The sequence below is a fragment of the Lacerta agilis genome, chromosome 6 (genome assembly GCF_009819535.1).
Source record: "Lacerta agilis isolate rLacAgi1 chromosome 6, rLacAgi1.pri, whole genome shotgun sequence".
Lineage (NCBI taxonomy): Eukaryota > Metazoa > Chordata > Lepidosauria > Squamata > Lacertidae > Lacerta > Lacerta agilis.
This window is the reverse complement of record NC_046317.1, coordinates 81191144-81334860: the sequence shown is the minus strand read 5'-3', so window position 1 is coordinate 81334860 and position 143717 is coordinate 81191144. Positions and strand designations below refer to the sequence as shown.

The window sequence follows — 143717 nt, the reverse complement described above, 5'->3', positions numbered from 1 at the left end:
GCCCATACCGAGAGCTGGGTTTGCCGCAGGCATTTCAAGACCTGAAGCAAACAATGATGCTCCCCGGTTCTTGGCAGTAGCTCATGTTTTTTTAAATGACACGACTTAGTGTACCTAAACAAAGGACTTGGCCCTGCTTTTCCTCCTGCAGGGAAAGCCTGCCTTCCCCAGCCCGCTGCATTTGTGTTGCAGCTGAGAGATGTATTTGCCATTTAGACCTTCCTGTTTGGTCCCCATGCTCCAGGAGCGTTGCCTTTTGGCATTGTTAGAAAGCACTGCTTGCATAATTGTGCATTTTGAATGGTGTCTTTTCCCCCTTTCTTTTATTTTTTAAAATGCAATCACTTTTTTTAAAGGGAAGAAGAAGAACCAAGGTGGATTGATGATGTCACAAGTGCCAGCCAATCAGCAATGTACAGGCGTCAGTGCTCGCTTTGCTCCCTACCAACTCAATTCGCTCATAGTCTTCCAACTCACCCTTGCCTGTCCACTGTACTTCTGCTAATACAGGAGTGCACAATGAAGCCCTGTTTTCTCATTTGCTCCAACTCTACCCCAACCTCACTTTCCTTGGGTCCTGTCTAATTTGTCCCACTTATTTTGGCCAAACTGGGCTCTGTTGGCCAGATCCTCTAAATTCCTGCATCCATCTGTCTTCAGAGACAACGGAGTATGCCTCCAGAGGGGTGAAATCAAAGTGCTCTGTTAGCAGCGCTGAAGAGACCTCCTCAGGGTGCAAGCCTGAGATGAAGAGTTTGGGTTTGATATCCCGCTTTATCACTACCCGAAGGAGTCTCAAAGCGGCTAACATTCTCCTTTCCCTTCCCCCCCACAACAAACACTCTGTGAGGTGAGTGGGGCTGAGAGACTTCAGAGAAGTGTGACTAGCCCAAGGTCACCCAGCAGCTGCATGTGGAGGAGTGGAGACACGAACCCGGTTCCCCAGATTACGAGTCTACTGCTCTTAACCACTACACCACACTGGCTCTCAGGACAGAGCAGTTTGTATGGAGGTCCTGGGCTGCCCAGGCAACACAACTCCTCTCTTGGCCTCACTGATGTGGTCCAAAGGAAAGCAGAGCAATACGTTTGGCACCAGCTTGGCTGCCGGAGCTGCTGGAAGGAGGTGTACAAGGAACCATCCAACCTTCTAAGGGACTCCACTCCAGATTTCTGTAGGGTTTACTCCTTAGCCTTTTCTTCTCCCAAAATATCCAGTAAGGTAGCTGAAGTTTAGGATCAGGTTGATGTGCCCCATCTGCCCCTCACTTCCCCCTACAGTACACACAGAAACCACTTCTTGACTGTTGGACCCACTCAATCCAGCAAAGCCTGTCTTTACATTACATGCAGAGGAAGTCCCTGGCCTAACTCACTGAGGGTTTGAGACCCACCGGCTACTTGCCACAAGTGCAAGATAATTATTGATAAAGAGGTTGCACATAAGATAATAACCCACTCTTTGCTATCGGTTGCCTGAAGCATTATACTCAAGTTCCTTGCTAGCCCCATCAAGATCCACAAGATGTTTGAAATGTCTCAGTGCATGGCACCAAAACGTTACGTCCTCGGGACTTTTCTGGCCTTCTGTATAATAATAAATAGCCTTCAGCATTTCTCTGGTAGTAATTAGCAAATCAAAGTTCTATTCTCAGGGAGAACATATTCCTGGCACCAATGCTGGCTTATGATTAATATGTGCAATATAGCCTGACGTTAGTTTGTGGAACTGAGCTCTGGGTTAAAAATAGGGATGGGTGAACATACCCCATCAGTTATCATGAATAGCTTGCCAAGTTAGGAATCCAATGTTTGCAGCTCAGGTGAAAGTTCTTCATTGTTTCAAGATTTTGAAGTACCTGTACATTTTTCTCCATGCACATCAGCAAGGGTGAATTCACACCTGGGGATTATTGCGTTACCTGGCCTGGTTGTTTGTCTGTTTCTTTGTTTTGTCCTGATTTCTAATATTCCTTTAACACTGAATTATTATCTATCTAATTAGATAGATAGGTAGATAGATAGACAGATGATAGATAGATAATGCAGTGTTAAAGTAATATTAGAAATCAGGACAGGAGCGACCGCGTTATAACCAGGCTAGGTAATGCAATTAACTAATTAATGTACATTAATTGATTGATTGATTGATTGATTGATTGATTGATTTACTGCCCTTCATCCGAAGATCACACACAGGTTAACATTATAAAAACACAAAATACATAACATAACAGCAGCAGCAGCAACAGCAGCAGCAGCAACAACAACAACAACACACCCAGACACATTTAAAAGGCCATTGATTGATTATATCCTTTATGGAAAGTTTCATACAGACAGTAAGCTAATCAATAAAAGTGTATCAAAAGACAGACAAATCAGAAGAGCAATTCAATCTGCCACATATGATAATGAACCTTTGCTTTTAAACTGTAGTAACGGTCATCTAAGAGTTTTGTGGGTGTTTTACTGTTACATTATGGAATTGTGGGTTTTTGACCGCTATAGCATGTCATGCTAAATTTCACTGGACGTGCCACCACTCCTTATGCAAGTTCTGGCTTCTGTTCTCCCAATATTCACCCATAAAAATGTTGGGGAATAATTGTGTGCCAGAACGCTGCCCAACTGGCGACCTTCTGGATTAATGCGGTTGCAAACAGATACGCCCCCCCCCCGCCCCCGGAAACAATTAACAAGGAAGGACCACTAAACTTCCACTAGACTCTGTTAAACTCTCCAGAAGTGGCTTCTGCATTTGTGTGAAAGATCATATAAAATGCAAAAACATCACGAAAACAGAATTGAGTCCTGTCTGAACAAAGTTACCTTGATAAAAAAGAAACCATTTTAAACTAAATAAATAAATAAATAAAATAAATGAAACATTTGGATGCTTAGATATGAAGCATGCAATTTACTTATATATACTGCGCGTCAATCAAATAACAATAAAAAATACAATGTGACTTTTACTCCTAATATCTATTTTGTTTATGGGCTTCATACATTTTAACTTTATAGAGGTCACTTGTCCCTGGTGTTCAGAGGGCTGTAGAAAAGATTCTTTCCTAGAGACTGATCTTCTTTTATGGGGTGAAAAATCCCTTCTGTTTCCAAAACTCAAGTCACCCATATCTCTTTGCCAGTTCTGCGCACTGAACCCCCTCGGAGGTCATCTCCGAGAGTAATGCCAATCGCCCTATGTAGGAGGAAAGAAAGGCTGGATCCAAGCCAATTCTCCCCCCCACCCAGCTGGTGATGGCACCTATTGGGGGAGATGCATGCAACCCCCTGACGAGCCTCTGTTTGGCGACCACATCCACAGAGATTCTGATGCAGACAGAAACAGCTCACAGCTGCCTGCAAGGATCTATGGACCAGAATGGCCGTGCATTGTCTTTCCAAGGGACTTTTGCCAATGGAAAAGACTGAAATGGGTTCTTAAGAAACAAGCAACAGACTGCTGTTGGTTAATCAGCTTATGCCACTTCAGAGGCAATAAATACAGTTTACTTAGGTCCGCCCCACCCCCCTTTTAATCATCAGCAGGCACATAACGGCTGGCTAATGAAGTTTAGGCCATACCATATGCAGAGTGAGTGACAGATTGATCTAGGTTCGCTCAACACCAGTGGAGCAGCAGGAGTTATGCTCCACCTTATCGATTGATTAAATTGTTTTGGCTGCAACGTGAGAAATCTGTAGCATGAAATGAATTCCCACCCAAAAACTGTATTTTTCCATGTATAAGATGATATTTCCCCCAAATTTTTAAAGTTTGAAATTGGGGGTCGTCTTATACACGGAATGTTGCAGTTAAATATACAGTGGTACCTCTGGTTGTGAACGGGATCCGTTACGGAGGTCCGGCCAGATCCTGAGGTTTTTGCAACCCGAGGATCACTGTTATACGCATGTGTGCAGTGGTAGACTGCTTCTGTGCATGCGCACACAGCAAAACACTTCCAGCTTTGCCGTTTTTGAAACCTGAAGTTTACATTACCCAAGGGTAACATAGCCCAAGGTGCTACTGTATAAATAAATTTATCTTGCCATCCATGTTCTTTCCTCCCAGCCTCCCCTCACTATTGGCCTCACGACAAGCTCTGGTCTGGTACTCCCCCTCCCCAGCAGCCCCCACTCAGGACATTGTCTCTTCCACCTGGAATCTCTCCCTTCTGTTGGCATATCTCTTCTCTCATGCTTTATCAGCCAGTGTGCTCCATCTCCTGTTTAAAATAAGTTTGAGAGGGCGAGAGATGGAGGGAGGGGGCCCACAGACAGGCTGCTCCAGAGAGAAGACAGTCATAAGCTTTTAAAAATAGAATTTTCAGGGGGCCTGGAGGTGCAGAGTGAATGGGGAATTGGTGCCACAAGCACAGTAGCTCTAAAAACACTTTCACACCACCTGCTTTTTCCTTTCTCTTTGCTACGACAGTCAAACATGGGTACCCCCGTTTGTATGGGTGCCGAGGGACAGCTATGGTTCTCTTTTTGTGAAATTTGTAAATAATAATAATAATATATTAAGCCACATAAACAAAAGTGAAGCTGCATCTTTTTATTTGATCGGTATGTTATTTACAGCAGTACATATGCTGGCCCTCTGTCACGGATGCTGCAGTTGAGATTCCTGCATTGCAGAGGGTTGGACTAGATGACCCTGGGGGATCCCTACATGATTCCAACTCTACTCTATGATTCTATGTCAGGTTCCGCTCCAGAGAGTGGGGAAATAACTGAAGACATTTTTGTTCTGACTTGCTTTCTAATTTACCATTAGCGTCCAATTGTTGGAGTTTTACTCCTGTTCTAAATGCATCTGTTGTCTTTGTGTTTTTAACTGTTTTCAACTGTCTTATGTGCAAATTGCCTGGTTAATGGATCAACGGGAAGAAGAGGGAAAACAAGAAATTCATTCGCTGTGATTCCTGCATTGCAGGAACTCTACAATTTTATGGTTCTATGACCTGGCCTGATTTTTTTCTTCCTCTTCATCCACCAGCTGTTGGAGACTGTCGGTGCTCCCATGAGCTCTGACGCTGATCTGCACCACCAGATCTGAAATTTTGGTTGGTATCCTAGGAATAAACGGCTCACGTGCATGGCGCAATAGAGAGCTTCTGTGTACACACGAAAGGCAAATCCTGGAAGAATACACTTCCAGGTTTGCTGCTTTCGCAACCCGAAGATCACCGTATTTTTCGCTCCATAGGGCGCACCTCATTTTTAAAGGAGGAAACAAGAAAAAAAAAAATTCTGGTTTTCCTCCTCTAAAAGCCCTGTTCCGTTGAGGATCAGCTAAAAGTTTTGCAGCTTTTTTGCAAAGGGAAAAGCCCTGGTTTTTTGAGGCTTAGCTAAAAGTTTTACAGCTTTTTTGCAAAGGGAAAAGCCCTGTTTTTTGTTTTTGAGGATCAGCTAAAAGTTTTGCAGCTTTTTTGCAAAGGGAGAAAAGCAAAGCTCCTTTTGCAAAGGGGAACAAGCAAAGAGGAAAAGCCCCATTTTTATGGGGTTTAACTCACATTTCTGCAGCTTCTGAAGGAAAGGGAGCCATTTCTACAGTTTCCAGACAGATAATCTAATCAGCCAGTCACATGTTGCTGGGGAAACAAACAACCTCCCTCTGCAGCACATTCAACAATGGAGGGTGGGGCTGAAAGGGAGCCGGGACTCTTATCTCTTGCTGATCAGCTGCTGAGCGGGGTCCTTTCAACACCCCTTTTTCTCTTTGTAAAATAAAAAGCACTATCTGCTTTTGGTCCCTGGGCAATTCGGCTCCAGGGACCACCATTTGCTCCATAAGACGCACAGATATTTCCCCTTAATTTTTAGGAGGAAAAAAGTGCGTCTTATGGAGCGAAAAATATGGTATGTATCCAGAGCGGTTCATAACCCAAGAGTCCCCTGTAATAATAATAATAATAATAATAATAATAATAATAATACCCAGGGGGCAGGCCTAGGGCCCTGACCAGTCCCAGCCCTCCAGCATCCTGGTCCCTCCTAGATGTGACCTACCAGTCAACCTCCCTGCAGGCTGCCACTCTTGTGCGAGCAAAGCGGAGTCATAGAGGAAATTGCATGTCACAGGGAGGCGCCGAGACTTTCACAAACACCCGTAAATGCAGCCCTCAGCACTTGTGCTTTTATGAAGAGGATGCCCTTTCGCAGGGAGGGATTTATGCTGCCTTATTATCCTGAGCTGCCTGACGGAGGAGAAACAGCCTATAAATCTGCGGTCCCTGGCGGACGCTCTCCTGACTGGTCTGTTCTCGCTGCCGAGCCACGAGGCGAGTGCCCTTTCCAGAGTTGGCTGCCGGAGCTAACTGGCAATTTAGATTTCGGAGCGGGCAGAGCAGCAGCATGTATTCCCCCCCCCCCCGAATCGGGATTTACGAGCGGCGACACCAGCACGATGCAAAAGAAATCAATTACCCTAAAAGTTTGCTTGGGGCGGGAGGGGGGAGGTTCTCCTTCCTGTTCCCTATTAACTTAATGAAGCTCTGTGTACCTGAGGGCCTAGATGGAGCGTGGGGTGCAGGAGGGTCAGGAATTGGATGGTGATTTATTATGCTGCAACGAAATGTTGCAGCATGGTGTGCTCCTCTTCAAGATGCCAGCCAACCACATTCCCCCTCCCTTGGTTTTACAACCCACCCCTGCCAGATACCCCATTTCTCCATCATAGTCACTGTTGTTTGGGTTTCCCCCTCTTAGCAATTTTTTTTTAATCCCTGAAGTTTTTTATTTACCATATTTACTCAAATGTAATGCACACCTCTTTTGCCAGATCACATCATGGAAATCAGGGTGTGCATTAGATTCAATGGCGCGTTACATTTGAGTAAATACGATACCCCTCTCTTGGGTTCCCTGACAGCTTCTTCTGGTGCCTGGATGGTGCTACTTTGGCTATAGCAGATGACCGGACCAGACAGTGAGATCACAGGCTTACTGTGTGCACTGCAAACTAGCACAACGAATGCCTCTTTGGATAGAAGTTGTTGTGTGCAGGAAAACAACTCTGGAGTTGGGGCAACTGGTGAAAATGTTTTACAACGTTTTAAACAGTTCTAATTTTGGTTCCTCTGTTTCGTTTTTGCCGGGTTGGGGTTGGTTAAATGTTTAGTAGGGGTTGGTGGTTATTTTAAGTTGGGTATAACTGCAAACTGTTTATTATTTTTGTGGTTGTTGTTAATATTGGTTTCTATTGATTTATTGCTGTGTTTGCTGCCTGTATAGGATATTCTGGTTTTTTTAATGTTTGAGGTTTTGTTGTATTTTTATATATGCTGTAAGCTGCCCAGAGTGGCTGGGGAAACCCAGCCAGATGGGCAGGATATTAATTTAAAAATTATTATTATTATTATTATTATTATCATCATCATCATCATCATCATCATTATCATTATCATTATCATCATCATTATTAACACAGGAATCAGACCACTGCTCCATTTAGGTAGTATTGTCTACACTGACTGGCAGCAGCTCTCTAGGTATTCAGGCAGGAGCATCTCTCAGCCCAACCCAGAGAGGCCAGTGATTGGACCTGGGACCTTCTGAGCTACAGCCCTTTGCCCAATAGATATGCTATCCTGCCTTTTCTGAAAACCCCTGAAGGCACTTTACTAGAAATGGTGCCGGCTACCTGGCAGCATTCCAGCCTCACTGATTCAGTTTCAGCAGTTCAGATGTGAGGACTTGGGTTCGAATCATGACCCTGCAACAATGCTCACAGGTGACTCTCAAAACATTTAAAACTTGGCTCATACTGCCTCATGGGCAACTTGCAACCATGCCTCAAACTTTCCACATGTGCTGCATCAGTAAGATTTGGCGGGGGGGGGGATCTCCCATGGCAGGGAAGAATTTGAAACAAAGATGTGCTCCCGCAAGCCCACATTCCCAGCATGTTTACGCTCCTGTCTCAGCAACATCCATGCTGACTTGGTCATGTCCGCAGAATGGAAGATCGTCAAGCCGTGTGTTCAAAACAGATGTCTAAGCACAGTAAGATTCATGCTAAGGATTAGTGCTCACTAGATAGTGTAGCATGAATCTTACTTACCTATTCTGCTGAAAAATACCGGCTGATGAAGACTATTACAAAACAGTAGCAACATTCCAGAGACACTCCTGTATCTACAGTCACAGTGGGTGCTGCAATAAGGCGGTTCATAAGAAACTTTTTTTTTTGAAAATGCATGCTCCAAAGGTCTTATCTTACTACACTAGGGATTATATAGTTATATCTGAAATTTCATGCATATCGGTTAATATCTTGACCCTCCTCCACGAAAATAGCTGTTTACTTGGCCATTTTCCTATGTCGTGAAGGCTGAAATTTCAATTCAGTGGAGCAGGGTTGTTTTTTTTATGAACCGCCCTAGCACTGCAACCTTCCAACAGCTTGACCTCACCCCCAAAGATTCCCTCCTCCATTGTCTCTCCAGACAAACGGATGCCAGCAACTGCTTCATACTGAACTAAAAGGACAAGGGGGGGGGCGCAAAGTGGGTGCAGGGCTTGTTTGAGTGATCCTTGCAAGGCCTATATTAACTTGCCACGCTGTGCAAGCCAGGCCATTGCCAACTGCAACACTTGAGGGACATCCTGATAACATCTAGTGGTATCAAAAGCAAGCATTGGTCGAGAAATCCTCACTCGTGGTTTCAGCCGGCCTGCGTTCTTTTCTCAAGGGCAGAAACGTGTCTCCATCTCTCTGCCTGGCCTCGGGGATGTGGGGATGTAGCCGGCCTCGGTCTTGCTAACACAATGTTCCAATGTGAAGAAGATACAAGATTTGTTGCTCCATGCAGCTAGTGGCAGCAGGCAACCTCCAGGAGTCTCCCTGCACCCCAATAAGTATCAAACACATTAATCCCTTAACGCAACGGGAAACCGTTTCCGCAGGCAACCTGCCCCCTGATCTGCCAGGACTGAATTTTAGTGAGGGGGGAAGTGGGGTTGAGTGAATGAATCAGGAGACAGAAATTTTCAATGCCAATGTGGAATAAAATTAAGAGAGAGATTGCATCTCTGGGCTGGAGCTCATTTCTTCAGCAATTGGCTTAATTTTAGTTTATTGCTTAGCTCCAGTTTTTTGCTAGCAGGTTTTTAAAAAATTGTTCTGGATATTTTTTCTGAGCAAGCTCAGTAAAACCAGATTTAAAAAACCGTTTCTCCTCAGCTAAGCAGAAATTACTGTTTTCCTCCAAGTATAGTCTTGGTAGCCTGTAAATTATTTGTCACTTTTACGCAGGGTACTTGGTCAAATGTCATGTTATGTCTCCGTTGATGTGCCTGAAATCATGTTTACTTGAACAAATCTTCTTTATCTCTACCTTGGGTTGTTCTATGTATAAACTTGCTCAGACATCGTCATGCCACAAAAGGCTTCCTCAACCTCGGCCCTCCAGATGTTTTGAGACTACAATTCCCATCATCCCTGACCACTGGTTCTGCTAGCTAGGGATCATGGGAGTTGTAGGCCAAAAACATCTGGAGGGCCAAGGTTGAGGAAGCCTGTGCTAGAAAGACCTCCTCTCTGCATTCCTTGCAGTTGCTGCATAGCAGATAACCCCCAAGATTGTTCACCCAATTTTTCAATTGACTTGCCTAAGATCCAGGACAAAGCTTCACCTTTTGGAAATGCCCCCCCCCCCGAATGTCAATTCCACCTTTGAAATCCCTCTAATGTCCTGGAAAATCCAGGCGTATTGCAGCCCTAGCATAGTGTGATGTAGGTTTGTTCTGCCAAATGCAGCTAAGGATACCAGGACAAAAGAAACGAGGAGGTGGAAGGGGAAAAAAAACAGCTTTATTAAATAAATACCAAACAAAACATACATACTCCCAATGCCCTCAGTTCGCTTCCAGGAGCCCCTCAAGTGGTCAGCCAAGACACAGCACTCTAGTCTTGGGTCTGTGGTGAGGCTCCCTCCCCCGTCCCAAAAGCCTGCCTTTTATCGAGAACTTGATTTTAATGAGCAAAAGCTGTGGTCAGACAGCCCAGCTCTCTTTCCTTAAGGAGACACCCACGCAAAGGCTGAGTTTGGGGCGCGGCTCGGACATGGGGATAACTCAAATACATGCCACTATCTCCTCGTCACAATGTCTTCCGGGTTGTTCCCATACACGGTTATTATCACATGGGGAGAACTTGCTAACAATGGGCAATTCCAGGCTGCCGCTATTTGCGGGATGGAGGGTCCAACCACATCCTGGCAAATTCAGATTGTGCAATTAAACTTGATTTGAAGGTCATGAGCAACAAACCCACTTCCTCAAATGACAGGTCTTTTGCTGTAAGGAAAGTGACGGGGAAATGCCCTGGGGTGACACTTGCATCCTCCCTGCAAAAAGATCAGGATAAATGCTTAATAATACAGGTGGAGGAGAAATCTGATTCAGTTCAGATCCTACAGTAAACGAGCCTATGCTGCCCTTTCCAAAAACAGGATGAAAACTGAAACACAGCCATCCTTTGAAATTCGAACTTTTCTGAATTTTGCCATGTGTACAAGTATCGTGTACAAAAATGCACATCCTAGGGCAAAGAGTGCATATAAATGCATATAAATAGCATACAAAAATGCATTCTATTGGGTGGAGTTGCTTGCAAACATGGGTAGTCAAAACTGCTTACGAAAAGGTGTTTATTGGCAGAAATTCACACTGAAATGCTGGTGAATTTTCATGAGGATTATTTTCATCAAAATTCACAAATTGCTTCAGAAATGTGGTGCACTGAATTTAAGACTGAAAGATGAGGAACTGAGAGAACCACCGCTGACAGATTCATCCATCTCTACCCAATAAACAGGGCACCTGGAAGCATCTGGTATTGCAAGACTGCAGATCCCTAGGTAATCAGGAGACCACTTTGCTCTTATTGTATATTTATGTAAGAGTTACAGGTGGGTAGCCGTGTTGGTCTGCCATAGTCAAAACAAAATCGAAAATTCTTTCTAGTAGCACCTTAGAGACCAACTGAGTTTGTTCCTGGTATGAGCTTTCGTGTGCATGCACACTTCTTCAGATACACTGAAACAGAAGTCACCAGATCCTTAAATATAGTGGGGGAGTGGGGAGGGGTATTACTCAGAAGGGTGGTGGGAATGGGTGATAGGCTGATAAGTGTGGAAAACCTGTTGACGACTCTAAACGGCTGCAATTAGTCTTGCAGGGAAGGGGTGAGATGGCTAAAGATGGCTTTGTTATGTATAATGAGATAAGAATCCAATGTCTTTGTTCAAACCAGGTTTCTCCATGGTTTTAAGTTTGGTGATTAGTTGCAATTCAGCCACTTCTCTTTCCAGTCTATTTCTGAAATTTCTTTGTGTTAAGACAGCTACTTTGAGATCTTTTATAGAATGTCCTGGGAGATTGAAGTGTTCTCCTACTGGTTTCTCTGTCTTGTGATTCCTGATATCAGATTTATGCCCATTTATCCTTTGGCGTAGGGTTTGGCCTGTTTGTCCAATATAGAGAGCTGAAGGGCACTGTTGGCATTTGATTGCATACACAATGTTGGAAGATGAGCAATTAAATAGTCCTGAGATGGTGTGTTTGATGTTGTTGGGACCAGTAATGGTGTTATCCGGGTTTATGTGGCAGCAAAGTTGGCATCTGGGTTTATTGCAGGCTCTGGTACCAGTGTCCATGTTGAGTCCTGTTTTTGTATTATTGTGGGTGAGGAGCTGTTTGAGATTGGGTGGCTGTTTGTATGCGATGAAGGGTCTTCCTCCCAGAGCTTGAGAAAGAGAACTGTCATTGTCTAGGAGAGGTTGTAGATCTCTGATGATGCGTTGTACTGTTTTAACTTGGGAGCTGTATGTGATGACTAGTGGTGTTCTGTTATTTTCTTTTTTGGGTCTGTCTTGCAGCAAGTTCTCTCTGGGTATCAGTCTGGCTCTGTCGATCTGTTGTTTAACTTCATCAGGTGGATATTTTAGTTCTAAAAAGGTTTGCTGTAGATCTCTTAGGTGAGAGTCTCTGTCTGTAGAGTTGGAACAGATGCGGCTGTAACGTAGGGCCTGGCTATATACAATGGATTGTTTGGTATGTTTGGGATGGTAGCTAGAAGCATGTAGATATGTTTGTCGGTCAGTTGGTTTGCGGTATAAGGTGGTGTCTATGTGTCCATCCTGTATTTTTATAGTAGTGTCCAAAAAGTGTATTTCTTGCATAGATTGGTTCATAGTTAGGTTGATGGTGGGGTGAAAGTCATTGAATGTCTTGTGGAAGGTGTCCAGGGTCTGTTGACCATGTGTCCAGATAATAAAAATATCATCAATGTAACGCAGGTACAAGAGAGGTTTGAGTGGGTAGGAGTTTAGGAAACGTTGTTCTAAATCTGCCATGAAGATGTTGGCATACTGTGGGGCCATGCGGGTGCCCATTGCTGTGCCGTTGATCTGAAGGAACAGGTCCTCACCAAATTTGAAGTTGTTGTGGGTAAGGACAAAATGACAGAGTTTCGTAGCAAAGTCTGCTGTGGTTTTATCTGAAATGGTGTTCCTTATAGCTTGTAAACCATCGTTGTGTGGGATGTTGGTATACAGAGATTCCACATCCATTGTGACTAGAATAGTATTGTTAGGAAGGTTATTCAAAGATTGTATTTTTCTCAGAAAATCTGTGGTGTCACGTACGTAGCTGGGAGCACTGATGGCATATGGTTTCAGAACAGAGTCCATATAACCGGAAACCCCCACTGTAATGGTGCCAATACCTGAGATGATGGGGCGTCCTGGATTTCCTGGTTTGTGTATTTTGGGTAGAAGATAGAAAGTTCCTGGTCGAGGTTCTGCTGGTGTGTTCATGAGGATCTGTTCTTGGATGTGTGGGGGTAGCTCCTTAACAATCTTGTTCAGTTCTTTTTTGTATTCTTCCGTGGGGTCTGAGTCCAATTTTATGTAAAAGGTGGTATTGGAAAGTTGTCTGTGAGCCTCCTGGATGTAATCAGTTTTGTTCATGATGACAACAGCTCCACCCTTGTCCGCCTCTTTAATTATAATGTCTGGGTTGTTCCTGAGATTATCTATGGCTCTCCTTTCAGCATGGTTTAGATTTTGTTGTAAGCGATGGTGTTTTCTGGTCACATCTGTTTGGATTCTGCGGCGGAAGCAATCGATGTACAGATCTAGTGTGGTATTGCGTCCATCAGGAGGGGTCCATGCGGAGTCCCTTTTAGTGTAACATTTTTTCGGTGGTGGTTGGTGGTCAATGTTCTGTTCATTAATGTGTTTGGAGGGTGGTGGATGTTCCCCAGTAGGTTGAGAGATGTTGTGTTGTGAAGATGTTGTTTGTTCTTTGTCTTGTTCTTGTGTGTGTTGGAAGTACTCCTTCAGGCGTAAACGGCGGAAAAATGCTTCCAAGTCCCCATAGAACTGAATCATCTGTGGGGATTTGGCAGGGCAGAATGATAGTCCACGTGAAAGGATAGATTCCTCAGCTGGGCTGAGAGTTTGCTGTGAGAGATTGACGATATTGTTGATCTTCTTGTTTTGATTGGTGGCCTGTAGGTTGGAAAGGTTAGAAAGTTTTTTGTTTTTCTGTTTTTTCAGTAACTCCAGTTGAGAGTGATAAATGGTTTGCTTTTCCTTGTGGAACTCCTGCCAAGCTGGGTGGATCCTAATAGAGTTGTCCAGTACAGAGAGTTCCTCCTTTATTTTCTTCTGTTTGGAGTACAGAACGCTGATCAGATGTTTGAGCAGCTTCTTGGAGAGAGTGTGGCACAGTTTCTTGGAATGTTCAGTGGGATAAGTTGATTGCAGGGGGTTCTTAATTCTAAGACCCTTGGGTAGGATGTCCAGGTTTTTGCATTTGGTTAGAAAGGAGATGTCTGTCTGTATCTGTGCCAGTTTCTTTGTGAGATTTATGGACTTCCATTTCATGCGGCTCAATGTGGTGCCTTCCATAGTTCCAGTTACAGGTGGGTAGCCGTGTTGGTCTGCCATAGTCAAAACAAAATCGAAAATTCTTTCTAGTAGCACCTTAGAGACCAACTGAGTTTGTTCCTGGTATGAGCTTTCGTGTGCATGCACACTTCTTCAGATACACTGAAACAGAAGTCACCAGATCCTTAAATATAGTGGGGGAGTGGGGAGGGGTATTACTCAGAAGGGTGGTGGGAATGGGTGATAGGCTGATAAGTGTGGAAAACCTGTTGACGACTCTAAACGGCTGCAATTAGTCTTGCAGGGAAGGGGTGAGATGGCTAAAGATGGCTTTGTTATGTATAATGAGATAAGAATCCAATGTCTTTGTTCAAACCAGGTTTCTCCATGGTTTTAAGTTTGGTGATTAGTTGCAATTCAGCCACTTCTCTTTCCAGTCTATTTCTGAAATTTCTTTGTGTTAAGACAGCTACTTTGAGATCTTTTATAGAATGTCCTGGGAGATTGAAGTGTTCTCCTACTGGTTTCTCTGTCTTGTGATTCCTGATATCAGATTTATGCCCATTTATCCTTTGGCGTAGGGTTTGGCCTGTTTGTCCAATATAGAGAGCTGAAGGGCACTGTTGGCATTTGATTGCATACACAATGTTGGAAGATGAGCAATTAAATAGTCCTGAGATGGTGTGTTTGATGTTGTTGGGACCAGTAATGGTGTTATCCGGGTTTATGTGGCAGCAAAGTTGGCATCTGGGTTTATTGCAGGCTCTGGTACCAGTGTCCATGTTGAGTCCTGTTTTTGTATTATTGTGGGTGAGGAGCTGTTTGAGATTGGGTGGCTGTTTGTATGCGATGAAGGGTCTTCCTCCCAGAGCTTGAGAAGGAGAGGTAAGAGGTTTTCCACAGAAATCTCTCTTTGCCTTCCAGTTCCAACTATTACAGCTTCACCAGATTATTCCTGACTGCATCAGTTTTGTACAACTGGAGAGCCTGTAACTAAGTGGTAAAGTAGGTTTTACATGTCAAGGCTCCCAAATTCAACTCCTGGCATCTCCAGGTGAATGTTTCTCTCACCTGCAGGCTCTCTTCTCCCTGGCTGTGGCTCACCCAGAGACAGCAGCTGGGTCTAGGAAGCCACCTGCCATGATAAATTTCCCAGAGTGCTCCTGGGGGACACTGCATTGAATGCTCTGGGGCACTGTGGGACATCTAAGTGGCAGGCAGCTTCCCAGAGCCAGCCGCTGCTTCCAAGTAAGCCCACAGTTGGAGGAATGGGCAGGTGGGAGGGCAAAATGGGGCATCAGCACAAGGGTGCCTTTGCATCTGCCTAAGGAGGCCCTGCGCAGGACTCGGAAGGGCTTAGACCGAGTATTGTTACTGCCACTGAGAGTAAACAATACTAGTCCGGGTGAATATCTAGACAGCTTCGATAGTTCAGTTGGTAGAGCATGAGACTCTTAATGTCAGGGTTGTGAGTTTGAGCCCTATGTTGGACAAAAGTGTTTTTTTTCCTGTGGGGATGCAGGGGTACACGTTCCCTTAAAAAAATTGTGAATCTAACGGGAGAAGAAACTAATTATTTATTTTATTGATTTATTTATTAAATACTTTCTTCTCTATCATGCTGAATCGGCAGTTTTGTTGCTACCCCCATTGGTGGCCTCATTTTGTGTCACGGTGTTTCCTGAGTCTCAGACAGAAGCAAGCGTTTAATTTGTGAAGTAGGAGCTGGAATCTAGCAGTTGGTCAGTTTCGTTGCTTCCACCTATGATGGAGGCTTCATTTCCTTTCCCAGTGTAATGCATGTTCTTTGTACTTTTGTCCATTTATTGTATTTATTTTTCCTGATTTAAACTATAAAATTGTGAATTTCCTGAGTTGAATTGAGAGTACCCCTAAACATATTTTTTTAAGGAAAAAAAACACTGGGCAAAATATTCCTGTTTTGCAGGGGGGCTGGACTAGATAACACTTGTGGTCCCTTCCAACTCTATGATTCCATGATTCTATGTTTGTGTGGGACCAGTGATTGCAGTGGTGAATTTTGAAGTGCAGGGGTTCACCCTGACAGCTTCCAAGGACAGTTTAAAAAGGAAGGCAGCTCTGTTGATCCAGTACATGCACACAATGTCCACAATAACTTGCTTGTCAGTGTTGTGCAATGGGGTGTCTCTCCCCCAACCCTGTCCGGAAAAACACCAGGGATCAAAACTTTGCAACTTCTATATGCAAAATTGATCCTCTATCACTGAGCTACCGCCCTTCCCCATAACATCCACATTGCATAAAGCTGTCCAAACTTATTCTGCCCAAACCTAACAGGAAAGTGAACATTTGGTGTTAAAAACACAAAACACACAAGCACGCTGCCCCCTTTCTCTTCGCCATCCCACCCGCATGCTCCTCGTAAAGACTTTGGAATGCCGAAATCTGTCAAACAATGCTTGGTGCCAGGTTTTTTAACAAGACACTCTCTCGATGCCCGGTGCCAAACACCCTCTTTAAACAATGCTGAATGAAGGATAGCAACTTCTCCTGTTGTGGTCGCACTGTTGTTCGCAGGCCATATATAGGCAAAAGGTAGGGAATCCCCTCGGCTGGGAGGAGAGAGCTTGCAGGAGGGCAAGCGTGGCAGGCTCCCCACAGAGCATGCATGGATATGTGAGCACGTCATGCGGTTGCCTCCTAATTGCTTCCATCCCCTCCTGTATGCACACACACACACACACACACACACACACGAAATGGCAAAGGGACTTGTGAGAAGCTGACCCTAGCTGATCCTCTGCTGAGAGAGACCAGGGGGCCTGGGCCAAAGGAACTCAACCCCTTTGGTAGCAGGAGCTGCAAACACACCAACATCCTCTTTTTCCAGGGACGGGACATCCAACTGCACAAGCTAACAATAGTCCCGGGAACAACCAAATAAGGGCCTTTAATGCCTTGGCTTAACGTCAGGAGAAAAAGAAAGCATCATCACAGAGGCTAAAGCCTGAATTGTGCAAAGCTTTCATAGAGCAGTTGCTGTTTGTCAAGAGGCACACAGAGAGAGAGAATCCAATTGTGAGCCAGACACACAGTTCCAGCGCAGAACTTTCAAGGAGTGGCAAAAAAGGCTCCTTCTATTTCAGTGGCCCCTTGTGCCTGGACTTCCCCAGTTCTTCTGTGGCATCTCCTTCCTTTTAGAGATCCCTGAAAAGCTCATTTCTTCCAAAGTCTGCTGCCTCTTCAGTTGCCTTATGCCTGGACTTCAGTTGCCTTATGCCAGTTAATATATATATATATATCTCCTGTGGTTTCTCCTTCCCCTTAAAGACCCCTGCAAACCTTGCTTTTTCCAGAGTCCCTTTCTTTAACCCTTTGCTTTCCTGACCACACAGTTACCCTGCCCCTGATGTTTTGGTGGCAAGGCTGGCATAGGTAATCATTTGCACCCGAGATTTGTAATAGGAGCATAGAACACAACAGAATCAGCTTCTCTCTGTCTGTCCTACAAGGAAATGTATGCAGTGCTATTTTTCTAGAAAAAGAGGTGCCAGAACTTACCATTTACACCACCCTTGTTCTCTTATAATGGCAATGGAGCCTCCTGAGAGGTGCTGGAATTGAGTTCCAGTGAATTGTGGCTGAAAAAAAGTCCTGACTATATGGATGCTTCACTCCCCCTCCCTTTTGGGGGTTACATACACATCATTTGGGTGCTGGGTTCCCCTACTTACTCCAGGGGTGGTGAACCTCTGACCCTCCAGATGTTGCTGAACTACAATTCCTATACTCTTTGGCCATTGGCCATGCTGGTTGGGGTGGATGGGAGTTGTAGTTCCCCACCGCTGTATTAAAACCAGTCTATGGGTAGTAATCAAGTAAGTTTTACTCAGAGTAGGCCTATTGACATTAATGGACCTAGCATAGTCAATGTTCATTCATTCCAGTAGGTTTTCTGTTAATACCACCCTAAGTCCATAGTGCAAGTACACCCCCCCCTCCCAAAAAAACCCACCATTATCTGATAATGGACCACCATGAACTCTGTAGCTGTGCCTTTAATAGCAGTTTGATGTGTTGACATTTATCTCCAGCCTGTAAATTGTTCCGCCATTTCTATAAATCATTCTGCTCTTAAAGACACAAGACCAGACCAGTCTGGTTATTGTCTGGTCAGCTGGAAACTTTGTTTCATGGAGGAGATGACCACAGTCCTGGCAGAGTCAGTGAAGAAAAGGTACTATGAACTGGTGCTGGTTGAATCATAGAAGTGTAGAGTTGGAAGGGACCCTGGGGGTCATCTAGCCCAACCCCCTGCAATGCACGTGGGGCTCAACTCAATGACTCTGAGATTACAAGTCTCATCTTCCTCCAACTGAACACATTTCTTGTAAGCAGGAGCTGCAATGACTTAGTCACAGGGCAGGTCACCAGGAGGTCAGTTCCAAGTTTGATCCCATCTCTTGCTCACCGAAAACCAGAACAAATTGGTACATTTGCTAAGGCCATGCTTCAGCTGATTCCTTTTATTTCCTTTTAGTCTTGGGAAGAGGCCTCTTCTTTTCAAAAAGCGCTGCAGTGACCTTATTAAAAACTAATACCTTAAATACCTAAAATAGGTTTTTAGCCTAATATTTGTTAGCAGAGATGTTTGGGCTTTGCTCTGTAACTTGGGCGGGGATGTAATAGTTTGTGACACTGGATTAGTTACGATGTGGGGAAGGAGCCACCAGCCAAGATTCTGGGCGGTGAAGTTGGGGTGCGGGTGCGGATCCAGTAAAAGTCCAGGCAATTCTTTTACTGCCGTTTCAATTGGTTCATTGGGAGCTAGATGTTGAAGGCATGATCCTGCACCATTTCCACAATGCTGCAATAGTCCCGCTGCGCATATTCAAGGGCATGGGCCAGTTGTGAGGAACCTTTGGCCCTCCAGGTGTAGGGGAATCTGGTGCGCAAATGATGTGCATGTAGGGCCCATAAAGTGGGGAGGAGGCAGTGAAGCGTCCATAATTTGGTATCTCTATATAAGTAGACAGAGATAAGCTGGTTCTCACGTGTTTTCTGCTTTGAGTACGATCTGGTTGAGAAATGTTGGGTGCTGATTACCTAAATCAGCCGTCGGGCCCCTTCAAATATCCTTTTCATTATGCACTGGTGAAGAGTTCCGTTCCTGGTCAGGGCCGGCCCACTCATGAGGCAAGGTGGGCGACTGCCTCAGGTGGCAAAATCCACAGGGGCAGAAGATCCAACATCCAAGGAATACATCGCCCATGGCTGCTTCTGGAGAGGTGGCAACAGAACACTCATTAGAGGCTGGATCTGCCACCTCTGTATAAATAGGAGGTGCTGCTGGCCTCCTCCCACCCTTGTTCCCAATATAGATCTTTGCTCACCCTTTCTTCCCTGGCAAGGGCAGAGGCACTATTTTGTGGTTCACCTCAGGTGCCAAAATGTCTTGGGCTGGCCATTTCCATGATTATATCAGGCCAGTTCTATATATTTAATAATAATAATAATAATAATAATAATAATAATAATAATAATAATAATAATAATAATAATTTATTTATTTATACCCCACCCATCTGGCTGGGTTTCCCCAGCCGCTCTGGGCAGCTTCCAGCAAAATATTAAAAAATACAATAAAGCATCAAACATTAAAAACTTCCCTATACAGGGCTGAAATCCTGATTTCAATACCGTTTGTGCTTGCAAAAGTTTCATGGGAGATACGCTGTTTCGTTGCCTATCAGTCCATGCCCTCTACCGGTATCCTGTAACCTGCTCTATCACAAAAGCTCTGTTTATTTTGTTGTCTCATTTTGGTTGCCCCTCCAGAGAGCAATAATGCAATTACATTGAGGAATTAACATAGAATCACTAAGAAAGTGAATGCAGTGTGGACAGTCCAGTATAAACCCACCACTAACACACTATTGATCCAGATTCAGGTAGGTAGCCGTGTTGGTCTGACACAGTGTAAATAAATAAATAAAATTGTCCAGTAGCACATTGGAGACCAACTAAGTATGTTCTGGGTATGAGCTTTTTGTGTGCATGCACTTCTTCAGATACACTGAAACAGAAGTCATCAGACCCATATATATTGTGAGAGGGTGGGGTGGGTCTTTTCTCAGTAGGGTAGTAGGAGATGGGTGATTGATTTACCATACCCATTGAGTCAATCACTCATATCCTACCCTGTTTCTCCTAAAATAAGACATAGCCATAAAATAAGCCATAGCAGGATTTCTATGCATTTGCGAAATATAAGCCGTTCCCCAAAAATAAGCCATACCCTGAAAATAAGCCATAGTGACGTGGTACCTCCCATTAAAACAGCCTGGGGAGGCGTGGCTATGCAGCGTACCGATGCGACACGGTTAAAATAAGGCATCCCCTGAAAATAAGCCATACTGTGTTTTTTTGAGCAAAAAAAAATATAAGACGGTGTCTTATTTTAGGAGAAACACGGTACTAGCCCTACTGAGATAAAAACCCACCCCACCCTCCCATAATATATAAGGGTCTGGTGACTTCTGTTTCAGTGTATCTGAAGAAGTGTGCATGCACACGAAAGCTTATACCCAGAACATACTTAGCTGGTCTCTAAGGTGCTACTGGACAATTTTTTATTTATTTACACTATTGTTCCATCAGTGACATATTGCAGTATACAACTGCATCTCCCCAATAATAAAAACCCCCCACCCTTCTCCCCAACCCAGCTCTGATGATTAGGGTTCATGGGCATTAGAGCCCCAAAACATCTGGAAGGCACCAAATTGAGGAAAGCCAACCCAGGGCCTTAGAAATCCTTGGCTTGCATTTTCCTCAACAGCTCTGTTTCGCTTGTGATTGTGCAACAACAGCCTCCCGAAACCTAGTATGCAAATAGCTCTCTTAACGTCCCCTCTGGCGCTGTTAACAAATGGCCGGGAGAAGCAAGCAACCGCCTGCCCACCTGGTCACAGGGAACAAAGCGGGCAGGAGCAGGAAAGCAAATAGCAACCAACCCTGTAGGCTTTGTGGTGGATTTGCCAAGGGACAAGCCGGCTGGGGAAGACAATGCAAATAGCACCTTCCGTGAACGCTGGGTGAACAAAGACAGCCAGGGATTGTTTGCACAGCTACCAACATCCAGGCAGGGCGGCCAGAAAAGGCGGGATGGCTGCAGACAGAGAGCGCCAGGCCCTGCAGCTCTGCTGTCTGGTGTTATTTATGAAACAAGGTCAGGATTGGGGTCTAGGGGCACATTCATGCTCACATCTGGCCTCCCCCACCGCCCTCCGTCTACCATAGTAACATCAGCTGCAGCTCCCACATTAAAATGTGTGCCACATCCCGTATCTCCTCCTGTTTTCCTTTCTGCTGTCTTTATTCTGAGGAGGAAATGCATGATTATGCCTTGCTTAAGCAATGGGGAACCTCAGGCTCTAGGGCAAAAAGCAGCCTTCCTAGCTAGTGATTTTCACCAGGCCACACACATTCTTGAACCACAACTCTCACCAACCCTGATTTGCAGCCCCTGTGAAGTTCCGCTAGGGAAACTCCTCGGGTAGAGCAGGTTTTGCTGCAACATTCCCTTTCAGGTGGCCCCAATCCACCTCTCCAGGATCTATTACCAAGAGGTCCGGAAGGTGGCAACATGAGAACGGGCCTTTTCTACAGTGGCTCCCCTGTTTGTGCAATGCTCTCCCCAGGGAAGAAGAAGAAGAAGAAGAAGAAGAAGAAGAAGAAGAAGAAGAAGAAGAAGAAGAAGAAGAAGAAGAAGAAGAAGAAGAAGAAGAGGAGGAGGAGGAGGAGTAGTAGTAGTTTGGATTTGATATCCCGCTTTTCACTACCCTAAGGAGTCTCAAAGCGGCTAACATTCTCCTTTCCCTTCCTCCCCCACAGCAAACACTCTGTGAGGTGGGTGGGGCTGAGAGACTTCAGAGAAGTGTGACTAGCCCAAGGTCACCCAGCAGCTGCATGTGGAGGAGTGGAGACACGAACCCAGTTCCCCAGATTACGAGTCTACCGCTCTTAACCACTACACCACACTGGCTCTCTTTTTGTGTGTGTGTGTGTGTGTGTGTGTGTGTGTCAAAATTGTGTTTTATTTAAAATTATACCAACAAGAATCCAACCCTTTACCGTCTGAGTTGACAGAGCATCTTAAATAAAAAAGTGCATAGAAAATAAACAGGTTTAGAAATTTGTACAAATATTTACATCCTCCTGGGTTTGATATTTTTTTGTTTTGTTTTTAACTTTAAAACAGAAAGCCTTAGTGGGAAAGGAAAGAGAATCACAAAAGTTAGAAGTACAAAATTAAAGAAAAAGTTGTTCTCACCCCACAAGGGAGAGGGAAAGAAAATTAGGTCTATGAAGCAGACGGGCACAGATAAGGGACCAGGGGGGACTACCCTTCCCAGTCTTGCCCCATATCTCTGCTTGCCATAATTTCAAGCCACAGACAGGTCCACTGCCAAGAGCATCCCCTCTTCCCAGACAAAACGGGCATCACTGATGCTCCTGGGAGATGAGCCATCTCCACGCCTCAGGGAACTAAGGGGATGAGTCAGTCCTGCAGCAACCCACTTGGAAAGCTACAGTGAGGTGGTTAAGCTCCCAGCATGCCTCTTGGTGTCCCCCCTTACTGACATCAGGCTGGGAGAAAGGTACAGAGAGAGCTGAGGTTTGCCTGGTTCTTTCATTATACACCTATAGGCACCAGGCAAAAACCTTCTTCTTTAACCAGGCCTCTGGCTAATTGACATCCAGTGACCTTTTAAAATGTGTTTGTGGGGATTATTGGACTGCTCTTGTTTTTTTTATTATGTATGTTGTGTTTTTATATTGTGATTTTATGTTGTTTTATGTGCTTAATACAGGATTAGAACTCAAGCACACTTCTTCCTAATAAGCAAGACTGGAAACAAAATGGAGCACTCATGAGTTTGCATTGTAACATTTTTTTTTCTACAACAAGATTATACAATACAGTACATATTTTTGTGCTGTTCTGCTGTTACGTTGTGGAAAAATTAATATGTTAAAAGGTGTGAAAGTCTGAGCACACACCATACTTTTAAAGCACATGAAAAGAATCCTGAAAATTGCAGTTTGTTAAGGGTGCTGGGAATTGTAGTTCTGTTGGGCGGGGTGTTAAACTACAGTTCCCAAGAGTCTTTACACTGAATGAATGTGCCTTAAATGCACGCTGCGTATTCAGGCTGCGTTAGTGCCAGGCGCACCCCCCCCCCCCCCGCACTCCCAGCAGCCTCTATGTGGTGGTGACAACCAAAATCTTTGAACTGGACTTAAAACTGGGCATTTGGAAATATGCAACACTTTGCAAGAGCTGGCCCAATCCAAGTGCAGTTAAAACTGCTTCAGCTACTCGCCCTACAATGGAGGCAACCGTTTCCAGCTGGCCGCTGATAAATTGCTCAATTCCCATTAAAGAAATGTTGACTCTGCTTCTGGGTAAATATGCTGATTGTTTCTTGACTATAAATGTCAAACGAATAGCAAACATGAAAGGGGAGGAGGGGGGAAACCACTCGACTGAGGCGGGTTATTGTAGGGGAGGCAAGCTGAGGCATGCCCACAATAGAGAGGGCTGGTGCCCCATTTGTCTCCACAAACAGTGGAGAAATAAACGGGCCAGTTTCGTTGGGAAATGAACCAGTGGCATAGATAACAAACACTTAAAAGGCCCCCCAAACCCATGGTGACACTAAGGGTGATGGATGTCTGGCATGAGATCGGGAAACTGCTGGCTGATTTAACATTGGTCAGAATCAGTTATTGTACAGAAGGAGTTGCTTGTTGTGCATTCCAACATCTGGAAATGCAGAAGGCGTAAGATTACCATTGTAGGACAGGGATGAGAAGAACCTGTGGCCCTCCAGATGTTGCTGGCCAAAGGTCAGGGCAAACGGGAGTTGGAGAGCTTCAAGATGTCCATTTCCTGCTGCTGGCCCTGGTTGTGGTCCAAAACATCTGGAAAGCGGCCTTAGAAAGTACAGCCTAATCTGTCTTGGGGCAGAGGCAACATTAAAACCATAACTAAATCATTAACAAAATTGGTATGTCTATAGATAAATGGTATTCCCACGCCCCCATTTCTACTCCATTTCCCTCTGCCTTTTCTCTTTCTGTTTTGCTGCTTCCCTCCACCTCTTGATCGGTTGATTTTAGAAAACAGCCAGGGTGGGGTGGGGTGGGTGTCCTTCACCAAAGACATCCATCCAGCTGTTTGGCTCTGCATGCAAAACAGGGAGCTGCTGCTGCTGCTAAACAAGCTGACAATAGTGCAGAAACTCACAAGGCACTGGCCATTATGGCTACACAAACTCCCTAGGGCCAGGCCGTCAAAGCAAGGATCTAAATATAGAGAGGGAAATATTTATTTCTTCCGTCAGTTGAAAAGAAGCGGTGCCTGTTATGAAAAGAGGCTGGATCTTCCTCTCTGTTCGGTGGGGCAGCGTCGTAAAATTATTGTCAGGAGACTTTGGATTCCTTTGAGAGTCGTCTCGGCCTCTGCTTGAGCTGCGGACTGTTACGTGAGGCTGGTTTCTCTTCAGGGCTGCCTCCAAGTTTTCTGGGTCCCAGGAAGGCTTTTGGTCGTCTTCCTGCCATTGTAGGAGCCTGTACTTTTTTAAAATTTTCAAAACAAGGTTCTTCGTACAATATTAGAAACGCCCTGGACTCCAACGGGCAGTTTTTGAGGCTGGCATAAAATTAAAACCATAAAAGCCAAGTTATTGGAGCGAACAGATGTTCACTGAAATCTTTCAGTTTCTGGATTAAGCTCTTGCTGATGCTGGAAGAGAAGACACCCATCTTGCCTGAAGGAGCAAGCGTGTCTTTTCCCCCCATCTTTTGGTATCAGAAAACCTGCTGGCTGCTGTCCAAAACCTTTCATCTCCCCTCCCCACACTCCCACAAGCAGCATTTAATAGCTGAATGCACTCTGCTGTGTTAGGCTGTGTTTACAAACCACAAAAGTGTCATGCAATCCCAGGAGCCTTTGCACCAACTTTTGAGGCCTGCGGAGAGCGGGAATTTGAGCAAGGAGTTTTCTGAGGGAACGATTGTAGTGGAGTTTGGTGGGTTTTTGGTTTTTGAAATGGTTTTCCGAGGGTTTTTAGGAGCATCAAGAAGGCTGATCGCCGAAGAATTGATGCTTTTGAATTATGGTGCTGGAGGAGACTCTTGAGAGTCCCATGGACTGCAAGAAGATCAAACCTATCCATTCTCAAGGAAATCGGCCCTGAGTGCTCACTAGAAGGACAGATCCTGAAGTTGAGGCTCCAGTACTTTGGCCACCTCATGAGAAGAGAAGACTCCCTGGAAAAGACCCTGATGTTGGGAAAGATGGAGGGCACAAGGAGAAGGGGACGACAGAGGATGAGATGGTTGGATAGTGTTCTCGAAGCTATTAACATGAGTTTGGCCAAACTGCGAGAGGTAGTGAAGGATAGGCGTGCCTGGCATGCTCTGGTCCATGGGGTCACGAAAAGTCGGACACGACTGAATGACTGAACAACAACAACAAGAGGGTGTTTGCAGGCTTTTCCAATGGTGTTCCCAATATACTCAGTTTCACTTAAATGTGCAGTGCCTTGGAACATAACCCTCACGTAAACGGGGAGTTGCCTGTATTTGAAAGCAAAAATACTCTTCCTACAAGCTTGGCCCGATCCTTGAGGCTGCTGCTGGTGGCAAGTAACATGCAGTTTCAAAACTTCCTCTTCCCCTTTATGCAGCGTCAGAATCTTTACCAAAAATATATATTTAATCTGTACCAAAAATATATATTTAAAAAGAGCAGGGCTGGGAGGAAGGGAGAGACCCCCCCAATATAAATTGTTTAAACTTTCTGAAAATGATCGTCTTTCTCCCTCTCTGGCAGGCATCCACGTAACTAGGGACAGGCGGCGGTTCAAAATAGAACAATTAAACCAAGAATGCTTTGGAGGCTGAAGCGCTCTATCATTTTCCACAGCAAGAGCACCAGAAAATGACCCCGGGGCTGTGACTGCACCACCCGTCCTGTAGGAGAATGTACAGTACTGAGTATTTTTCACAAGCCAGTCTGGCACATAGGCCATGTAAGTGATGTGCTCACAAGCGCCTCCTCCTTTCTCATGGGCAGTGAGAGCCGTGAGGCGCCGGGACCGGTGGGCCAGTGTGACTGTCGATGCTACTTCGATGGCCTTGAAGTCGCCGTTGCTTTGCTAAAGCTCAGAGGCTTATTGGAAGGACGAATCTGAAGCCGCGCAAAGCCATTTGCAAATACTACAGAAATGGCAAGGAGAAGATGCTCCTCGGATGTCAGGGACTGGCTGGATGCTGAGGAGCGCTGGCTGGAGACTGATGAGAGGGCACTAGGAGAAGGGTGGTTGGGGGACTGGCTTGGAAGAAGGGATCAGGTATCTGAGGGAGCCTGTAACAGTCAGCCAGGAGACGAGAAGAAGAAGAAGAAGAAGAAGAAGAAGAAGAAGAAGAAGAAGAAGAAGAAGAAGAAGAAGAAGAAGAAGAAGAAGAAGAAGAAGAAGAAGAAGAAGAGTTTGGATTTGATATCCTGCTTTATCACTACCCGAAGGAGTCTCAAAGCGGCTAACATTCTCCTTTCCCTTCCTCCCCCACAACAAACACTCTGTGAGGTGAGTGGGGCTGAGAGACTTCAAACAAGTGTGACTAGCCCAAGGTCACCCAGCAGCTGCATGTGGAGGAGCGGAGATGCGAACCCGGTTCCCCAGATTACGAGTCTACCACTCTTAACCACTACACCACACAAGGATCAGAGGCAGGAGAAGCTGCAAGATTAGAGAGTCAAGAACAGGCACAGGGAAGAGAAAGAGATAGCTTAGGTTGGTGTAGAGTCAAGGACTTCCACATATCCCCCTCCTGCCCCGCTGTCTCCCTGGATGAGAAAAGGATTGAAGGAGGAGGAGCAGAAACAGTTTACATGCAGGTGGAGTCTCCATCTGCTTATGTGTAGCTCAGATAGGCAGTGGCGTAGCAAGAAGGTCAGGTGGAACCTGGTGCAGAAAATTTCTTGTCACCTCTCCCCCCTCACACATTGAAATCTAAACAAAATAATAATAAAAATCCCTTCCAGTAGCACCTTAGAGACCAACTAAGTTTGTTCTTCGTATGAGCTTTCAGAAGTGTGCATGCACATGAAAGCTCTTACCAAGAACAAACTTAGTTGGTCTCTAAGGTGCTACTGGAAGGGATTTTTTTAATTTTTTATTTTGTTTTGACTATGGCAGACCAACACAGCTACCTACCTGTCATTGAAATCTAGTTGGACTCCCAAGAGACTCACAGTATAAAAAAGACTGCCTGTGATCTACCCATTAGGGGAGGGTTGGCCAAAGTTGTTGAGCTTTTTGGGTTTGGGTCCAGAGTTCCCTTCCACCCTCCGCTTGTTTTCTCGCCTGCCTCCTTCACGTCCTCTCCCTGCATGCCTGCACACCTCCTCCAGCAACCCAGGCGTGCGGGATGTCAAAACAAAGGGGGAAGGATGGGGGGATCCGTACCCCAGACGAATCACGGTAGGTGGGAGTGGCGGGCGGCGAGCCAAATGTCACCCCCCTTGGAGATGACACCCGGGGCGAACCGCCCCCACTGCCCCCACCTTGCTCTGCCCCTGTGGATAGGGGAGCTACATAAGCCGGGGGGGGCGGGGAGTGGGGCTTCTCTGTTGCAGCAACTGCCTCATTGGCTGCACACCTAGGAGCAGCTGAGAGACATGGGACTGATGAACATGCCTTTTCCCAACTTGCAATTGCACAATAAAGAGTTTATTCCTCACTCTGGGCATTCCTTGCCCGACAGCGCTGTGACACCACATTCCACATAGACCTGGGCAGTATCTCAGGGGTACAGTGCCTGCTTTGCATGCAAAAAGGTCCCAAGGTTCAATCGCCGACATCTCCAGGAATATTCCCTCCCTGAAAACTCTGTAGAGCTGCTGTCAGCCAGTGTACTGAGCCAGATGGATCAAGGGCCTGACTCTGTATAAGCGTCCTATGTTCCTAAACTAACCTGGTCAGCAAGTGGAATCTCACTTCGACATTGACAGTGGGCCCAGACCCTCCACTTTGGTGGAGGACTGCAAGCAGACTACTTTAGAGGTCTCAGGGGAAATGGGAGCTTCCCAGCCCCTCAGTTCTGAGCCACCTGTGGCAGCTACTTCACTCTGCCCTACAGGAGGGCCAGCCCTGCAGTTCAGCATCAGGTGTGATGCTGAATTGCATCACAGAAGCAGAAACAGCTGCCACATGGAGTGGCTTGAAGTGCTCCCCAATCCACTTACGAGTTTATCTATGCAGTGCATATGCATATTGGCAATCTCCCAATTCTCTGAAGGCCAGAAGTTCTGTCTGGTGAGACATGGCTCAAGGTCACAGCACTCGGGAGCATTGAAAACATAGTTGCTCATCTGCGGCGCTTACTGGGGACAAGTCCTCTTGTAACAATTACAAAAAGAGACAGCCATGAATATGCATAAGCAGATAATGAAAACGGGGAGACATAAGACAGAGCTGGGCTAGAACAGCAGAGCTCTTCACAATGCAAAAGTTGCCATCTATGCAGAATGATGGAGGAGTATACAAGAAATTGCACATGGTTTGCAGAAATGTATATTCAGCTAACAGAGAAGCGTTGGTGGTTTTTGCCCCCTTGTTTTGGGGTGCTTTGGATGCCCCCAAACACCTATGAAATCCTTCCCCACCCAATTTAACCAAAAGTTATCTTTGGGGAAATTTGGACCAGCGCTAAATTTGTGCACACCAACTGCTGTAAAGGGAAGGAACTAAAAACATGTCAGATATTAAAAAGGAAACTGATCACAGACCATTCTTGGAGGAGGATAAAAATAAATGTATTCTTGGGTTCTTCAGTGGCCCCTCCCTGGCTGGCTGATCCCTGTGGCTGTGTTGTGAACTGGTTGGCCACTGTCAGAACAGGATGATGGGCTAGATGGGCTGCTGGCCTGATCCTGCATGGTTCTTCTTACGATCTTTCATTGTGAGACAACTAAGCAGCCTTGGCGATTTTTGAAAGAGGTTCGTCCATGTGCAGAGCGCATGCCAAGATGGAAAATGTAAAGCTTCGCCCTTTGCCTCGCTGTGTGGTAGGAAGCACTTTCAGAGAAAAGGAGAGCAAGAGGAGAAAGAGGAAGAGATTCCCAATGGCATAAATCTAAACTCGGAAGCAAAGCCAAAGGAATGAATAAAAGCTGTTCTCCTCCCTTTATCCACATTTGGCCATTTGACTCTAAAACAAGATGCTTATCTGTCAAAGGGAAGTAGAGGTTAGTGCATTAAAAATAGGCTTAAATGGGAAGAAGCAAACCCTTGTGCGTCACGAGTTTTTCTGTAACCTGAAAATAACGACAGGTTTGTTATCCTCCCGTATTCATACAGGCAAACTTCAGCTTCCAAACCAGTTTCAGGTATGAGTGACTCCATGCTAAATCAACCATAGAATCATAGAATCGCAGGAGTTGGGAGAGACCTGAGGCTCATCTAGCCCAACCCCTGCAATGCAGGAATCTCAACACATGGTCCTCCATCCGATTTGAAACCATACTGGACCCTGTTTAGCTTTGCAAACGCACCTAGCAGTTTTATTGCTGAACCACTAAGAATTGCAGCGACCAGAGGAGGAATGACTTCTGGGAGGAGTGCAGAGAGAAAGAATGCCATGGTACAACTGGACAGCTTCATCTGCTGCACATGCCATAAAACATCTCTCTCTCTCTCTCTTTCATGTATCAGACTCTACAGCTACTTCAAGTGCTGCAACCTTCCAACAGTTTCACTTCACTCTAAAGGCGCACTGCTTCCGAGACAGACAAATGCCAGCCCAACTAAGAATGGCACTCAGAAAGTTTGCCTAGAAATATTTTAACATAAAGAAACAAGCATGGCTACCAAGGCACCAATGATGGTAGTGAAATCCGAGGAAAGTGCATGGCTGGCATACTAATATAATTGTTCCGACTGCATTGGGTTGATCTAGATGACCCATTGGTTCCCTTCAAACTCCACAAGCCTGTGATTCTGTGGTGCAATTCCAGGTGCCAACCAAAGCATTGAGATGTCCAACACAATCAAGTTCACCCTCCTCCTCTTCTCTGCCTTTAGTGAAAGATAGTATGCTAGGGCACCTTAGGTTGGCTGCTGCTGAGGCCCAGAGCTGAGGCCCAGCTGAAATGGTTCCAGAAAAACACATCAGCCTCCAGAAATAGCAGGGCTTGCTCAAGCACCTCATGCTCCATCAATTTTGCTCAGAGATGAAGAACCTGGTACGCTCATCTGCCATCGGATCAAAGCTAACAGCTCCATGCTGAGGAAAACCCTGCCCACATACAGCAGGTGCAGGACAATGGAGAGGCGCCATTCGCCAGGACTTTGACTTCCCCAGCACCATTTCCAGACTGCCTTTCAGCTTCTCATTCCCCTTGAAGATAACACATTTGTAACCTTGCCCAAATCCATCTTTATCCTTTCCCCCCAGGCTCCTGCAACCCAGTCCCGGCTTACTACAGTATCAGCACAGGAAAGAGAAAACCAGGAGTTTGTTGCTGTTTCTTTTAATTTCTCGTTTTAGCTCCCCTCACAAGTATGCACAATGACAGAAAGCATAAAAGTTAGACTGACTTTTCTCTCCTTTTTTTTAATATCAAAAAGAGAAGAAAAAGAAAAGAAAAAGAAAGATGTATTTTCTGAACAACTGGCTGCAGTGAGTTTGCAATGGGTGACAGAAACAGAAAGCTTTTCAGCAATGTCACCAGCCTCCCAGTACCGATACTGATTGATGCCCACTCCAACCCGGAGCCATCCCTGGTCTGGACAAAACAGGATAAGTGGTGTGGTTTTGCTTCTCTCTGGTTTTTCACGTGAGTCTCTCCTCCTTTACCACAACTGTAATCACAGGACAAAACTTGCCGTTAGGACAAAACTTTTGTTGTTACGCTGACCGAAGAACCCAGTGCCCATGATCTCCTCCTTGGGAGCCAGCATATCCATTTGGTTTAGTGCATCATTCTGTTCCGGCCAGGGATTTGCAAAAGACGTCAGAAAAAAAGTGGCTGTGCTTGGTAAATGGGAACTGTTAGAGAATATTGGCGTTTTATTGCATTGCTATAAAATAGTGCTTCCTTCTTCAGTGTCTTTTTTTTTTATAAAGCAGCAGTTTGCTAGTATGTGAAGTTGCTTAATCTCGGCTGCAGTCCACATATCTGTGTACCTAGGAATAAAGCCCATTGATTACAACTGATTTAAAAAAAGGAGTCAGGCTTCTGAGTAAGCATGCAGAAACTTGCACTGTTTATTTCAGCTGATTATTCAGCTCAAAATTATTTAATAGGTGGGCAGGCCTGGAAACAAAGACCTTTAAAAAAGAAAGTTGCCGGACTGCTCTTGAGGCAGAACAGTGTATATGGGCATTAACTTGAGTTATATAAAAATGTGTACACATCTAGTGCTGGGTTTTTTTTATCTGCTTCCCCAAAATGCAGCCTCAAAGCACCATGCATACCTGCAGAACAGGTTAGACCATTAATAATGGGTTGACACGCCACCATAAGGTATGTACAGCCAACATGGAGAGCTTCTCTGCGGACAACATCAGCTCATCACAGAGTCAAGCCATTCTGCAGTTTTAGAATGCAGGTGGGGCATTGCACGGGCGATGGCTCCCATCAGAAACTGAGTATGACAGGCAAGGACTGGGCTGTAACTGTTTATTTATGCTCCCCTGGGAAGGTCTCCTAGCCCCGTCACCTTTTTTTTTTTTTTAGAAATGGGCACTTTGTAAGAAGAACTTCATGGCTTTGATCTCTGCCGTTGGATTATATTGGGGGTTCTTGCCTTTCTACTGATTGCTTCTATATTTTTTGCTGCTGCTTTTTTAAAATAAATAAAAAATCTTTGTTTATTTGTTTACAGTGATGTTCTGACAGTTGCAATTTTGTTGTTTTGATTATTATGGACTGGATGCAGAGGACGTTAGTTAATTCCAGCGGGACTAAATAGCACAAGTAAATTCCTCTGCATCCACCCACCACCCTCTGCAAATTATTATTCTAGTCACTGTGGTTCCCTTTGAACAAAAGAACGTCAAAATAAATAAATAAAACAAATGTGCAGAATTGAATTGACTAGAAATGTAGGTCATCTAGTCCAACCCCTTGCAATGCAGGACTCTTTTGTCCAACGTGGGGCTTGAACCCAAGACCCTGGGATTAGGAGCCTCATGCTTTACTGGACTGCCTAGCAGGAAGAGAGTCATGTGACTATCTGTACTCCAGTCTGAAGTGGTACAGTCCAGTGGTACAGTGGTACAATGTTGATGGGCACTTTGTCCCTAGAGCCTCACCAGCAATTTTGCAATCCATTATTTATAAAAGCATTTATGTACCAAATCAGAGTGGCGTACAGCAACTTAAAAGACATTTAAGAGGAATACAGAGCAATCATGCAAATGACTGGCTGCTCAAGGGCCGTTTTAGACAACTGCAGAGGTGTCTCGGGAATAAAAGAGTCTTCAAGAACAGATTGAAATTCAGAAGCATGCATGCCTGCTGAATCTCAGCTGGAAGAGTGCTCCACAGAACAGGACTGGAAACAGTAAATGCCCTGACTCCCAGTGGAGGCAGATTGTGCTTCTGTAACATGGGGAATGCCATTTCCTAGGTCACTTCTGGACAATCTGTTTATTAAGCATTCATTCTATTGCTGGGGGTCTGGACAATGTGGCTTCAAGCAAATGCATTTCTCATTCGCTTTCCTTATCACAAAGTGTCCTATCTTTTTATGGAAGCTTTAACTGTGGAACCTGAATCCACAGGTATATGACTGAACCCCACCCCAAAGCAGTAACAGTCTGGAAGCACCCCTAGCCTCTAAAAGCGGCTGTGCACAGCTTAAGGAAAACTTAACAGGACAGCCTTAAGCACGTCTACACAAAAGTAAATCTATTTGTGCTCAATGAGACTTAATTCTAGGGAAGTATTCTTATAGGTTTGGGGGCCTGGGGCCAATTCCAAACCTGTGATCCTATACCTGTGAGGTTAGACTCTATAAAGGAAAAACCTGCTGAACCAGCCAAGCCAGTTCTTTTGTTAAGGTCATGGCCTTAGCTGGTCAGTAAAGTACCATCGCTTACATGTCCAAAGAGGTTTGCTCTGTTGCCATAGAGACGAATGGGCGGGCCTTCTCCAACATCATCTGGCTGGATGCCACTGTCATCCTAGGGTGGCCATTGAAGGCTGCATGTGAGAGAGGCAGCGGGGGGGGGGAGAGTGGGGGAAAGTGTTTGTTTTGGCGGAAGCTGGAGACACAGAGGCTTTCCTTGCTCTGAGCTGGACCTCAAACTGTGGCTTTGGTGTTTACATGGAATCCCAATAGAGAGGCAAGATCTACTGTAGCGGTTGATGCTCTGAGTCCCTCCATCCTCTGCTCAGATTGTAATAACCCACATATCCTAAATACACCACAGTCTCTCTCCGTTGACCTTCATTCCAAGGAAACAAACCCTGGGTAAGCACTGGAACCCCTGTAGTCTCTCACTGCCTCAGGGATAGGGTGCCCACAACAGGCAGTGTCCTGCAAAGACTATGCCATAGAATGAAAGAACATTACCCCCTCACCCCCCTCCCTCTCTTTCCCCCCAACTGCATGATGTCTATGACATAGTGTCTCCTACCGGAGGTAAATGAACTGTGAAAATAAATAATAATAATAATAATAATAATAATTTATTTGTACCCCCGCCCATCTGGCTGAGCTTCCCAGCCACTCTGGGCAGCTCCCAAACGATATTAAAACAATACAGTGTTAGGGCTGCCTTCAGATGTCTCTTAAAAATAGGATAGCTGCTTATTTCTTTGACATCTGATGGAAGGCCTCTATGGATCGAAAATGGAGATGCTTTCCTTGTTATTTGCTTTGTAACACAAGGATTTAAAAAAAAATAAAACTAATTTTAAAAAACCACAGTAAGTGTATTGTACATAATTGCAGCCTGCATAGCTTCGGGGTTGTGATCTTTGTGCTATTTACAGCTGAGTGCGAATGGAAACGTTCAGTGCAGCTTTCATAACAGAAAGATAGGGGCTTTGGAAAATTCCATATCCCCTTGCACTGAATATTCTTTTTACAACACCCTCCCCCCCGCCCCACTTTGCTTGGAGTCATGCCACACTGGGCCACCATTGTCTATCATGGATGTCAAGTGATCAATACTTCCAAGGCTGATGTACAGTTATTGCAGTGGTGCATGGTGCCCTTTTTTATTACATTGGCCTTGCAGCTTAGTCACCTGAGGACAAGGAAACACTGTTAGACGTGAAGGAATAAAAATAGCAGGGCTCGGGAAAGGGCTGCCTGTGATAAACGCTATCTCCAAATGAGGGGGAGAGGGGGGACATTGTAGGAAGTGACAGGACTTAAAGTTGCTACTCTTCACCCCGGGACCATTCTAAAAAAACATGTGTCTTAACAACTTTTCTTCTTGGTTGTCCTCTGCAACCACAACAACTGGAGACGTTAAGCGATTGACTGCAAGAGCTCGGGGCAAATGAAACCAACTCACAGGAAAGCAAAGACTACACTAAACCCTCTTTGAGCAGAATGAATGGCTCCCATCTCCCAAGCTGCCAGTGGCAATTGGTTATGATGTTCCTGTGAGTTGGGATACCGTTCCATGTTTTACAGAATGGGTTGTGAAGACTCGGAGAGACAGGCAGAACTTGGAGGGGTGGGTGGCTCTTTTCCCAAAAAGGAACGAGAGATTTGGCCAATTTTCTGCGACTTAGGTCAAACGACCCCAATATTGTGGAGGAGGACATCTAGAATCCCAGGCAAAGCTTCCCTGGTTAATATTCATCTCAGATAATCAGCATTTGGCGTTGGCACAGCTCAACAAAATCCATCCCAGGTCTTTTGAGGATGTGGGAAGATAGGGCCCTTTCATACATTGTGTGGGAGTGAAGAACATTTGGCCCTTGATCACTGTGCGGAGAACCTGTGACCTTCCAGATGTTGTTGGACTACAACTCCCATCATCCCTCACTGTTGGCCATGCTACCTGGGGCTGATGCAAGCTGGAGTCCAGCAATCTATGGCATGCCACAGGCTCCCTACTCCTGAATAGAGGAGAATCTGGTTTGCTACTTAAGTGCGCCCTCAACAAAGAGCTAAAGGCACTCCTGGGAGGTTCATGTATGTCTGCAGATACACTGGTCACATTAATAATAGTAATAATAATGATGATGTTTTTATTTATACCACACCCATCTGTCTGGGATTCCAGCACATATAAAAGCATAACAAGACGTGAAACGTTAAAAACTTCCCAATACAGGGCTGCCTTCAGATGTTTTCTAAAAGCTGTGTAGTTCTTTATCCTCCTTGACATCTGACGGGTGGGTGTTCCACAGGGAGGGCGCCACTGCTGAGAATTCCCTCTGCTGGTTCCCCGTAACTTCACTTCTTGCAGTTAGGGAACCATCAGAAGACCCTCGGAGCTGACCTCAAGGTCCAGGGCTGAACATTCGGAGAGTTGGTGCAGTATGGCATCTAGGAGACTGAACTGCAAATCAGAAAGTCCCCAGTTCATCTCTCTCTCTTTGCCATGAATGCACTAGGACAGGCATCCCCAAACTCGGCCCTCCAGCTGTTTGGGGACTACAACTCCCATCATCCCTAGCCAACAGGACCAGTGGTCAGGGAGATGGGAATTGTAGTTCCAAAACAGCTGGAGGGTCAGTTTGGGGATGCCTGCACTAGGAGGAGTCCTAAGCAAGGCACTGTCACTAAGTTCCATCTTCAGGATAGCAGGTAAGTATACGGACTTACCTCCAGATGTTGTTGGACTCCATCAGATCCAGGTGGCCTGGCCAATGATCAGTGATTCCTCCCCACACCTGCCTTATGGGATTACAACTAGATAATATGTGTGAAGCACTTTGAACATTTGAAAGTGCTACACATTTATAATTATTATCCATTATTATTATTATTCATGCTTTACATTTTTAGTGCACACCTAAAGCATCGCAAGTGTACCCCACAGTTAGTGGGCACAGAAAAAACAAGGCCCTAGTTATTAACTACAGCTGTCGGAAAGCAAAATTGACTGTGAGACAAATTGACTGCTTCAACTTCACTGGCAACAGAAAGGTTAAAAATTGTGTTGCCTGCCTACAAGCAAGCTGGCTGTGGCCTTTCAGAGAAGAGAGGCTGGATTCTTTCCTTCTGCATTCTTCTCAGTTGGCATCCAGCATCTGCTGCTTAACTGATGTGACTGTACAAATCTTGCACAATTCACCCTAGCAAACAGAAAACACGGTTGCTAAGAGAGTGTCAATATGGGCATACATAAAACAGAGGAAAGCAGGAGCGGTTTTTGCCTTTTGTAAAACACTTTTTTTCTTTTTATTTTCTTCGAACGCCGCTTCTTTCAGTCTTTGTTTTCGCGTCCCTCGCTGCACCCTCTGGGACCAGCTTGCTCTCTTTTCCAAATGCTTTTGTTCTGCTCCTGTGAAAGTAGCCAAATGGCATAGGCAGTAGCCCAGAGTCCTAGTTTCCTTTTTGCAGGTGCCAGTTCGGTAGACCTTGGACTGCTGGGACCAAAACATTCCTCTGCAGACATCAATCAGTCTGGCGGCCTGGCGAGTTCAGGATGCAAAATCCTAAGCACACTTCCTTGGGGGCAAGTCCACCAGGAGCTGTAGCTCAGGAGTAGAGCATCGGCTTTGCATGCAGAAGCTCCCGGGTTCAATCCCCATCATCCGCAGGTATGGCTGGGAATGTCCTTTACCTGAAACCTTGGAAAGCCACAGCTAGTTAGTGTAGACCAGCAGATCCCAAACTTTTTGAGTTGCGGAGCATTTTTTCAGCAGAGAAATTGGTCATGAAGCACCAAAGGCATGTATTCATTTATTTTTCTTTCCGATCTCTTCGCAAAGCAGTTTGGGAACCACTGGTATAGACAGTGCTATGCTAGATGGACCAATGATCTCACTGGATATTGAGAAGCTTGCTACGGTGCATAAAACTTCCATATGTTGGGAGAATAAAAGAGATATAAAGATAGTTGCCGCCAGAGTGGGAGACCAAATGGCATTCTCCCCACTGCTGCAGCCTTACCAGGTCCCCTCCAATTTGAGGGGTGCCTTTGCGAGCCCCTTCCTCTATCAGGGGCTCGTGGGTGGGCTTACCTGGAGACAATGGTAGTGGCAATGGGCAGAAGCAACAGTGCTCCAAGAAGCACTGGGTGGCTGATGTACCTGCCATTTTTATTTCCCACACTGCCCTAGAATCATGCTACCTCTCAGCAAAAATTAAATGGCAGTTAGCGGCAGCCTGGTGAAAAGATGGTGTGAGCTAGGAAGGTGTTAAGCTGTACGCCCTCGGGTACTTTCCCTCAAAGGGTCGTTGCTCTCCACTTTAAAAGTTTCCCCATTGGACATAGCCGGTATTCAGCCCTTGTAAACAGCGTCCGGGTGAAAATCACTGAAATGTCCTTACCAACACAATAGGTACTGCATGCAACTGAGAATGTGTCTGCTCAGAAGCAAGGCCCACAGAGTTGACTTAATCTTACTCCCAGGTAGTGTTGTCAGCCACTTAACACAGAGAAGAGTTTCTGAGGTGCTGCACAAATTTGTACACTGGAATTTTCCTAGAATAGGTCCCAGAACTGGAAGGAGTTTCAAACCAGTATTGCTTTGAGCACTTAAAGGAAGAAGGAAGATTCCGCAAGCACCATGATGGCCTACATTTGTTGCCCTATTTGTTTCAACAGTGGCTGGAGATGGACTGAAATGTGTCCCATTAAAACGTGCCAAACTTTTATCCATCAGTAGTTTGAGCTGCCAGAAAGGCCAGCGGTAAACGAAGGCAACATTCTTCTCAGAGTCAAGACACTCTCGCTTGACAGCTAAGGTCTGCTCCGTAGTCTGTGCCTTGCCAGGGAATTGTTGCCACCTTGAGTATCCTGGAAAAATTTTAAGGACCAAGATGCTATTCTTAGACTTATCTCACTAGGGTTGCAAACAAGCCCTGCTGCACATCCATTTTATCAACCCACCCTTGAGGAAGTAATGGGGGAAAGTGCTATTAAGATTGCACCATGGCTATTGCCTTTTTTATCTCTGACAGATAGCAAGCTGCTATTCACAAATGCAAAACCACTAGAAGCCGCCAGCCTTTTTGGAAGCGAACACGCCAAGCTGTCATACTAAGTTGGTCCATGGGTGCACCTAGCTCAGGGTTGTCTACGCTGACAGAAGCTCTCCAGGGGTTTAGAAATTAGTGCAGACTCGTGTCCTAATTTGGAGAGGACACTCCTCTATTTGAAGGGCTTTCAGAGAGTGGCCTTTTCTTTGAAGGAAATTCCTTGATGTGAATTTCAGTCCAAGTCCAGTGCAAAAACCCCAAGAGAAAAAAAGGTGCTTTAAATGTGCACAGTGGTTAGCACCTGCACACAGGGTGCCGATTTGAATAAAATATGGGGGGAATTCAGGTAAGCCCCACCCTGCAAAATTGATTGCAAGACGCACACAAGACGTGGGCAGCCACGTTCAACCAGTGGGCAGGGAGAGAGCCAAAGGCTCTTGCAGGGTTTATTTTCTGAGCCAAGGACTTGGTGGTGAGGTAGCCAGGGAATCTTAAACCAGAGAGCTTTTGAAAAACCCAAAAGCTTCACATTAGGAAACAAGGCAAAATATTTATTATTTATTTTCCACCTTCCACAAACATGCTTCAAGGTGTTGTGCAAAATAAAATAAACAAGATGAATTTTAACAGGGAGAAATGTAAAGTACTACACTTGGGCAAAAAAAATGAAAGACACAAATACAGGATGGGTGACACCTGGCTTGAGAGCAGTACATGTGAAAAGGATCTAGGAGTCTTGGTAGACCATAAACTTGACATGAGTCAACAGTGTGATGCAGCAGCTAAAAAGCCAATGCAATTCTGGGCTGCATCAATAGGAGTATAGCATCTAGATCAGGAAGTAATAGTACCACTGTCAGACCTCACCTGGAATACTGTGTCCAGTTCTGGGCACCACAGTTCAAGGAAGGATACTGACAAGCTGGAACGTGTCCAGAGACGGCAACCAAAAATGGTCAAAGGCCTGGAAATGATGCCTTATTAGGGAACGGCTTAGGGAGCTGGGCTATGTTTAGCCTGGAGAAGAGAAGGTAAGGGGTGACATGAAGCCATATAAAAGGATGTCATATAGAGGAGGGAGAAAGGTTGTTTTCTGCTGCTCCAGAGAAGCGGACACGGAACAATGGATTCAAACGACAAGAAAGAAGATTCCACCTAAACATTAGGAAGAACTTCCTGCCGTAAGAGCTGTCCGACAGTGGAATTTGCTGCCAAGGAGTGTGGTGGAGTCTCCTTCTTTGGAGGTCTTTAGCGGAGCTTGACAGCCATCTGTCAGGAATGCTTGATGGTGTTTCCTGCTTGGCAGGGGGGTTGGACTGGATGGCCCTTGTGGTCTCTTCCAAATCTATGATTCTATGAAAAACAGCTAATAAACAGTTAAAAGCAGCTCAGAAAACAGCAGTGGATAAATTTAAAGACAATACCAAGCAGGCTTCCATGTCAGAGACCTATTTATCCACCTGGAAAAGGTTTTTGGAACAAACATGTCTTCAAAGGGCAGATAATCGTCACATGTTGTATCTCAATGGGCATCGTGTTCCACAGAACAGCAGCAGAGACCCTCCAAGTGCTCTATTTTCCGGGGACATCCCTGATTTAGAGAAGCCATCCCAGTTTCTAATTTGATCCCAGGGTTTTCTTTTGGGGGGGGGGGGCAGAGGGGTTATTGGGTTGTTGTTGTTTTTATTTTGATTCTGTATTTTGGCATTTTATATTTTGATTTTATTCTGTGAATTGGCCCTGAGACCTCTGGGTATAGGGTGGTATATAAATTCTAATAATATAATATAATAATAATATAATAATAGATTCAAATGCACCCCTAAAATCTTTCATTGGTGGCGGACAAAGGGACATTGGCCCCCTAGGAGTTGGTTCCTATGTCTGGACTGAGCAAGCACACAAACTCCCCACAGTCTTCCCCGCTAGGTGAGATGTATTTCTATTTAAATCACAGCAATTGTTTCTAAATTTGCACCTTTAACATTTAAAATAGCACACGTAAAGTTATGCAAACGTGTCCACTTTTGCCCTCTTTAAAGTATGCATATCCCTTTTAGGGAGTGGGGGAAGGGAGCGGATGCATAGGTGTGGCCACAGTTGTCCCAGACTGGGTTCTGTCTCATCCTTACCTGGAGGTGGAACCTGTGACCTTCTGCATGCAAAGCAGACGTCATACTACTGAGCGGCCAACGTGCCGTCTGCCTTTTCCTCCACTGGTGGAGACAGGTGGAAGAAACCATCAGCTGCTACTCCTGCACCTACCTGTTGAGGGTCATGCAAGGCAGCGCTTGCTCAGCTGCATTCAGATAATAGACTGGGACATACAGATTCTTGAGAGGTGGAAAAAGGAGAGGAACCAGTCATTTCAGCTAGAATCAGAGAAATCAAAGCTCTTTCTATGCAGAGTATAAGTAGGTGTTCCAGGAATTTCCTGGTTATGCTACAAGCCTGGAGGGTGGCGTAAGCCTTTTGTATTGTATTTTACACAATACACAATGGCACATTTTCATCTTCGGCAAAAAGCAGCTGGATCCTAGCAGGTAAAAATAATTGCAGGGCAAAGGACTGGGCAGAAGTATACACAAATGCACAGTTGCTTTTAATGAGTTAAAGAAGAAGATGTAGAGAGATCTTGTCATACATCACCTGTAGCACCTGCAGCTTCGGCCTCAGATTCCCTGATGACATGTACCCCTAAAACATCCTCAGCCCCATAGAACCCTGGCTTGGGGCAGGGCAATTCTTTAGTTGCAAAGAAGTTGCTGGGGTTATTGGGGGGGGGGGACAAAACACAAATCACTTTAGAATTTTTTTTGAAAATACAAAGGCAAAAACTGCAGCGCGCTTCCAGTTTTAATTCGGAAAAAGCAGCATATCAAAAGTTGGGAAATATTACCCTGTGTGCTAGCCTACGTAGCAACACAGCCCATGCTTATTATCACTGCCCACCCTGTCAGCTCCTGGCTTCTGAGATTAGGAAGCTGCTTCTTATCATTCTGGCAACTTGAGAGCTGCAGCCTGGCATCTTCCGTTCACGAAAAGCGACAGAGGAGCATGTAAGAAAAGCAGCTGTGATCTTTTTAAGGCCGATGTCGATTTTTTTTTTCACTGCCCCTATTTTGCTCTCTGCAGAAATGGCCCTTTCCATTGCTGGTTGCACTAAGCCAGTTTAGATGATTTATTCTTATTTTGTCTATTGAAATAATTCTTATCCCACTATTCAGTCAACCAAAAGGCTGGGGAAGGGCTGGGATCTCAGTGCCAAGACACTTCTTGTTCTCAAGTTTACAATCTTAAAAGACAGAGAGCAAAAGGAAAAGGGACCTGGAGGAAGGAGGGGGAAAAGCAAACTCAGGCACTTTAAAACTTTCAGAGGTCTTGTAATGACCAGTTGGAATGCGAATATTTCAAGGAGAGGAGGCAAAGGTTGTGGCTTCTGCGGATGAGTGGGTGGAGAGGCCCTACGGTCCCACTTCTCTCCCTTTCCTATAGGCTGATGGAATGGCTGCTGCAGATTAATGCAGACGTTGGCTCCTAGCTAACCAGGAAGGAGGGCGACTGGGTGCCAGGGAGGTGGGCATGGTGCAAACCCGATTGGTGCCACCGGTGTGTCTCTGCTGTGCTGACTTCCCTGCTACCTTGCCCTTCTCAATAAGCAAAAATCAACCACCTTACCAGGAAGCCAGTGCAATCAGCTCTGCCGCAACAGAGGTGCCACATCTGGATTAATGGAGAAAGTGCAAATCTTTATCATCGTATAAAGTTCCAATAGCAACAAGTGGTGAATCTGAACACTCAGAAGAGCCCACTGCCAGCCCACTGTGACATTGGTGCATTTTGGGCATCCCAACTTTTTGCTTGAGGTCTCTTTCTTATAGTATATATACTCTGACAGACCTGATTTCTGCATAGACAGAGTCAGAAATAAATATATATGTATACCAATTTCCAATAGCGGGGGGGGGGGGATGCTATCAGAAATGCTAAAGAAGCCATAGAACATGAATAATATCATGGGTTGTGGACTATAGGAAACTGAAATATGAATCTTCTAGGTGCATATAGGATTGGTTAATTGCTTGTAAATTGTAATTGCTTCACCCCTTGCCTTTCCCTGCAAGACTAATTGCAGCCGTCAACAGGTTTTCCACACCTATCAGCTGATCACCCATTCCCACCACCCTTCCCCACTCCCTCACTATATTTAAGGGTCTGGTGACTTCCGTTTCAGTGTATCTGAAGAAGTGTGCATGCACACGAAAGCTCATACCAAGAACAAACTTAGTTGGTCTCTAAGGTGCTACTGGAAAGAATGTTATTATTTTATTTTGTTTTGCTTGTAAATGTTATACTGAAAGTTTTAAAAGTTATCAATAGGAGACTACCTTGAAAATGGCATTTATTACAGCGGAAATGTTGCTTTCTAATAATCACTACTGGGTTTTTTTAAAGGACCCCTGTACTTGAATGATAATTTTATACAAACATACTTTATAAAAAGGATCCTTTAAAAATTATTTCATTGCAACCAATGCTCACATTTGTGGGGTTTATTTCCTTAATTTATTAAACAAAGGGAGCCATCTCCTCTTGTTGCAGCATTTGATCGGGCGCGTGCAGCTCAATACATCCAGCTGAGCACTGAGGGGTGAGATAACAGCAGAAAGCATTCTATCGCAGGGAACAGAAACTTTTCCAGGAAAATGATCTGGTTGTGCACACGTGATCCCTCCCCCTTCCTTCACAACGAGACAGTCATTTAGGCATCAGTTGATTTTGTTATTCAAGCTATTTCAGTAGCTAGGGTTGGTGTTTTTTTTTTTTTTAATGCAGTAGTGGGAGCTTTGCAGCAGCAAGCAAATCTCTTGGCTGGCAGAATTGTGCAGGGCACAAAGAGAGAGAGAGACAGAGCGATGACTTTGTTAGTACTTTCTGTTTACTAATGCAATGAATGTTAGTATAAGCTTTTCAAACCAAAGAAAAGTATGTACGAGAATCTGCCTATTGGATTGTATCTCACCCTGCCTTAAGAATTGCCCAGAGAGAAATACATTGTCTGATCCACCCCACTCCACCCCCCGCCGCCAATTTATCCTCATACCGACCCTAAGAGGTAGATTCGTCTGAAAGGGAGTGGCTGGCTCAAGGTCATCCAGTAAGCTTTGTGGCTAAGCGGGGATTTGAACCCTGGTCTCCCTTGTTTAAGCACTCTAACCCAGTGGCAGCTAAAATGGCGGCCTAAGATGTTGCTGCAACTCTCATCAGCCTCGGCAATCGTAGTCAGGGATTACGGGAGCTGTGTCAGGAAGGTTTTGGGTGCCACATGGCAGGACAGAGTCTCAAACAAAGATGCGCTCCTCCCAAGCCCACATTCACCACATGTTCGCACTCCTGTCTCAGCAACTTCTATGCTGGCTTGGTCATCTCCACGGAATGGAAGATGGCAGGACCCCCCAAGGACGTGCTCTATGGGGGTCTGGCTTCAGGCCCCCAGCCAATTGGCAGACCAACACTGTGTTACAAAGATGTCTACAAATGAGACATGAAGGCTGGCAACATCAAACCTGCCATGAGGGAATCCCTCGCAGATGACCGCAGAGCCAGGAGACAGTCAGTTTGTGTATCCACAGCAGTGACCAGGGGAGGAATGACTGCTAGGAGGAGCGCAGACAGAAGAAACGCCATGGTGCACCTGTAGCAGCAAAACTGAACGCCTTCATCTGCCCCAGCTGCAATGAAACATGTCTCTCCCATATTGGTCTCTACAGCCACAGCAGGCGCTGTAACTCTACAACGGTTTGACTTCAGCCTCGAAGGTGCACTCTTCCATTGTCTCCCAAGACAGACGGATGCCACCCATGGGCGCTGTAGTCAAATAATATCTGCAGAGTACATTGGCTAACCCTGTTCCAGGGTGGATCTACACACAGGGGAAAAACCACTATAAATAAATCAGAAATTAAATCATTATAACAAAAGGAAAAAAACCCGCTATGGAAAATTGCAAAGAATACTTTTTTTGCTCTCCAGCGCCATCTCGTGTTGCATATTTCTAACGCATTCAAAACGCTGTTCTTTGACTAAAGTAGCTGAGTCCCCAAACTAGCTCATGCACAACAAACTGTGCATCAGCACGACTGGTGATTATTGGCTTGTGGTAACTTGTTTTCCACTGGTGGCCTCAGGGTTGTGAAGTGACCTCCCTGCTGCAATACAGGTGGCCCCATCAGTATTAGTATTGACAAGCTACTACTATTGTCTATTTTTCATTTTCCTCTTTCAGTTCTGGGAAGTTATAAGGAAGAGCATGGAATCAACACCACAGGAAACTATCAAGGCAACTTACCTCTGCAGCAGAAAAGAATTAATGTCTTTTTCAATCAAGCCTATTGGAAGTACATGGGGTTGTTGGTAATTGGGTGGGGAAAGAGCCATAGCAGAGGATGCAAATGGAAAAGGCCTTGTCATCTTCCATTGCCATGAAGTCTCTGAATCGTTTATATGGATTGTTGGCTGCACTTCAGGGTCAGTTCTCAGATATGAGAAACAAGCATAATAGAAATAAGTTGCAAGAGAGTTTAGGACTTTAACCCTACCCTCATTTCTCCCCCCCCCTTTTAAAACAAACTTTATTAAATCTGATATAGGCTTAGATACATAAATATGATAATTACATAAAACAGCAGAATGCATAATACAATCAATGAATTGTTTTTCTTGCCACATGTGGCTATTTAAGGTGTAGAGATCCAGGGAAGCCAACAGGATTTCCTGGGTCTGTTACACTGTGTGTGAATTGGGCCTGTTGCCTCATCTTCCCCCTTGCAATATATTGACAAGAACTGCTGCTTATGTACCTATATTAACTTAACCTAGCCAACTTCATAGGCCTGTTGCAAATATAAAAAGGGGGGGGCGGATGTCAGGAAACCCCCCTCATGCCAGCAGGTAGCATTCCCAGGTCCGTTGCGGTACAGGGAACCACCTCCCCCTCTCCGCTGTTCGTCGTCCTCCTCCTCTGGAGGAGGAGACCACTCCTCCAGTGGGGAGGGGGAGATGGAAGCAGGGAGTCGGGGCAGGGGCTGTGTCAGGATCACAGAGCCTCAGCACCAAGCAGGAAGCGAAGCGGGGAACAGGGACCTTTTCCCCGCGCTCCGATCTCGCAGGGAGGAAGGACGTGGAAGGGGGAAGCGGGGGTTCAGAATCCCGCGCCTCCTGTGCTGGACCAAGAACCGGAAACAGTCATTCCTGGACTCTGCTGGGGGATGAGATGGACGTGTTTACTTTAGCTCCACTGTAAATATTTGCACAATAAAGAACTTAGTTGTTAGAAGTTCGGCTTCTGGCTGATTACTCATGAGCAACCACTGACGATCTTACAGCGGAGGAAAAATATACTCAAATCCCAGATGGGGGTATCGACATTCCATCCTATGGTTGCTTATCAGCAGTGATCAAGTGATTAAATGTCCTTAGCTGCCTGCTGAGGGCTGAAACATTAGCACTGCCTTCCACGTTTATGCTCTAACTTTCTTCAGAAATGCCTGAATGACATACTTAAAAAAAAAAAGCAGCATAAACAAACACTCTGTCCAGCAGAAAATACTGCAGCCACTTCAAGTGTTTGCCCTAGATAAACTCCGATGGGGGCACTGTGTCCCTTCCCCTCGCCATCTCTTCCTTCGCCTTGCAGCTTATCAGCCATAGCAAATGTTTTAATGACTCGCTCAGTGGCAGCAAACTGTGTCACTGGATAACCTCTCTGACCTCAGACACAGAATACATTAGAAAACAAGTGTTGAACAGAAGAGGCAATGTTCCCCAGACTGATTCTTTGGATCCAAATGCTGTTGGTGGAAAAGAGAGGATATATTGATCATGTTTGATCCTTGATTGGAACACCTTCCCTATCAAGAAAGGTTAAAGAACTGAACTTTTCTGTAGTCTTTTGGTTTTTTTAAAAGCGGGCTGCATAACTGAATTAGCAGGTTGGACAGAAAAGCATTTTTCTCCCTTGTAATACTCGACATGGGTACAGGGTGGCAGTGGGATTCACATAACTGATTGACGGTAGGTTAAGGACAGACAAAAGGAAATGCTTCTGTAGACACTTAGGAATATGGGACTTTGAGAATGGGCTGGAAGAAGACATGTCTCCCGAGACAGATGGATACCAACAAAAACTGTTTTGGTGTGTTTTATGAAACAGCAATATTTGAATATTTTATGGGTGAATGTTTATATATGTCCAAGAGATTGTTGATTATTACTTTTTCAGTATTATGTTGCTGTGATATTTCATGGCCTCGTGGTGCTATTTTCGTAGTTGGGTTTAGATATTTAAGCGCCGATTTGTTTGTGGACAATGTGGCTTACAAATAAAATGGCAACTGCAACGATATGAGCTGGAATCCAACAGCATCTGGAAGGAATGGGTTATCCGGAAAGATGGCAGGACCAGCAGTCTACAGGCCAACCAGCTTCACTCATTCTGTTGTGCTCCAGACTGGAACATCTTGATGAAGGGAGAGAGATGGACTGATCCAAGCACCTACTTTAAAAAGGCTCCACCGTGGGAAGCCTACCAAGAGTTTGCCATCTTAAGGCAGTGCTGGAGATGCCGTCTCCACGCAGCTGTTGGAAAGAAGTGATTTGGAGCAACGCTGACAAACTGCTTCTGAGTAGCACAAGCTGCTCTCTCTTGCCAAGGCGAGGAAGGCTTCAGATGTTGGGCCTGCTTCTACTCGGGATGCCCTTTTATTGCCCGATAAGCATTTCCACTGCCTCATTCCTTTCATTCTAACGCCAGCTTACCCGTTTGTCGTGAATGAGCTCTTGACAATTCCATCCATCAAAAGGCAAAGCACATTGAGAAACGTTCCCCTTGACTGCTCTAGGGTGGTGAAACTCCCTTTCCTCAAGTACTCGCCGAAGCCCAACGAAGCAATCAAAATACTTTTTTCAAAAGTGGATTGGTATTTAAGAGATGGGTTAAGTATACAGACACTTTTCTATTAATACTGTTATAGATTGGGAGGGGGGAACCCCCTAAGCCCTAGAAAGTAATAAATGGTAGGATTTGATTACTGTATAAGTAATCAAAGACTAGGTTAAGACTAAGTTTTTTTAACCAAAAAAATAGGTTTAAAATTGGGGCTCGTCTTATACACGAGAAAATGTGGGATGTGGAGAAATATGAACCGCAGAGAAATTCCTGGGCTAGTCCATGCAAAACAACCTGGCCAAGCTAGGGCCATTAAGAAACAATACAAGGCCACTGAGAGCCATTGGAAATACAAGAGAATTGTCCTCCCTGCTTGCCCTGGGATGTGAACAGAGACTGGGGGTGGTGGTTGGAAGGTCACCAGGGTAACTGGGTGTGAGGTGACATGGAAAGAGAGTTTTGGGCAAGGGTTTCTGGGTAGAAGAAAGGAAGAGAGAAAAAAGACTGGGATCCATCTTGGGCAGGCTGGCTGCAGGCTGACTGGGAGAGATGCCTTGGGCTGCACTGCTGTGGGGGACAAGCTTCTCTTGAAATGACCATGCTGTAGGATGTGCACTCCTTCCAGATGTTGCTGTACTACAACTTCCATCCGTCTCAACTACCAGGACTGATGACCAAGGATGATGGGAGGTGTAGTTCAGCAACATCTGCAGGGCCAAAGGTTCCCCAATCCTGATGTAAAGAGATTCAACACCCACCCACCATACCAAGTCCAGAATCTGAATCTTCTGAAGTGAACCCACTGGCGCCTCTCGCAAATTAGGAAACGGACCCATGACTTCAAATGCCCCACAAGAGACACAATCATGCATCCTTCAAGGCAGAGCAATTTTGCCATTATCTCAGCATTTGGGCACTGTGACGTGTGTGTACTCAGGGCAAAACCCATGCCCAGTTTTAAGTCAGATGAAACAGTGTGACTTGGCTTGGGAAGGCAAGGATTTAACCAGACAAAAAGAAACCAGTCATGTCATTAAAAGCCTATTGAGAATGATGGATTAGTGGAAATCCTGTGTGATGAGCCGTTGCTTGAAATAAATAGCTCTGGTTCGGTTGCTTGCCTGTCGTGGATAAAATGAAAAGAGGCGAAATGATAAAGACTGCAAAATGGAGGTGGTTAAGATGCCATCCTCCAGCAGAACTACATGCTTTGTGGAAGGTGAGGGTCCCTTCAACCTTTGATGCCCCTGTCATGTACACGTGAAGAAAAAGATGGCAGTGTAACATGGTGGTGTTGGGTTGGTGTTTCCCCATGTCTACAAGAAACACCCAACGAAGCAGAACAAGGTACAGTGGTACCCCAGGTTGCGTACATAATTGGTTCCGGGTTACAGTTCGTAACCCGAAAAGTACGCAACCCGAACAAGCGTGCGAAAAACTCAGAAGTAGCGGTTTGCGCATGCGCGAATTGCGCAGAATGCATCTGCGCGCTGCGTGCACTCCAGGTTGTGCTTACGGGTTATTGGAGTTTGTAACCCGAAAAGTACGTAACCCGAGGTATGACTGTACAGGAAAATGCTAACATAATACCTTCACGTCACGTGTTTGCTCCCAACTACACATTACAAGGGAGATACGGGGAAAGTTGCAACCACGTGTCTGTCACTTGCAGCATAGACCTCAGAAAAAAAGCTATCCTCTGCCATAATTCTTATTTGTTGTTGTTGTTCAGGTCGTTCAGGTCGTGTCCGACTCTTCGTGACCCCATGGACCAGAGCACGCCAGGCACGCCTATCCTTCACTGCCTCTCGCAGTTTGGCCAAACTCATGTTAGTAGCTTCGAGAACACTGTCCAACTATCTCCTCCTCTGTCGTCCCCTTCTCCTTGTGCCCTCCATCTTTCCCAACATCAGGGTCTTTTCTAGGGAGTCTTCTCTTCTCATGAGGTGGCCAAAGTACTGGAGCCTCAACTTCAGGATCTGTCCTTCTAGTGAGCACTCAGGGCTGATTTAAGAATGGATAGGTTTGATCTTCTTGCAGTCCATGGGACTCTCAAGAGTCTCCTCCAGCACCATAATTCTTATACCCAAGTATAATCCTCAAGTATTACACAACTGTGAGGGTTGAAAGACAGAAGAGGACTCCACCAACCTCAAAAGAGCATAGCCATCTGGCCCAGCTCTTAACTCATGGATGTAAGAGCCCTGCTGTAAACCAGCATCCTGTTTCTGAATGGCTTCAGGAAACCCACTAAACAGGCCATGAAAGACAGAAGCTCACCCACATCCCTTGGCCTCCACCCAACTGGACACTTGGAAATTCCATCAGCTCTCACGTTCTTTAATAGCCAATAACCTATCTTTTAAAAAATATATAACAACTATCAAAAAGCATTATGCTGCAGTTACAGGTGGGTAGCCGTGTTGGTCTGCCATAGTCAAAACAAAATCGAAAATTCTTTCTAGTAGCACCTTAGAGACCAACTGAGTTTGTTCCTGGTATGAGCTTTCGTGAGCATGCACACTTCTTCAGATGCTGCAAATACATATACCGGTACTTGTTTTAGCAAATGGTTATGAACTTAAACTACCTTAGCTTTTTTATAATATTCCCAGGAGAGGGTATCCTAAGTGCTGCATTTTGTACTTTTATTATTCCAGCACAGGATAAATAAACTCCATTTCGCAATGAATCAATTACCTCGTAACCTTCCTCCTCTCACTCTGGCAATATTATTGGTTATTTATTTATTTCATTAAAAAGTTATAGTTCACTAGATTGTATTTAAAAAACAACAACAACCTCAAAGCTGTTGACAAAAATATAAGTTTACAGACCGTATCCCATACTTTCAGGAACCAGTTAATCCAAAGGAGGAGGAGGAGGGTTGACCTTTTTCCATTTAAAATGTAAGGCTAAACGTGCAGCTGTCAATGCATGACTCCTTCTCTCAGTATTCTGATACTATATTATAGCATGGCACAGAGGTTACTATAATACAGCAACATTGCTTCAGCGTCCAATAGTAGTGTATGACATCTTATATTTTCAGTTTCATTTACGACAGAAATCTAACGCGTTATTTTACATTCTCACATCTGACGAAGTGGGCTCCAGTTCATGAAAACTTATGCCGTAATACATTTGTTCGTCTTTTTAAAAATTGCCACAAGACTCTCTGTTGTTTTTATTTTAGGCCATGACCAAGAGTTGTGCAAGAGATCTGCCCTAGGAAAGATTACGGCTCCAACAAGCCCTGAATACATTTGATTAAGCCGAAGTGGGGCTAGATACCATCGGAACAAGATTTTGCAAACAAACAAACAAACACCCTTTCCTGAAGTTCATCCTAAGAACCTGATGTGGTTCCATGCTTCCAAACCCAACACCACATATCAAATGACAACTACTTAATTAAACTGCATTCCCGCTTCTGTTGATTTCTAGATGTAACCCACTCGCCAGCTAAGTTATATACAGTGGTGCCTCGCTAGACGAATGCCTCGCTAGACGAAAAACTCGCTAGACGAAGGCATTCGTCTAGCGGAAGGCTGCCCCGCAAGACGAATTCATCAATGGGGCTGCCTCGCAAAACGGAAAATTTTTTTTTCATCTAGCGAAAACCACGATTTACATTGGTGCTTCGCTAGACGAAAAAATCACTAGACGAAAATACTCGCAGAACGAACTATTTTCGTCTAGCGAGGCACCACTGTAATTTATTTAAAATCCTCTTAGCTTGCAAGTTAGGCATTACTAATTCAAAGTTTGTACTGAATCTGAGTGCACGTTATTCTGTCAGTAACCTGCTAACCACGTAGAACCACAGCATTGTAGAGTTGGAAGGGACACCAAGAGTCATCTAGTCCAACCCCCTGCAATGAAGGAATCTCAGCTAAAGCATCTGTGGCAGGTGGCCCTCTGACCTCTGCTTAAAAACCTCCAAGGAAGGGGAAACTGGATCTGCCTTTCCTCAGAGCAGATGGCTTGGACCTCAATGACTGGCATGCCCTAGGAGGCTTCCCAGTGTGGTGTAGTGGTTAAGAGCGGTAGACTCGTAATCTGGGGAACCGGGTTCGCGTCTCCGCTCCTCCACATGCAGCTGCTGGGTGACCTTGGGCTAGTCACACTTTTCTGAAGTCTCTCAGCCCCACTCACCTCACAGAGTGTTTGTTGTGGGGGAGGAAGGGAAAGGAGAATGTTAGCCGCTTTGAGACTCCTTCGGGTAGTGAAAAGCGGGATATCAAATCCAAACTCTTCTTCTTCTTCTTCTCTTCTTCCCTTCTCCCAGGGCTCATGCAAATAACAGGTCACAGCAGCCCATTGTGTACCAACCTGGGCCAACCTTACCACAGCCCACATCCCCACCTGCTACAGGGCTTCAAGAGACAATGCGACGTTGTTTTAAAAATCAAAATAGTTTATTGCTCTTCTTTTGTAAAAATGCACTTAACTTACACTGTGTCCTTTGCTTAAATCAGCAGTTTGTACCATTGGGTATAAAAATGTCACGTTTTAAACCCTTTCTTTGTTCAAGTGTGAAACACCTTTTAAAAACTCTGATCCGTTCCTGACATTCTCCTAAGCACTGACGGGCCCACGACCCCCATGCTTAGCTTTTTTATATAAATACTGTAAAATTTCTCTAGGCTTTGCAGCATTATAAACAAAAGATCTATCAAAGTAGACAATATGTTCAGTATTCATTTTTTTCCTTCCTTTTTTTTTTTGCTTTAAAAAATATACCTAAAACTTCTGAGATAATCTTAAAAGAGTAACAATTACAAGAAGAAGAAGAGAGAGGGAAAATTACAGTGCGTTGACTAAAGGAATATTCCATCGTCCTTCGAGCCAATATTCCCTTTTTTTTTTTTGCATGTTGAAAGTGATTTAGCGTTACTTAGGAACGTTTTTTCTTCACCTACATACAATAATTTAGTTGAGAATTAAACAAGGCAGATATTACTATTCTTCCACCTGCACTTCACAGCTCCCGTGAATAATAACAATAAAAAAGATCACAATAAATATTAAAATAGGTTCTTCTTTCTTTCTTTCTTTCCTCTGTAAGGCATCTTGAATATTACAAAGTTTTTAAGATGAGCCAAAAAGAAAAAGGTTGCTTTTTTTTTTCTCCATTACTGTATTCTCCGGGTACCTTCTGTGGCAAGAGCAAATGACCAGCTTGCAGAGTTCAACAGAGTTAAATAGTGCATAAAAGCAGGAGCAAGGAGTGAGAAAACGATGGCTGGTGGAAGCAGACTGATGTAAATGTGCCCAAACCTGTAGTTTTCCTCTTTAAGTCACTTACAGTCCACCTCTGCAACAACTGTCTTCATTTAAAAAAAGAGAGAGAGCTTACGAAAGTTCATTTGTTATGAATGTCTTTTATATTTTTCCTTTTCTTTTGCAAAGCTTGCCTGTAACACTATAAATAGCTTAGGTATTGATATGCATTCTTCCTAAAAAGTCTTCTGAGAAACTCCCGATTTATTTACTTATTTTGAACTGCTTTCCTCTTTCGTCTCACGGATTCCAACCCCGACCCCCCCCCCCACTAAAGAAAAAAAAATATTATTTCCACTCCCATCATGGGAAGAAAGAAATAAGTCCTTCTCCAAAAGGGGTGGAGGTGACGCTGCCGCCATCTACTGCATACGGTCGGCTTGTAGCTGTGTGGCTGGATACTGCATGAAGGCGGTGGAAGCGGCTACAGCAGGATTGGAGGCGGTGAGAGGTGGTTGGACAGCCCCTGTGTAGCCATATCCCATGAAGCCGGCAGCAGGAGAGGCAGCGTACGGATACTGGTCGTAGGCAGCGGTGGCGGTAAATTGCGAGTAGGCCTGGGTCGCCGTTGCGTAGTCTATATAGGGAGATGTCATCGACTGCACGGGGGTCGGGATGACCACGCTGGGCTGGACGATGGCTTGAGGGTAAATGAAGTGGTGTGCGAGCCTGTGAGGTTAAAGACAGACAGAATACACAGTCAAGATTCTTCACACAGGAGAGCAGCGAAGAGTTGGGAGCAGGAGAGCCAAGCCATCACTGGGCTACGAGAACCAGAAAGCGGATAGAGAGAAGGACCAGTGAAATTAAAAAGCTAAGCAATAAAAAATAATGGGAAGGTTTAAACCAGCAGACAGATAACAGAGGCCCATGGGATAGTTTGGGCTTCCAAACAGCTTCTTCCAAGACAACGCCATACCATACCATTCCATCTCGTCTCCAAAACAGACAGTTGTTGTAAGAATTTTAAGGTATTTTATTTATATATAATAATTGTTAGTAATGTACCGAAACAAATAAGGCCACATGTCTGAAAAACAGCACAGGAAGACAGGCCTCACTCCATTTTGACTCCCAACTGACCAAGTATTTCTTTGTCTCAGGAACAAAGGGGGGGTTGCCCCTCCAGCTACTCAGCAGCCCTCTGCCTGAGTGATAATCTCTGGCATCCTGATACCTGAGTGTCAGACAAAAGGGTGTGATTAACTTGGCTGGGAAATAGGGAAATGTAAATATCTTTTGCTTCACTTGATGGGTTTTTGGTGGAGGGCAAGAGGAGACATGGGGGCAGGGTCCAAGATGCTCAGATCACTGCTAACAGACCCTCCCAATTTGTGATGTAATTCTAATGTATGGAGGGGTGGTCTTGAGCTGGAGGGGGGCAATTTCAAAAGTCTATATAGGAGCTTGCGCGCCTTTGTTCGTGGTCTTTTGCTTGCAAGACACCCTGCTGCAGCAGTTTCTAATAATGGGCTATCGCCTTGCTTTGGGAGATTCTGTATCGTCTCTATTTATTCATAAGTGCTCTTGAGAGGAGGGGAGCCCTACTAAGGCTCTCACCCGGGTTCGTGGACTCCCTTCTGGGGTTGAACCTAAATTTTATAACACAGTCAACATTCAGTGCCCACTGAGCATGCTCAATCCTCATCAGGCTGTTTGGGGAGTAGAGTTTTGTTTTTCTAAAAGTGCATTTTGTGTGTTTGTGTTTTAAGTTTCCCGAAACCTGCTGATCGCCTCCTATTTTGACCACATCAAGATCCACACTCGGAAGGTTAATGATTAGTCTATACACACAATAGCATGCAATAACTCATCTAGTCCAGCACTGCATTTTAACCACCAGCCAGCTAGATGGCTCCTGGATGTTCACAAAATGGTGATGAATAGCGACAGCCACCTTCAATGGCACCTAGCACTTTCGAGAGAGGTCACCTCAGCTGCAGAGGTTTATTCACTCTGTTGTTGGAGAATGGGCTTAGGCTACCTTCGCACTTAACTCTCTCAGAACAGTTACAGGTAGGTAGCCGTGTTGGTCTGCCATAGTGAAAACAAAATAAAACATAATTTAAAAATTCCTTGTATAGACATTCTATACAAGATCTCAAAGTAGCTGTCTTACTACAAAGGAATTTCAGAAATAGACTGGAAAGAGAAGTTGCTGAATTGCAACTAATTACCAAACTTAAAACCATGGAGAGACCTGGTCTGAACAAAGACATTGGATTCTTATCTCATTATACATGACAAAGCTATCTTTAGCCATCTCATCCCTTGCTTTTTCCTGTAAGACCAATTGCAGCCGTTAACAGTCGTCAACAGGTTTTCCACACCTATCAGCCAATCACCCATTCCCACCACCCTTCTGAGTAATACCCCTCCCCACTCTCTCACTATATATAAGGGTCTGGTGACTTCCGTTTCAGTGTATCTGAAGAAGTGTGCATGCACACGAAAGCTCATACCAAGAACAAACTTAGTTGGTCTCTAAGGTGCTACTGGAAGGAATTTTTTATATTTTATATTTTGTTTTTTCTCACAGAACAGTTTACAGCCAGGAGAAAAGTGCCATACTCCTTCTCACTTGGTGCATTCTCATCTACTGAGATGACAAACGACATGGCTGAAGTTTATTCCAGCAGCTAAATACTTCTTCTTCCACGGAAGCAGACAAGAATGAGCGTTCCCCACATCAAACGGGGTGCGCATGTTGCGAGGAGGCCCGTTGAATCACGGTGGCAGCTCCTGGCAGTTGGTCTGGCTTCACCTTCCCAGGTTGGGATACCTGTGGACTCCACCTACACTAGCAGCCGCCCAATCCTGGCTGGGGAGGTGTTGCCAGGGGGATTGGCCAGGTAAAGGGAGGGATTATGCAGTACACACAATAGAACTTGAGTCATACCTGGGAAGCGGCCGTTGGATTCAGAGCTTCCCCACCCTCCACTCCCTCAATTGATGCTTACTTTGCAGGTTTAACCACCCTTTTTTCCACAGCCACACAGCCACGCAGGCGCTGCTATACAAGGTCGCTGTTGAAGGGCCGGAAAGGAATTTCCCTGCATTGACAGGTTTCGCCTTTCCCATAGCAATTTGTCACAACTTTGGCGGTTGCAGGCCTTGGGCGGAATCCTTTAGTCATTTACAGGATTGGGGGGCGTGGGGCGGTGACCCCTGCCCCCATTGTGGCGGTGATAACAGGGTTCCCGTTAAAGGGGTCTCAGGGGGAGGCATTGACCAAACGCCCAGGGTCATCACTGCCCTCCCCTTCCAGCGGCAGCAAACATAGGGGGGTGGGCTATCTGCTTGAACATATGTTCTCCAGACCAGCCCACTTCCCAATCATGCTGGATAACCCTGAAGGTACCCAGAACCCCGGCTGGGGGGCTGGGAAGGATAAACGCCCAATGCCTGAGCCAAGGTCTTCCTACATCTGAAATATTAATAAAGTTGTGGCCAATTTAATCCCATAGAACGTTGTCATGAGTCTTTATTTCCCTCAGGGGCTGCCCCGGGGTACGGGGGGACTTCGTCTGGCCGCGCAATAGCCTACTTACTACTAATATATCGGCCATGGTGACTGCATTCTGCAGTTTGAGAGGACAGACGTGAACACTCCCCTCCCTCTAAAGCTGGGCTTCCAACTCAACCTTGAGTCCCCAGATACTGTTGGCCTCCAACTCCCATCATCCACAGCCAGCTTAGCCAAGGGTTTTGGGGAGCTGTAACCCAACATCATTTGTGGAAGGAAGGAAAGCACTTATATATTATTTATACCCCGCCCATCTGAGAATCAATCAGTCAGTCCATCATTTGAAAAATAAGACTTTAGAGCTGTCTTGCCCCAAAATGGCAATTAGACATTTTGTTTTGGGAACCATTTGACACCTAGGTTCTAACACTTGGAAGTATCAACATAAGATTTACCAGTGGGATTCCAAGTGTGAGCCACAGTCGCCCACATCTGTGAGAAGGTACTCACTGTCTATGCCCGTGGTTCCCAACGTGGGGCACATGTCCCACAGGGGGCAATTTGTTTTTTAAGGGGGGGCAATTCAAGAATGAGTTATTAACAGTGAGTGGCCTTTTTAGGCTTCCTCCATGTGAATAGTTCACTTTTTGAATAACAGGAATTATATGTCACGGGGGCCGGCCTCAGGATATTAGAGCTGCTTAGGTGGGGCATGGCCAAAAAATGTTGGGAACCAACTGGTCTATACCAAGTGTCATTCCCCCCCCCCCATGATTCTACTGCATATCAGCTCTTTTAAAATCAAGCACAGTGCGGATGGGTGTCGTAAAAATGTCTGGAGTTGTGGTTAAAAGACCAAGCGTAGGAACAAGAAGCTTCTTTTATTTACAGTCCACTTTTTGCCACATATGTTTTGTGGTACATTTCATTATACTTTATATCATAAAAAGCTTAACAACAAGGCATTTTTGTTCTGGCAGGCTTCCCCAGCTGGATAAATGGGCCTTTGCCGTAAGCGCCTGCTCTATATGGTATCATTCAGGGCATTCAATTCTGGCACCTTTCAGGTTGGCGCCACTGCCATTATAAGAGAATGAGGGAGGTGTTCATGGCGAGTTCTGGCACCTCTTTTTCTAGAAAAATAGCACTGATATCATTTATATTCTAAACGAGGTGTGTGTGTGTGTGTAACAGCTTTTAATTGATTGTACTGCACATCACCTTCAGACGTGGTCAATAATCAATCAATCAATCAATCAATCATCCTTTCAGCACTCCCACTCAGACTGCAGAGCATGTCTAGCTTTTGCTTAGTCAAGGCTTTTCACAAGAAGCCAGTGACCTGCTGAAGTTGGGCTTAATGATATACAATACAGTGGTGCCTCGACTTACGAATTTAATCTGTTCCGAATGCACATTCATAGGTCGAAAAATTTGTAAGTTGAAAAAAGTGATTTCCCCATAGGAATGCATTGGAAATGAAAAATTCGGAAAAATTCGTAAGTCGAGTAAACCGCATCTAAAATTCGTAAGTCAAGTAAACCCCATCTAAAACTGCCAACGGATGTCCTTCGGAAGTCGAAAAATTCGTAGGCGTGCGGGCGCTTTTTTCATTCGTAAGTCAAAAAATTCGTATGTCGAGTAATTCGTAAGTTGCGGTACCACTGTATCTTTATTTAATAAAATTTGTTTAAAGAACTCTGCGCTGTAGCTTCTGGTCAAGATTTCCACAAAACAAGTGTTATTGTCAAAACATAGTCCGTCTTCTGTCCCCCTCAGCCATGCCTCTGAGGCAGTTTCATTAAGGCTCTCCTCATCACTGCATCTCCAAGGTACTGGCCAGTTGCTTCCAGCTATAATTAGAGTAAAGGCCTTTTCAGGTTTTGTTTAACATTCCAGCCTGTTGTCACTGACTCCATGTTTAAACCTGTATTGCCACAATATACTGAGGGCTCCTCTCTTTTTCTGACAGCAATTATGAGGCGTTTGTTGTAAAAACACAATGCGCTTGCACTCTTTACTCTTCCCCCTTCCTCTCCCACACCCTATTCAGATTTCCTTGAAGTTGCCATGCAAACAAACCCCCCCCATTTCCTTAACAGGCTGAGACTTGTGCTGGTTTCGGCAGAAAATTAACTTATCTGGGACCCTGGATGAAAGAAAGAAAGAAAGAAAGAAAGAAAGAAAGAAAGAAAGAAAGAAAGAAAGAAAGAAAGAAAGAAAGAAAGAAAGAAAAATATCTGCTGACATAAGTTAACTGCTTTGCGCTCCCATTAGTACTCCTCCTTCAAGGAAGGAATTTTTTTTTCTGAAAAGAAGAAGATTGCAACTAAAACGTTTTGCTGGAGTTGGAAACGTGCTCTCTTTGATGCAAGTAGTCCTGGGGGGCAGCTCCCCCCCTCAAATCAAGTAAATCAATAAAAAATACTTAAATGAGGTTCTACCCCACCCCAACATAAATCCTGGCTACGCCCATGGCTTATGGTCTTATTTTTGATGGCCTAAGCCTTCCACAATGACTTAGACAGGGTTGAACATTTGGTTCAAATTCATTGGCTAGTCTAATCTAGTAAAAGAGTTTCCAATCCATTAAAAAAAGGTGTCCCTGATTAAACTGGGCAGCAGAAGTTATGTATTAACGTAATTTCTATGCTGCTCTGCTACCGAAGTTCCCTGGACGGCATTCAATACACAATCCAAACCATAAGGAGGTATTGTGTACACTACAAAACGCAACACAACGTACATTAATCAAGAAAATTAAAACGTTTAGAAAGCCAAAGCTTCAAAATATGCTAAAGTCTTTGCCCAACCCTATCTAAATTAGCAGCAGGTGAGCTTCTCTGGAAAGCAGCGTTCGAAATTAACCAGGCACCGGGCGCATTTTGCAACTATCGGCACTTGCAACCAAGTGAAGATGCGCAGGCGCCAGGATAGCACCTCATGTCTCCCCATCATTGGAAGGTGCATGCCTGGGGGTCCTTGGATCCGGACTGTTTTCACACACTAGCAACACACCCCATAGCCACCCACAGGATCTGACTTGGCAATGTCACCTGGACAAGGGCTACCAATGATGACCTCAGACTCGGAAAGAAATGTGAGTGATATTTTTTTTAAATGGTTCTTAGAAAAGCCATGGGTACTGGGCCCTACCTTGGAAGAAACATTTCCCCTTTTCTCTCAGATAGGGAAATGCCTCTTCCTAGATGGGACATGTTGCAACAGATGCAATATCAAAAAGCATAAAAAAACCCAGAGAAAGCAGGCTTATTTCTTTGAAAAGTAGTGTTGCTACTGTATACATGTTAAAAACACATATGGATTAACCAGCAAACACTTTTTTAAACTGGGTAACTGTTCTTCCAACAAGACATGCTGTGCTCCACAAGCTGTATCTTTCCTGATACTTACCATTACGTTACAGTTATACCTTGGGTTGTGCGTTTTCAGGATACGGAATGGGTCACTTCCGGGTTTTGGCACTCGCGCATGTGCAGAAGCGCTGAATTGCATCGCGAACGTGCCTCCCGCACGGATTGCGTTCGCAACCTGAGCGTCCACTGTATTTATATTTGGAACCTCAGGCCACTTTAGCCCACGTCCTGAGGTGGAATTTAATGATAGCCTGTCATCCCCTGACAGGCATTTAAATATTTCCCAGCACCAAAACAACCACATCCTTTTTCTTGCTAGGTATCCCAGTATATACAGGTGAAACTCGGAAAATTAGAGTATCGTGGGAAAGTCCACTGATGTAAGCAATTGTTTTCATTAGCTACTGGAGTTTAATATATGAGATAGATTCATGACATGCAAAGTGAGATATGTGAAGCCTTGGCTTGTTATAATTGTGATGATTATGGCGTACAGCTGATGAAAACCCCAAAGTTGAAATTGTTAATTTGGGGTTCTCATCAGCTGTGCGCCATAATCATCACAATTATAACAAATAAAGGCTTGGCATATCTCACTTTGCATGTCATGAGTCTATCTCATATATTAGTTTCGTCTTTTAAGTTGAATTACTGAAAGAAATGAACCTTTCCACGATATTCTAATTTTTCGAGTTTCACCTGTATTGTTCTGCATAATTACATTTTTCGCAGGGAAAAAAACTAGGACCGTTGCAAATTCAATTGAAGAAATCCCGTGTTGATGACATTTTAGTCTGGGGGGGGGGGACTAGGTTTGGGGCTTCGGTTTTCCTACAGCCGGAATTTACCAAGAAACTGAGGCAATTGCAATGAAAGGGTCAACTTTCTCAACTTTATAGAGTTTATACCCACCCACACATACACCATAGTGCTTTGCATGCACAAACACAGCTTGTGCAAGCAAAGCACCTCACGCTGGGATGGCGAAGACAACTTCTTAAGCAACCAGCCTCCAAACTCAAGTTGAAGGGACTTGAAAAGAAAAATGAGGGCTGGCTTGGAAGCCTTGCAGTTCTTGTGGCATTACTGCCGCCGCCGCCGCTATTTATTTATTTATACATACATACATACATATCCCAGCTTTTCCCCTGACAGGACTCAAGGCAGCATTTACATACAGGCAAGCACCCTGTTTACATGCATTCAATATCTGCATCAAGCCGAACCTGGAAGTGACCCAGAAACATCATAAAGACAGGGCGTTTGCTGGGTTTTTTCCAATGGGTTTCCAATATGCAATTTCACAAAAAACGCACGGTGCCTCGGATTGCAACCCCCGTGTGAATGGGGTGGGGGGTTGCCTGTATAAAAATGAGAACCACTAATAACATAGAAAAAGAAAACCCCAATACTTACTCAGATAACCCATTTATAGAAAGATCTTACAACTCTCTTAAGACCGCCCGGTTAGGTGCCGGTCAATGGCGGACGGGGGTCTGACGGCTCCGTCCTCCGATGGGCTATAGGGACTACCCTGCCTGCGCCAGGGGTCCCTTAAAGCCACGGGAAGAGCGTCCCGTGGACTGCTGGCTTCGTGGGTCCCAGACGTGCCGTCTCCGCTCCTGATCGACCCTCGTAAGGGGGAAAATCAGGCGAGCGAAGCACCGGCACGGGACTGAAGAAGCGACTGCCTTCGGAGGATCAAAGCAGCGATCCCGCCAGACTCGAGCACCCGGCACTTCCGACATAGAAACTTCCAAAGAAACTCTGTAAGTAAAAGTTTTGGACTGTTTGACAAGTTTGGAGAACATTACTTGCAGAGGAAATTTTAAAGGAAGCCTGTTCCCTTTGTACTGTTTGCGCGAGCTTGGTAGCGCTAAAAGATCAAAGCCGCGACTAACGGGAAAGTTTTGCGAACTCTGCCAAACTTTTTAAAAGTTGATTAAAAGTTGTTTAAAGGATGTTTAAAGACTTAAAAACAGTTGATATGGCAAAAGAAGACGCCCCTCACCCTCTGGATTAGGATTCCGGGTCAGTAGCGGGCTGCAATATATTATTGCCATTTTTTCTTTGTTGGTGTTCCAGTGACTGTTTACCAGTGGAGACATTTTGACTTCTTTGTAACCAGATACAAGCTACTTTACGGACTTTGGTGGTAACACTGCAAGTTAGAAACTGTTACTGACTTGGGCTACGTGAAAATAAATACTTCTTGGCTTTAAGGAATTTACATCTTGGAAAATTTAAACTCTTTGCCTAAAAGTTGGATTTTTGGGACTGGTGTGGGCTCCTGGCTCAGCAGGCTCTTTGTTCTCAGAATTGAGCTGCTGGCCACCTGGTGTTTACTTTTGGGACTGTTGGTCTTCTGCTGTGAATGTCTGAGATTGTTACCACAGCAACTGGAGTGACCTTGAGATTACAATTGCAGAGCCCACAGGAGATGGACACTAGATCAAAAACAACTGGTGCTAGCTCTGCACAAAAAAGAGGCTCTGTCTCCCTAACTCTCCAGGAACAAATGGAGAAATTGGTTGCCAGTGTGGCAGAAATAGCAGCAGGATTGAACAGTGTCACCGAAGGGTTGAAGCAAACACAAGAATCAGTGGCACTAGGAAATACAACAGTGAACTCTGCAATAGAAAAATTACAAGCCGATATAAAAGCTGATATTAAAAACTCTACGCAGACCCTGGAAAAATCAATTGGGCAAATTGAGGAGAATGTAAAGAAGAACAGAGAAGAAATTAATAGAATTGGGCAGGAGGTGACCACTCTGAAAAAGGACTCAGAGGAAATTAAAGTGGTCAAAGAAAAAATAAAAAAGGTGGAGGAAAAATTGGACAATTTAGATTTGGAACAAATAGAGAATATTGGAACACGACAGAGAACTGTTGAAGAGTCTCTTGCTTTTCTGCAACTACATCAGAGAGAGGGTAACATCCGTCTAAGGGGTCTTCCAGAATTGGAAGGGGAAGACCTAAAAGCTTATATTGTGAAGCAATTTTCAGTATATTGGGAGCTTGAAGAGGTTAACGTCTCAGCGCGCATAGTGAAGGCCTTCAGATTTGGACCAAGAGGTTCCAGAGGAAAGAAAAGCAATAAAACAGTCAGTGACTGTTTGATTGTGCTACACGATCGACACGATAGGGACTTCTTTCTGGACTTGCATTACAGAAACAACCTGGTGGTAGAGCAGAATAAAGTAATTTTTTATAAGGATATCCCCAGATTTTTCCTGGACAAAAGAGTTCCTTACAACGACTTGGTGACTGAGCTCAGAAGAAGAAAAATTCCCTTCAGTTGGGAATTTCCAGAAGGCCTGGCATTTACGTTCGAAGGGAAAAAGATAAGAATAAGGTCCTTGGCGGAAAAGCAAAAGTTTTTGGACAAGCATCTGGAACAATTTAAAGGTACTCCACTCGATCCAGCGCAACTTTATAGGTTTCCAGCTGAATTTCCACCACCGCCGGGACTACCAGGTCTACCAGGACCAAGCCAGGATCCAGAGAAAGACAAGAAAGGAGAAGCAACTGGAGGAGAAGAATAAAGAGGAAAATGGCGCTCAAGTTAATGACATGGAATGTCCGGGGATTGAATCAGAGACCAAAGAGACGCAGAGTGTTTTACAGCATAGAAAAGAAGAATTTGGATATAATATGCTTACAGGAAACCCACATAGCCCGACGTCATAGAAGATTATTACAGAACAAAAAATTAGGCCAAGAGTTTATATCATCGGACAAGGTCAAGAAGAGAGGAGTAGTGATATATGCAAAGGAGAAATATAGCCCAAGACAGCTTTTTAAAGATGAAGAAGGGAGATACATCGCAATTGAAATTAATATACAAGGCGAAAAAATTTTGATTCTGGGACTTTATGCACCAAATGATGGAAAGTCAATTTTTTATAAGAAAATACATGATCTGCTGTTGGACTATTTGGATTACAAACTAGTTTGCCTTGGAGACTTTAATGGTGCAGTTTCCACATTAATGGACAGATCTCAAAGAACTAAATTAACGAATGATGGGAAACTCCCAAAGACTTTTTTCGAAATGGTGGATAATTTGAATTTGGTGGACTCTTGGAGACTAAAAAACCCTACAGATACAGAGGCAACTTATTTTAGTGAATCTCAGCAGTCATGGTCGAGGATAGATTACATTTGGATTTCGAATGAATTGGCTCCAAAAATACAAAAGGCAGAAATTGGTCCTAAAACCCTTTCAGACCACAATCCGGTACAGTTAAATTTAAAAATGATTTCCAAGGATTCTTTTAGATGGAGAATGGATGACGCTTTGATGAGAGACACCAAGCTAGTAGAAAGAGCGGCGAAAAAGATGAAAGAATACTTTCAGATAAATTGGAGTTCCGAAGTGGAGAAAAGAACTGCCTGGGATGCAAGTAAAGCTGTAATGAGAGGATTCCTCATTAGTGAAAAAGCAAAAAAGAAGAGACAACAAAATGCAGAAATGGAGAGATTGTTGAAATTAATCAAAGAAAAGGAAAAAGAATTAAGAGGACATCCCAGATGTGTTAAAATTCAAAAAGAAATCAAATACTTGCAATCCCAATATGCCAATATAATGAATCAGGATATTGAATGGAAAGTGATGATGATGAAACAAAGAACATTTGAATCGGCTAATAAGTGTGGAAAACTACTAGCTTGGCAATTGAAGAAAAGACAAAAGGCAAATGTCATCAATAATTTGGTAGTAAATGGAAAAAATGTGGAGAAACCGGAGGAAATCAGATGGTGTTTTCAAAGATTCTACAAGCAACTGTACAAGGAGGAGAAGATAGATGAAGCAGAAATAGACCGATTTCTGGAAAAGAATGGATTGCAAAAAGTCCCAGAGGAAAAACTAGTTACTCTCAACCACCCAATATCGACACAGGAGATAGAAGATGCAATAAATAACATGCAATTAGGGAAGGCTCCAGGACCGGATGGATTAACAGCAAAATATTATAAGACATTGAAAGATTGGCTATCGCAGCCGCTAAGAGAAATTTGCAACAAAATATTAGAAGGAGATAGGGCACCAGAGACGTGGAAAGAAGCCTTTATCACACTGATTCCAAAACCAGATACTGATAAGACTCAAATGAAAAATTACCGTCCAATATCCCTTTTGAATGTGGATTATAAAATTTTTGCAAATGTTTTGGCTACAAGGTTGAAAAGAGTGTTGAAAGATTATATACACAGAGATCAAGCAGGTTTCTTGCCAGGAAGACAAATTAGCAACAACACGAGAATTATTGTGGACATTTTAGAAAAACTGGAGAGAGACATAAACACAGGTGCGGCACTATTATTTGTTGATGCAGAGAAAGCATTTGATAAAGTTTCCTGGACATTTATGAAAAAGAATCTGGAAAGGATGGGAGTTGGAGAAAAATTCTTGAATGGCATTAAGGCCATCTATACAGAACAAAGAGCTAAAGTAATAGTAAACAGTGTGATATCGGAGGAGTTTGAAGTTGAAAAGGGAACAAGACAAGGGTGCCCTATCTCCCCTTTACTTTTTATTACGGTCCTGGAAGTCCTCCTAAATATGATACGAAAGGACAAACAGATAAAAGGAATTCGTGTGGGAGAGAAAGAATACAAACTACGCGCCTTTGCAGACGATCTGATGTTATCCCTGCAGGAACCGGAAAGCAGTGTCCCCAGAGCCTTGGAAATAATTGAACAATTTGGACTTGTAGCTGGTTTCAAATTAAATAAGCAGAAAACCAAAGTTTTAGGAAAAAAATTGAGTGCAGAACAAATTCAAAGAATACAGGAAGGCACTGGCCTCAATTTTGTCAAAACAGTAAAATATCTAGGTATCAATCTCACAACCAAAAACCTGAACCTGTACAAGGATAATTACGAAAAACTGTGGACGGAAATAAAGAAAGACATGGAGATATGGACAAGATTGAAACTGTCGTTAATGGGAAGAATTGCCGTGATAAAAATGAATGTCCTACCAAGGATGCTGTTTTTATTCCACGCCCCAATCTTAAAATGCAAACAATATTTTTAGGCGCTGTAACTGCAGGTGGAGGGGATTGGCGGGGTGGGGGAATATCTATCAGACAATTTATCCTCTCTCTCTCTCTTGTATATAATTCTTATTAAATTTTCTGTTTTACAATTTAAAATACTCATTTTTACATCCTTAAGATATCAATGACTTCCCTCCTTCTCTGTCCATGGTTCATTTTACTTATCATAAATTACTGCATATTTTACCTAAAATATACCATTCAGTATTTAATTACTTCATCTATCAAAACTTATTTACACTGTTTTATTTATCTGGATGCTGCCAGCTTTTTCAGCTGTACACAATTATTTCTCATATATTCAATAAATGTTTTCCAATCTTCTCTAAGACAATTTATCCTGTCTCTTTGCAGGAGGCAACTGGGGAAATAAAGACTGGGGAAACTACTCAGTCATTACTGGGTCCCCCCCCCCAGTTCTTGTTTTGCCCAATATACATTGAGCTACTTGGGATCAGCCCCATGGACTCAGATGCAGAGGCAACCCTCTAGATCAGCTTTCATGAACACAGTGCACTCCAGATGTTATGGACTGGATAAGATGTTGGTAGCTTTGGGAGGGCACCAGGTAAATGATAGCTGATCTAGATCTCTTAAGCATCCAACAGCGCTCTTCCCACTTGCAATTCCCAGCAACTGGTATTTGGAAGAATAATGCCTCTGTATTTAGAGGGAAAGGAGAGAAATTATGTTTTGCAACAACTGGGAAGCCAAACACAGATTGGTGAGGCCTAAGACTGACCCTGAAATAGATTTCTGAAATGAGCTGGGCTCAAAATTTCTGTTCATGTCTTGTTCAAACTGAGTCCAAAAATATAATAATAATAATAATAATAATAATAATAATAATAATAATAATAATAATAATAATACCATGCCATAAAGTATCCCTTCCTTCTTCTGGCAAGACTTCTTAGAAATTCACAATGTAAATAAGAAAAAAAAAATGATTTGGTCCTAAGATTCGTTTACTGAAAACCTTGAAAGGGCAAAAGATAAAATAAAGATTTATGAAAAACAGAAGTAACAGCAACAGATATATTATTAAACAAATTAACAGTAATAAAACATCAGGTAGGTTAAGTTTTGATTATCAACTAAAGGAAGCACACACAAAGTACAATGGGATGAAGTTATCTCCTGGCTGCGTTTTTGCATATAAAAGATTTTCTTTTTCTAAAACAGAAAGAAGATTTTTTAAATTGTTGTACTTATTTAAAAGGGGGAAGAGAAAGAGGGATAAATGCACCACTGTGCTATTTCTACGTGTGCTGGGAACTCTTATAAGATTTAACAACTCAGGTTAAAAATATTTGCTGTTCCATTTAAACTGTAAGGGAATCCAAAACCAGGCCCGAATAATTTTATCTTAATGCCAGAAGGAAACTTCATCGGAAACGTGATTATAAAAATATCAATCAAGTGATCCTCAAGCTGTCATCACACATCAAATTCACCCTGTGAATGGCAGTTCATGAGCTGCTTCATGAGCATTACTGATTAATCACTGGCTAAAACCACAAACACTTGGGAAACACAGCAAAGAGAACACGGTCAAACCTAAAATTGGAACCGCTGACGTTTCTTGCTGAGAGTTGTGTCGGGTGTTGCTTGGTACCTTGGGCCCAAGACAGGCAGAGAAGGGATCGCGGTCAGGATCGAGGTGCTATCCTAGCTACATGGCACGACGCCACAACCAACATTAACGAGACACAAGGCAAAACACAGAAAAGGTTATTATGCAGATCTGCGGGAGGCAAAAGGACAGATACGTATAAAAGAAAGCAGACTGCACCTGGTGTCAACTCGAGAGCAGCTAATGTTACAGCAGCTTCAACCCACGCCTAAAAATGACCCTGCTGCTTGAAGTCAAGTGCAACTGCATTTTTAAGACCATAGGCTCTTCCAACTAAAGATGGCTATTTAAAAAGTCCTTTGGCTGGCAATTTCCTAGATTTTCAAAGCATTTTGTTTAATTACTGCTAACCCTAGGTATGGTTTACTGTTGTGACTATTATGCTAATTTAGTATTTTTATTACCTTTTTTTTTTTTTTACTTTCCCCTGAATTGTCAGCTGCCATGGATTCCTTTGGGGGGGGAGGCAGGACATAACCTTTTAAAAATAAATAAATAAGCATGAATAGATAAAGGCTGGCTCCTAAATGGAGTAGAAGGTGCCTGTTTAAATTCCTAACAGCTTCAAGTAGGCCTGAGAGAGAGAGAGAGAGAGTCCCTGCCTGAAATCTTGGACAGCCTATTTTAGGTGAACACCACGTGACAGTTAACGTGGTAAGAATTCACTTCTACAACACCTGTTTGTTGCCCAGGTGACAGAGCAGCTTTTAAATAAAACACGGAACCAAGTGCATTACAGCAAACTTCAGCAGATCCAGTTAGGGACCTGGAGTTTATTGGAGGCTATTGCAGTAGGACAGAGCTCGCCTTAACAAAGTTGCTCTAGCCGAACTGTCGCTTAAGAAGGTTTGCTGCCACGAGGGTTTTATAGGCACAGCGCACAAAGAGACATAAAACATCTGAACATTCTTAAAGCATAAACATCCTTCTACGTACATTAAGAAAGGTTACAGGTTATGAGAAGTAAAACATTCATTGGATCCATACCAGCAAGCAACTTCACCCCCACAATTACCTTGGGGCGCTCCTAACTGCTCAGGCCATTTGGGTCTCAAATGTCCTACTTTGTCACTGTTTCCTTAGCGATCAGCCCATTGACAGGGTTGACGACATTTCTGTCCCTATCTGCTCCTTGGTACCTCAAGAAGATGCTGGATTTCATCCTGGTGCTAACTCAATGCAAAATATCCTGGGTGACAACTTGTGCCACTTTCAGGGTCAGATAGGGAAGGAATACACAAACATCCTGGTTGTCTAATTCTTACATCAGTTATGACATTTGCATCCCACTTATAGTCAATCCCACCTGAAGCAACGAGACATTCAAAGTATGTCCACAAACAACAGCATTATCTAGGTGTACTTTACACAGGTGAACATGGACCTTCCAAGTACACAGGAATGCCTCCCAAAGACAGAGGTAAAACTGAATATAAACATGACACAAATATTTATATATGCTTCTCCCTGCTATGAACCACAAAGGATCAGTACCACTTGCACTTAAACTCAGTGGGCATGCATGGACAAGGCAAGATGGTGGTTCTGTATCACAGGAAGCTCTGTGTGTACACAGGATAACATAACTTTGAAAAGATGACCGAAGGCGGCCTGTTTGGTACAAACACTCTTTATTCTGTTCACCCAATCCTGTGTGCTCCAGTGACCCAAACTGGCTAGTACGGACCATCAAACCAGCAAGTCCGAATGGACACTTCCCACCGTGCAAGGAAACTCAAAGCTTGTGTGTCAAATGCAACCCCTATAGACTTCTCAAATCAGACCATTGGGTCTCCCTAGGCTCCAAGGTCTCATTCAGCGGTTGGAGGATGGATGGCGGCTAACAGAATCCTGACAAGACAGAAGTATTGTTTCTGGGGGACAGGAGGCGGGCAGGTGTGGAGGACTCCCTGGTCCTGAATGGGGTAACTGTGCCCCTAAAATATCAAGGGCGCAGCCTGGGAGTCATTTTGGACTCACAGCTGTCCATGGAGGTGCAGGTTAATTCTGTGTCAAGGCAGCTGTTTACCAGCTCCATCTGGTACGCAGGCTGAGACCCTACCTGCCTGTGGACTGTCTTGCGAGAGTGGTGCATGCTCTGGTTGTCTCCTGCTTGAACTACTGCAATGCACTCTATGTGGGGCTACCTTTTAAGGTGACATGGAAACTACAACTAATCCAGAATGCGGCAGCTAGACTGGGGACTGAGAGTGGCTGCCAAGACCACATAACACCGGTCCTGAAATACCTACATTGGCTCCCAGTACGTTTCTGGGCACAATTCAAAGTGTTGGTGCTGACCTTTAAAGCCCTAAATGGCCTCGGTCCACTATACCTGAAGGAGCGTCTCCATCCCCCATCGTTCAGCCCGGACACTGAGGTCCAGCTCCAAGGGCCTTCTGGCAGTTCCCTCACTGTGAGAAGTGAAGTTACAGGGAACCAGGCAGAGGGCCTTCTCGGTAGTGGCGCCCGCCCTTTGGAACGCCCTCCCATCAGATGACAAGGGAATGAACAACTATTGGACTTTTAGAAGACGTCTGAAGGCAGCCCTGTTTAGGGAAGCTTTTAATATTTGATGAATCATTGTGTTTTAATATTCTGCTGGAAGCCGCCCAGAGTGGCTGGGGAAACCCAGCCAGATGGGCAGGGTATTAAATAATAATAATAATCCTCACCAGCCCCACTTTGCACCCTCTCTAGAAATGTATATACCACTTACTAAAATTAAACACCTGTAAGCAGTTTACAGCAAAGGTAGTAGAATAGGCTGTGGTGTGTGTTTGGTTGTGGAATTTGTGTGTGGTGCCCACAACAGTTTACCCGGTTTGCAATTGTGCCCACAGGTCCAAGTTTTTTTTGGGGGGGGGAGGCTGCCCTAAGCACTAGAACTCTCCCCCCAGCTCCAACAGCAACATACCGGTAGATTGTTAGGGTACACATAATACACACAACTTTTATTTCTTCATTTTTTAACCATAGCTTCCTAACAACAGCAGGAAAGTGTAAAAGAGGTGATAATGCAAAGCAGGAAGACAACAACCCCCTATCTTAGCTGGAAGAAGAAGAACAAAGAGAGACCTTTCGCAACTCAAGCTAAGCAGATCCAGAGCCTTGTCGCTAGATCCAATCTGGCCACTGCCACAACCAGCAACCCCACAAAGCTGGAGAAACAAAAATATTTATGGGCAACCGCACAAAAACAAGTTGTCAGGCAAAAGAGCTCAAGATACGATCTCCCTGTGCGGTGGGTGGGTGGGTGGGGGAGGGAATTTACATGAGGACAACAGAGAAATCTTTTCTGCATCTGCCAAGCTGTAGAAAGAAAGAAAATTACTCATAGTCTCTTTCACACAAAACAAGTATAAGGCATTAGAAGGAAAACCTGCTTTTGCTTCTACAGATTGGAAGAACTGGGCATGCTTAGCTATGAATCTGCTGACTAAGCCATGGGTAGGCCAACTAAGGCCCGGGGGCTGGATCCGGCCCAATTGCCTTCTAAATCTGGCCCGTGGACGGTCCAGGAATCAGCATGTTTTTACGTGAGTAGAATGTGTCCTTTTATTTAAAATGCATCTCTGGGTTATTTGTGGGGCACAGGAATTCTTTTTTTTTCCTTCCCAAAATATAGTCCGGCCCCCCACAAGGTCTGAAGGACAGTGGACCGGCCCCCTGCTGAAAACGTTTGCTGACCCCTGGACTAAGCCAATCCGTCAAGTCCTAATGTCCCAATGTCCAGGATTCCAATCATTCAACAACTTTCATTGGGCGATGGACAGCTTTTTGTGTCCAGATTTTTACTTCTTGAAATATGGCACCCCTAATATAGCAGAATTGAGTAAGTGGTGTTTAATCAAATAAAGGGAAAGATCACACATGAAAAACCCTGAAAATATCTGGTGGAGAAAATGGAATAAGGTGCTGTCTGAATGCAGCCATTTTCACATACTTTGGTGGGTTGTGTTTCACAAAAGGCAAGGGGGGGGGGAGTCTGGGGCAGATTGGAGTCTTGATGCCAGGGGGCAGGGAGGTGGGGCTGTTTCAATTCTTTGCCATTGCAGCAGCTAAATCTGTTAACTATTGTTTTCCACAAAAACAACAGTACTGCAGGGAGGGAGGAAAGAGAAATGAAGATTTCGGTTTTCTTTCACTTTCCATGTCAGCAGGGCTGAACTAAATAAACAATGCACCTACCCCTCTCTCCTGCCATCCCCAAATCTGCCCTGGAGGGTTGAGGGAACCCCCAGAACAGATTTGGGGGGGGTACATGGGAGAAAGGTTCCATTGCCCAAGGAGAAATCCTTACAACATACAGCATCTCTGTAAGTTTCTAAAGCTACTCCTTTTGTCATTTTAAGGCAAGGGGGAAACAGTAACACCAGCTTGAAACCCAGAGGAATCCTCTAAGCAGGGAATGGGGGAGACAACTCTACATTGCTAGAGAGGGACTATTGCTCATCTGTATGGTAATGCTTTGCTTGTGTTAACTTCCCAGGTTAGATCACCAGCTAAATGGGCCTTTGGAAACAGGACTGGGGAAGGCCTCTGCCCAAGACCCTAAAGAACTTCTTCCTCGAGAGAACAGGATACTGGATACTGACAAGCTGGAACATGTCCAGAGGAGGGCAACCAAAATGGTCAAAGGCCTGGAAACGATGCCTTATGAGGAACGGCTTAGGGAGCTGGGTATGTTTAGCCTGGAGAAGAGAAGGTTAAGGGGTGATATGATAGCCATGTTCAAATATATAAAAGGATGTCATATAGAGGAGGGAGAAAGGTTGTTTTCTGCTGCTCCAGAGAAACGGACACGGAGCAATGGATTCAAACTACAAGAAAGAAGATTCCACCTAAACATTAGGAAGAACTTCCTGACAGTAAGAGCTGTTTGACAGTGGAATTTGCTGCCAAGGAGTGTGGTGGAGTCTCCTTCTTTGGAGGTCTTTAAGCAGAGGCTTGACAGCTATCTGTCAGGAATGCTTTGATGGTGTTTCCTGCTTGGCAGGGGGTTGGACTGGATGGCCCTTGTGGTCTCTTCCAACTCTATGACTCTAGGTCTAAACAGAAGCAGCTCACCAGGTGGTATGGAGCTGCTACACTAATTCAGTGTTTTTCAACCACTGTTCCGCGGCACACTAGTGTGCCGCGAGATGTTGCCTGGTGTGCCGCGGCAAAAATTGAAAAATTACTTTATATATCAGTGGTGGCGAACCTATGGCACGCGTGCCAGATTTGGCACGCAGAGCCCTCACTGCTAGCACGCGCACCATCGGCCCATCTGTGCTGCTGTTGTTGTTTTTTCCCCAGGCTTGCGTCCACTGTTGCCTGCTTGCACTCGCTGGGGCTGCTGGCCACGCAGAGCCGCCTCTCCCGGCGGAGCTGCGCCCAGGGTGCGAAGGCAGCGGCGGCTTGCCTCGCTGCCGGCGCGCCTGGCAAGGCGAGCAGTGCTAAATCCACCCTCTCGAGCAAGAAGGCAGCCCGGGCCCCGGATCAAGCAGGCGCCAAGGCCGGCGGGAGGCAGCCCGGTGGCGAGCCAAGCAAAGGCAGGAAGGGCAAGCGATGCGCCTCCTTGGCCCCGCCGGGTTCCCTGGCCCCGCCGGGTTCCCTGGCACCGGCCGCTGGGCTGGGCAGCGGATCCGGCGCCAGGATCAGCCACATGGACAGCAGCTCCGACCTGTCCGACTGCCCGTCCGAGCCGCTCTCCGACGAGCAGAGGCTGGCTCAGGCCGCCAGCAGCGATGCGGAATCCAGCACCGGCTCCAGCGATCGGGAACGCGAGCAGCCGCAGCTAGCGCCCGCTCTGCCCCCGGGGCCAGGCGTCGCCCCTCAGCCTGCCTCGCCTTCTTCGAGCGCCACCAGCAAAGGGCCGGCAGCGTACCGCCCCCCATAGCGACGCCCCTGCGGGTGGGCTCCCGCCTGCGGGGACTGCGGCTTGCTGGAGAGGCTGGGGAATTTGGGGTGCACCGGCGGGGGCTTGGCAGAAGCTGCCCGGGCGTGGAGGTCTTTGAGGAAAGGTTTGGCTGGGGAAGGAGCTCGGTGGAGCCCCTTCTTCTCGGCGAAGGAGTGGTGCAGGCTCTGCGGCGACTTCAGAGGCTCGCCGAGGCTGGTGCCATTCAAAGTCTCCATAGTCCCGGCTGCCTAAGAAGACGCCAGGGAGGGGCGGACACTTGAGGCTCCTCGAGCCCTTCCCGAGCGCAGGAGTGTGAGTGGCGAAGGCAACGGTCCTCCCGGCAGAGCCCCGCAGCAACAGCGCCTTCCTCTAGTTTTCGCCTTTGCTCTCTCATCACTCCTGCTTCCTCCTTGCCCGCCACAAAGCTCACACTTTTTCCTCGGTCTGATTCAGCAAGACGGGCTCTCCTCCACCCCTCGGTCAGAAAACACAAACACACACAAAGCACAATCGGTGGCAATCTTCTCCCCCCCCCCCCCAGATCTTTCCAATCCGCTCGATGCAGCTCACGGTAACGTTGCACCCTGCAACATCGACTCCCTTCCCCCCCAAAAGCCCAGCAGCTTTGGGGCGCCCCCCCAAAAGCAAAGCAACTTTTGTGCACCCCCCCAAAACTCCAAAACTTTGGTCGGCAGCTCCCCCCAAAAAAGCTCAACAAGTTTGAGCACTTTGTGATAAATAAGTGGTTTTTGGTTTACAGTTTGGGCACTCGGTCTCTAAAAGGTTCGCCACCACTGTTTTTAACATTTCTAATGGTGGTGTGCCTCGTGATTTTTTTCATGAAACAAGTGTGCCTTTGCCCAAAAAAGGTTGAAAAACACTGCACTAATTTCCCATGAGGAGAGTCACTTTTGCTTTCCAGGAGGAAGAGGTAGCTGAGAGGTCAGCCCAGTGCAAAATCACCAGCAGAGCCAATGCAGGACTCCTGTCAATGCATTAGCACTGCGTCAACCTCCTGTGTTCTTCTTCCTCCTAATAAGCAATAGCAACCCACCTGCCGCAAAGTTTGCGTAGTGGCTCTTCCTTGCCTAGTCAGCGGCTTCTGTGTCTAAATGGGCCACCAGTTCCAATTCAATAGGACACAGCTTCCTGTGTGATTTTTCCAAACTACTGTAACACTTAAGTACAAACCAGGAAGCCCTGCACATCTGCAAAGCAAGGCAGATGATAGTCACCCCACATGAAACAAGTGTCCACCCTACGTACAACACACCCAACACTCTTCTGCAGCCATGCGCTGGAAGGGATGACCAGAAGTGCTGGGCAAGGCAATCCATCGGAACATTGCAATTCCCCAGGACGCAGATTGCTCTAGTCCTTAAATCCAATAGCTGCAAAATACATATAAAATTGAGGGACGCGGGTGGCGCTGTGGTCTAAACCACAGAGCCTAGGGCTTGCCAATCAGAAGGTCGGCAGTTCGAATCCCCACGACGGGGTGAGCTCCCATTGCTCGGTCCCTGCTCCTGCCAACCTAGCAGTTCAAAAGCATGTCAAAGTGCAAGTAGATAAATAGGTACCGCTCCGGTGGAAAGGTAAATGGCGTTTCTGTGCGCTGCTCTGGTTCGCCAGAAGCGGCTTAGTCATGCTGGCCACATGACCCGGAAGCTGTACGCCGGCTCCCTCGGCCAGTAAAGCGAGATGAGTGCCGCAACCCCAGTCATCCGCGACTGGACCTAATGGTCAGGGTTCCCTTTACCTTTACATATAAATTTGAGGACAGACATACATCCTGTCCTACCAAGTCCTGACCTCCTCTTAAAAGTTATGTGAAACAGCTTGAAGCTCATGCTGTTCAGATTGTCAATGACAGAGTTTCTTCCTAGCTAGGAACCTGGCTGCTGGTTTCCCCTTCTTTTCTATCAAAACAACAGGAGCTACATTCCAGCTTGCAAATTACTGCAAATGCATCCATGGAAACAGGAACGCTGTGCAGGAACATTTACGCTACAATATAGGTTCCAATTTGAGTCCTTACTTTACAGAGTGCTCAGGATAACGAAGCGGCCGGCCTTAAATCACCTGAAACTCATTTTCATAGGATTCTGTAGCTATTAATGGCCCATGGTTCCTCTTCACCACTGCAAGCATCCTTCAGAAGGATATCGTGCAGTGAAGAAAAACTGCTGTGAAGGAACAAACAATATCCCTTTTAAGTATCCTGGCCTTCTTCCTCCATGCATGCATCAGGTTCCTTCTATCTTATGCTGAGCTAAGCCAACAGATAGTCACCTAATGACCTTTTTTTCTTCTTCAGAGAAGCAGCTTAAATTAACAGTAAGTTAGTCCCTTTCACCTTACTTGCAGCTCTCTCCTGCAATGTCCTGAATATTGCAGCTGAACTCTGAATTTGGCCCAGAAACTAAATGTCTGTGTGACTGAAAGAAAGAAAAAAAAACCTGAATGCAGCATCAAGACTTAATTCAGGTTTGAATTCTTCAACCAGCTCCTTGCCCTCTCCACCATGTGAGCATTGTCATACAAGGAGGATTCCTCACCAAGCCTGAATTGTACCAGCTCCAATGGCCAAGGCTGATGCTGATCAAGCAAAATGCTAAAGCCCCAAGCGCTAACACTTTGGGGAGCCACAAGAGTTAGAAACAGAGTTCTGTTGGTTTGATTTAAGCTAGGAATTGAAGTGAGATGCTTAAGATTTCCTCCCATGACACTGGGGGCCTGGTTAAGGCACAGAAATGTCAAGGACGAGGGATACCATCTTGTTTGTGATTCCCAGAAGACCTGTTCCTTGCCTTATAGGCATTTTTCTTAGAATCAGAGAGTTGGAAGGGACCCAAGGGTCATTTAGACCGACCCCTGCAATTCAGGAATCTCAGCTAAAGCATCCATGACAGATGGCCATCCAACCTCTGCTTAAAAAACCTCCAGGGAAGGAGAGTCCACCTTCTATGTTCCACTGTCAAACAGTTCTTACCCTAAGAAAGCTTTCCCTCATGTTTAGTCAGAATCTCCTTTCTTGTAACTTGAAGCCATTGGTTCGAGTCCTACTCTTCTAGCTATTCTGGGAGAACAGGTCCCTGATTGACTCCAGCTACAAAAGCTGAGGCCGCTGAAAAGACTCTTGGGCTGGGGTATTGTTTTTGGGAGCTTTTGCTGGGGGGGGGGGTTGTTGCCGTAACTGAATTTAATTTTTGCATTTTTAAAATTTTTTAATATGATTTATGGTTCACTTATTGTTCATGACAACTTTTGCTACGTTTGCAATTGTTTGTTACGGTTGCAATTTCTTTACACCTGTATCAGTGTCCTAAAGGAGCCCTGCAGAATCATTTTAATCCTCTCAACAGCCCTATGGCTAAGGCTGCAAGAGAGTGAAACGCTCCTGGTGAGGTCGCCTGGTAGCTTTCTGCAACCTGGTGCCCTCCAGATGTTTTGGATCATGAGCCCACCAACCCAGATTGGAATGGCTCCCTGAAACACTGGGAGGGCACCAGATTGGAGAAGATATTTTTTGTAGCGGGACTCTGTCTATAGAACATGTTGTCTCCAGTTGGGAATTTAAACTCTGGTTTCTCAATCTGAGCTCAGAAGTCCTACCTACAATACCACTCTGACTCCCAGCCAAACGTCTCCATATGCAGGAATTTTGAGGGGAGATGTATCCGTGTTACATTTGGTACTAATATACAGAGAAAGTACAAACTGAAGCCATACCATGCTGGTTGCGAAGAGCCAATACGTGCCTAAATTTGTACTTTCCACCACGGCAAGCTATAGAAAGGAATCTGTTCCTGCTCCATGAAGTTCCTACTTCCAGGAGAAGCTTTGCTCAAAGTATGGGGGAAGAGAAATAAGGACACTGTTACAGGCCTTATGGTGAATGGGTAGCCAAGTGATCCTCTACAGAGAGGTTGTGGCTCATCTGGCTGGTCCAGATGTTTACTACAGATTCTGATGTAGTAAGGGAGGGGAATACCCAAGCATCCTAAATCACACTTGACTTGCAGCATGGACATGTGGACAGCTGTATTATATGCGTATCATGGGATTCTTCCCCCTCAAAGGGGTGGGGCAGGAAGAGTCACACGGTTCAGTTCCCCACATATATATATGGGCACCCACCTACAGTGTTAGAAATTAGCCAGGCGCATTTAGCTACTGGCATGGGTCCAGTTGCAACTACGTGGAGATTTCTGGGTGCCAGGCTGGCGACTAACAGTTTAAAAACTTCTGCCTTAGTCCATAGTTAATACTATTTCCATTTCCACTTGTGTGTGTTTCTCTTTGCATACTGGGACAAGTGAACTGTTGTAAGGGCAAGCTACAGTCAAGCTATGTAGCTGAGATCGTAGAATCACAGAATCGTAGCACTGTAAGGGACCCCAACGGTCATCCAGTCAAACCCCCTGGCGAATAGACATTCTGTTGTGGCAACCGTAACCTAGGTTTAAGGTGCCATTTGGTGCCTAGCTTATATACCTAAGTTCCTAACACTGTCTAAATGAGACACCCACTCAAATAATATCGGGCAAGAATCTGAAACAGACCAGCACCTACCACACGTCCAGGAAGCATGCTGTAAGTAACAGCACCCATTTAGGAACTCTCCCTGTTATCATTAAACCACACCAACAACCAGACCTCTCAACAGCTTGAAATTACAGCATGAAAAATTGTTTAAAAGATTCGGCAGCTCTACTTGTCTCATTGTAAGACACCCCTACCCACTCTAGGAGAAAAGTCTTTCCAGACAACCCTCTCGCCCTTACAATCTTCTCTACAATCAAGTGGACTGGAATACAAGCAGCTGCCTTAATACCAAGTCCAGCTATTTGTCTACTATTTGTATTCCGCTGCTCTTCCAACTGGCAGCGACACTCTAGGGTTTCAGAGAGAGGGAGTCAGGCTACGTTGGATTCCTTTTAACAGGAGCGGGAAGAATTTGAACCTGGGACCTTCCTGCTTGCGAAGCAGGTGCCTTGCCACAGAGCTAGGCCCTTTCCCCAACTTTCTTTTTCTTTTTTGCAATCTCTTTTCCTGACTACAGGCAGAGAGCGAGAGAAATTTCACATCTGCTGCACTTCAAAGAGAGAACTTCTAGTTCTCATGAGACCTGCAATAAAAATTTCAACACTGCTAACTGCAGGGTCTGTTGTCTGTGGTTACCGCAACAACATTTCCCTCAAGTACCCCCAGGAACGTCTCCCGAAGTAATAAATGAATTGCCACGAGCATTTCTGCCAGGGGAAGGAGAGAAATCCAGCGAGTTGCTCTGGTCAAAACCTTTCCCGTGAAGCCCTAAAACTAGTCTGCGTACACAACATGCATTTAAAGCACACCCACCCACTCAGAATCCTTGGAACTGCAATCTACCCCTCAGATCTACGATTCCAAGAACTTTCACCAAGTACAGCTCTCAGGATTTTTATTATTATTATTTAATGTACGAGGTGGAATTTAGTATCACAAACATTCCGTCTGCACAAGCAATGCAGTTCAACAGAAAGAACAATCCCCAGCTCTCCTCCCCCTGCTGTATTCTGTTCTGGGTTCCCCCCTGAACTCCTCCTTGAGCTATGTTGGGGGTCAAAGGGGGAAAGTCCCATTCCGCAAGTGGAAGTCCTTCTGCAGGGCTTCTGCACTCCTGCTTATGGTGTGTACACGGCCCAAGAACTTAACATGTTGGATACGTCTCTCCGTCTTGCCAGCCTGCATCTCCCGCGATTGAATCACTGCTGGAGCAGAATGCAGCGAAATTCTTGTTTAGTGATGCTTACAAAAGAGATATATGCATGCATATCTCTCTCCCTGCTTCCCTGCCTCTCTTGGCCTCCCAGTTCCCGTCTCTTGGCAACCAACAAATAATTTCTGACATTCATTGCCATATATACACTGCATGCAACCCCAATGGTTTCTCGGCTGACAAAACCCGATGCCCAAGAACTGGAACGCTGACTGCTTAGATTTGCAAGGCACACATGCATGAAGAGTCCCATATTCCATAGTGCATGAAGACAAGGCACACAAGAGTGGGGGAAAGCTTTCACCCACACACTAGCTTTTCCACATGCATAGCTGAAGCTAAATGTGCACAGATATCCCCACATTTTGCACAGATACGAGGAAATCTGGTCCATCTAGTCTAGCCTTCTGTTTCCAAGTGAAGGCATCCAGAAACTCACAAGGTAGGCATAAAGACAACAACCATCCCATGTCTGTGTCTAGCATAAGGCATTCCAAGGTATACTGCTCCTGTATGTGGAGGTCTGATTGAACTGTCAAGATGAACGTAGACTGTAGACCTCTTCACTTATATGCACTGAGTACAGAGAACCCAACTACAAGCACTGCACATGTTGTACACAGACATGTGCAATGGTGGCAAGGGTCAGTTTCTCGCCTCCTTGTTTAATAGTCAACTAGGAGATTAAGACTACAGTCATACCTCGGGTTACGGCCGCTTCAGGTTGTGTGCTTTCAGGTTGAGCACCGCGCCGAACCAGAAGTACTGGAACGGGTTACTTCCGGGTTTGGCGCTTTGCACATGTGCAGAAGCGCTGAATTGCAACCTGCGCGTGCGCAAACACGGCGCTGCGGGTTGCGGATGTTGCGGACGTGCCTCCCGCACGGATCACATTACAACCCGAGCATCCACTGTACTTTGACATACGTTTCCTCCTCTTATTACGCTACCCATTCTATAATTCATTCTGGCTATACCCATCCATTGCTGCCCTGTGTTTTTGGGCCACAACCTACGTCATCCCCAGCTAACACAACCATTGGTCAGAGAAAAAAAGATGCAGCTCACTAACTTCTGGGGAGCTACGGTTGGGTCTGAGCTCTCCGAACTGGCACAGAGCCATTTCTCTTTTCCACGGAGCACCTAGCAGACAGTGGGAAGCTCCTCCTTATTTTAGTGCAGATTTACACGACTGCAAAATTCAGTATTCGGATAGTGCGGTGGGGAAGCTGTGCAGAGTCTACTTCTCAGATCAGTTCTGCAAAATGCACATCTAGGCCATCTGTACTTATCTGCAGTTGGCAAATGCTTCAGGAGCGGAGCTGCAGAAAACGCCACGCTGAATTCAACAGGGTTCATGCTATCACCATCCTCAACGGGGACAACAACCCCCCCTCCCCGAACCGAGCCTTAAAGAAAAAGTAGGAACCCACACACAACCCGGTGCTGTTTTTCCCCTGAGCTATTAAGAACAAGAACAAATATTCCTTATTTGAAGGCAGCACCCCTACACTTGTGCACCCAAAAGGGGCATTTGAATGTGAAAAAAGCAATTTGTTTCAACAACACACACAGAGGTGGTGAAATCGCTATTGTGACAACACGACCTCTCACACCAATAAATCTTTAACATCAATGCAGTTGGCATAACCCAGAGCAGGAAGGCTTCCCGGTGGGGGTGGGGAGGTTTGGGAAAAAGCATCAAAATTTGCAGAGGACGGGGGGGGGGGAGATTAAATATTAATTATTCTTGGCAAAGAAAAAAAGACAATGTGCTGTCCCATAAAACCAGAAGCCTTCCCAAGGTTACAAACACACACACACACACACAGCACCCAACATGCACTTTCTGAAAAACACAGTGCTGAAAAAAGAAATAAGGAATGGCATCAATCATTAAACAGTTAAATGAAGGTAGTATGACAGTTGCTATTGTTCTCTAGCAGCACACTTGTCTTTTCCAGAGCAGCTGCCAGATCCTATTAGATGCATAGAAAGAGAATGTTCTGGACCGGGGAGGAATGGGATATGCTATTGAAAACAGCAGACAATGGCTTACTTCTGTAGGCTCCTCAAGCCCCGTATAACATCTGTCCAGAATCAATTTCTGACCTAATGTTCCTTTCATTGACTATTAAGACTTTGCAGCTTGTCTTCTGGGCCAGGATTGTTACACAGAGCACAAAGCAATGAGGCAACTACATGCAGCCAATTCAAATTTAATGCTATGCAAAAGTAAAAACCCACACAAAAAAAGACCCTTGCTTAGGTTGTACGAAGTTTATCTACCGTGAGTGCATTCACAAACCCAGAAATGCCACGCTCCTGCACAGCCCCCATTCATTTCAGCAGAGCCTGTGCAGGAGAACTTCCCGGTGCAATGCATCCCATGGGGGAATTAAAGATTGGAGAAACGTACTATGGAACGGCTTCCGACTCGACTGGATAGGACAAAGGGACTGAAGAAATTTGGATACAGTGGCACCTTGGTACTCGAACAAATCGGATCCTGAACACCACAAAGCCGGAAGTGAGTGTTCCTGTTTGTGAATGCTTTTCGGAAGCCGAACATCCAATGCGGCTTCCGCTTGAGTGCAGGAAGCTCCTGCTGCCAATTGGAAGCCGCTCCTTGATTTTCAAACGGTTTTGGGAATATAATGGGCTTCCGGAATGGATTAAGTTCAAGAACCAAGGTACCACTGTATTCTCAAGAGTTTTGTGTACCCATCAGTAGAGCCGGTAACATGATTATAGCCACGGTCTGCAGAAGGACACTGTAGTCCTATCTTCTTTGGCCACCCTCCAGCACACAAGCACACGTAAGATGACCAAGCAAAGGGAGATGGCTTGAGGGTCATGGGTGCTAGGCACACACCTCCCTTCTCCTGAACAACTCTGGGGGCCCCTGAGAGGTGGAGCGGGGAGGTGAAACTTAGGGGAGAAGAAAGGATTTGCTGAGCCCCTCCCATGTGCAACCCAAGGAAAGAGGGCCGTTTCCAAAGATTATAATTTGCTGGTGGCAAACGCAATGCCAAGTGAGAGTAAGCCAAAAGGGGTGATCCAAACACAAAGATTAAAAAGCTCTGCTGTAGATTTCCAGGAGGTTTTGCTGAAACACAGGAGTTTATTTCCCTTCTTCAAGACGATTTGTTAGTTTTACCTTTAAGTTGCTAATGAATTTTTTTAAAAAGCAACAGAATTCCACTTACCCATAAGGTCTCTGGATGAGAGCTGGATGTAGCTGCTGGACCCCTAAGGTGAAACCTAGAAAAATGTTTGCAAAATGCAATATTAGATCTGGCTGTGCAACGTTATCAAGTATTCAGAAGTGCAGCTTGTGCCTAGGCCTGCTTACTCAGAGCTAAGTGCCACTGTCTGCAGCGGGATTTACAGTTTTGCTTCGTGCATGATAGCTATCTTAATCCTTACTTCTTTAGTACAAACAATTTTTGTGTTTACTTTCTCTATGACAACATATTCCGGAGAGTAGACTTGTGAAGTCTGTTGCAGCGAGCACTTTCGTGGCAACTTTAAGGCTAAGAAATACAGCATAAGCTTTTGTGGAATTCTAGAAACATTATCCTGTCCTCGGGCATCTTTCTAACTTTGCTCTGAATTGTTACCAACAGTTAGCGACTTAACTTGAACTGGCCAATGCTTCTCCTGTACTGTATGTGACCATATTTCAGAGTGCATGTTTTCCCAACCTTTTCTGACCGTGGCTCCCTTCCGACATTGTTTCCTTCCTGTGGCCCCCTTGGAATATCCTGGGGGGGCCCGGGGGGGGGCATATGGCCCCTGGTTAGGAAACACTGTTTTAGCCAACACTAGGTGAACAGGGAAGGAATTGGGAAGAATATTATTATTATTATTATTATTATTATTATTATTATTATTATTATGTTTAGCCTTGACATCAAAAGAAGTTGTGCTTCCAGACCTCTCAGCACTTCATCCACTCCCATGTCCAGCTACTTCATATAGCACAAGTCATAGTTTGCAGTTCCATACAAACTAGCAAACTATGGTTTGCATGTTCCTCCACTTGACTCATGTTTGTGCTCAAAGCTCCAGTTTTTCATTTATGAAAGCATCTACAATTTATTTAGACTTTCATTAGCAGGTGCCCTCCTTACTTGGACCCACTGCCTTCTCTTTTTTGCTTCCTTGGAGGTAAAATGCTTCCATCTCCCTTTCACAGCATCCTTTTCTGAGTTTGTATACTGTAATTCTGCCTTCTCCCTAGACTGCAGCACATGCCATATTGCTGTCAACCTTTCCCCTTGGTCACAGACATTCGCCTCTGCTTCAATCTGTAACCATTCTCTAACACACACAAAGTTTACTGCAGTTGTGAACAGTCGGCTGCAGTTTATATACAATCTCAAGCCAACTATACTAATCCTTGGGCAAAGTTCCCCAGCGTTCTTTTCTTTGCACAAATCCCCATCTTCCCCTTCCTGGCTTCCAGCACATTTATTCTCCAGTGCATGCTCAGAAACTCAAGATATATATATACATTATCACGTTTAAGATAATTTGTCTGTTTTTCTTTCTTTGAATCTGCAAGGCTCTCGGGTCACAACATCAAACGGCTATATTGCACAGCCTATAGTTTCTGGAGCTGACGAAAAAGAACACAAATGAAGCAATCCAGGGCTCGGCTGTAGTTGCCTGTCCTCAAAAGCATGCAGAACTTTCCAAAGGAGAGCAATAAGAATAGCAGAAGAATCTATGATGGCTCAAGTGAGCCAGCAAGCTACAGAAAGACACCTATTATTTTTCTTGAATTACCTTTTTTTTCAACCAAAAAAAAAAAAAAAAAACCCACACACCCCAACCTCTGTTTACTGTAAGCTTTGACCTAAACACAGATGTTCTAAAGATCTGCCTTATAATGGTTCGATTTGGATGTCACAGAGGCCAATCACCTGGTCTGACAACCAGAGTGCAGTGGTACCTTGGTTTGCGTACATTTTGGATTACAAACACGTCAAACCCGGAAGTGTGTGTCCTGGTTTGCAACCTTTATTTTATTTTATTTTTTTTGGATTACAACCCTTTTCTGCGGGGGGGGGGAGGGATTACGAACAAAACAAATTTGGAGGCCCCATTGGCAAAAGCGCACCTTGGGTTACAACCTGTTTTGGTTTACAAACGGACCTCAGGAATGGATTATGGTTGTAAACCAAGGTACCACTGTACTCTGCAAGTCTGTGCATACCATATCCTCCTTATATACCACTTTCTTTTTTAAAAAGTGCGTCTCCACCCCCATCGTTCTACCTGGACACTGAGGTCCAGCGCTGAGGGCCTTCTGGCAGTTCCCTCGCTGCGAGAAGCCAAGTTACAGGGAACCAGGCAGAGGGTCTTATCGGCAGTGGCACCTGCCCTGTGGAACGCCCTCCCACCAGATGTCAAAGAGAACAACAACTACCAGCCTTTTAGAAGACAGCCCTGTTTAGGGAAGCTTTTAATGTTTGATGGACTACTGTATTTTAATATTTTGTTGGAAGCTGCCCAGAGTGGCTGGGGAAAACCAGCCAGATGGGCGGGGTATAAATAATAAATTAAAGGTAAAGGTAAAGGTACCCCTGACCATTAGGTCCAGTCGCGGACGACTCTGGGGTTGCGGCGCTCATCTCGCTCTATAGGCCGAGGGAACTGGGGTTGGCCTGCTGACAGCTTCTGGGTCATGTGGCCAGCATGACTAAGCAGCTTCTGGCGAACCAGAGCAGCGCACGCAAATGCCGTTTACCTTCCCACCAGAGCGGTACCTATTTATCTACTTGCACTTTGACATGCTTTTGAACTGCTAGGTTGGCAGGAGCTGGGACCGAGCAACGGGAGCTCACCCCGTCGTGGGGATTCGAACTGCCGACCTTCTGATCGGCAAGCCTTAGGCTCTGTGGTTTAGACCACAGCGCCACCCGTGTCCAAAATAATAAATAATTATTATTATTATTATTATTATTATTATTAAGCCTCAGCCACAGTTTGCCAGGTGTGGACATCATGGTAAACTAGGGTTAGAACAAACCAGGAAAGGGAAATGCATGCACAAGAAGGGAGGAGGGGGGCCCTGCACATGTCCCTTGACCACGACTGTCCAAAAAACACACAGTCCCTGTTCCTTGGGAACTGGAGCATGCATAGTTGCATGGTCTCTCTGCTCCAGCTCCTGCAGCACTTGCCAAGAGATTGTCAGCGGCGCTGAAAACTCCATTCTTGGCAGCAGAAGCAAATCACACAAAGTAAGCTCAGCATGCAGAGTTTATTTGGATGGCGGAATGAGCTTCCTGGGTGCAGAAAACACACAGCTTTATTTTTATTGTCCTATTCAAACCCAGAAAGACATTGAGCCAATTTATAAAGAGAGAGAGAGAGACTGAGAGACAAGAAAGCGAGAGGGGAGTGGGGGGCAGTTTGTCTCACCAGTTTGAATACTCCTTGGTTTTGCTCCCAGGTAGGCAAGGTTGACGTTTGCTTTCCGGCCGTCAATGATGGGGTTGGGATCCTTGCAAGCCCTTTCGGCTGCAGATCTGTCAGCCATGGTCACCTGGAAAGAAGCAGGCAAACTGCGTTTGTAAGAGACCTGGAACAACACCAAGTGGGTGTTTTTCCTCCCCTCCTTTCTAGCAAGCACTTCCATACAACAAAGTTAAGAGCTCTCCTTGAATCTCACTTGAAAAGCTGTTAAGAGGGGATAATCCGTTATGTGTAGCTCTGGAGAGAGAGGAAGCCTCGTCATCTCCACCTATATCCCCCCTTTGTTTCCTGTTTTGACATCACAAGTAAAAAAGACCAGGCAGGCTGAGTATCACGCAGACAAGCAGAGGAGGAGGAGGCAGGCGAGGATTCTGTTTTAAGATCCAAGATCCCTTGAACTCCGGTACACTCACAGAGGCAGCTTTATGGCTGAAGTACCTGCCAAGCACTGTAAAGTTTGCCCTTCAGAACGTGATTTACAATGGAAAAGCCAGCAGTAGATTGAAGCATCGCAAAGGGAAAGGGCACTCAAGGGACAGTGCTATAAACTGCAGCCAGATAAGTTCAGAGAAGCTACTTTTTTGGTTTCCTCTTTTTAAAAAACAACAACAACACATTTGGCACTGGAAGGGAATATCAGGTGGTAGCTTTTCCTTTTCTTCTCACCACAGAGTAAACAGAAACCCAAGCAGCACAGCCCCCACCTAACCAGCAGCAAGAACAGCACAGAAATGAACAGCTTCCCCTTTTTGAAAGTGTGGAATTGCACTACTGAAGCTTGAGAAGGCAGCCGACACTCCTGTCTGTACACTGTTATCAAGTCTGTAGGGTTCATTTCAATACACAACGAAACCGCTAAACGCAAAGTTGTCTCCAGGGGAAAACTAACATGCTTCGTATATGTAGATCGTGCAAGTTCTATTTTAAAGACTCCAGCTAAATGTGACATTCCTACATAACTGGGTATCATTGTTGGGGTTGGGATGCAACAGTAAACCCTGGCTTAGTGTTACATGAAAGAGCCTTGGGTTTGTCAGCTCCCCACACCAAACTCTCGAGTGCAGGTACCGAGATCAGAAGCTTTTTGCTTCCATTTTCAACTGCAATTTAACATTAGGCACAACCCTGTAAACTGTGGTTAGTCTTAACTGCAACAAGTCAACGTCACAAACCATATCTGAATCTGGCTTGTTACCATAAACCATGGCTAAGACTGGCCACAGTTGTCTCGGCTTTGACATAACGCTAAGAATACACCGCATAAAAATCATTCCTGGGGTGCACAAGTTCATTGACTTTTTATTCCAATGAAAAAAATGCAAAGCAGCTGGGAGGTGGCGGTGAAAATGTCCTGCTGAGAGCTTCGCAGATGCATCCTCAAGATGCCCAACAATGAAGTGCAAGGTCAATTATTGGTTAGAGAGGGCTGAAAGTCTCCTGTCGCTTCCAACAAGAACTGAGTCCTTCTGGAGAAATCTTTAAATAGAAATTTAAGAACCTGGGAAAGGAAACGGTAGAGATCCTAGGCGCAATCCTTGGCTTCTCTAGGTAAGACTACGAAAGCATCTGCTGATGAACTTGCGAGAAGAACTTGCCAGCCTGTGTAGAATGGGCAAGAGGGATCAACTAGGCAGCTTCCCATGTCCCTAATGCAAGACGAGTTCTCAAAGTAGCCCATCAGATGCCTCTGGGAAGTTCTCAAGCAGGACTGCAGGGCAACTGTACTCTCCACCGCAACTAGCATTCGGAGCCATCCCACCTCTGATCCTGGAGATAGCAGAGGTAAAAGGTGAAGGAACCCTGGACAGTTAAATCCAGTCAAAGGCAACTATGGGGTGCAGCACTCATCTTGCTTTCAGGCCGAGGGAGCCGGCATTTGTCCACAGACAGCTTTCCGGGTCATGTGGCCAGCATGACAAAACCGCTTCAGGCGCAACGGAACACTGTGACGGAAACCAGAGCACACAGAAACGCTGTTTACCTTCCCATCACAGTGGTACCTATTTATCTACTTGCACTGGTGAGCTTTAGAACTGCTAGGTGGGCAGAAGCTGGGACAGAGCAACGGGAGCTCACCCTGTTGAGCGGATTTGAACCAGCAACCTTCCAATCAGCAAGTCCAAGAGGCTCAATGATTTAGGGACGTGGGTGGTGCAATGGAGACTGGCACTTCTTCATACCTCTATGAATTTGTCCAATCCCCCTTTAAAGCTATGCCTGCATTTTGTGGCAGCAGCTAGTTAAGGAACTTCTACTTAAGTGGTGCCTGCAACAAAATGTTGCAGCACAAAGTGCTCCTCATCAGTTCTGGTCAGCCATGCCATTTTTCCACACACACACACACACACCCAATAGATGCTCAGTCCTTATTGAGCTGTTCTACAGAGGCTACTCCTCCCCCACCCACCCCGAAAATTGGGTGTGTGCATGCACATTTACATTTTCTTTTTTTGCACTTCTGCAAACCTCTGGATTCTCCGCAACTTGCCAACACCGTGTGTGTGTGTGTGTGTGTGTGTGTTGCTGTTTTGGCTGTGTGAATATCCCTATTCTGAGAACTGAGTTTGCTAGTCACCTCTCCCAGCTCCTGCACTTAGCATGCAATCCCTTCAAAAGTCTGGAAGCCAGAGAGAAGATGCAGTTCTCTCCATCTCCTCCTGACTTTGAAAAACTGTTGGAAGACATCCGTAGGAACATAGCTGTCAAGTTTTGGATTTGAAAATAAGGGATCAGCAGTCTCACCTATCCCGGGGACAGTCACATGTCAGTGGTGGGCGGAGCCAGAAGCAAAAGTGGGCGGAGCAGCAATGTAAACTCCAAGCGGGCTCGGGCTCGGAGCGGAGCAAAGAGGAGGGCAGCCAGCAAAGAGGAGGGCAGCCATGTGCTCTGCGCGATGGAGCCCCATTGTCTTCTTGTCTGATCCCATCAAAACAGGACAGGAAGCAGCAGCTGCTCAAAGGCAGCCAGGCTCCGCCCACCAGCTAACCCTATTGGCCGACTGAGGGGCTCAGTGGCAACGGATAGGGGCTGATGCAGGGGGAGGAATACACCCCCCTGTAAGCAGGGGAAACAGCTCCCACTTGCTTTGAGGGCTGAGGCTTTTCTCTCCAAGTAGGCGAGGTCTTCCCACCCAGTCCCTGGCCAGCAGGGGAGGAGCTGCTTCCATTAAAAACGGGAAGTTTAAGGGAAATAAAAAATAAGGGAGAGCAGCGGGAAACTGCTTAAAATAAGGGAGAATCCCGGGGGAAACGGGATACTTGACAGCACTGCGTAGGAAATGCAAAAAGGAGCCCATGTCCACCACAGCATGAACAGTGTGGGAGTATTTGGAAGAGGGGGAGGGAAACGTGACTGGGTAATATTCCCACCCCGATTTTTTTGAACTGGGAACAAAACAACAAGGATCAAAGGCAGTGGGGCAGCAGTACACTAGGATACAAAACCATTTCACCCACACACAGAGTTGAGTACCCTTCATCTGACAGGGTGAGGGAAAAGGTACCAGGCAAAGTGCTGCAGTTCTACACGGATTAGAGGTCACAAAGTCAGAAAGCAGCAGGAAGTTAACGCAACCTGCAGAAACCTCTGCTCATGCAATAAATACACCCTGCAACTGTTAAGCCCGATTCCATTTCCAAGAGACACCCTCCACTTCTGGACTTCTGCCACTCTGCTGCAAATTCCCCATGGATCAGGACCACCGTAGAACCACTGGAACGGATTCCTTGATGGGATACAATTTTGGAGGTCACCCCACTCCCTGCTCAGTATGAAAGGGTGAAGGAGACAACACAAGACACACACACACACACACCGCTTCACGGCAGAGAAACACAGCCAAGAGTTCACGCAACCCACAACCCCATTGCCCCAGAAACACACTGAGCAGATAATCCAAGCAGTCTCCACCTCCCAGCTGTATATCTGCAAGCAGTCTTCTCTCCTTTACCAAATGTTGTTTTTTACTATTACAGTACTGTTAACAACGACATACGCCAAAAGAGCACACAAACGCCAATTAAGCAGAACACTTCACTTCAATGCAAAGAGCTCTCTAGACCCTTTGGAATCTGGTTTTCAGCTCTGCAGAGTGATCTTGAACTGGACACCCCAACTCCAAGGACCGTTCTAGAAGCAACGTCCCCTGAACCCAGCCAATCGCTTCCATCTCTTCCCCTAGGAGTGACTACCCACTTTCTGCTCCCTCCACCCACATAGCTCCCCAATTCCAAACTACCTTTGGAACCAGCCAAGTCCCTCTAGATGTGGCTCCTCCAGTTTCATAAGCCTGAAGAGGCAGTTGCAGGTCTGTGGGCTCCCTCCCTAAGCCATCAAATTGCACCCCACCTCCTTAATCCCCCCCACCTCATATTTCCTTGCAAGTTTATATAACAGAGGGGCATCAAACTCAACATGTTCAAGAGTCTGGAAACAAAGCCTGATGAGGAATGGTTGAAGGAGTTGGGTATTTTTAGCCTGAGACTAAGAGGAGATGCAATAGCCATACTCAAACATTGAAAGGGCTGCCACATAGGGAATAGGGAACAAGCTTGTTTCCTCCTTCTCTGGAGGGTAGGACCCAAACCAATGGATTCAAGTTACAAGAAAGGATATTATAACTAAACATCAGGAAGAACTTTCTGACAAAGAGCTGTTTTGACAGTGGAATGGACTCCCTCATGAGGTTGTGGGCTCTCCTTCCTTGGATGATTTTAAGCAGAGGGTGGGTGGCCATATGTCATGCTTTAGTTGAGATTCCTACATTACAGGGGGGCTGGACTAGATGACCCTCAGGGTCCCTTTCAGCTCTACAATTCTATTACTATCTCATTCAGTATTGACTGGTTATGGCTCAAAGGGATCACCAAGTTCCAGAAAGAGGGAGTTAAAAATACTGTACTGTTTCCCCAAGGCCCGTCTCCCTTTTCGGCCGTTGAAATTTTAACCTTTCAAAGCAGGCTTATGGCAGAAAACGGAAGACTCCTATTGCAGGTGAGCGCCCCGACGTGTCCACTACTCCGAATTCATTGGCAAGGCCTGCAAGAGGCGGGCTGGCGAGGTCCTTTGGCTAGGTGCCCCGACGCCAGGTGACGAGAACAGCCCCCCCCCCAGCCCTTCCTGAAGGGCGACCCCACCCCCGGCCCCCAAATCCGCACTTACGAAGCCATATCCCCGGGATTTTCCCGTCTGCCGGTCCGTGATGACGACGGCTTCCTCGATGTCGCCGAACACCTCGAAGTACTTCCTCAGCGAGGAGTCCGTGGTGTGGTAGGGCAGCCCCCCGACGAAGATCTTCGTGAAGGTAGTGTCCTTCTGCACCGTGTGCATGGCGCCGGAGCAGCCCCGACGGCGATGGCCGCAGCTGCTACTTGGAGAGCAGGAAGAGAAGGGCGACGAGGACGAGGAGGGCGGCGGAGAGTGGGAGAGGCTGGAATAAGCATCCAAAAGGAGGAAAGGGCGAGACGAGGAGCGAGGAAAGACGTCCAGGGTGGACCCTCTGCCTGGGTCACCGCGCGACCCAGCGAGCGGTCCACGGGCGAGGAAGAGCAGGATGAGGGAGGAGGAGAAGACCGGGGGAGCCCGCTCCCCCGAGCAACAGCGACTCAGCGACCACAGTAGTAGCAGCAGCAGCAGCTCCGCGCCCCATGCAGCAGCTCCAGCGGCAAAAGAAACCGCAGCATCGACGGCAGGGGGCAATGAGAGCGCTCCGCCTTTCCAAAGCGCTGCCAGCCCCCCGCCCCGTCGAGCAGCAGCAGCAGCAGCAGCAGCACGACCTCTCGCCTGGAGCCGCGGAGCGTGAAAGTGCTCCCCAGCGCTCGAGCGCCTTTGTACCCATCCTTCCCTCTCCGCCCCTTCCAAGGCTGGGCTCCAGCCACGCCTCCCCGCCGCCGGGTCGGGGGAAACGTCGAGCCTGGCCGGCCGCAGAGGCCCCTGGGCTTCGTAGTTCTTCGCCGCCGACGCCTCGTCCGTTGGGGCGGCGCAAAACGAGGACGGCGACGCGGACTTCCGAGGCGCTTCGAAGCCCGATCGTGCAATCCCGTGGCCGTGGGGTGTGGGAATAAGTCGCGCGGAGCTCGTTGGCGAGGCTTACTTCTGGATAGACGGGATTGCACGCGGTAGCAAGACTTGACTCTCGGCAGAAGCGTCCGTGGACTACCGGAGCCCGAGCCCATTTCTGCTTAGATGAATGAAGTCCTATGGAGAATATTGCTTTTTGATTTTAAAAAACTTAAATTCCACCTTCCCATTCGCGCTCACACCCACAAAATTCCTAAGCCGTCTTTTAATACATACATTTTTTTTAAAGTGCTAAAGGTCTTTAACGCCAAAGTAGCCCCAAAACTCCTGTGTGACATTCCATTATGGATTGAAACAAAATAAAATAAAAAATTCTTTCCAGTAGCGCCTTAGAGACGAATTTTTTATTTTATTTTGTTTTGACTATGGCAGACCAACAGGCTACCCACCTATAACTGGCATTATGGATTGGTGCAGTTAACCAATGGTTGGAATGCATGCAATCCAAATTTCCTTGCAAAATCCTGTGGCTGCCAAATTGTGTGCCATATGCAGCCATGTGTGTGGAAACTGGACAAAGGCTGCTGGAAACCAAAATGTGGCTCACCACTATAAAATTCTGGCTCATGTCTGATCTGTCATCATCATGGCTAGATGGCACTGAGAGCAAAATCAGAACTTGTGGCCTATCACTCTAGTCGCTGCTTATGCTCCCACAATTAGAAGCATTCCAGAAAATCAAGTGCAGAATCCTAGAGACTGAATTCCAAAACACTTTGCAGTGCAGCCAAATAATACAGTAGATGCAAACAAAAAGCAGTAATTCAAATATACAGTGGTAACTCAGAAGTTGAACAGAATCCGTTCTGGAAGTCCGTTCGACTTCTAAAACATTCGGAAACCAAAGCACAGCTTCCGATTGGCTGCAGGAATCAGAAGCTGTGGAAGTCACATTGGACATTCAAGTTCCAAAGAACATTCGCAAACCAGAACACTCACTTCTGGGTTTGCGGCGTTTGGAGCCAAAATGTTTGACTCGCAAGGCGTTCAGGATCCAAAGTATGGCTGTACTGCCAGAAGGTGCACATAAGCCTATCAAAATTAAGTCCAACGTAATAAACACACCTGAATTAAATTCTCAAAGCCCATTGAAACTGAACACATTTTGCCTAGAGGCTAAAGTGAGTGTGAGGTACCTGTGGCCCTCCAGTTGTTGCTAGGCTACAACCATTCCTGACCTTTAGTCCCCTTGGCCCTGGCTGGGGTTGATGGGAGTTGGAGTGCAACGTCTGAAAAGCATCAGTATTTGGCTAAGCCTGGTCTAAAATACAACAAAGAAGGGGGCCAGGTAAGTCAACTTGTGGAAGAGTATCCCAGCTGATGTGCAACCACAGAAAAGGCTGTTTTCCTTAGTAGCCACTTGCCCACTGGCTGCCAGTGAACAGAGAACTGATCTGGCCAAGTAACCAACTATGTGTACGTTACACGAAACACACCAAACCTATAGTTGCTCATGACAAGCGCATCAGTGCACCTCTCCCCTCCCACGCTTCTGTTGGATTTGCAGAATACAAGTTTAATCTACTTGTTAGGTAAAGGGACCCCTGACCATTAGTTCCATTCGTGGACAACTCTGGGGTTGCGGTGCTCATCTCGCTTTATTGGCCGAGGGAGCCAGCGTACAGCTTCCGTCATGTGGCCAGCATGACTAAGACGCTTCCGGCGAACCAGAGCAGTGCACGGAAACAGTGTTTATCCGGAGCGGTACCTATTTATCTACTTGCACTTTTGACGTACTTGCACTTTTGACGTGCTTTCAAGCTGCTAGGTTGGCAGGAGCAGGGACTGAGCAACAGGAGCTCACCCCGTCGCGGGGATTCGAACCGCCGACCTTCTGATCGGCAAGCCTAGGCTCTGTGGTTTAACCCACAGCGCCACTTGTTAGTTAACAACTTGTTAACTTGTTAGTTAACCACTAATTCAACACTTAGGTTATGCGATAGCTGAAAGATATCTCCATGTTGAGAAGCAGTGTACCCACTCAACACCACTTTCTGGGAAACCAACAGCAGAAGAGGGTTGTTGCCTTCGTGCTCTGTTTGTAAGATTACCAGAAGCATTTGGGAATTTGTGGGAGCAAATTCCATCGTTTAGCAACGTGCTATGTGAAGAAGTTCTTTTTCTTTGGTCTTTCTTGAATTTTCCAACATTCAGCATCATCGGATGGTCCTGGGTATTGTGCGCCTTGGCAGAAAGATGGGATATAAGTACAGTATAGTAAATATTATGAGAGAGGGAGGAAAACACTTTATTCACTTTCTCAATCTTTTACACCTCTGTAATGCCCCCTTGGGAAGCGGGTGGCGCTGTGGGTTAAACCACAGAGCCTAGGGCTTGCCGATCAGAAGGTTGGCAATTTGAATCCCCACGATGGGGTGAGCTCCCATTGCTCAGTCCCAGCTCCTGCCCATCTAGCAGTTCAAAAGCACGAAGTGCAAGTAGATAAATAGGTACTGCTCCGGCGGGAAGGTTAACGGCGTTTCCGTGCGCTGCTCTGGTTCGCCAGAAGTGGCTTAGTCATGCTGGCCACATGACCCGGAAGCTGTACACTGGCTCCCTCAGCCAGTAACGTGAGATGAGCGCCGCAACCCCAGCCGTCCGCAACTGGTCAGGGGTCCCTTTACCTTTAATGCCCCCTTGCAGCTATCACCCCCCCCCCCGAATATAAGACTTAAATGTTACTTTTCCAGCTCCTTGTTCATTTTGCTTGCCTATTTCTGAACTTTTTCCAGATCCAAAATATCCTTTCCCTAATGATCCGTCACAAGGAGTTCACCCCTTTTCACAGCTTCTGCACAGTGGATCCATATCTTCATTGAGCCATCCACAATGATCCCAAGGTTTTGTTCCTGGCCAGTCATCTCCAGTTCAGACGCCTTTTGTTTGTTTGCTTGTTTTTGCGCCAACATGCACCACTTCTACAGCTGAACTGAATTGGCTAAGCTAATATTTAGGAGCCTTTGGTGAGGGAATTTTGTCAAAGGCTTCTTGAAACTCAGTCCTTGAAACTGGGCATGGGGGTATTTGTGCGCTTCCGAGACACAGCCTGCATTTGCTGGTGGATTTACCCATCCCAAACAGTGGCCTTTGAAGGGAGCAGGCACTACCCGCTTCAAGCCTGCCGGTTCTGCTTCCCACTGAAACTACATCCCCCAGCAGGCACTGCGGGAGCCTCTTCCTCCTCCCCTCCCCACCCTGGAGAATATTGCCGCTCGTTGCAAACGGACGGTCGATTTGCATAGGGATGGCAAGAGGCGGCAGAAAGGAGCGCTGGATTTGACTAAGAAATGCAAGTTTGCAAAGCAAATCTTTGTGCCGAGAAGCCCGCCAGAGAAAGCCGCCTAACAGCGCGCCCGCCTGATTTTTTTAAATGTTGAACTTTGCAGGAATCCCGATTGCAAATAATTGCAACTGCTGGCGAGTGCTGGCATTTGCAGAAGGTCATCGGGCGGCGAGCCTCCGTCCCTCCTTGGTTATGATGCGTTTGGTGGCCGCAGATGTTTACAAAGCTGCGCCTTTGGGAAGAGGAAGAAAAGAGCGAACACTTAAATAAAAAATCATGCACATAGGAGCCAGCTCTTAGGGGCTGTGGCCCCCACAAAAAAGTTGCTCTCTGTGGGAGACACTTTTTTTTTATTACGATTAAATCTGTATACCACCCTTGATCCGAAAATCATGCTGATTCACAACATAAAAATACAAAATGAAAACACAAAATATGTAACGAAACAAAAACAAATCAATAAGCCCCTTCCACAAACACATTTAAAAGGTAATAATAGTGTTAAGTAGTGGGTGGACACAGCAGACGACACAGTGATTTCCAAGCAGCTCTTGTTTATTCTCAGGCTGGAACAGAAGTGAGCTGAAGGGCTCAGCAGCCTGCTTATATAGAACTCAGCTACAAAGCAACAGTAACAACTTTCTGTAGTTACCCAATCCCTGAACGTCACTTTTCAATCCCTCATTTGCATATGCGGACCTGAGTGAAAACTGCAGCAGAATGAACTATATACACACACCCCTAGTGGCCTAGGGTGAGAACTTCAATACATAACAAATAGTTAATCAGCCAGCCAAAGACCTGATTATAGAGGAATGTTTTTGCCTGGTGCCTAAAGATATGCAGTGAAGGCGCCAGGTGAGCCTCCCTGGGGAGAGCATTCCACAAACAGGGTGCCAATGCAGAAAAAGCCTGTTCTCGTGTTGCCACCCTCAGGACCTCTTGTGGAGGAAGCACACAAAGAAGTGCCTCAGATAATTTCAAGGTCTGAGTCAGCTTATATGGGGAGAGGCGGTCCTTATGGTATTGCGGTCCTGAGCTTTTCAAGGCTTTACAGGTCAAAACCAGCACTTTGAATTGGGCCCAGAAACTAATCGGCAGCTAGTGCAGCTGGGCCGGGATCAGTCTTGCCCCGATGAGCAACCTGCCCACCGAATTCTGTGCCAGCTGAAGTTTCCAACTCGTCTTCAGAGGCAACCCATGTACAATGCATTGCAGTAATCTAAACTAGAAGTTACCAGAGCATAGACAACAGTAGTTAGGGGTGCATCCACAGCTGGTGGAAGGCCCTCTGTGTTACTGAGGCCACCAGAGCCTCAAGTGACAAGCAAAGCATCCAAAAGTACCCACAAGCTGTATACCTGCTCCTTCAGAGAGAGTGTAACCCATCAAGAGCGAGCAACCAAAGCTAGATGGACCAAAATAAGGCCCTGTCTGGACTATATATTTACAGCAGTATCATACCACTTTATGCAGCGATGGCGAAAAAACAACCACCCATGAATCCTGGGAGCTATAGTTTGTTAAGGGTTCTGAAAGCTGTTGGGAAACTCTTTCCCCTTCACAGAGCTACAATTCCAAGAATTGCCTGGAAAGAAGGATTGATTGTGAAGTTATTCTGCGAGTTGTAGCTCTGTGAAGGGACTCTCAGTGCCCCTCCTTCATCCAGTGTTAGTGTAAGGTTAAGGTAAAGGGACCCCTGACCATTAGGTCCAGTCGCAGACGACTCTGGGGTTGCAGCGCTCATCTCGCTTTAATGGCTGAGGAAGCCAGCGTACAGCTTCCAGGTCATGTGGCCAGCATGACTAAGCCGCTTCTGGCGAACCAGAGCAGCACATGGAAACGCTGTTTACCTTCCCGCCGGAGCGGTACCTATTTATCTACTTGCACTTTGGCGTGCTTTTGAACTGCTAGGTTGGCAGGAGCAGGGACTGAACAACGGGAGCTCACCCCGTCGCGGGGATTCAAACCGCCAACCTTCCAATTGGCAAGCCCTAGGCTGTGTGGTTTAACCCACAGCGCCACCTGTGCCCCGTGTTCTACTGTTAGTGTAGATCAGGCCAAAAATAGAATAGTCAGACTTATCCCCCTCTGCTTGGACACGAGTTAAACCTGGGACAGAGGTTTTGCTGCCTGAGGCATAGACAATATGGTCTCTCCCCCACCCCACCCCACCCCACTGCCTGCGTATCCAAAACCCAACCAGTTTGGCAACTGAATTTTATAACATCTTCCACCTCGCAGTAGGCCGCCTTAAGCCTTGCAGGGAAGACCACATGGCATACAGAGTTGTGTTCGGCAATGCCTCATTACTGCTCTGCAGGGGCGTAGCAAGGGGGCCAGGGGGGCGGGCCGCCCCGGTTTCCATAATGGAGGGGTGACAAATTATCAAGGAACAATTAAAAAAAATTTTTTTTGATTATTATTTTTTGAAAATGCATGCTCCGAAGGTCTTATCTTACTATACTAGGGATTATATAGCTATATATGAAATTTCATGCATATCGGTTAATATCTTGACCTTCTTCCACCAAAATAGCTGTTCACTTGGCTGTTTTCCTATGTCATGAAGGCTGAAATTTCAGTTCAGAGAACACTTACTGTTCCCAACCCTAACCCTGTGGAAAGCCATCTAATTAGACTTTAATTTGATTTTGAGATGCTTTTAGGAGGTAATTTAATTATTGCTTGATTTTATACCAATGTTATGTATCTGATGTTAGCCACCCTGAGCCCGACTTCGGCCGGGGAAGGACGGGGTATAAATAAAAGCTTTTATATTATTATTACTTGTTATTATTCCTTTGTAAGAAAATATGAAATAACGTAAAACCATTTTTGCGGGGGGGAGGGAATCAATGGGGGGGTTGACAAGAAATTTTCTGCACCGGGTACCACCTGACCTTCCCATGCCTTGGGGGGGGGGGCGGGTGACAATTTTTTTTTTGCTCCCGGGTACCAATTTACCTTGCTACACCCCTGCTGCTCTGCACCTCTCAGCATCCACCGCCAGAGGCGGCTGCCACAATCTGCCTAATGGTAGAACCAGAACAAAACACTTTTTTTTTTTTTGCTTGTTACCTGAACCTATAGTGGGGTGCCTGCATTCCATGGAATCAAACCCCAATTCCAGGGCAAATATTAAGCTCTCAAGTTGCCGGGCTGGGGATAGAAATGGCATCTCTTTTGGACTGTGGCTTGTAGACTGTAGCCTCCACCCGCTCTCCGAAAGCTTTTACAGTACTGTGGGAATAGTTAGGTTTGTTGGCTTTGCTAATGCCAAATCTGGATGCTTGCCACCCTTCTAGGCTGTGAAGCATCCTGGGAGGAGATGCCCTAAATCCTTTTTTCGTTTGTAGCAGTGATCATGCTGTATCCAAAGGTCTCTTCCTTTGTCTCTGCATTTTCCGATTACCCTGAACGCACTGTGGCCTTTTAGATCTCAGCGCTGCTGCTATAAATAATGAGCCTCTTTTTTAAACACAAACACGCACACACGTTGTGGTTAGTGAATTATGAGAGCAGAAGAAGTTCATAATCTTGCCTTTGCTCAGCTGTGCTTCTTCTGAATATCAGGTATCTGAAGAAGTGTGCATGCACACGAAAGCTCATACCAAGAACAAACTTAGTTGGTCTCTAAGGTGCTACTGGAAGGATTTTATTTATTTTTTTTATTGTTCTGAATAACCTTTTATGAATAAAGGTAAAGGGACCCCTGACCATTAGGTCCAGTTGTGTCTGACTCTGGGGTTGCGGCGCTCATCTCGCTTTACTGGCCGAGGGAGCCAGCATACAGCTTCCGGGTCATGTGGAAAGCATGACTAAGCCGCTTCTGGTGAACCAGAGCAGCGCACGGGAACACCGATTACCTTCCCGCCAGAGCGGTACCTATTTATCTACTTGCACTTTGACGTGGTTTCGAACTGCTAGATGGGCAGGAGCTGGGACCGAGCAACAGGAGCTTACTCCATCGCAGGGATTCGAACCGCCGACCTTCTGATCAGCAAGCCCTAGGCTCTGTGGTTTAACCCACAGTGCCACCTGGGTTCCTCTTTTATGAATCTCTCTCTCTCTCTCTCTCTCTCTCTGTGTGTGTGTGTGTGGAGAGAGAGAGAGAGAGAGAGAGAGAGAGAGAGAGAGAGAGAGAGAGAGAGAGTTATACTATATCTCTCCTTTTCATGCTATGATTCTATGACTTAGAACAAAATATTTAACAGGTCTAAGCCTATATGTAACCTTTAGAAGACATCTGAAGGCATCCCTTTATGATTAAAGCTTTAGAATGTTTTTATATACAGTGGTACCTTGGTTCTCAAACTTAATCCGTTCAAAAACCACGGCGCAGCTTCCGATTGGCTGCAGGAGCTTCCTCCACTCAAAAGCGGAAGCAAGGTCAGACGTTCGGCTTCTGAAAAACATTTGTGAACCGGAATACTTACTTCCGGGCTTGCGGCGTTTGGGAGCCGATTTGTTCAGGAGCCAAGCCGTTCGAGTACCAAGGTACCACTGTATGTTGTAAACCATTCTGAGTACCTGGGGCAACCTAGTCAGGTGGGTGGGGTACAAATAAAAAATGTTGTTGTTGTTGTTGTTATACACCCAAGCTTCAATTTGCTGCATGTTTTGTGTTTTGACACCTCTTCTGGGACTCTCTCTACCAGATGGTATTCTGCCCTGTGTTTAGATCTAGGGACACGGTGTTTTCTTTTACTTAATAAACAGTCGCAAACTCAGAGACACTTCCAATAATCTCCATACAGAAATGTTTATGCCTTGCCTTCAATTTTTTATTGACCCGAGCACGCTCAAAGGGTATTCAACGAAACGGGAGAGGTTGCCGTTTGCTCCTTTCAGGAGCCCGTCCCCGCCAAAAGGCACCTTCAGCTGGCAATGGTGGGTGGTGTTGCATCGAGCCCTCCCCTCCCCCTGTCCGCTAAGAGAGGGGGGTTGTGGGAGAAGGGTTCGTGGTGGCCCAGGCTGGCGCCACCGCTGCCTCCTGCCAGCTTCTCGTAGTCCGGATTTGGCTGCAGGGACCTCTGCTGGTGCTTCCTCTCCCAGATGCTCTTGCGCTGCTTGTGGGTGTCGCTGCCCCCCTGCCCTGCTGGTCCCTGGCTGGAACTGCCCCTGCTGTGGCTGAGAGACATCCTGTTGGCCAGAACGTCCTTTCTGGAGATGCCTTGGGATGCGGAGAAGGGGTGGTTGGGTTGGTCGGGGTTGTGTTCCGGGCTGGGCAGCGGAGGGCTGACCAGGTAAACATACACTTCGGCCTGCTGCGCCGCGGGCAAGCGCTGCTGCCACTCTGGCCCGAGGCGGTGCCGCGGCCCTCTTGGGGAATGTGGGTAGGGGTACTCCTCGCCGTTGAGGTGGGTCCTGGACGCTGCATCCGAAGCCAGGGCAGAGTACACCACTCGCCTAGGGCCTGGCAAGATGGGGCTGGGGATGAAATTTGTCTCACTGGACTGGCGGTTGAAGTGCTCGTGAGGGGGTTCCGGGCAGCGGGGAGCAGGCTCCTCGGTGTTCATGCCCACCGAGTGCTGCAGGAACCTCTGCCCCTGGGCACCCTCCCTGGCGACGTCCAAACTGTGCTGCTTGTCGCCGGTGGCTCTTTGGTGGCTCCGCGCGTGGGCCCCACAGCGGGCCGAGCTGCTTGCGGCTTCAGCGGTGCGCTGCGGGGGGCTGAAGTTGAAACGCACCCAGGAGGCGACGGACCCGGCAGGGCACGCCGGCTGGGGGGTTTCGGTGTCCGAGGGGTGGGAGCTGCACTGGCTGCTCCGTCGGCGTTGCTGGCTCCTGTACCAACTGGCCTTCTTGTCGTCTGTGTCATGGTGGCTGGACCACTCGCCTGAGTAGTAGGCCTTGCTCTTGCGGCCGCCCTGCGAGCAGCACGCTTTGGGCTCTTGCAGGCTGCTCATCTTCACCGTGACTTTGACGGGGTCCACGATGCAGCGGAAGCGCATGCTGGAGAGCTTCTTGCGGCCTCTGAGCAGCAGCGACTCCTTCCACAGTCTCTTGCTGCTGGAGAGGACCTTCATGGTCTTCAGAAGTTGGCCGCCTGAGGTAAAGGGAGGCAGAGAAGGGTGAGGGTGGTTAGAACACTTGGGAGCATCAATGGCAGGAAAAAGAGGCTGCTTCCCTGGGCATTGCTTTGAAGTGCCTCTGTTTCTCAAATCTGGGTCCTCGGCTGTTACAACTCCCATCATCCCTAACTAGCAGGACCCGGGGTCAGGGATGATGGGAGTCATAGTCCAAAAACAGCTGGGGACCCAAGGTTGAGAAACACTGCATGGGTGAGGGATATTTGGCTCAGGGACCTAACGTGGCCCTCCAAACCGCTCTTTCTGGCCCTTGGGACTCTCACCAGCCATTCCTTCCCTCCCTAGGTGACAGCCTGAACCAGCCCTGGTTAATTTACGGAATCCCAGATCAAGCAAATCCTGGTTCACTTTCTTGAGAAGGCTGTTTGGTGAAACTAGCAGAGAAATGATAATGGAATAGGGGGGAAGGGTCTCAAGGAGAGGGGTGGGGATGCCTCAGAAGTGGAGAGGATTTAAGAGCCCAGTTCCCAGGACTCTTTGAGCAAAGCCATGGTAGTCTACAACCATTGGTAACTTTTGTGTCAGGGACTAGCTGGATGACAAGGAGTGGTGGGAGGCACCAGTTGGGGAACCCCCCCTAGGGAAGCCTCATAGGAGGAAGGCTCAGAGGCCGGGGAGTGGTGGTGGGACACTGAGCACAGGTGAGAGGGAGAAGGAGGGAGGAATGGTTGGATGCTGAGGAAGCAACAGGCTTTAGTGAGCAAGAGGAGCCAGGCGCAGAAAGCAGTTCAGACTCTGAAGCAGAGGAGGGAAAGGAGGCTGCAGAAGCATCACAGGAGCTTGCTGGTCCTACTGTACTAAGCTCCTCTCCCCACTTGTCTCCAAGGACAGGGAGCGCTATGCGTGTAGCAGAACAAGTGGCACAGATTCCCTCCCCGCCCCCGCCCCACATAATTTGAAGCTGCTTGGAAAACATCCAGCAGGGCAGGAGACTGACAGGGAAACAGCAGGCGAAGACCTTCAGTCCTGGCAGCTGTTTCATAGGGGCCAGCCCTGTTGGTAGGGATTGCTGCCTTATATACTGTTTCCTTGACTAAAGAGTTAACTTCTCTTCTCTTCTCTTGAGTGCTGACCTGCATCTGAACCAGTCCTAACACTTTGTAGGGGAGGAAAGGGCAGGCTCCGGATTGAAGGGCACCCTTGGCAATACGTCCCCTGGTGCCCCCCCCCCCCGTATATAGGTGACTGCCCCCACCCCGCTGCCAAAGCTATGGGCTAACCTGCTGATATTGGAAGGTAAGCTGTAAGCAGCCATCTAAGCTTTCTCAAAAAGCTGTAGGGGATTTAAAGTGGCTGCTTGTTGACCCAGCCACCCTGCCAGGGGTTCAGTGCCAGTGGGCCTTGCCAGAGTGTTGGTTATGCAGGGCCTGAGTGCAGATCTGTGCAGGGGTAGTCAACACAGATGATAGGGACTACAATGCCCATCAGCCAGGATGCCCAATAGGGACGATGAGAGTTGTAGTCTGTAATGTTTTGGGGTGGGGAGAACCACACTAGCTATCCCTGTGTGATGAGACATTTCTTTATTCAGTCTCTCCTCACCACTCTTGCCCTCTGTCAGTCGTGTTAGCTAACGAATTATTAGCAATCGAGTCTTAGCTAACAGACTCCAACTTTCTAAGCTTCCCAGAGTAATAAAACTGCAGATTTACAAGTATCTCCTTTCCAGTTCTCATTCTCTCTCTCTCTCTCTCTCTCTCTCTCTCTCTCTCTCTCTCTCTCTCTCTCTCTCTCTCTCACACACACACACACACACACACACACACACTTCTTTGGCCAAAACAATGGATTGTTTGGTATCATTGGGAGGTTTGAGCAGCCAAAGATACTCAAGCTTTTCCCACTTTTGACTGCTTCCTTGCCTATTAAGTTTTCCCCCTTGACATTCCTAGCTGTGGGGGGTACCAGCAGATACTTTTCCAGTTTCAACACCATGAATTCCGTGAAACAAAAGAGAAACAAAAGAGCTGGAAAACAGGATAGGATAGGAGCACAATCCTAAGAACTTGAGGGACAAAAGGAAACGGGGTATCATCCTCATCCTCGTCATCTTTGTCATCTAAAACTTACCTTTCTTGAAGCAGGAGTCATGTATTTTCCTCATTAATGGAGAGATGCCAATCCAGCACTGCAGAGAAGAAAAAGGCAAATGTCATTGTAGTGCTCAGCAGCCACTGAGGGCACAGGGTGGGAAACCCAAGTGGTCCCTCTTCGCTGCTGCTCCTCTTTGCAAACCTTTTGTTGGAGTTAGCCCTCGGTGCTTCCGACAGCACGCCCAATTACAAGGACGCCCATAACGCCCTCCATCTTTGTCCCAGTGCTTACCAAGGAAATCAGTCTGACGGCATATTCCAGTAAAGCGAGAAGTCCCAGCACGATCAGGATGGTGGCTAGCAGCTTCTGGTGCGTCTCGCCAAAAGGGAGGCAGCTGCTGTAGACCTTGTCCCCTGGCACAGCCATAGCTGGAAGGCGGGGGGGAAACTGGTAGCTGGAAGTCAGTGCAGCATCTTTCCACTCATCTCCCCCTTGCCCTGTTCCCTCTGCCGCAGCCAGAGCAAGCAGCAGCAGCAGCAGCCGTGGTGGGTGGTGGAGGGTGCTCAGAGGGTTGCTAGAGCCGGTGTGTTAGCAGCACAGGCCTTTGTGACAAGAGTCCTGTGTCATGCATTGCTCAAATGTGTGAGTCAGGTGAGGATTGTCTTGGATGGACCAATCAGGAGAGTTGCTTTTGAGGGTCACTGCAGGCAGGCAGGCAGGCCGGCAGGCCCTGGTCTGGGAAAAGGCCCCTCTGTGGAGCCACCTGCCACTGCAGCTCATGCAAATTCTTCACATAAACATGTCCAAAGGGTCTCACAGCACAACAGCAATTACATGTGGATATTGTACAATTTTCAATTCACTATCAATCTAGCTCAGTCAATGCAATGTGAATTGTGGGTTCGAGCTCCACACTGGGCAAAAGATTTCCTGCACTGCAGGGCATTGTACTAGATGGTCCTTTGGGTCCCCCTTCCAATTCTACGAAACACAGCGATCAATACCTGTTGGTTAAAATATAATGTGTGTCACCCTGAGTGTGGGCAATTGCAGTCAGAACTAGTAAGCTCAACTCTTAAGAAGTCAAGACCAGAGAGTGAGCTGCTTTCTCAGACTTAACTAAGTCATGTCCCCTCATCTTGGAAGGAAGCAAAGCTTGCCTTTCTTCATTCTCTCCCATCATGTGAAGTTGACCAGGCAACATGCCTGGGCTTGACCCCTTCAAGCCCAGGCCTTGTGCGCTTAAGTATTTTTCTGTATTTGGTAACCCAGGAAGTTTCTGCATGTGTTCCTCTTGCTGAATCTGACCAAGAAAGAATCTGACCTTTGGAGTTTGTAAGTAAAAGCATTTAAACTTACTAATGGTGTGGTCTGTTCATTGCAAGAGCGGTAGAGGCGGGCGGGGTGGTGGCTGTAAGTGGACCAAACCAGATACTGTATTAAAAGGGTCTAACAGCCTATTTTCCTAACACTTCACTGTTGCATATTTTATTACTTTTAAACTCTGCTGGGGCTCCGTTACTGGAGAGTGTGTTTAATCCAGGGCTTTGGATCTAGGGATACAGCAAAGTCTTCTATTAATTACCCCACATGGATGATCTATATTTTCCCACCACACCGTGCTCATTGGAGGAAGAGGGGGAAGTGCAAGGGTTGGGGATCAAACCTGTGATTTTCTACATGAGGCACATGTGCATCAGTCCCCATAAATATGGTGTTTTGTACATTACACAAAGGCCAACTGATGTTTTCCCGTCAAGTGTCTTTATTATGTATTTCGTGCTTTTATATTGCATTTTTACTTTGTGAACCGCCCCGAGGTTTGCGAATGAAGGGCGCTCTACAAATTTAATAAACAAATGCATGCTCAAGGGTCAGTGCTAACCGACAATCGCTCCCGATGTGCCATTGCACAATACGTGTATTGGTAAACACATCTCTCTCGCATTTCATTTCCCATTTTTTTAGTTACACTCTAAAGATCTCAGGTGCCCGACGAAAGAAAATGGAATTTGTGAAGTGGCTTCTCCGTGCACCGAGTGTCGTAAGGGCAAGCGTGTTCCATGCGGATTGGAAACGCCTGCTGCGCAAAACCTGTGCGTGTTCCAAAATTTCTGATCTGCACCATCATGTCTGCAACCTCATTTGTTTAAGTCAGACAAAAGATGCAACAGCCGGCGTTGTTGGCTTCCTAAAGGGAGCACATTTTCTCCTACTGACTGATTAATTACTCGGTGAACGCATTCAGCTTGAAGAGACACTTTAATTATTCAGGGGCTGCATGGATGCTAATGTAGTGTGTGTGTGTGTGTGTGTGTGTGTGTGTGTGTGTCTTTTGAGTCTGCTGGATCTTGTCACGTGAAGCCAAGCCCCTGGCTTTTGTGTATGCAAGGAAAGGTTTCTGAAAGGCTGCCTCCCTGGACCAGGTACCACCAGGCAAAAGTAATGCAATAGCTCTAGAGAGGGAGGCCTTCGCTTATCCTTCCACTGCCTTTTGGGAACTTTGAAAGGAACAGCTGGTGTGGGCCTAAAACCCTCCTATGATGGGTAAGAAAGTGCCTTGACTCTGTTCATCCTGGAGAAGCAGACATGTGGGGAAATGACATAGTTTAGAATGGAGAGATAAGATTTCCATTCCAGATTTACTTATTTATGGTGTATAAATAACGGGTGAGTAGGCACGGCTGTTTTCATATGGCTCGTGTTCCCAACAAATAACAGGGATTCTCCTTTAGAAATAAAATTTCCCCCCACTGGGACTGGCGGGGTGGAAAGCATTGAGACCAACTGCATTGTCATCATCATCATCATCAATAATAATAAAACTAAAAAATTGTATACAGCCCTTCATCTGTAGATCTCAGGCCAGTTCACAGCAGCAGAAAAAGGCAAGATTAGAAACTCAAAATACATAATAAAGACAAGAACAAAAGCAAGGCAAACCAGCATTAATAATAATTTTATTATTTAAATAATATATTTATTACTTATACCCTGCCCATCTGACTGGGCTGCCTCAGCCAATCTAGGGAGCTTCCAGTGTATATAAAAACATAATGAAACTTTAAAAACTTCCCTATACAGGGCCTCCTTCAGATGTCTTTCAAAGGTTGTAGAGTTACTTATCTCCTTGACATCTGATGGGAGGGTGTTCCACTATTGAGAAGGCCCAATAACCTGCCCTCCTGCAGCAGCCAATGACAGGCAGCGGCAAGTGTTTTTGCCCCTATGTTCATCGCTGTCGAGTTCTGTGAAGTTTTCTGTAAACACTTGAGATTAAGGAGGAACGTGCCATATAAATTTAACTACGCAACAAATAAAACTGTCATCTCCGTTTTCTTTTAGTAGACGCTATTCTTTCTCCAAGCCTTTGAAGCAGAGCTTGCTGTCCCGGTTGCTACCTGCGTTGGATTTGAAATGGGTTATAAAATGTTTTCATTGCTTTATATGTAATTGTTGAAAACTTGCTTATATACGTGCAATTGTTTTTATATACATTTTTTATTGTGTTGCATATTGCTTTGAGATGCCTCATCAGAAGCAATTCATCCATAAATGAAATTAAGTAACCTACGTATCCTGTTCATGACGCTGTTTTTTTAATAAGGTGGGGTGCAATGAGAGTAGAGGTCCCTCCACCAATAGGGAGGGTATGTGTCCTACCTTACAAAGGGCAGTCCTCTATCTGAAGGGTTGTCTGGTCCAAGTCCAGATTTAAACATACCGAAACATAAGGAAGTTCTGTATCAGAGTGCCTTGGAAGCTGTTCATCAACAGCCGCAGGTGTACTGTTTTTATATTGATAGGAATTCTTTCTAAATTTGCATCTATACAGATAAACTAACACATGCAAATTTTATGTAAATCTCTCTTTTTTGACGATTCCTACATGGCCAGCCCGTTCGCCAAAGTCCAGACTTTATCACCTTTTGGAAGTGTGGAAAGACCCACCTGCTTAAGAAGGTGAGAGGGATTAATTGGCACTGTTTTCTTGGTGCCATTTTCCTTTTTTGATGTGATTTTCTTCTCTCCATATGCATTCAGGGTTTGGTTTTATAAAACGAAATTTTGTATACAGATAGTGAATACTGTATGACCATCCCTTATATAGCCAAAAATAACACCATTCGAGCATGAGGAGGAGGTAAAAGCAGGCTGGGGGGAAATCCCAAGTTTTTTCCTGAAGTGCAACAAACACCATCTCCCTTTAAAAGTAGGGCCATGGGAAGTAGGAAGGGTGTGGGAACTGCAAACAGACTAGGGAGGACTGAGCATGCTCAGCAGTCATGGAATGCTAGCTGGCTGCTCGGGTGGGTGGAGAGGTGGGAAAGCAGTATATAAATATCCAAAACAAACAAATAAAAATGGTGGTGGAATGGAATGGAGTATCCTGAAAGAGGATTGGAACCTGGAATAGGAGCACCGCAAGTCCCACTTGTAAATATATACTGCTCTTTGAATACATCAACCTTTTTTTTTTTAGCAGAGAGGGAGAGAAAGGAATACTTATAATAGCTGCTGAAGGAGTTGGGAGCTAATCCTGGAACACAATGGGAAAGCACTTGACGCGATTGCAGCAGTCACCTATAATTATCAGGAAAATAAAAATAAGGCATCTGACTTCAGAGGGGGCTTGTTGTTTCCTGGTGTCAATAAAGCCCAAAGTCATGGAAGTCTGTGTTGTCTTTTTTTTTTCCTTGTTTCATTTTTCATTTTATTAGCACCCGGCAGAATGTACTGAGCCCTCCAGAAACATCAACTCAGTTACGTTTCAACGGATACAAATGCTGCCATCTTCTGGCCCAAATAAAGGTTTACAACTGCCAATGTAAGGTCATTTACCCAGTACAAGATGCAGCTTTTAATCATCGTCTGTTGATGGAGAGTGCACTGGCGCCCAAGGAAGTTGGTTCCATTGTGAAACAGCGCTTACCTTTCAAGAAATTCTCCTAAGGTTTAGCATCATGCATCTGACAAAGTGGGTTTTATGCCACAACAGGCTTGTTACTCTTTTGAGGTCCCTCCTGGATTCTTTGCTCTTAGAGAGTAGGAGCGGCTATTTGAAAGCTAAGCCAGAGGGCAGTCTGGCCATGTGACTGTTCTGATCTCACTTGTGCTTTTTTTTGCAGGCTTTGGGGCTCAATCCACACAGCCACCAGAGGGACACGAGGAGTGAATGGGCAATTGCTACTGCCAGGAGGACAAGATGAGCCCATTCAGGAAGAATGCTTGCTGAGGATTAAGACCCACACAAAATTAAGTGGGCCAACAATGTATTAAAAAATCAACTTTAAATAACTTAACAGTGCTATCTTATGTGCACTCCAAAGTAAGCCCCATTGAGTTCAATGGGCCTTACTCCCAGGAAAATGAACATAGGAATGCAGCCCAAAAGTCTCTTTTATGCAATATTTAAAGACAACAAGAATCCAAACTGGTATTTGTGCACATTTTAAGATTATGTATCTATAAATGCTAGATCAAATATCCTGTAACTTTTCCAGCAAGCAATTCATTGGATTGCAATATATTGTCTTATAATACCTTGTGTTACCGGGTAGGTCATTTTGGCAAACACATTTGGGCGATGTTATAACATGCCTTAATTTTTTGTCTTTAGAAGAAAGGTGGGATGTAATTTCATTAAATTCTCGAAGAAGAGGAGATAAATTGGTAAAGAGTTCAATGCAATGCACTCTCTTCTCTCCACACAACCACTGGGGGAGAAAGCACAGAATTAACATAAGATAGCCATCTTGCACATTTTATTTTGCTATAAATTCAAGTGACATGATGAACTGCTTTTTCTAGCAGATACTGTAGAGTTTTAAACCAATAACCCAGGGATCGAAGTTATTCCTAGTTGCATATCATATTCACACCACAGGTCAGATTTATACAAGAAAGTCACATAAAATCAAGCTTTACTGCTTGCAACCAGTCCTGTGATCCATTTCTCTTTGTCATCAAGATTAAAATGTGTGGCATGTTACATGGGGTGGAGGGTGGGGTGTGGGTGTGTGCTGGTGGCCAGATTTTTTTTATAAATGAAGGTTGTTACTTCTCTTCAATGGAAGTCGTAAATTTGACTACTTTCAATCTGGATTAAGACTGGATTCTTACATAAGTCAAAAGACTGAGCGTACTCATTTGAAGTGCAAGATCATTGGAAAATGTGTTTTGAGCATTAATGTGCTAGTGGAAAAAACTTTTTGAAAAGTCTCAAAATTAGGTCTGATTCACACCAATAGCTGAAGAGCTGGTAAAACTGCAGTGGACTGTTTCATTTCAGACTGAGAGCACATGGCTGAACATATCTTCATGAAAGAATAGAAAAATCAAGCACATAGAAAACAAGCGTATCAGAGATAAGGCTGGATTCTGATGCACAAAACTTATTATGATGATTAAGGGAAGGACATTTTGTTCTGATCCGCTATCTACAATCTGTCGTGTTACAGTCCACTTGTTGTTGTTGTTCAGTCGTGTCCGACTCTTCGTGACCCCACGGACCAGAGCACGCCGGGCAACCATCTCATCCTCTGTCGTCCCCTTCTGCACTTACCACCTCATAAAGCCCTTGTAGATCACATAAATGCATTAGAAGGCAGGACTTATGCAGAGTTGGTAGTAGAGGACCTCAGTTAACCCTTGGACAGCACAGGAATATTACCACTGGTATAGCAGTGATAATAAATACAACCTAGAACATGTACAATGGATCACAAAGATTGGTCCAATTGTACACCACCCACTTAAATGTGGCTAGCTGCACAAGGCCTTTGAACATCCAGCCCAGATTAACTAGGAATACTATTTTGAATGAAAGAGCAAGGGAGCATGAACAAAACTCTTTTCCCCTTTCTCCTTGCAATAAGCCAATTTATGGTAAGAAGCAAGGCATGAATGATGAAGGGAAGGGAATGCCAGAGGCTTTTCCTCAGGCATAAATTCAGGGGCGGAGGAAGCCTCTTGGCCGCCCGGGGCGGCAAACGCCACGCGGAGGCAACCCCCTGGGGGCGGGGCATCCTGACGTGTGCATCGTGATGTCACACCGCACGCCGGGACGGACTGCGCATGCACGGAAATGCCGCACATGTGCAGTCCATCAGGGCCGGCGCTGCTGTTCCCGCGGTGACCTGCCAAGCGAGGCGGCTTGTGGGGCTGCCCTGGCCGTCCGTAAAGCACCACGGACAGGGTGCCGATTGGCGGGGATCAGCTTGGGGAGTGGCGGGAGGGGCCACCGAGTGTCACCCCTCCTCCCCTGGAACCCGGGGCGCCCCGCCCCCATCACCCCTCCCTTGCTACGCCATTGCATAAACTAAACCAATACACATTAGAAAAAGCTAGGATTCGGCTTTGGTGTCTTTTGTCATGGTCGTTTCTTATTGTGACCGGCGTAGAGGGTGGTCGCACACAGCAGACCTTAAGGCACAGCAGTGAAGATGCGGGAATGTAATGCAGTGTTTTTCAACCTTTTTTGGGCAAAGGCACACTTGTTTCATGAAAAAAATCACGAGGCACACCACCATTAGAAAATGTTAAAAAAATTAACTCTGTGCCTATATTGACTATATATAAAGTAATTCTCTTGAATTTTTCAATTTTTCCCACGGCACACCAGGCAACATCTCGCGGCACACTAGTGTGCCGCGGAACAGTGGTTGAAAAACACTGATGTAATGCAACAGAAAATGATTATTTTTGGCCAAGGGAGGGGTCGGGGAAGAGGGAGACACCAGGGATGGCAAGCCTCCAAGCATTCTGCAAGCAGGGAGCCTTCTTCAGATTAACTAGCTTGCTGAGGAAAAGCTGCTTTCTTACAGCATCCCCCCACCCTTCATGCAGGGTGCTCGCTGGAACCATTGATACTCACCATCACATGAAAAGTTCATTATGCAATACAGATGTTTCTACATGCACATTGCAGGGGAACAGCAGTAGTCTTGGGCAGACCATTGTTCATCTCTTTAACATACTGTATTTACATCTCACATTTTTTCCATCAAGAAACTGAAGGTGACGCACTTGAGGTTCTCAAGCAGTCTCCTATCCATGCAGGCACTGACCAGAACGGGACCATCATGCACCCTCAGACTATGTCAGGAACCAGGATGCTTTTACACCTTTACTGATCATGGAAGGAAGCCCCTTGCTAAGCCTCCAATGAACTTTTCAAGGTGCCCTGGAAACTACAGAGCTAGGGAAACGAACTGGAGACTGTTTTGTTCTTGGCAAGGATGGAGAAGGCAGATGATACTATTTTGCACCTGTTGTTCAGCTATGTGAGCCTTTGGATACACATTTTTAAGCTACAGGTGATCGTCGGCCTGTTAATGCTCTATAACTCAGTTTAAAGCCTCTGCTAGTAGTATCATGTGCCATTACTGTGCAACCCTATGCAAGCTGACTCAAAATAATAATAATACGCTCTTGTATAAGTGGGCAGAAATGTTGACATAGGTCAACCCATAGGAGGAGAGTTACAGGAAGTAGCTGTGTTGGTCTGCCATAGTCAAAACAAAATAAAAAAGGGGGGGGGGAATCCTTCCAGTAGCACCTTAGATACCAACTAAGTTTGTTCTTGGTATGAGCTTTCGTGTGCTCATACCAAGAACAAACTTAGTTGGTCTCTAAGGTGCAATTGGAAGGAATTTTTTATTTTGTTTTGACCATAGGAGGAGAGTTTAAGGAAAACCAGAGGCACTTCCCACAGAACAAAAACATAGATAAAAAGGTTTAGGAGGCGGAAAAGAAAAACCCAGCAGTATAGTTTAAGCATTTTGGCTGCTACAGGTAAGATGACACAAGGAAGAAGCCCAACTGGCAAGCAAGGCTAGCTAACTTCTGGGTAGAGAGACACCTTCCTCAGTTGAAGTTCCTGTGGTACCTTCAAAACAAAACAAAACAAAACAAAACAAAACAAAACAAAACAAAACAAAACAAAACAAAACAAAAAGAACAAGAGGTCCTTATTAATAAAACTCAACTCCAGCCCTTCAAAGACCTTAGATTAGAAAGCGAATAGGGAGGCACCCAAAAGGCTAATTCATTCAGCCTTGTTCCTCTAGTGTCCAAGCAAACACTCAAGGAGCATGACAGCCCTAAAGAGTTGTGTATGGATAAGATTGCTATTGAAACACTGGAAAGGAGACAGCAGGGGAGAGAACATTTTACAGCATAAATCCTAGCACAAAGGCGAACAATAATGCCTTTTTTGTTGTTGTTGTTTTTTAAAGGAAGCACTAACAAGCCTGTAGGGCTTAGAAATAACTTTGCAGAAAGACTGAGCCACACCATGCTGCTAATTCAAGGACTTCGGTTTAACAGGATGGCAAAAGGGGGCTGGCAGTTCCTACTTTCCCTTACTCACTTCCCTTCCCTGCTTCTGGCAATCCCAGGGATGCTACATGAATTTATTGTTTATTTGCTGCATTTAGAGCCTTAACAACTTAATACATATAAGTTTCATAAAATTGTTGTTGTTCAGTCGTGTCCGACTCTTCGTGACCCCATGGACCAGAGCACGCCAGGCACGCCTATCCTTCACTGCCTCCCGCAGTTTGGCCAAACTCATGTTAGTAGCTTTCACAAAATACATTTCATTTATTTTATAAAATAAATAAATCTAGACAGCCACAGGCTAATCTTCCCTACCGTATAGGGACTGACTCCTATATGTTTGATTCTTTAGGATATTTCTTATTTTAGTGGTTTCCGTGCTGTGTTCGGGGAAATTCTGCAGCTCTTTTTGAAACCAGTCCCTTAAGAAGATGCACAACGGAGAACAACTTTCCTGAAATATAGGTTGGACATATCAAGTGATCTTCTCCCTGAAATCTGGAGTTCCATGGGAATGATAGTACTGATTGATATGGGGGGGGGGGCAATGTTGACATTCAATAGGCCTGGGCAGTATCCCGCATGAACTCAGCATGCACTGCAGAATAAATTCCAGAATCTCTTACAGCAAGGTGGAGATGTTGCTAAATAGCTGAGAACTAGTAGCTGCGCTCAGAAATTTGGTTTCGGGACAACAAAGAAATATCATAAATAAGCAATGTATTCGGTACCCATTTGCTGAAACAAAAATGCTATAATTTTTTTTAAAAAACAGAAATATAGACCCTTCAATATAGCTTAAGAACCTTATTTAGTTATGAATCAAGCTTTTAGTGATAACTATTTTTTAAACGAAATATCTGATGTGCAAATGGGAAACTTGATTTAAAACTTCAATTTAAATCAGTCCACTCCTCGTTTATCACGTTCATCTCAAAATAACTATGAAGGCTACAGGAAGAAGCCACTCTCATTTTCTGCCTCATCCACAAAGCCAAGACACTTATCTTCAGAAAGCTACATCAGCTAATGCACAAAATGCTCTAAGAGCATGCATAAAAAGGCAATCAAACTCTGCTTAACTCTGGACTTGCCCTCAAATTGTTCTCACACACAAAGCACGGAAACGTAATGCAAGTGATACTCCCTGCAGGTGCATCAAAAGGTAAACAGAATATACAGATTCCTGAATGAGGGCATTTCTGAAGGAATGTGCTCATATAATCAACTAAAACTCATACGAAAATAGCAGCCTGCTACCTTGTTATAAAGGTCTTTGGGGAACCAAGTTTATCATTTCAGCTCTATCGGGTTCCTATGCTATACTCAAAACTTGCTCCCAAGGATATAAACAAAGAAGGTGGTTAAAAAAAAAGGAAGATGTGGATCTGTTCCAAGTTCCCCTTTTGGTATGGATTTGCAGAGTGGTTGTAAATAAGTTGCTTTATCAGGCATAGACCTGGGTTTCACATACACAAAAAGGAAGTAAAGGACTGATTCATATCTGAATATCAATATAAATCACCACGCGAGTGCCTCATGAGAAAACAGCAACCATCTCACCAAATGTAGTCAGGCTAGCAAATAGGCACGATGCTTAAAACTGCATAATACAAACATAATGCTAAGCTTTTTTGCAAAAGCAAGCCAGAATTACAGAGTAAAAACCAGTTTGCTCCTGAAACTTCACCAACCATTTTGGAAGGAACATCAATACTGTGTGTGTCGATTGTGGGGTTTCACTAAATTGCCACGCCACTCACTAACAAAAGGGATATATGTACTATGCTCAATTTACTACTACAAATAAGCAGGCGATAGCTCAAGTGAAGCCAGGGAATATTTGCTCTGCACAGGTCACACACATACACACACCGTTGTTGTTACCTGCTAGACTTCTGACCTCCACAAGATTTAACTGCAAAATGAAAGATGTTGCTTTTATAATCAGAAAGAATAAGTGTTTAGTCTGCAATAGTCCGTTTGCAGTTCAGCACCACACGAACGCTAAAAACAAGCGAACACCCAGCCCTAACAAAGAAGGCATGAATTGCTAGTGGCTAAAAGTTAACTGTACATGACAACTAGAAGCAGCACGAGGGGAGCTTGCCTTGAGGAAAAGATTGAGCTGATAGCCAAAGTAATGAATGTGGCACTGGAAGCTTATAATTCTGTATCTGTTTCACCTCTTGAGAAGTTCGTTGCTATCTCATTTACTGGCTATTCAAAGTACTGTAGTTGCATCCAAAGTACTGGGTGTATACCACACTGCCATTGTAAATACATAAGCAACATGAAGAAGAAGAAGAGTTTGGGTTTGATATCCCACTTTTCACTACCCGAAGGAGTCTCAAAGCGGCTAACATTCTCTTTTCCCTTCCTCCCCAACAAACACTCTGTGAGGTGAGTGGGGCTGAGAGACTTCAGAGAAGTGTGACTAGCCCAAGGTCACCCAGCAGCTGCATGTGGAGGAGCGGAGACGCGAACCCGGTTCTCCAGATTACAAGACTACCGCTCTTAACCACTACACCACACTGGCTCTCCACCACACATGCATCTCCAAGGCCTTCAGAGCAGACAATTCTAGGCTGGTTATACAAAATGCAGGGTATAATCTTATCGTATGGATGCCTGTTCCCTAGGACCTTCACATATAGAATTGGCAGACACGTGATACATGGCCCTATAGGAAACCATGCCAGTATTTGAAGAGAGCCATGTCGAGGTTAAGAACCTTTCAAGCAAGGTATTGGTCAAATGGTTTTCATGCATCCTTGTGTTTTGTGCAAAGTGGCCCTTTTGATCAGAGATTCCAAAGAACCTATTTTTTGTCCTTCAATTCAGGCTATCTGTACCATAATGGAGCCATTGTAGCTCACGTGTAGAGCATGTGCTTTAAGGTCCCAGGTTCAACTCAACTGGCATCTCCATTTAAAAGGTTCTCTGGTAGCAGGAGTCAGAAAAGCCTCTCTATTGCAAAGCCCAGAGAGACACTGCCAGCCATGGTAGGGAATACTGGATTAGACAGCCGAATAATTCAACAGCTCCCTGTGTTCCTATCCATGAAAAGGGAGCTGCTCACATTCAGCTGCCAAACAAAAAAGAACTATTGAAAAAGAACAGGTCTTTCACTTGCATATCAGAGTAAGAGTTGGCCACTGAATTCTTTAGCTCTGCAGCAGACATTAATTTGTGTACAATACAAAACAAGAGACTGGTTGAGATTCCATGAATTCATTTAATAAGAGCAGTTTTAAATATTTTGCCTCTGATCCCTCAGTTCACTAGTGCTGATAACTGAAGTACTTACATAAGGTTTTGTTCAAATTCAAAACAGTTTTATTTAAATCATAGCAAGTTTTACAACATATGTGCTTACAGAAAAAATTCTGACAGAAGAGTATTCGAATACAAATTCTGCCCCCCCCCTCTTCCTTTCATTATAAAACGGAAATCAGCATCAAGCCTTTTTTTAAGAAAATCCTTCGACGTTTTGAACAGCAGATTCCCCAATGTGAATAAGCCTGGACTAGATGCACATTATATAAGCCTCTGCACCATTTTTACTTAGTTGTGTTCCGATGAGGTTTACCCGCCTAACACTATGCAATATTAGTGGAGCTAGGAATGCTTTCTCTACTTGAGGCGACACTTGGAAATAGCTGCATCTGCAGCTCTTTTAAGACACAGATTAGGGTACAGAAGTGGTCCTATTATGTGGCACATGTATATGAAACTTTTTTAAGCTATGATAAGGCCCTTTCTTTTTCTTGCTACTACAGACATGGGCACAGTGCAATGCAGAGACATTGTATTGTTCGCCCGCAAGAGTTCACAGAATCACAGGCACAACAGTATTTCTACGTGACACCGAGTCCCTGGGTCTGTAGTCACCTTCTCAACTGTTGAATGTTAATGTGCCACAAGAGAGGGCTTGTGCTATGCAACTCTATCCCCCTAGTGAGTTGCACACATCTCAAAACCACAACCTAGGCACAGTTTGCAGTTAAATCAGAACTGAATTATTCCTAGAATGCATCAAAACTTAATTTGGGTTTATTCTGGGAATATATATTTTTTTTGCCTTCAGTACATAGCCCGCTTACATGAGTAGAAAAATATGTCTTAAGACCAAAAAAATGGTACACATTGGCAGCAGATTAATATTAAATTTACAATTCTATGAAAAAGAAAACTTCAGAAGAATCTAAAATCACAAAAACTTACTTTCCCTAACTCTCATTAGCCCCAATTCTCAATCCAGTAAGAAAAAAAGGTTTGCTGAGAATTATTGCAAAGCACACGTTTTTCTGTAGTATTCATAAAATATTGGCAAGTACTTAGGATGCAACAACTGTTTCTTGGTCCAGTGCAGGGATTTTGCAACTATTAAGAAAACTGGCAAGTCTTCATGCAAATGTCAGGCATTCCTGGGCAGCATGGAACACACTAGTCAAAGGGTACTTTTCCAGCCCATAAGAATGTACTTTGGTATTCGTCACAGAGACCCCTGCTAAGGGTTACCAATCCAAGACAGACAACTGGAAAGAGAACAATGGGGTGGAGGGGGGGCACGTGGCAAGAAAGCAGTGCTACAAGGATGGTCTGAATTATACTCACTACTTCTTATTTCTGGGTTTTAACTCTTCGGCAGCATTGCGCAGAAATATATAGTTCTTCTTTTGTGGATTATAGAATTCATGCCCCTGCAAAAATGGTTAAATACAGTTGTTAAATTAGATTATTGTATTTTAACATTCTTTTGGAAGCCGCCCAGAGTGGCTGGGGAAACCCAGCCAGATGGGCGGGGTATAAATAAATTATTATTATTATTATTATTATTATTACACAGCAGGAACAAACTAAACCTAAACCAAATATTTTATTTAACATCTTACAAGTAAGTAAGTGGGGCTCTGGCTGCATTTGGATACTGTGCCACAAAACTAGATGTGTTTTCCTTCTCTTTCTAGATATTTCAGTTTAACTGAGATGCCGAATTTCTCCAACGACATCATTACAAGATGCTCTCTTAACGTTTCAGCCAACTCACCTTTGACCAATCATAACTAGACGCATATGCAAATATATTGCCGTTGTGGTTGAAGGAGCAAGCAGATATTGGCTGGTCCAGCTGTTCTGAGGTTTTTAGCTTTGTCCGTGCATCTTTATCCCAAAAGCTGAATCTGCCATCAGATCCTACGGTTGCAAGGGTGCCGTGGGCAGGGTGAAAGGCGATCCCATTAACCTTCAAAGTAATCATTTAAAATTTAATTTAAGCATTTTCACGCCACTCTTAGGAAAACATTTCGAGTGACTTACACGGTATCAGTTTGCGCTCTCAGGCTTATAACCTAAGAGACATGATAGTGAAAGAGGGATGAGAAAGGAAGAGGAAAATATTCACATTCAAACACCAGTTCCAAAAGTGAACAGAAGTCTTATACGGATCAGTTTGAAAGTTAACAGCTGAACCAACACACTTCGGAAAGGAGGCAAATGATGCTGGTCTCTCACCACAGGCAATGGAGAGGCTGGGCTACTCATCTCTCCCTTTTGAGTTAATGCAAAACAAAATACACAGTAGATAAATGTATTTTTTTTTAAAGTCACCACAAGCTTTGTTTAGTCATTTCAGACCAAAAAACAAAGTTCATTCATGTAAAAAAAAAAGTCTATTACTTGACAGTTTCCAATATTTCCCCAAAATACTTTATCACCCTACCCCCACCTCCCAGTTTTATACCACTGAAGCAGACCTGACACCACAACTAGCTCTGCTCACAAAGGCAATGGTCACAGGGAAGGACTGGAGGAGGAAAGGAGATGAACCGTTGTTCTTCGGTCCTTCCTCACCCATCCCCCTATACTAAGCACAAGGTGGAGTCTGATCTGCATTTTTAAAGCTGGCCCTACTGGCTGTTATCCCCAACAAACCATAGTCTCCAGGCCCAGAAAGACAGGCAAGGAATGCTTCCCTCTTTCCAAGCCAGAAGCTCTCTCAATGCCTATGCTACAGAATCTGGCTCCTTGTTTCGGCAAAGGTGGGGAGAATTACCAGAAACAAGTTTCCCCTCCATTGACATCTGCTAGAGCTGCATAAGATGAATACTGGTCTCTGTTCCCATGGCGTCTGCCATAAGTGACTAGGACACCCAGTTTTAGCGGTGGGTGGCAGGTTTCGGGCCCAACACCGCCACGTGCAACTTTAAGTTTTCTCCCACGGAAACAAAAGCTTTGTGTGTCATTAGTTCTTATGGTAGAAAATCAAGATATACACTCAAGGGATATCCTTGGCCTGGTAATCTCAGTATTTTTTGGGGGAAAGGGGGTTTTACCCCTCCAAAATGTTTCCCAAACTGGGTCCCATTTGCTTTTTCCTAGTTAACTCAATGGAATCCGCAGCTCTAAGTCCCAGTTACTAAACATGCTAAAGCAGAACAAAACGTTAGGAGAGAATATTGGAAACTGGCTATTATATAGAGAAGTATCTGACCATCTGTCCCAAGGGCATGGGGAAATGCCATTTTCTTCACTCAAGAACGTATTTTACTGGAATAAAAAAAAAAATCGGGTTGAAAACGTAGCAGGCACAAATTCTTCAGCGACTCACATTCTGATTGTTACAGATGTCAGTTTTCTGCCTTTAGACAGAAGCGAAATTTCTCTTTAGGGACTAAATGTCAAAGAACGAAGACTCCAGATTTGACATCATATCTATACTTGGTCTGGAAAACTTTCAGCAGCCCTGGAGGATCCTTACTGCATGTCGTGCGAAATACTTACAGCATAGATATCCTGAGGTGCAGATGTGTTTGTGCCATTGGAACGATGACATTTGAAGGTGAAGTTGTCTTTGGCACTGGAAGATAAAAAAGCATTTAAGTTTGTCATTTCACATTGCACGCAACAAATTTCCTACTTCTACAAGCCCATGTTCTGTGCAAGCCTAAGTAGACAGTTTGCAGCCCATTTCAAGATACTTACGGATTTGGTGGGTTAATGTAATGAATGGCTACTCTTCCTTCAATGCTTCCAAGGGCAAACCCTGTTGGCTTGTTCACTTTGTCTTTAAAGATAGCAACACAGCGATGCTAAATGGGGGACAGAGGTTACGTTTTAAGGCACCATCTTATACATGTCTACTCCAAAGCAAATCCCACTAAGGTCAATAGGACTTATTCCCACATAAGTGTATATAGGATTGCAACTTCAGTCGGATATCAAACAAGCCTAAAGCGTTAGCAGGGACAATGCAACTTGAAAGCTACTGAATAGTTAAGAGCACGCAGAGCATTTACTTATTAGGAGAACTCTAAGAGGGTTTTTAAAGATTTTGCCAAGGAACTGTGTATGATTCAAATCCCAATGGGAAGAACAGGTCCAAATATCCAAGGACCTTTGGGAAGTAGTTATTTCTCAGGTGTCAATTTCTGGCTGCACTCAAAGGATGAGGGCCAAGTTTCAAATACAGTGGTACCTCTGGTTAAGTACTTAATTCGTTCCGGAGGTCCGTTTTTAACCTGAAACTGTTCTTAACCTGAAGCACCACTTTAGCTAATGGGACCTCCCGCTGCTGCTGCGCCGCCAGAGCACGATTTCTGTTCTTATCCTGAAGCAAAGTTCTTAACCTGAAGTGTTATTTCTGGGTTAGCGGAGTCTGAAACCTGAAGTGTATGTAACCCGAGGTACCACCGTAACTCACTTAGGGTTTCTCAAACGGTAGCCCACCATGCCATAAGACAAACTTTTTCAGAAACTGAAGAAATTTTCAAAGTGATTTGCATTATGGCATGGAGGTCTGCGTGCCAAAGAAAAGAGTTTTACAGTTCCTTATGTGTAAGCTCAAGTTCTCTTAAACACTTGAAATAGCATTTTTGAATTCTAGATTATCAAATTTAAATTCCTTGCAATAAAATATATGCTGGCAAAGTCATTGGGGGGGCAGGGTTCTTCTAATAAGCTATTCTTCCAACCAGTTTTGATTCTTATCCCTCTCAAAAGAACAGCTAAGAATAAAATTTAAGATACCAGTAGTGATAATGGCAGAGTTATTTATGTAAACAAATTATAGAATTTGGTTCATGATGCTAAAAAAAAATCTATCACATAAATAGAACAACTGCTAGAAATACTATTTTTTTAAAGTATTGATTTAGGCACAACTGAAAGGTCAACTCCTATAAATCAAGACAAGTTAACTCAAGTTTAATTATTACCTGATGCTTAAGTGGAGAGTCTATTCTTCTAAATTCAGAAGGCTGATTCTCTAACTGATAAACTATCAAGCCTCTCTCTGCAGTAGCTACAACAGCCATGGGGTATACCTGAAACAAGATAATGTAAAAAGTAGAAAATAAAACTTTTAAATTGTCATCTGAATCAAAATTTACATGAAGTCAAAACGAACAGCAAAACCACTTGCCTAAAATGATAACAGCAACACTTAATACAAACTCAGCACATTAATTACTGTGGTAGAAAGACAGCTAAACAAATGGCAAACGAAAGCATGTTTTCATGCAAACACACGCCAAAAGATCTCTTACTTACTACATCAGCACAGTAGCACCGCTCAGGCAACTGCAGAGTCATCATTGGCGTGGGCGATCGGGTGTCCCAGAACTAAAAAATGAAAAACATCAACAATCCCACACGTAAGGTATTATACGGGCTATCTTAGCAAAACAAGACTATGCTGTCTCCCATGTCCTTAACTAAGACTGGTTCTGGAAAGCCTGTGTATTGCAAGTCAATAAAACAATGAATGGGGTGAGGGGCTTTGGTTCAAAGATGGTCTCATGAATGAACTGAGTGTATGGGGTTTGTCCCAATATTTGAAAGCTGAAATAATAGTGATTTTGCTCAAAGCATTTCAGTGTGCTTTTACACACTGAAGTCATATTAATAATAGATACTACTAAATAAACCACTGTACAGCTGGCTAAGGACTTTGGGCATTTCACACGCATTCTTTATCATTCTTAGAGCAACCTTTTAAGGAAGGAACTGGGATTACTCCTATGATACAAACTAGGGCACCAAAGGAGTAGAGCAAGTGGACCCTTTAACAGTCATTTGTTGAGGGAGCTCATAGCCTTGCATGGATTACAACCAGGAGCTTCCAGTTCATACCTCACACCCTCAAGCAGAAATGTTAGGCACACTTATTTAGAAGAAAGGCCCACTGAATGCAGCAGGGATTGCTTCTAAGTAAACATGCATACGATTGTACCGCATACAATAATGCTACAAACAAAACAAAACACAGAACTCACAATTTCCTGCATAATACATACTATGGAAAATCTGCTGAAAACATTTTCAAATATGTAGAGCAGCATTTATGCAATCAGAATATCCACATCTTACCTTCAGAGTTTTATCCCAGCTTCCAGTCATCACACAGCTATAATTTGGTGCTTTAATCCAATGGACAGTCTTTACAGGAGCTTCATGCTAAAGGATAAGAAGGTTTTAAAAGATGTCTAGAATAAGGCTCATTCATGCATTCTAGGGTGGGTGTAGACATAACTGGAATGAAGACCGCTGCTTTTTCTTCTTTTGCAAAGCAAGCCAGATCTCGCCTTGTACCTTCTGTTTTGATGGACATAGTTAGCAATGCAAAGCAAACACTAATCACACTAGCGTTCTTGCACTTCCCCCCATTTCACAGGCAAGGGAAGATAGAGCAAAGTTCTGCCTTTTACAAAACTTAGGGCATATAAAGAATACTGCAGAGCTTTTATCTCCTATCTTCCTAAAAGCTCTGTTTGAAGCATCTATGGAGAAAATTGACAGGTGAACCTGGAGTGTACTAAGAATTAAACCTATAACCGTTTCCATGGGAAATAGGTTGTGTAAGCTTGGCCCACTTTTTAGTTTAGCCTACCCATGCGGGTGGCGCTGTGGGTTAAACCACTGAGCCTAGGGCTTGCTGATCAGAAAGTTGGCGGTTCGAATCCCCGCGATGGGGTGAGCTCCCGTTGCTCGGTCCCAGCTCCTGCCCACCTAGCAGTTCAAAAGCATGTCAAAGTGCAAGTAGATAAATAGGTACCACTCCAGCGGGAAGGTAAATGATGTTTCTGTGTGCTACTCTGGTTTGCCAGAAGCGGCTTTGTCATGCTGGCCACATGACCCGGAAGCTGTACGCCGGCTCCCTCGGCCAGTAACGCGAGATGAGCGCTGCAACCCCAGTCGGACACGACTGGACCGAATGGTCAGGGGTCCCTTACCCACTACTAGAATGCGACCCCTGACAACTTTCTATTAAGGTAATGCAGACCACGCGTAAGAAAGCTTCCCCATTCTAATGAAGATGGATTAAAATTCTTGACATTTATCTGAATAGCACTTCATTTAAATACGCTTCTATTCTGCTTTTCTATAAAAGACTATGAAAAAAAATCATACCTGTGCAATTTGTATTGCCTGGTTGCTGTTGAGATCCCACATTTTGGCAGTTTTATCACAAGATGCTGTAAACACTTTACTCCCATCCTATATAATGACAAGAGAAGGTGTGTGTGGGAGGGAGATATAAATTCAATAGTATTTTATCTGTTTCTAAAATTCATGTCTGAGTACGACAGCATATCAAGGGCATAGATCTCCTGATATTGTAGAAAAGAACATTAGAATTTTCAGGACAGGATCATGCCATTTAGTGGATGCAGGCTATTCTAAAGAGGTTCTTTCACCCAACTCTTCCATCCTTCTCCACCGAAGGAGAAGCTATATAGCCTTCAGATTTCCCAAAGAAACATTACAGATCTTTAAGAATACTTCTTGTGCAATAAAAGGACATACGTCACTCCAGCAAACATCTAGCACAGGTCCTGTGTGCATTTGCTGTGCTTTTGGAATTGTCTGCCCGTTATCCTGGACTTCCCAACAACGAACCTGAAGCAAAGAGACAGAATAATTTTAAAGTAAGATTCAGTTGTACACCACTCTTAATGTACAGCTGTTCACATTGTTTGCCCTTAAAACAACCTTGAAGTCTTGTGAGTTTTCCCATTTTACATCAAGACAATGGCGGTAGTGAGATTGCAGCCATCTGGTGAACCCTTTCCTTAGGTTTTTAATTAAGGCCTTTGATTTCCACCTTAGCCACTGGGCTGCAATGGTTCTCATTATTACCCTAAATATTATTGGGGGGGGGGTTCAGGTGTTTTGAAAACACTAGGCCAAAGAACCTCCTGATGAACTGATGCTGCTTTATGAATGCATCAATAAATTTGTTGCTTTTAAGGTGCCACAGGACTTTTATTGTTGCTACTGTCAGGAACCCCCCCTCAGGGCTGTTTAGAAGTTCCTGTGTCTTGGCTTCACTCATGAACAGCCACTGAACGTCCTTACAGCTACAATAGATGCAAACCTAATCCTATGAATGCTTACTCCCAGGAATAAGAACCACTGTTCAAAGAAGCTTATTAAGTATGAATAAGACTACAGTATAGCATGACTATTATTTTAGAATTTGCCTGCTAAAACAACTTCATTCACAACAGATGCACCAACCAAAGCAGGATACCTTGAGGCCGCAATGCAATATCCACTTACTTGGAAGTAAGACCCAGTGAATTCCATGGGACTTACTTCTGAGCAGACATGTATAACATTGCACTATTAGAAAAGAGTGGACAATTAATGAACACACAGATGTTATGTCAACATTTGTGTGTTAAGAGAAATGTAAACTAAGATACTACTCCAACCTCTATTTTTCATCAAATTGTTAATGTTTTTAATGATTAAAATGTTTTGGAATGTTTTATGGGAAGTGATTCATATATAAAATAAATCATCATTAGTCTCTATTCCAATAATAGATGTTAAGTGGAGGCAACCAATATTTTTTAAAACAACATTTAAATTGTTAATGCTTTTTATAGCCTGTCAGTATATTGCAACAGACTTGTCTCAGAGAATGGTACACAATTGCTTTAAACATTAAGATTATCACATTTTGTCTGCAAGAAGCAGCTGCCCATATTCAGTGCAAACTGTGCAGGCAAAGGGCATGGCAAGCCTCAATACCTACTTTCATTTGTTACTTACATCATTTGCCCATGATCCTGCAATAAGGAAATTCCCCGGCAATGTTGGTGGGCTGAAAGCTAAACAGCCTATGCTGTCATCAGGTGGTGAAGTAACTTCAATATCCTGGAACAGAAAGCAAAGTTAGACATGTCTCCAGGCAGATACATTACTTATAAGAGATTATCATCACACTGTCCCCACTGGAGGATTTGTTTCCAATTTATTTCACTCCTGATACCATGTGCTATCTTGAACATGAAGTCCCCAACTCAAAGTAGCAATTCTCAACAGGTATTCTATTAACAGGCAAACACCCAGATATGTACATCCATCAATTAAACTTAACCTCTTCCAACTGAACAAGCTAGCTTACAGGTTTGCTCTTAAAATCTTATTCCTCTTATATATAAAGGTAAAGGTACCCCTGACTGTTAGGTCCAGTCGCGGACGACTCTGGGGTTGCGGTGCTCATCTCGCTTTACTGACCGAGGGAGCCGGCGAACCAGAGCAGCGCACGGAAACGCCGTTTACCTTCCTGCCAAAGTACCTATTTATCTACTTGCTCTTTGACGTGCTTTCGAACTGCTAGGTGGGCAGGAGCTGGGACCGAACAACGGGAGCTCACCCCGTCGCAGGGATTCGAACCGCCGACCTTCTGATCGGCAAGCCCTAGGCCCAGTGGTTTAGACCACAGCGCCACCCGCGTCCCATATTCCTCTTATATACACAGCAACATATATAATCACAGGATGTGTGTGCAAAGGGGGCTGCAGAACACGAGAGGAAAGGAGGCATGGAAAAGTGGGTGGTCTACCGGTATGTGCAAGGGAGAGTTGAGAAAAGGAGGATGGAAGACAAATCTGAGTGAATATGAAAATGGTGGGCACAAGGAGGGGTTGCAAAAAAAGGAGGGACAGGTGGCATGGTAATGGGAGTGAAGATGAAAGTGGGGTTATGAAAAGGTTGCAAAATAATGGCTTCATAACTGGATGGAAGGGGGGAAGGGTGCTTAGTAGGTGCAATGTGTAGGAGGAAGAGGCAGAAGGTTACCATGGGAGTGGTCCCTATTAGGGGAGGAGTTTACACAAAAAAGGGAGGTGGCATGGATATGGGGTTCAGGTAAAGGTGAAAACGAAGAGATGCAAAGTGGGGCTATATACCTTCATAGGGTTGTGATTATCTGTAGCTGTGCTGCCAAACATGCTGGTACCTCCAGTTCCAAACCCTGATGTTGACCCAAACAAACTCATCTTGCCCCTGTAAAAATAATTTAAAATAATTTAAATAGAAGTATTTTCTATGCGGACTATACAACAATCATCATACTTATAATATGACCATTTTTAATTTTCTTTTTTTACAAAAATAAATTTATGTCCTGAATCACACAAATATAGTGGCATAGAAGCAAATTTGAAGGACTGCTTTCTTTAACATGACTTATCCTAAGTCTTTATCTGGGATTCTCCCTCCAGACCCATCATCTGAAGTTAGGCACATGGTGACTGGGGAGAAGACCTTCTACAAACCTCGGTTCCCAAATGGCTCTGTTCTTGAACGTTTCAGCTCCTGAACGCCGAAAACCCAGAAGTAAATGCTCCGGTTTTTGAAAGCCGAATGTCCAACGTGGCTTCCGCTTGAGTGCAGGAAGCTCTTGCAACCAATTGGAAGCTGTGCCTCGGTTGTCAAACATTTCGGAAGCTGAATGGGCTTCCGGAGTGGATTACGTTCGACAACCAAGGTTTGACTGTATCCTTCCTGAGGATTATATAGTAGTTGTTGACATGGCTTTTGCTGGATTTTACTGGTGCTACTTCTGTGACTTTTATCGTTTTATGTAGTGTTTTGTTGTCTGTTCTAATTTTGTATACTGTACACTGCCCTGAGAGCCTTGCACTGAAGGGTGGTCTATAAATAAACACCACTGAATTAGGTGGGATTTACAGTGGTGCCCCGCTAGACGAAAAACTTGCTAGACGAAGTCATTCGTCTAGCGGAAGGCTGCCCCGCAAGACGAAAAAGTCTATGGGGCTGCTTCGCTAGACAAAAAAACCGCTAGACAAAAAGATTCGCAGAACGAATTATTTTCGTCTAGCGGGGCACCACTGTACAGCACAACCATACACATACTTACTGAAAATCAGGTCCCACTTTATTCAATGAGGTGTGACTCATTCTTTAAGTAAATGTGTTTAAGATTGAATTCTTCATTCAATATTCAGATAACACCCTGCTCTTTATGCCCCAGAAAGGAGAACTATCACAATGTAAGTGGGGGCGCACTTTGTTCTCTACCTTAATCCTGGTTCACATTGTGGAAAATTCAAAATTTTACGTAGCACAAGCAGTGTAAAACGCTGCATCTCCAGGAAAAGCATATGGATACTCTGCACATATTCCCAACTGTTACTAAAAAGGGTAATGAAGCATTCGTGCTTTCATTGCTGTACACTGTACAAGACACATCCCTGTAGCAATTATAAAGATCCCTGTTTCAAGGTGACATCCCAACAGTGTAGGGCGTCTCTCTCTCCCCCACCCCAGGCATGCTGCACCTTGGGCAACTGCATAATTTTTTTTCTCCAGAGTTCTCTGTAGTGGTTACAACAACCCTGGACGGCAGGGGACACTGCTGGTATCCCCTTAGGACCATTAGCAACGTTGAAGCTAATAGAATCAGTGAGCCGTGGAGTTGGAGGGGACCCCAAGGGTCATCTAGTCCAACCCCCTGTAATGCAGGAACCTCAACTAAAGCATCCATCTAGTTACAGGTAGGTAGCCGTGTTGGTCTACCGTAGTCGAAACAAAATTAAATATACCTTCCAGTAGCACCTTAGAGACCAACTCAGTTTGTTATTGGTATGAGCTTTCGTGAGCATGCACACTTCTTCAGATACACTGAAACAGAAGCCACCAGACCCTTATATATAGTGAGATGGTGGGGTGGGGTATTACTCAGAAGGGTGGTGGGAATGGGTGATTGGCTGATAGGTGTGGAAAACCTGTTGATGACTGCAATTGGACTTACAGGAAAAAGCAAGGGGTGAGATAGCTAAAAAAGCATCCATGACAGGCGGCCATCCATCTGCCCTTTTCTCTGCCTATCTTTCTTTCTCTTTTTGGTTGAGGGGAGCATTGAATTGCCTTGAAGAATAAATAAAGTCCTGCTCCGACAGCACGTGAGGCGGAAGTCCTTCCATTCAAGCAGCTTCCACTGCGCTGCTTGAAAGGGCGGGCTACCTGCCCCCCCCCCCGATGCCCAGAGGGCACCATCGCTGGGGAAGGAACCCCATGACGCGGCCACGCAAGGGAAGGGCCGCGGCTGAAGGGGAACGAACGGGCGCGGAGAAAACCGGGAGAGGGAGCCGGGGAGAGAAGCGCGAGGTGCCACGGCTCCAGCGGGAGGGCCTGGCGAGCCACGAGGCCGGCCCCGAGCGCCACACGCGGGCCTGGCCAGGCGCAGGGAAGGGGAGCGTACCTCAGGCGGGCCGGGGCCGACTGTCCTCCTTCCCCACGCGACCCTCTCCTCCTTCTCCAGCCGGAGCGCCAAGGGAGACCCCGGAGCCGCGGCAACAGAACGCAGGCCCTTCCACGCTGCGCATGCGTCACCGTAGAACTGAACTCGTAAGCGCCGGCGTCAGTTCACGGGTAAAAGGAGGGCGTGGCCTCTGGCGGGCCCTCACGTTTTTTTACCCGGGTGGTTCTTTCCTTTGCAGGCTGTGTCTGTTCGCAGGAGTCGCTGCTTTTAGGTTATTGCAAGGTGGCTTCCGATACTCGCGCCGTTCCGCGATTATTGTCTAGGCTATTGCTTCAGTTTAGCGAAAGGTAACAATTTTGGCTGAAGGCACGCAGGAGGGGAAAATTTGGATTTTAAAAATTATTATTATTACTTGTGAGGTGTTGGGAAGTTTGCTCAACGACGAATCTGGATGCATCTAATTTTGCCATTTTACCTGCTTTTGAGGGGGGTTAACAGGTGGCCAGGTGTAATGGAATGGTAAACTTTGAAGTGCAGGAGCTCGTCGTGACGCCCCCTATAGGCACGTCTCCAAGGAGGGTTCGGTTCCTTGTCCTCAAGAGCCGTCCAAAAGAGCAGACTGTGTTGGTCTGTTACCATTCGCGCGCGCACCCCAAACGGCAGCAGTACATAGCATAAAGACCATTTTACTAGTATAGTATCGGCAATATTATATAGGTCCAGGGTAAAAGGCGGATCTAAACGGATCCTCATGAATTCATATGATTTTTTCATTCAAATGAAAAAAAACCACCATGATACTGTAGACCACATCTCAGTCTATATGCAGCATCAAAAAAATCATGCATCCACTGTTTTGTGGGGCCACAATGGTGCAAAAACTTGGTTAAAAAACACGGATCCTTATGGATATATATCGCTTCCTGGGAAGGAAGCTCTGCTAAACTCAGTGATCTTCACTTCTAACTGAACTCAACTGAACTTAGTGATGCTTTCTTCTGACTTACATTGGTTCAACTTGAAAAACGTATTTAATAAAAGGTATTTAATAAAGATCTTCCTCCAGCTGAAATGCAATCTTAAGCATTTAATTAGAAAGCAAACCATTTTGTAGAGAAGTGTTACCATTTAAACAAGTGTAAAGTAGGAAGACCATCAAAACTAAACTACTCCATCTCTGATTATTTTTCTCATTCTCGACTTCCTCTATGCCAGTCTTCCCAAACTTGTTGGTCAGTCGTTCAGTCGTGTCCAACTCTTCGTGACCCTGTGGACCAGAGCACGCCAGGCACCCCTATCCTCCACTGCCTTCCGCAGTTTGGCCAAACTCATGTTAGTAGCTTCGAGAACACTGTCCAACCATCTCATCGTCTGTCATCCCCTTCTCCTTGCGCCCTCCATCTTTCCCAACATCAGGGTCTTTTCCAGGGAGTCTTCTCTTCTCATGAGGTGGCCAAAGTGCTGGAGCCTCAACTTCAGGATCTGTCCTTCCAGTGAGCACTCAGGGCTGATTTCCTTAAGAAGGGATAGGTTTGTTCTTCTTGCAGTCCATGGGACTCTCAAGAGTCTCCTTCAGCACCATAATTCCCAAACTTAGCTATCTCCAAATGTCTTGGACTAACAGCTCCCGTTAGCCCCAGCAAGCACAAATGTTACTGCAGCACAGCTGAACATTAGGGAATGCTGCTCTGGGATTCTACCTGTATGTCAGCCACACTTAAAAGCCTCATAGTCACCTCATTCACATGCCAAAGCAAGGAAGATCCATAAACTACCCTGGTGTTCCTACTCTGAAAAGTACTGGCACTGCACTCCCGTGAATTGACCCGCTTCAGTATTTCTGCAAGTGCCTGTGAAATGTTGAATGTTTGCATATGTTTCCATTTTTCTAGGAATTTTATAAAGCTGATGAATAATCATTTTATAGTTTTTTATCTTGTGGTTAATTTGCAATTATGTGTAAGCTGTAATAAAATAATGAATATATGATATATCACATCTTACAGTATTTGCAACAATAGTTTGCATTAAAAATAGCAGTTTTTATGTTGGATTATGAGAAATTAATCAAGGTTTCAAATTAAAAGTTAGAACATATCCTCTTTGCCTTTCTGTAAGAATCACTTTTTATTTTTAACAATTTGCAATTAGTACATTTTAGGTGGCTATGCAAAATAATGTGGATTCATGGAAGGAAATTATCATTCTTTCCAATAATAATAAACAAAATCAAAGGCAAAAACAAATGCACCCCAAACTATAAAAAAATTCTGCAGCTTTTCAATTAGGATTGCATGAAACTTGTTTAGTGATGCATGAAATGTTTTAACAGTTGACTGAATATTCATATCCACCCACCGAACTGCAATTTATTTGGCAAATACACTCTGGAAAGATAATCGGATGAAAAATACGTCAATGCTTGAATTTCAGCCTTCATTTTGCATGTTGCCATAATATCTAGCTGTAAAAGAAAGCATTGAAAATCAAACTTCTATTGAAATTGATATGATGCATATATTACACTTACAGTGATCTAGAAGAGTAACTGTGCCACATCAGAAACACAAGAGTTTTGTTCCAGTTTCAAGTTATTTCATAGTATAAAAACAAACCTTTATTGTACAAGAGCTGCTTTTGTCCACAATTGAATATACACTGCGTAAGTGGTCTGAAGCCATTGATTTTGATTGACTTAAGAATGCTTAAGTTTGTGTTGGATTGTGGTCTTGATCTTTTACTTGTAGTAATTACCTTTTTTATATTGTGCATGTCAATTTACAGCTCAATCCTATCAGCTGCTGCTGCTGCTGCTACAGTACAATCAAAAGCTTGCACTGCAACAAATAAAGCAGCTTACTATATGAATCAAGGTAGTCAGATATACTAAGTTCTGTAATGTGGTCTTTTCTTGTTTCCTGTTTGTATTTTATTTGGTGGTATAATAATAAACTGTCTTTCATTACAATTACAGTGTTTGTTGTTTGTCAGTCAGTGGGAGGACAGGTGGGCAATGTGCTTAATAAATCATGCATTTGTTAGTGAACTGTATTTTATGTGGCTTTGGCTCACAGGCACATATGACTTCAGTGTAGTTGTGGTAGCTGAACGCCAAGATCACAACAAGCCATGGATAGGCTTTACAAATATGCAGCATGTTTATTCTCCCTTTTATAAGGCCTAAATACTGATTCAAATACCAAGGATTTATTCTACCTATATAAACCTGGAAGGCCTTGAAAGGACTGGCTATTGGCTATTGCTGAAAAAATAACTACTGGTAATAACTTTAAAGTGATAAAAGGACAACATGACTGGACAAATCTTATGCAATACAGTAGCTGTTTATTCAATATACAAATGAAAGTGGTCTTAAAAATAAACTCTGTGATGGATAAACCAACTTTCGTGCTGTCACCAAGACATTATATGCTGGTCATTTGGATAATTTGTATGGATTAATAAGAATTATGTACAACCTGATACCTGCTATAAGGGTGGGGGGGGGATGTTATGTGATACACACACACACACACACACACACACACACACAGTATAACCAATAAAGTTTTTTTTAATCCAGTCTATACCTGTGATCCGTTAGTCTGCTTTTATTTTCCATTATCTTAGCATTCACATTAATACACTCACTCCTGTCTCAATAGTGCATTATCTGGAGGCAGAGCTGTGCGTTGTGTCAGTTGGTAGATTACACAAAGCTAGTTAGCAGAAAACATGAACTTTGATTCAAAAGTGTTCTTCTAATACTGTAGTTGAAAGCCCTTGCACAGTAATTTCCAACTGCCTGACAGCCAGCTGGCTGTGGGACACTTGGGAAATGTACAAGGGATTTTGATAGGTGAGTGAGATAACACACCTGTCAATAATATGATGTCATAATAACAGCTTATGATTGACATATGGGGTGTCCCACCCACCTGTCAAATTTGGCCTGTTGGGGTAAGGCCAATCTGGCCTAGTGAACTGGAAAAGGTTCCCCACCCCTATGCTAGCTGTTACACATGAGTTTGTGGAATAGATTTCTCCTCCCAGTTGCTTGGATCCAAGCAATAATTTGGAAACCTAGTTCTGATTTGAGTTTGGTAGTTGATTGCAAACCATGGCTTCCTCATTCAAACACCATGCTATTAAACTGTTGTTTGGTATGATGTATGAATTTTCCTCCTACTCTACACAGAAAGAATGTTACCTCAATTAGAATCACAGAATTCTGTGATTCTAATTAAGGTAACATATTCTTTCTGTATAGAGTAAGAGGGGAAATGAATTTGTTCAAGAAGCTCAAAAAATAATAAATAGTAAAAAAAAGTCTGTACATACTTCTTTTTTCCATGTTGATTGATAAGCAATATAAGGTCTTGCATTCAAACTGTCCAGTTTACTTTGATCTTGTTTAGTCAATGGAATCAATGCAGTCTTGGGTATACTCAGTCTGAAAGGCAGATAGGTGAATCTGAATACTGTACCTTTATTTTTCACACTTGTTTAAAAATATTATTTCCATGAATCACTACACATTGAAATAAAAGGAGTGGGGCACTGATTGAAAAACCGTCCCTCTTACCCTGTAGCTGTCCATGTGTACTTTATACAGAATAATCCAACAGAAGTTTTCCAGTATTGTGGGATTTAAAGTCAATGTTTTGTTTTTGGTTTCATTTTTGTGAAAGAATGAGGGAAATTAACATTCTTAGAAAAGTAACTAACCGGTCAAAATCGGATGGAAGAAGGCCAAGCCATCTTATAGCAGGAACTGTGAGGCGATGGGCTTCAAATGACATAGACTGAAATGTGGAAAAAACACTTCTTGTTTTCTCAGTTCTTATGACAGTACTCTCCACTTACCTGTCTGTATCTCATTGCAAATACCTAGATAAGCTTTATTGTTTATTCTTGTGAATGGAGCATCCCATGCCAAGACTTGTTTTGACTTTTATGTGTTTGTCTCATGAAGTTCTATTTTGTTATTGGGGTTATGGATAAAATTCAATACAAATACTTCTTTAAAAAAAGGAAAATGTCAGCTTGGAAGTTTATCTGACAAAAGATATTGGTGGTAGTGGGATAGACAATGGGCAAATTATAGCCCATTTCTATTGAGATAACTAGTTTTAGGTGAGCTTCAATCCTATTAAAAAAAAACCCCATCAGAATCCTGTTTTCTAGTCACATGTATCCAGGATGAGGAATCTCCATCTAAATGTTCACAACTCATGCACATTTTGGTAGAGATTCGGCTATACTATGTTATAGGTTTAGGGGTGGGAACCTACTAAACCCTATAAATTAATAAATGGTAGGATTTTGATTATTTGGGATGTGAAGGGAGAAATTGTCAGGGAAGAGTTAGAGTTAGAAGTCTCCAGTTTCACAGAGGGAGGAAACTTTCCCCAAGGGGAGGAGGAGAGCAGTGAAACTAATAGAAGAGAGCAACAGGAGCAACAGGGATGGCCAGAATGTTCACAGGAAATGCAAGGTTTAAGTTATAGCTCAGATTCAGAGGAGGGGAGATACAAGCCAGCTCTAGCGAGGTTAGAAAAAAGACATTGCATTACCTTTGTAAATCAAGAAAATCTTTAATTAAAAAAACCAACCCAATTACAATATAAAAAAGAAAAAAGTGGGAAAGCGAAAGGAATGGCGTGTTCGCCATTTTGAGAGTTGCTGGTCAAGGAGAAGCAGAGCTCAGAAGGTATCTGAACTAAGTGACTCTGAGAACTAATAGTTAAAGATAAGAACTGTTTATAAGATTGTTTGTTAATACACAATAAAAAGTTATAAAAGAATAAGAAGCCTCTGAGTGGTGATCTGAAGAGGATAATATTTCCCTGACAGAAATACAAACTGCAGAAGAATTCCTGGGTTAGCCTATGAAAAAAAAAAGAAAAGAAAAAAAGAGACTTGGCTAAGTCAAGGATATTAAGAAACAATACAGGGCCAATGAGGGCCATTGGCAATGTAAGAGAGCTGTCCTTCCCTCCTGTCCTGAGGTGTGAACAGAGACTGGGGGGTTGGAGGGTTGCTAGGGTAACTGGGTATGAGGTGACAGGAAAAGAGTATTTTTAGCAAGGTATGCTGGGAACAAGAAGGGAGAACAAAAAGGGAGATCCACATTGGGCAGGCTGGCTGAAGGCATGCTACACCCTCAAGATCCTGGCAGTGATCCTGACCCACCACCTCCAGATCCTGACACTGATTGCTGTGGATCTATCTCCATAAAGTAAGCCCCTCAGGACCCTTTCCTTCTATGTACTTGGTTGCATTCAAAAGCCCACTAACCTGGGAGTAAGTCTCACTGAATTCAGTAGAACTTACTTCTGAGTAGACATGGCTAGGCTTACACTGTAAAGTTGTGTAAACCCAATTCATCTTCAGTTTACTAGGCAGGATCAGTCTAGGAGTGCAGGGCAGCCCTTCCACTGGAGAAGCAATGAAGACTCACATTGCCTATATGCTCCAGGGGGCAGTGCCATCCCAAGTTTAAGGGCTGCCTTACAGGAGCCCCATGAGAATGAATTCTAACCCCTGATAATTTTGGTTGCCCCTCTCTGCACCATTTTTACTTTTATGGTGTATTTTTAGAGTGAACAAAACTATACAAAATGCTCTAAATGTGGTTACAACATAAATTTGTATTAGAACTTTACTATGCAATTGCATTTTCAATTCTTTCCTTTGTAATTCCTAGCATGAGTGTCATCCTTTTCACAGCTGCTACACACTGAGTTGACATCTTCCATCAACTCCAGTCCCAAAAGATGTAAGATTTTGGTCCAGAAACAATATAGACCAAAATAGGACATAATGTATTAGTCCTGCTTAAATAAACCAGCAATAGGTTTCACATATCACATTTTAGCTAGAAATGGTGAAACAGAATTGTGAATTTAAAGTTGTAAAAAACTTACCACAGAACCATACTTGTAGATACACATTATTTCAATACCTAATATAAAGATGATATGAAATGTAAATTGAGTTATATCTATTGGGGAGCAGATCTGGTTCATAGAATGCCCCATTGCACTTTTGGTTAGTCCACTGGTTGAGCACTTCTGGGCTGGGCAGAAATATACCTCCACTTCATCTAAACTCCCCTCCCCAGCATGTCAGATAGGATTTTGGATTGAGCCACCATTGGTGTTTTGAATACATGGTTGCATTTTTTGAAAGGTGAAAATAAATCAATGAATGATTTAGGAATGTATTTTAATTGTAAATATTTGTATACCAAAATAGTGTTATGAATTATTAATAGATACTGTACATTGCCTTCCCAATTTTTTCAGTAGGGCAGAGTTAGAGATAATATTAGCAAATATATATTCCTAACTCTGCTTTTGCAGAAATCATGCAAATGTCAGGTAGGGGGCACTTGGAAGGCTGCCAGCTCTGCCCTCTTCTGCAGCTATGTTCACTTTTGTTTTCAGAAGAAAGCTGGGGAGGGATGATGGGTTGCTGGGTGGGAAAATGTTAAGTATCTCATTCCAATTTTCTCCTGCAAGTGTTCCCAGCATCACTTTACAAGGGAGCCATGAGACTGAGAGAACTGTTTCTATCATAAAGTCTCATTCTGCTCTTAGACTGATCTATCTTTATAAATTATATGGTGAGGAGGACTATCTTCGTTTCTCACACTTACCATGTGGATCACCATCCATGAGAGCAAAGATAGGCACATGGCATGTATCCCATAACTTTCTGACTAGAAGCCTTGTGTTGACATCCGGCACACCTTTTCCCTAAGGAAATAATGCCTAACTAGAGTTTATATAATTATCAATGTTTTGAACATATATTGAGAAATCATTGCACTACCAGTCAAATAAGTTTCAGAGTTAAAAAATGTTAGCTTCATACCGTAATTATTATGCATGGGGACATTTTACTGCAGAAATTGTCATCCAGCAGTCTCTGAAAAGTTGCATCTTTTTCAACAATTAGAATAAATTTTGCTTCTGTGATCAAATCTATAAAATTAAGGCCACAAATATTGATGGGATTCCATTGTGCCATAGAATTAAGTGCTGAATACTGTAGTAAATAACTTAGCATCAGAGCCAATATTTTAATGAGAAAAAGAAGTACAAATATTATATTGGTCTTTGTCTCTCTTTAGAAGAAAAACCCTCCCCCAGTATACAGATAGACATTTTCCTTAAAGGATACTTCTCATTCCTTCTACATTAGATGGTACGGCTACCTAAAACAGCAAAAGGCCAAGTACCAAAAAGAAAGATGCAATTTAATAATTAGATAAACAGAAACAGGAATAAAGCTTCTAAAGGCCTTAATTGTTAATTTCCAAAATAGTTTTCTACATTAATAACTGATTGCTTGATACTCAATGTGTATTGATGACATGCAGAAACAACCTTCTTGACCTTTGGACCCACTATTGGTTTTGTCCACTCAATCTACCAGTCGGTCTTCGTATGCAGGGGAAATCCCTACTTCACTGAGTATTTGAGACCCATCAGCTACCCTCACCTGGTTTAGCTGGTTAGTTGAAGTTATTCCTGGGATGTGGGCACTGCTGCATGTTGACAGCTTCCAGGAACCACAGGTGAGATCTGACTGCAGGGTGGGACCAAAGGGGGGGACACTGCTCCAGAAGGTACTACCCCACCCTTAACACCCCATATTGCATTTATATCCCACTATTCTCCAAAGAGTTCAAGGTGGTGGGCATGGTTCTCCCCCTTCTCATGTAATTCCCCAAACATCTCTGGGAGGTAGGTTAAACTGGGGGAAGACAGTGACTAGCCCAAGATCACCTAGTGAACTTTGTGGCCAACTGGGGGTTCAAACCCTGGTCTCCCAGGTCCATGTTTGACACTATAACCATGAAATTAATGTGCCCAAAACACACTTCCCAAATAAAAATTTCTTTTATGCTGAAATTTGCATATGGTCACTAGAAAGAGCAAATGTTAAACATCCTGATGACAGATGTTTACAGACACTTTAAACTGCTTTATTTTCAATTTGTTTTATTGCCTTTCAGCTATTATTCAACTCAAGTGAGATATGAGTTCCAGAGTTATGGAAAAGGTTGTTAACATTTCATATCTCATATTGGAATTTGACTCAATATGGCAAACATATGGAGAAAGAACCAGGGAAGGAGATGGAGGAGGGGAGAAATTGGCACAAATACCTATATACTGTAAGCTGAAGTGTGTGGCCTTACTGTTTAACCACTATATCATTGCAGGTGTTCAAAATAGAACATCTGGACATACTAAAATATAAGGATACCCTGAGAAATATTAATCTTTAAGGAACCTTATATTTAGACCTAGAAAAGGAAATGTGTTTTACATTGCTCACAGTTATTTTTTCTCCATTGGAATGAATGGGCCTGATGGCTGGTGGATCCAGGATGTGGCCAATGCATCTTTGGGGGAGGAAGTGGTCCTGGCCTTCTTGAAAAAGGGAGTGATTGAACTGCTCCTGAAAAAGCCCACTCTGGATGAACTGGGTTGTTGTTTTTTTTAAAAAAATGTTTTTGTAAATGAAAAAATAATATATGGTTTGTTGTCGATATGCATTGTTAAATATTTTTTGAAATGTTTCATAATTACAGTGGTACCTTGGTTGTCAAACTTGATCTGTTCCGGGAGTTGAATAGCAAAAAAAAAAAAAAGGGATGTGCAGCTTCCGATTGGCTGCAGGAGCTTCCTGCACTCAATCAGAAGCCGCGGAGGAAGTTCGGCTTCCGAAAAACATTCGCAAACTGGAACACTCACTTCTGGGTTAACAGTTCGGGAGCTGATTTGTTCGGGAGCCAAGCCATTCAACAACCAAGATACCACTGTAGAAATAGTGTATTCTAGTCAAAGGTAATAGCTTTAGTAAAAGGAAATTTCAACATTGACTCTAGCTGTGTCCATGACCTTGTTCACACGTCACAATACTGTATATAGAATGGATTGTGGGGGCTGTGCTAACATACTAGCTACTAGAGATGATGGCAGCTAAGCAAGGTTTGACTTAATGTGTCATCCAGACTTGAAACTATGGTTAAAGAGAGACCTTAACCATAATCTACAGTTCAGTTGATGGCTTAGTTGTCCTGCTGCACTGAGCTATGAAACCTGGGGAGGAGCAAAGCTCATTTGCACTAAGTCATGGCTTGGCTTAGTGTTATGTGTGAATGTGGCCATTGTTAATTCATGTTTTATTAACCTCTGAACTATGTGAACCATGTATTGTCAGAGCCATGTGCGCTGGGCATATGCTTTCCTCCTTTGTGTGTAAGGGGAGGAGAAACTTCTGTTCCTGATTTCTGGCAAATCATAGTTTGCTATTTTGTCTGAACCTGTCAAACAATTGTTTGCCAATGCCTTCTTATTGTGGTTTGTGGGCAACTATGGCTTGTGCAAAAGATCCCCTGCTAGACTTGGATTCCACAGTAAACTAGTTTGCTTCTAGCCATGATGGAATGCTTCGAATCTCCTTTCCTTATATGGGTTTAGTATTATATCTGAAACCAAGGTTTAGTGTTATATCGGAACATGGCCTTATAATTTGATAGTATTTTCATATATAATGGATGTTTTCAAAAGACATCAGGAATTTAAAAGGATTTAGAATAAATGCTATTAACGTTATTAAAATGTCATCATTTAATTATTCTCTCTCAGAAGATCTTGATCTATACAAACAGAGTAGAACATCTTCAAATCATACTTTGGTTTATGAAGTGTTGAGATTTTATATATTTAGTATTTTCACGTTGCAACATCTTTGAAAATTTTATGGATTTGGACAGACATTTTGTTACAGTTCTAAGAGAAGCAATAGCTAAGAAACAATTGGTTTTAACCCCTTTTCTTACACTGCTTCAACATTTTCTTTGACAGTCTCTGCTGGTTAAGTTGTAGTCAAACATTAATTGCAAACTAAAATATGGATACTATAGTAGGACTCCTGAGAAAGAATAGGAGTTCCCCACTCTTTATGAAAGGTTATAATATACAAAATGCATTGAGAAATTTGTCTTTTGCAAATATTTGAGGTCACCTCCTTCTTTATTTGCTAAACTGCAAAACCTCAATTGCATATTATATAAATAAATTAGTAAATTAATTAACCAAAACTGTTCCCTTCCAACTCTACAAATTCTATGATTCTAAGGAACTAGTAATACATACTGTTGTACTGCAGGTACAATTCACTTTTGTACCATCTTCTTCAACATAACTTAGATTACCAGCAATGCAACCTTTGCTGGTAGATAGCTGTGGAAAAGAAATTGGGAATTAGCTTGGCTGTTTTTGGGGTCAATCTGATTTTGGAAATAAGTTGCTTACTGTAGAACTCCATTCACTTGTCAAGTCACTTTTGACAACTGGTTTCCCAAAATCCTGCCATCTCACTTACAGGGCTGGCACTACAACATAAAGTGGGAAGAGAAGGGTTTCTTCCTGCCCCTTGTTGCAGTGGCACTCACTGTCTGTTTTCTGACACCGAAGCAGCCCCTGTGAAGTGTAGTTTTTTCAAGGGCTCCTGCAATGTCAACATGTTAAGCATAGAAAGGAAAGTATGGCAAGGGGGGTGAGCAGAGGGAGACCACCCTGTCTTCTTGGCAGGCTACAGGAGTGCTGCCACCAGACTTCCCTCTTCTGTGTCTTGCAACTACCACTGCAGCCTGATGAGAATGGTGGGTAGAACAGGTTGGGGATTAAAATGAAAGCTGGAGAAAAATTTAGAAGCTGTAATACCATCTCAAATTTGAGGTGAGTCTTAAAGGCCCATGAAACTTGTATTTCTGAGCCCAGAAGTAAATGCTTTGTTGTCATCCTTAATGGTTACAGTGTACCGCAGAAATAATGAATAATGTTGCATACTGTAGAAATAAACAAAAGTAATGCTTATACAATTCAGAACACAGGTGTGAAATAAATATAGTTTTGTAAAGACATTATAAATTTTTGTTAGCTATGACCTCTGTGATTAGATGATTGAACAAGTAACTCTTGAATCACTAGATCTAGGAATAATTACCGAGCAGACATTGTCAAATATTCAAAGAATGCTGATGTCATGCTGTTTGCTTCAGAGAAGTTAGACATTTGATGAGAAAGCAAGGAAAGTTGCAAAATAGAAAAGTAAATAAGAATAAAATAAGCTACTGCAAACTCTGTTCCTTATCTGGGATGCTCACAATCTGAGGCCTTGAGCTATCAGAAATATGTGTACTGTACTGTGTTAGATATATAGGACATGTATAATGGTATGGATATTATAGACGTATTTAAAATCAAAATTGCTGTCTATGCTTAGAGTCAGAACTGCCTGTTCAAAGCAGTATGTAAGAAGCAAGAACCTTGCAACTATGTTCTTTAACAGGAGATTAATAGTTGGCCAGATAAGAGGAAGAAAACATATTGGAATGTAATGGTAAGCAGTTAGCACAAACAAGGAGAATTGCCAAGGACAAGTTTGGGAGGGAAACGTAACAGAATATGCAAGCCAAAACCTGCTGAAAAGGAATGATTGAGGATGACACCTTAATAAGATAACGGGAGTTTCTAAGTGGAAAACAACTCCAAATATGGTGTGTCCAATTGGAAGGCCAGGTAGAGTGTCCACAAGCTGTTCACACATTGCTTTAGCCAATAATGTTGTATAAATGATACGGGCATTTCATGTATTTACCTGATAGTAGAAAAGTATATATAAGAAGAGCCTGAGGGCATGTACTGTTGTCAGACCATGCTTGTGACAATAGCCTCATGGCTGACCATTCAGTGCTGTCTTAATGATTAATAATTCTCTGTTGAGCCTACCTTGTGTACCTGACTCCTCTTTCCTTAGAGGCAGGCATAGGGAACCTTCGGCTCTCCAGATGTTTTGGCCTACAACTCCCATGATCCCTAGCTAACAGGACCAGTGGTCAGGGATGATGGGAATTGTAGTCCAAAACATCTGGAGAGCCGAAGGTTCCCTATGCCTGCTTAGAGGCTTTCAGCAGTCTGCTCCAAGGAAGGAACCCTAGGAATTTTCCTAACAGAGCTGAGACACTACCGGTAATTGGTGAGGTGTTAAGCATTTGTTGATGGTAGCAATGTGCCAAGCTTTCTTATTTCTCTCATTATTTGCATCTTCAGCTAGAAATAGTAAGTGCAATAACTTTCCTGGCCTATTTGTACCTTCTACAGCTTTAAATGATAATTTGCTGTACTTTTCCAAATGTGATAAATTTTTACAGATCATGTAATAAAACTTATTTGATACTTAACAATATGCAGACTTCTTCTTGGGATCTTGAGCATGCAGGAAATGTCATTGGTAATGTCGTCTACCACTCTTTGGTTACCAAAATGTGCTGTATCAGTGTAAAATATATCTCTGTCAGGAAAAAAAAAATCTCATTCAAAAATAAATGAAATAATAATAGTACCATAAAATATTGATGTTACATAGGAAATATAGTCTAAGTACTTAAATATCATACATATTATCATATGTCTTCTACCACCTGCCCCCCTCAACCCCAAAAATCATAGCCTTGGCCCAAATAAGTACCATATTTTTCCATGTATAAGACACCCCCATGTATAAGACGAGTCCAATTTTTTTGAACCCAAAATTAAGAAAACAATATTTTAATGGCAGAGTGTGACCCACCAGTGCCGGGGGGTCCAAGCAGGGAGAGGGGGGCATCCCTTGCTCCACCTGCCCTGTGGAAAGGGATTGGGCTGCTGGGTTGTCTCGAGTCTGCTTTGCAAGTTGCCCATAAGGTGGGCTCTTTCTGGGCAACATGAAAGCAGCAGGTTTGCGAGCAAGCTGCAGAGCGAGGCTGCCCCAGCTGGCTCACGAGGTTTGCCGCACCACCGCTTTGTAGCGCGCATGCACAGCACCGCTCCATAGTGTCACTATGCACGACGCATGCATGCTACGGAGTGGTGCCCCGCCCCGGGGGATGCCCCCGGGTTTGCCGCTCCAGGTGGCCAAGCGGCTCCGTTTGCCACTGCACAGAATCCCCACTATGACCGACCTATGGATCAGGACCACGAGGTGCTCCTCCTCCTCCAGCTCCCTCCCCGTGGGGAAAGTGTTGCAAATGCCAGCCCCACGAGCGTGTTCTGGCATTCACCATCCATATATAAGATGACCCCCCAATGTTTGACTAAATTAAATGACAAGGGCTATTGCTTTTCACTGTTCAGACACAGTGCTCATACATGCCTATTAAGTAGTTTCTGAGTTGTTTGCTCTAAAAGATAAGATTTAAAAGGTTTGAAATACTTCATTACATATATTTAGGCATCAGGCAAAACATTCATCTTCTCCCACTCCTTTGGCTAATTATACAATCTTTGGCTTTTTAAACTGTGTGTGGCAGGGTGGGGGGAGGTATTGTCTTTGTTTATGACTACCGGTATGTTATGCATTTTTATGTTTTTATATTGTAAACTGCCACATGATCCTCGGATGAAGCGTGGTCTAGAAATTTAATAAATAAATAAAATCAGTAACCCTGAGATCAGATTCTCCTTCTTCAGGAAATGAGATCTAAGACTTAAGTGTGAAAGGGAACTGGATGCAGGGCCAATCCTAAAGCACATCCACAAGATGAGCCTATGGTAACTGTGCCACTTTAACCCAAGATGTTGTATTGCTGTCCTCTGACTCAGAGGACTTCATTCCAGAAGCTCCAGTACAACCAGAGGCTCCCCTGCTCTGTCAACGCACTGGTGTGAGCCAAGCCCTTTAACTGAAGAGGCACTTTCTAGGAAAGATGGAGTTTACAATTGAAACAAAACTGCTGCTCTTATGTAAGACCCTGTCTATAATTGATTGTTGCTGAAGCAACAGCTGAGTGCTGCTCACTAAAAGCATTCAACCTAAGCTCAGTGCTTGCATCATAACAATACTTCACCTATACATAGTGTGCCAAATCTATTATATCACATTTTTTTAATTCTAAATTGTTATTTCAATTTTGCAGTTACATACAAAATTATTATTACCTTTTTGTTGCATAAATGTTTGTCTGTACCATCTTGTAGATAATAGATAATATTTTAAGAAATAGAGCTGAAATATAAAAGAACAGCTAATAAATATTACCAGCCATCTGAGTGTTTCTGAAGAAATATTGGTGTGCTCTTAGCTGAATTTTAAAATGTATTATACCATTCTGTGTATATATACTAATCAATAAAGTTTCAGCAAGGTTAGAAAAATGTACTTTGCTAATTATTATTATTATTACTACTATCTAAGGTGGAAATAGGCTACAGATATAGAAGTTAGATAAGGTTTAGTAATAGAGGAAGTAATGATAAGGCTATTAAAATAAAGATAAAAGGATTAGAATTTTTTTCTTAATTTACAATAGAAAAAAAGGTAAGGAAATTACTAAAGAGGACTTACAAGGAAAGCAGCCAGAGAGGATGTGAGGAAGTCAATTTGCAATGTTATATAGAAGAATAGAGAAGTTTAAATAACTATTTTTGTTTGGTTATATTGTCTTTATTGTATGTAGTTTTTGTATGTTGTTTTTGTGTGTAGTGTTTTGTTTGTGTTATGTTAAAATTAATAAAAATTTTGGAAAAAAGAAAAATGTACTATGCTGTAATTACAAGTATCTTCTTTTTCAAATCCAAATCTTGAGGGTGAACAGGACTTATGTAGTCCAATATTCCATTCTGTTCAATGCCTGAAGTATGACCCCTACTATGAGGTAAACTTTCTGTCCCAAGGTTTGATGTGTAGTAGAAAAAAATGTTCAAACCTTTTTCAGATCTTTCCTTTAATCAGTTACCCTAAGTCCAATCTAGTTTTAGTGCTAGTATGGTGCTCATCTTACAGCTAGCCTTGCTTGTCAAGGAACAAAAGGCAGTACAGTGGTACCTCAGATTACAGACGCTTCAGGTTACAGACTCCGCTAATACAGAGATAGTACCTCGGGTTGAGAACTTTGCTTCAGGATGAGAACAGAAATTGCATGGCAGCGGTGCAGCAGCAGCAGGAGGCCCCATTAACTGAAGTGGTACCTCAGGTTAAGAACAGTTTCAGGTTAAGAACGGACCTCCAGAACGAATTAAGTTCTTAACCCGAGGTACCCCTGTACACTTTAAGGCTCCTGATTGTTTCCCTGCAGTTGTACCTTTACCTGCCCCACATCAGATCTCACAGTCAGGTTTGGGCCAGGTGGGTGTGGTTTGGAGAAAATGGCCTTTTGTGCCAAATTGGCCCGCTTGCCTGGAGGTCCCCTACCTTTGCTCTATTGGGAAAATATAATCTTGGGTTTTGGGTGGCCTAAAAGTACCTTAACCATTGGAAATTCACATCTACATTATTTATAAGTTAGTTT

General features: G+C 44.6%; 4 protein-coding genes across 11 annotated transcripts in view; all 4 read right to left on the bottom strand.

The window, feature by feature from the left end:
• Nucleotides 1–52631: 52631 nt before the first annotated feature.
• RBM38 (RNA binding motif protein 38) lies at nt 52632–90811 on the bottom strand. The gene is made up of 4 exons (XM_033153611.1): nt 90169–90811; nt 84955–85078; nt 81729–81783; nt 52632–52997 (listed from the first exon to the last, which is right to left on the bottom strand). The coding sequence occupies exons 1-4, from the start codon at nt 90334–90336 to the stop codon at nt 52691–52693; spliced, it is 654 nt and encodes a 217-aa protein (XP_033009502.1). The 5' UTR covers nt 90337–90811; the 3' UTR covers nt 52632–52690.
• An 8321-nt stretch (nt 90812–99132) lies between these two features.
• LOC117049031 lies at nt 99133–103212 on the bottom strand. Its single transcript, XM_033153610.1, has 3 exons — nt 102763–103212; nt 102535–102592; nt 99133–100421 (listed from the first exon to the last, which is right to left on the bottom strand). Exons 1-3 carry the CDS (start codon nt 102922–102924, stop codon nt 99250–99252), a joined length of 1392 nt encoding a protein of 463 aa, XP_033009501.1. The 5' UTR covers nt 102925–103212; the 3' UTR covers nt 99133–99249.
• A 3851-nt stretch (nt 103213–107063) lies between these two features.
• Nucleotides 107064–127494, bottom strand: RAE1 (ribonucleic acid export 1). 4 transcript variants are annotated; one of them, XM_033153608.1, is made up of 14 exons: nt 127364–127494; nt 125046–125142; nt 123904–124008; nt 122650–122742; nt 122254–122340; nt 121213–121299; nt 120394–120465; nt 120060–120167; nt 118828–118934; nt 118627–118702; nt 116894–117088; nt 116461–116546; nt 113728–113758; nt 111256–111388 (listed from the first exon to the last, which is right to left on the bottom strand). In XM_033153608.1, exons 2-13 carry the CDS (start codon nt 125133–125135, stop codon nt 113755–113757), a joined length of 1110 nt encoding a protein of 369 aa, XP_033009499.1. In that variant the 5' UTR covers nt 125136–125142; nt 127364–127494; the 3' UTR covers nt 111256–111388; nt 113728–113754. The 4 variants fall into 4 exon arrangements, with proteins under 4 accessions (XP_033009498.1, XP_033009499.1, XP_033009497.1 ...); XM_033153607.1 differs by lacking the exons at nt 111256–111388; nt 113728–113758 and adding an exon at nt 107064–107082 and having other exon boundaries at nt 127364–127488; XM_033153606.1 differs by lacking the exon at nt 113728–113758 and having other exon boundaries at nt 127364–127488.
• A 2112-nt stretch (nt 127495–129606) lies between these two features.
• Nucleotides 129607–143717, bottom strand: part of SPO11 (SPO11 initiator of meiotic double stranded breaks) — a 22289-nt gene continuing 8178 nt past the window's right edge. For 2 of the 5 annotated variants that reach the window (XM_033153600.1, XM_033153603.1), the window contains exons 4-13: nt 142369–142435; nt 140635–140743; nt 138544–138630; nt 135554–135587; nt 135245–135354; nt 135027–135126; nt 134293–134330; nt 132092–132168; nt 131705–131816; nt 129608–129827 (exon numbers count right to left, since the gene is read on the bottom strand). In XM_033153600.1, the coding sequence (XP_033009491.1) occupies nt 129708–129827; nt 131705–131816; nt 132092–132168; nt 134293–134330; nt 135027–135126; nt 135245–135354; nt 135554–135587; nt 138544–138630; nt 140635–140743; nt 142369–142435 (854 nt within the window). In that variant the 3' untranslated portion in view covers nt 129608–129707. Of the gene's footprint in view, nt 129828–131704; nt 131817–132091; nt 132169–134292; nt 134331–135026; nt 135127–135244; nt 135355–135553; nt 135588–138543; nt 138631–140634; nt 140744–142368; nt 142436–143717 lie in introns of all 5 variants that reach the window. The other 3 variants (XM_033153601.1, XM_033153602.1, XM_033153604.1) reach the window with 3 other exon arrangements.

Excerpts from the sequence above, each read along its gene's own strand:
- LOC117049031 (XM_033153610.1), bottom strand. The coding sequence starts at position 102,924 with ATGGCTGTGCCAGGGGACAAGGTCTACAGCAGCTGCCTCCCTTTTGGC. Across the intron at positions 102,593-102,762 it reads CTGGGACAAAGATGGAGGGC|TGCTGGATTGGCATCTCTCC; the intron begins GTTATGGGCGTC and ends TCTTCTCTGCAG. Across the intron at positions 100,422-102,534 it reads TGACTCCTGCTTCAAGAAAG|GCGGCCAACTTCTGAAGACC; the intron begins GTAAGTTTTAGA and ends CCTTTACCTCAG.
- RBM38 (XM_033153611.1), bottom strand. The coding sequence starts at position 90,336 with ATGCACACGGTGCAGAAGGACACTACCTTCACGAAGATCTTCGTCGGG. Across the intron at positions 85,079-90,168 it reads AATCCCGGGGATATGGCTTC|GTGACCATGGCTGACAGATC; the intron begins GTAAGTGCGGAT and ends GCTTCTTTCCAG. Across the intron at positions 81,784-84,954 it reads ACCAAGGAGTATTCAAACTG|GTTTCACCTTAGGGGTCCAG; the intron begins GTGAGACAAACT and ends ACATTTTTCTAG.
- RAE1 (XM_033153608.1), bottom strand. The coding sequence starts at position 125,135 with ATGAGTTTGTTTGGGTCAACATCAGGGTTTGGAACTGGAGGTACCAGC. Across the intron at positions 121,300-122,253 it reads AGGCAATACAAATTGCACAG|CATGAAGCTCCTGTAAAGAC; the intron begins GTATGATTTTTT and ends CTTATCCTTTAG. Across the intron at positions 116,547-116,893 it reads CTAGTTATGATTGGTCAAAG|GGGCATGAATTCTATAATCC; the intron begins GTGAGTTGGCTG and ends CCATTTTTGCAG.